This window comes from Dama dama, chromosome 15 (assembly GCF_033118175.1).
Source record: "Dama dama isolate Ldn47 chromosome 15, ASM3311817v1, whole genome shotgun sequence".
NCBI lineage: Eukaryota > Metazoa > Chordata > Mammalia > Artiodactyla > Cervidae > Dama > Dama dama.
In genome coordinates, this window is record NC_083695.1 from 15,673,175 (window position 1) to 15,817,353 (window position 144,179).

The 144,179-nt window shown below is 43.5% G+C and overlaps 3 protein-coding genes, 1 long non-coding RNA gene and 1 pseudogene across 4 annotated transcripts; 2 read left to right on the top strand and 3 right to left on the bottom strand.

Annotated features, from left to right (window-relative positions):
* Positions 1-13,805: 13,805 nt before the first annotated feature.
* Positions 13,806-16,757, bottom strand: ACTA1 (actin alpha 1, skeletal muscle). Its single transcript, XM_061161524.1, has 7 exons — positions 16,459-16,757; positions 15,537-15,677; positions 15,107-15,431; positions 14,841-15,002; positions 14,548-14,739; positions 14,271-14,452; positions 13,806-14,184 (listed from the first exon to the last, which is right to left on the bottom strand). The coding sequence occupies exons 2-7, from the start codon at positions 15,663-15,665 to the stop codon at positions 14,041-14,043; spliced, it is 1,134 nt and encodes a 377-aa protein (XP_061017507.1). The 5' UTR covers positions 15,666-15,677; positions 16,459-16,757; the 3' UTR covers positions 13,806-14,040.
* A 5,842-nt stretch (positions 16,758-22,599) lies between these two features.
* NUP133 (nucleoporin 133) lies at positions 22,600-76,089 on the bottom strand. Its single transcript, XM_061161523.1, has 26 exons — positions 75,792-76,089; positions 73,594-73,712; positions 68,958-69,061; positions 67,739-67,846; positions 65,755-65,889; positions 64,959-65,129; positions 63,151-63,306; positions 62,769-62,839; positions 58,757-58,904; positions 56,677-56,824; positions 55,682-55,839; positions 53,977-54,068; positions 49,812-49,975; positions 48,697-48,791; positions 45,913-46,137; positions 41,676-41,798; positions 40,966-41,065; positions 39,862-40,113; positions 39,071-39,204; positions 36,699-36,857; positions 35,946-36,081; positions 33,455-33,573; positions 31,989-32,069; positions 31,048-31,112; positions 29,299-29,387; positions 22,600-23,683 (listed from the first exon to the last, which is right to left on the bottom strand). The coding sequence occupies exons 1-26, from the start codon at positions 75,971-75,973 to the stop codon at positions 23,547-23,549; spliced, it is 3,471 nt and encodes a 1,156-aa protein (XP_061017506.1). The 5' UTR covers positions 75,974-76,089; the 3' UTR covers positions 22,600-23,546.
* Positions 71,527-72,339, top strand: LOC133070560 (sodium/potassium-transporting ATPase subunit beta-3-like; annotated as a pseudogene).
* A 5,704-nt stretch (positions 76,090-81,793) lies between the features above and the next one.
* Positions 81,794-115,962, bottom strand: ABCB10 (ATP binding cassette subfamily B member 10). The gene is made up of 13 exons (XM_061162983.1): positions 115,482-115,962; positions 105,549-105,749; positions 104,629-104,831; positions 100,447-100,581; positions 99,554-99,700; positions 98,312-98,447; positions 96,036-96,131; positions 94,688-94,897; positions 92,870-92,949; positions 91,560-91,740; positions 87,272-87,315; positions 85,218-85,252; positions 81,794-84,767 (listed from the first exon to the last, which is right to left on the bottom strand). Exons 1-13 carry the CDS (start codon positions 115,960-115,962, stop codon positions 84,536-84,538), a joined length of 2,181 nt encoding a protein of 726 aa, XP_061018966.1. The 3' UTR covers positions 81,794-84,535.
* A 292-nt stretch (positions 115,963-116,254) lies between these two features.
* LOC133069996 (uncharacterized) lies at positions 116,255-124,448 on the top strand. Its single transcript, XR_009696054.1, has 3 exons — positions 116,255-116,495; positions 117,473-117,501; positions 121,908-124,448. It is a non-coding gene; the product is annotated as an uncharacterized LOC133069996 (long non-coding RNA).
* The last annotated feature ends 19,731 nt before the right edge of the window (positions 124,449-144,179 follow it).

Below are 144,179 nucleotides of genomic sequence, written 5' to 3' on the forward strand. Positions count from 1 at the left end.
TTGAGGCAGGTTTCTCCGAGGCTCATTTATCATTTACGATTTCCTCGCTTCAGTGCCTTGAGATGGGAGGAAAACAGCGCAAACCCTCATTCTCCTGTGGTTTTTCTGAGTTTTCTATAGAGAACGTTCCAGAATGGAATGAGGGAAAGTGAGAGGCTGAAGCCCACAGCACACTCCCGCTGCAGGACTCAGGCTGTATGCCCCTTCTCAGGGTCCAGCTGCAGCCCCATCCTGGGACCCAGCGTGCACCCCTGTCTCAAGGCCGGGGCTGCACCTCCCCTCAGGGTCTAGGCTGCATCCCCTTAAGGCCAGGACCCCTCCTGCCTGGGACCACCAATCTGCCTGGCTCCCACACAAGCCACAGCTCACAAACTCCAGGAGCCATTGCTTCAGTGGGCATCCACGGGTAAGTCAGAGGCCCGAGAGGCATCCTGGAACCCCTTTCTGCCCCAGCAATGCAGCTTCCCCCTCTCTCTCTCTGCTTGAAACAGTTTCATGGTTTTCCATCACCTTAGAATAAAGAGAAAATATACACTCAGAGCTGGTGGGTCTTCAGGCTGTGTCTGCCTCCCTCTGTACCCTTGCTGCCCACCACTCTTCCCCACCCCCATGCCCAGCCACGCCCACCTCTCTGCTGGTGGAAAACCTCCAGCCTCCCCAGTTCACCGGCTGCCTCCTCCTCATCTTCAAAGTACCTCAAAGACTCTTGCTCAGGAACCCATCCCCCTTGGCTTCTATATTGTCACATGCCATGCCTCTTGTAGCCTGTGCTAGATGGACAGACTTACATCCATTTGTATCATAGTCCAATGAATTCTGAGCTGGGAAATCAACCCTGAATATTCATTGGAAGGGCTGATGCTGAAGCTGAAATTCCAATACTTTGGTCCCCTGATGCGAAGAGCCAACTCACTGGAAAAGACCCCAATGCTGGGAAAGATTGAAGGCAGGAGGAGAAGGGGGCGACAGAGGATGAGATGGCTGGGTGACATCACCAACTCTATGGACATGAGTTTGAGCAAGCTTCAGAATATGTTAAAGGATAGGGAAGCCTGGCGGGCTGCAGTCCATGGGGTCGAAAAAAGTCAGACACGGCTGAGCGACTGAACAACTGATAAATGTGGTCTCCTCCACGGGCTCCCTGAAGCCAGACCAAGACTGTCCAGTGGGCCTCCTTGTCTCCCAGCACAGTGCTTGCACATAGTAGGTGCTCAGTAAATGTTTACTGAGTAAATCAGCAAATTGATTGATAGCTGCAGGGTATGCCAGAGTGGAGTGACAGAGTTCTCGGTGCTTTTGGAAAACGAGCTAAAGAATAATCAAGACTGGATGTTAGATGTCTTGGCTCCTCCAGCTGAGGGAAGGATGGCCCCATGCCTTTGTCCTTGGATAACCAGGAAGACAAGTGAAGGAAAAGGACACTTCCCTGGCTATGAATGAACCATGACCCCGTGCTCTCCTGTGGCCGGGAACAAATCTGTTTGCCTCACAGTGCCTGGATTGCCCTTTGGAAAAAGTATGACCACCCAGTGCAGGGCTGGGACTAGGGAGCAGCCAGGAAGGCGCTGGGGAGTGGGGCACAGAGGCTTGAGGAGGCCCAGCTGTGAGGGCACCGCCAGGCCCTGCTGGAACACTGTGTGTGCCCCCGTGTCAGCGAGAGATGCCCTATAATTTCAGAGGTGCTAGATCCCCAGCTTTCAAATTCCTGGCCTCCACAGCCAGGGCAGTGTAGGAAGAAATAAATAGTTTTTCTGGAAGGAGGCAAGTTCTGGGCATCCCTGGTGATCCAAGCACATGGGCTGCCTGGGGTCTGGCTTTCCACCTGCCTGCCCTGCACCCGCGCTAGAGGCCAGAAACAAAGTTCAGAGGAAAACCCAGACTCCAGAGAACCTTTCAGAGATGGGAAGCATCTAAGGCATCCTTTTAAAGCATTTACTGAAGTTCAAGTGCAATGTAGTTATCCCACATAGTACCTCTCAGCACCTCAATAGAAGAGACAGTCAATAAATATATGTTGATGAATGGAGGTGAAGGAGCAGGGTTGTGAGTGCTCTGGCTTAAGAAGGGCAAAGTGCACATGGAGACTTTCAGAACTTCACAGAGAACTTGGAGGTAGAGAAACTCTTTAGAGCACTGGAATCTCATCTTCTCAGTTCATCCCCTTCTCTTCATCCTGAGGGCTTCAGAACCGCCTTCCCTTCCTGTCCCAGGGGTCCCAGGCAGGAGGAGTTGGAGGGGAGCAGGATTACAGGCAACCAGAGGAATGGGGACCACCTTGAGCTGACCTCCCCACTGCTGTTACCCATGGAAGTCAAATCATCCACTGAGCCAGGGCTGGAACCCAGAGACGCTCTTCCCAGTGCTATCTGCCCAGCTCACTTGGGAGCTCAGTCTGAAGAAATGGAAGAAGCAGGTTTAGTCCTTTTAGCAGACGCTGCCTTGGGATCATGCTGGACACAGCCATCCTCTGACTCCCGGCCCAGCCCAAAGTCCTAAGCTCCTCTGTCGGGCTCAGTTTCCCTGCATCCCATCACCACTTTGGCTGCAAATGGATCTGCCCAAACCCATATCTGCTGCTGGAAATACCATTCAGGACTGTGAGTATAGACAGGGCTTTTCTCTATTAATTTTTTTCATTTTTCACTTAAGTATCTTTAATAATAATATAGCATATATATCTTGAAAAAAAGTTAAAAAAAATAATGAAGTATAAAAAGTAGGAAAAAAATCACCTGTCATCTCCTCGAGAGAAAGCACCGTGGTGATTTATCACCTTGAGCGAGTTGCTCTGACCCTTTGCCCTTCACTCCCCTGGTCCAGAGGGCCCCTACTGATGTGTGGCACATTAGTGCCGGCGTCAGGGCTCCAGGCAGCTCTGCCTCCCAGTTGGCTCCCTGTCATCCTTGGTAACTTTCAGACCCAGTGCATTTTTAGGCCCGGAGGGAAAAAAAATAACAGCTTTAAAATAAAGCAACAGAATTTGGGGCAAAACTTCTTAAGCCTGTGTGTGAGATTTGAGCTGCATTTCTGTGGTGGCCAAAGCCAGGCTTGCACAGTGAGAGATGTTGAGTTCTATTTTTAGGGAATATGACAGGCTGAGTTCTTGGAACAACACTCCTGTGGAAAACAACTAAAAAGTCAGATCAAGTATTTTGAACATCTTACAGGCACTGAAGAATTGACAAGGAAGTAAAAAATTAGTCCACAGTCTGGCAGGAGCCAGCAAGGCCAGTGATTCTAGAAAAAGCTCTTGCCCCAAGAACATTTGCTTATCTCATTTACTTTGCACTTGAGGGCCAGAAGTTTCGCAGAGCTTGGTACCTCCCTCAGGAAGCTGGGCCCCTGAAGCCTACACCATGGGTAAGCATGGTGGAGTGAGCCAGGAGGACACCCTGCCCCGTGTGGAACTCAAGGGTCTGAAAAGCCCGTGGCCTTATTGCTGAGTGCGTGCTAGGGGCATGGGGTGCAGATTCCCGGGGAGCTGTAAAGTCAGGCTGAGCTCGCTCGTATATTTGCAGCCCATGCCATCTAGGGGGACCAAGAGACCTATGGATAGAGTTTCACATCGTCTCAGATTAGTAGCATCCTAGGAGATCCCTGGCAGAAGCAAATACAGTCCTTTCCGAGGACAATCATCTTTGTTCTGGGTTTCTTCAAAGACGTTGAACACAGCACTGTCAGGCACACACAGAAGAGGGTGGTATGAGTAAGAACCAAAACAGCAGGTGGCAGACACAAACTCCAAGACCTCAGCCACTAGGACTGTTAGAGTCACACGCTTGCTCTATTACAGAAGTGAGGGACAAGTTAACAAATATCCACAGGACAGAAAACTATACAAATATGACCTAGTTAATTTGAAAAGTAGTAAAATCATTTTTAACATTTTCTAAAAGTGCTATGGCTGATTCATGATGATGTAAGGCAGAAGCCAACACAATATTGTAAAGCAAGTGTCGTTTAATTAAAAATAAATAAATTTAAAAAAAATTTCTGAAAGTTAAAAATTTAATACCAGAAATTTAAAACTGAACAAAAGGATTTAACAAGAGATTAAGTAAGTGAGAAGAAGATTGAAAGATCAATTAAAGGAAATTATCCTATGTAACTCAGATGTAATTCAGATATACATCTTAAAAAGAAAAATACAAAAAAAAATTAATGTAGAAAGTATCAGAATTTCTGACATTCTATTTTTTGCTTGCAGTTGTTTCTTTTGATTAAAATGTACATAAAATGCCTCCAACTAATAAAAAAAATTAAAAAAAAAAAGAAATAAAAATAAAATGTACATAAAATGAAGTGGACAGATCTTAATCATACAGTCACTGTATTTGACCTTTGTAATCCCAACCTGTATCAAGATATAGAACATTTCCATTATTCCAAAAAATCCCCTCATGCCACTTTTCAATTTCCATGCCACTCCCAGAGGCAACCATTGCTCTGATATTTTTCTATACCATAGACTAGCTTTACCTATTCTAGAATATTGTATAAATGGAATATCACAGTATATATTTGTTGTGCAGTCGCTAAGTCATGTTCAACAGTACATATGTTTCTGTGTAAATTTCTTTTTCACTTAGGATGTTTTTGAAATCCATTCATGTTGTTATGTGAATCTGTAGTTTGTTCTTCTTTATTGCTGAATAATATTCCATTTTACAGCTGTACCTGATTGTTTATCCATATGTCTATTGGTGGACACCTGGTCTATTTCCAGATTTTATTACTATGAATAAAGTTGCTATTAGCATTCTTGTATAAGTCCTTTTGTGACGATAATTTTAATCTTAGTGGGTAAATTCTTAGGAATAGCACTATCTGGTATTAGAGCAGGTGTATGTTTAGCTTTATAGGAAACTCCCAAATGTTCCCCAAAATGGCTGTGCCAGTTTACAATTCCCAGAGGCTGAATTCCAGTTGCTCCACATACTTGACAAAATTTTAGTGCCAATCTTTTTCATTTTAGCCACAATGGTGAATATATAGAAGTATCTGATTGCTCTTTTATTTTGCATCTATCCGATGACTAAAAACATTGAGCACTTTTTCATATGCTTATCATTTTTTTCAATTGTGGTAAAAAACATATGACATTAAACTTAGCATTTTACGCATCTGCAAGTGTCCAGCTCTGCACATCATGCACACTCACATTGATGTGCAACCACCACCACCTTCCATCCACAGAGACTTTTCATCTCCCCAAGCTGAGACTCTGTTCCTGTTAAATGGTGGTTCTCCACTCCCCTCTCCCCAGCCCCTGATGGTCACCATTCTACTTTCTGTGAGTCTGACTCCTCTAGCGACATCCTATAAGCAGAATAGAATAGTGTTTGTTCTTTTGTGACTGGCTTCCTTCTCCTAGCATAATGTCTTCAGGCTCATCCATGCTGTAGGGTCAGAATCTCCTTCCCTTTTAAGAGTAAATAATATTCCATTGTACATATACACCACACTTCATTTACCTATTTCTCCGTTAACAGACATGGGCCACTTCTACCTTTTGCCTGTTGGGAATAATGCTGCAATGAATATGGGTGTGTAAATAACTCTGAACCCCTGGCTTTTATTTCTTTGGAGTATATATTCATAAGTAGAATTGCCATGTCTGATGGTAATTCTAACATTAATTTTTTTAGAAATTGCCATAATATTTTCCATAGTGGCCATACCATTTTACATTATCATTAGCAATGCACAAGAATTCTAATTTCTCCATATCCTTGCCAATACTTGTTATTTTGTTCTATTTGTTACAATAGCCATTGTAATGAGCATGATTGTATGTTTATTTTATCATCCATTTATATGTTCTTTTGTGAAGTGTCTGTTTAAAATATTTTGCCTATTTTATCGCATTTTTGTCTTTGTTATTGAATTTTAGATTTTTATATAGCCTGGCTACCAACCCTTTGTCAGATACATGTTTTGCCAGTGCATGGTTTGAATGTTCATTTTCTTAGTGGAGCTATTTTGGTGAATAATTATTTTAATTTTGGTGAAACCCAATCTGTCAATTCTTTAGAATGAGAGGAGAGAAAAAATGGAATTGAGGCAATATTTGAAGAAACACAGGCTGATAATTTCCCAAACCTGTTGAAAGACAGGAATCCACATATTCAAAAGCTTAAGCTAAGTAAAAAGAAACCTATCTTTAGATACAACATAGAGAAACTGCAAAATATCAAAGACAAAGAGAAAAAAAAAATTTAAGCTGGAATGTGGGGCAATGGAAATGTAGATTCCCTCAAAGAAGGTCTAGACTGACTGCTGACTTTTCACCAACAATGATGGCACTTGGAGAGCAGAGAAATATCATCTTCATTACAACAAAGAAATAACCATTATCCTGAAATTCTATATTAGGAAAAAAGTGTCTTTTAAAAATGAGGGAGAAATAAGAACATAAGTAAACAAGCAAACAAAAACTGAAAGATTTCACAACCAACACTTCATCATGAAAGGAAATTCCAAAGACTGTGCTTCAGTCATAAGGGAAATAATCTCCCTTGGGAGGGACCTATAGGAAGAAGAAATGAACAGAAAAAATTATTGATATGCAAGGGAACCTCAACTCTATAAAACAATTACAGTCTTTGAGGAGGTTAAAACCATGACTGATGTATGATAAATAATAATACATAGGGATTTATAAAGTAGAATAAAATATGTGACAAGTCAGAAGGAAAGCAAACAGATGAGCTAGCAGCCTCAAAGGGTCCCTGTGTGGCTTCCCTGGTAGCCCAGCTGGTGAAGAATCCACCTTCAATCAAGGAGACCCTGGTTCGATTCCTGGGTCAGGAAGATCTGCTGGCGAAGGGACAGGCTACCCACTCTAGTATTCTTGGGCTTCCCTGGTGGCTCAGCTGGTAAAGAATCTGCCTGCAGTGTGGGACACCTTGATTCAATCCCTGGGTTGGGAAGATCTGCTGGAGAAGGGAATGGCTACTCACTCCAGAATTCTGTTCTAGAAAATTCCATGGACTATTCCATGGGGTTGCAAAGAGTCAGACATGACTGAGCAACTTTCCCACCCTCACAAAGAGGGTAAAGATACGATTAATTTTAGATTTTTAACAGGGTGGGCTAATGTAAAGTGATAGGTTTAATCCTAAATATGCCAGTAAACACATTGAATATAAATGAACAAAGTGTCTCAATTAAAAGACAAAATTCTCAGGCTAGAAAAACTTTTCAACCTATGCTATTTACAAGAAATGTATATAAAATATAAGGGTAATAAAATATAAGGGTACATCAAAATTGAAAATGAATAGTTTAAAAAAGAAAATAATAGTGTCAGGAGTTACAAAAGTGTTTGCTACTTTTACTAATCTATAAACTTAATTTATAAACTGTTTATAAACTTGGGCAAGTCACTCAGTCTTGAGACCTCACTGTTATCATTTATAAAAGCAGAATAATAATCCCTATCCTAGCTACTTTAAAAGATAAAATGAGCTAATGTGTTTGAAAGTTCTTCATGTAGCACCAGTACAATATTAACATAAGAGATGCATAGACTAATAAAATGAAATGTTAATGGTAACCTCTTCTATAGTGGGTTAAATTGTTGCTCCTATTGTGGGCTGAATTGTGTCATCACCACCCCAAATTCATATGCTGAAGTCCTAACCCCCAGGATCTCAGAATGTGACTGTATTTGGAAACAGAGTATTTTATTTTTTCAGAATGTTATATTATGAGGAAGTGTGGACACGCATGTGGCAAGAGGGAAGAAGTTTCTAGAAGCCAAGGAGAGAGACCTCAAAAGGAGAAAACTCAGCTTAGATTTGGGGTTCTAGCACTCAGAACTCTGGGGAAAACACAATAATTCCTATTGTTTCAAGCCACCTAGTTTGTGGTAACTTGTTACAGGAACTTAGTACAGGTCCTGTAAAGGAAACTAGGAAGGATGGGGTGGGCGAGGATCCAGGGGTACTAGGGCCCCCTTGGCTCATGATGTAGAGTGACCACTACTCCCGAGGCCAGCTCCTCTGGTCCAGGGACCAGAACCATCTACATGGGAATAATGCTTAGGAAAGCCCAGTGTTTGTCATCTGAAAGGCAATCCTGATTCCACGGGCACCTCTGAGAACTACAACATCACTTTTGCACATTTCACAGTCTTTCTTTCATGTGGTCACCACCCCCAGAAACTGTTCAGTACCAGTGCTACTGAACTGTAGTCTGGACACTCATCATCGAAAGATAATATTGCAGAGGCAAGTGTTGGTAGAAAGGAAAGCTTGCTTTATTCTGGAGGCCTGTGACCTGCAGAAAAAGCACACTCACATCCAAAAGCCAATTCCCCCCTGCCAATCAGATGGCAAGAGCTTTGAAAGGGGAGCTTCAGGGATGCACAGGCAGAGGGAGGGGTTATTAAGTTGGTGCAAAAGCAATTGCAGTTTTGGACCTTGAATTTTAAATCATTATAACTAGGCTCAAACACATCTTTATTAATCAAAACTAGTACAATCAACACATCTTTTCCAACAAGAAACATTTGTTTATTCCTGTAGCATAAAAATCTGAGCATTGGGATTTAATGAACTCTTGGAAAGCATTTTCTACCTCCTTGTTGTGGAAGTGTTTTGCCTGCAAAAAGCTGCTGAGATGTTTGAAGATGTAGTTGTTGGCTGGCGAGAAGTCAACTGAACATGGCAGATGAGGCAAAACTTCGTAGCCCAATTTGTTCAACTTTCGAAGCATTGGTGTGGAATGTACGGTTGGGTGTTGTTGTGGAAAAGAATTGGGCCCTTTCTGTTGAACAATGCTGGCTGTGAGCATTGCAGTTTTCAGTGTATCTCATCGATTTGCTGAGCTTACTTCTCAGGTGTAATGGTTTCACCGGGATTCAGAAAGTTGTAGTGGATCAGATCAGCAGTAGTGGACCAGCTGATCCACTACTGATACTGGCCTGCTGATCCAGTACCACAGTGGGTCAGTTCTCGTGGGTTAGCAGATAACTGAATAGTGAGTATGATCCCTTTTATGGTGCAAAAAGGGTTTGGCTCTGGAAGTGTTTTGAAGCTTCTTCTTGGTCCAACCACTGAGCTGCTCATTGCCAGTTGTCATATAAAATTCACTTTTCATTGCACGTCACAATCCAATCAAGAAATGGTTCATTGTTGTTGTGCAGGATGAGAGAAGATGACACTTCAAAATGATGATTGTTTTGATTTTTAGTCAGCTCATGAGGCATCCACTTATTGCGCTTTTTTCACCTTTCCAATTTGCTTCAAATGCCAAATGACCAAAGGGTCAAATGGTCAACGTTGAGTTCTTCGGCACCTTCTCATGTAGTTGGAAGAGGATCAGCTTCAACGATGGCTCTCAATTGTTGTTTGTCAACTTCCAATGGCTGGCCATTGTGCTCATCTTCAAGGCGCTCATCTCCTTTGCAAAACTTCTTGAACCACCACTGCACTGTACATTTGTTAGCAGTTCCTGGGCCAAATGCATGGTTGATGTAGCAAGTTGTCTCTCCTGCTTTATGACCCATTTTGAACTCAAATAAGAAAATAACTAAAATTTTCTTTTTGTCTAACATCATTTCCATAGTCTAAAATACCTATAAAATGAAAGAAAGTAGTAAGTCATTAGCAAAAAGCATAGAGCAAGAAATGAACATTAAAATGGTATATAACATAACCACATTTATTTAAGGATGTATTCCAATATTAGATAGCAAATTTCAACAATGCCAAACTGTAATTACTTTTGCACCAATCTAATACATGCAGAAACAGCACAATAGGGTCCGATAAGGGAAAGGGAAGTTGCTCAGTTGTGTCCGACTCTTCTCGACCCCATGGACTGCAGTCTACCAGGCTCCTCCATCCATGGGATTTTCCAGGCAAGAGCACTGGAGTGGGGTGCCATTGCCCTCTCCGAGAGTCACCTTGAAATCGGTCATGCAGTGGTCTGATCAGTGTCATTTAGATTGTTTCAGTACAGTTCATCTTTGGTTCCAGGGTTGACTTGTACCCATTTCTTGGAATTGTGGCAGCTTATGTCATGGCTACACCTGGTCATCATGTAGTTAACTTCTTCCACCTGCTGGCAGTTTCAGTATCTATAAGACAGCTCACAGAACATGGCTCAGAATATTACCTATAACCCTTAAGGAGGACCTAAAGTCTTTGATTTTGTTTAATGATTATTATTATACCATCCTCTTTGACTACTTTCTTTGCTTCTGCAATTTCTCACTTCTTTGATTAAATTTATTCTTTGGCTGAAGTTTTTTCTACAGACAAGAGGCAGGCAGATGGCATGTGGTGGAGAGGGCAGTGTCTGTTCTAGGAAGACTCCATAGGATCCTGCTCTGTTTCATTAGGATAAGCCATCAAGAAACTGACAAGCAGAGGCAGGGTCAAGCAACAGGCTCAGGACTCTGCACCCAGCAACAGAGCCACCCTTAGTGAGGGGCCCTTGCTGCTCATTCACGTTGGCTACCTCCAGCTGCTTTTGCCACCCTATGCCAATTCCAGAAGTTGCAGCCCTGGGCCTGCTTGGAGAAGTGGCTCTGACTGTAGGTGACAAGGTTGCAAGTGGACCCGGAGCCCTGGGAATCACCGTGCTGCCCACCTCACCAGAGTGCCATCAAAGCAAATCTTTTCAGCTTCTCTCTGAGTTGCAGCCCAGACACAGAGCATTAGCTTGTGGAAACTCCCCAAATGAACTGTGACATATCAACAGTGCTAAAGGGGATAACTTTCAAGGACAGTACCAGGCAGAGAGAAAACAGAAATGACAAATGAGGCAAGACAGAAAAGGAGCAAAGCATGCAGGTGGGCTGGCCACACGAGTGCCCTCAGAGGTAGGGCTGGCCTATGGCCTGAGCCCTCTCTGCCTTCTGTCCTCAGGGCAGAGGTACTGCTGGATGAGAGGTGGCCATACTCTATGTCCTTCTCCTGTACACTGAGGGATGCTTCCCCACAAGAATCTATATCTGGAACCATCCAGCCTGTCAGAGAACAGGGCTGTGTGGAAGGGAAGCCAGCCTGGAGGTGGTGAGAGCAGAGAAGTCCCAAGTCCACAGCATCCAGTGGTCATGTTCCAGGGTGGCCTCCCTGTTCCCGCCAGCTCCTCCAACAAGTCTTATGGTGATCCAAGTCAAGGCATCAGTGCCCGGTGATGGCGGGGTAGTGACACAAACTCCCAGGAGGGAACCACATCTTAGCTGTCTCTGTACCCCTTGCACAGAGTAGAAGGGCAATAAAATATTTCATGAACCCCTTGTGGGTTCTGCCATATCTGGGGGACAATTCAGGAATTAATGCATCTAGGAGGTACCCTGACATTCCATGGTCTGATTATATTAATAACTTCCAATGGTTTAAGTTATAAAGCCAAGGTGTACTCCAATCCCAGATTCTTCTATTTTTTCCCACTCAGTCTAATCCTTCTTTTCAATCCTGACATAGCCTCTCTTCTCATTTTCTTCTTTGCTCTTGTTTCTTCAACTGAGCACCAGTAAAATAGATTTGGTGTGAATAAAAATTGTGGCAATTTATTTTGATAGAGGAAAATAACTGCAGTTAGATCCCTGATAAGACTTGCCAAGTCTAAGGAAACACACCATAAGTGATCATCAGAAAGTCTTTTGTTGTTTTCAATTCTCTCACAGGTCCAAAAATTGGAGCTCTGAGATGGCTTTTCATTGGGAAATCAGCCATAACACTATTCCCTCTAGTGTGAGTACACTGTTGCCACACAGCAATTTCTCACTTCTTCCTACTGCAAACACACATAAGTGCTGCTGGAAATAGTTATTTCTCTCCTCTCCCAGCACAAAGATGTGGATATGTTCTATACACAGTGGGTATGTGCATTTTATATGTATAGTTTTATATATATATATATATAACTATACATATAAAATAGTCTTATATATACATACATATATACATATATATAGTCTTATATATATATATATATATATATAGTTGTTTAGTGGCTAAGTTGTGTCTGACTCTTTCTGGGACCCCATGGACTGTAGCCCACCAGGCGACTCTGTCCATAGGATTTTCCAGGCAAGAATACTGGAGTGGGTTATCATTTCCTTTCTCAGGGGGTCTTCTTGACCCAGGGATCTAACCCTTGTCTCCTGAATCGCAGGCAGATTCTTTACTCCTGAGCCACAAGGGAAGTCTATTCCACTCAGGGAATATATATAAAGTATTTATTGCTGCTGCTGCTAAGTCACTTCAGTCGTGTCTGACTCTACACCACACCAAAAATCTTCTCTCAAGTCTAATATAGGTAACACAATTTACCAAATAACTATAATCACAAACTACTTGAGAGAAGGAAAGATACAGAAAACTAATGAAATATGTGATGTTCATTTCTTTTTAAAGAAGTACCAGAAAAAGAAAGGTCATTTGGCACACTTCCAGTGAAACCACATAATTTCTAAAGTTTGTACATGCTTTCAGGAGAAGAAAACTGTCAAAGACGAGGCAGGAGGAAAACTTCTGTTAGTCACTTGATGATTATGATCACAGGAGAAATGGCTCATTACTGCCTTAAATATCTTACTAAAATTCTAATTAAGAGACCCGGGTTTTGGTTTAAAAAAAAAAAATAAAGATTTAACCTGCCACTTAGCTGACTCATGTAATTCTGATATTTTTCAGTAAAACTTGCGTTCCTCTGAAAGACTAGAATTTAGCCCATTTTTAAATCTTTGTCCACCCCGGGTAGATAGATGGTTTTCAATGGATTTGGTATCATTTGCTTGTTTTATTAAAATCCTAAGTTCTACTGAATGACGGGTTCTCTTGATAGCTGGGTTTGGCAGTATTCCTACCTTGGAAGCTTCAATGATTCCTGAAGCTTCTCAAAAGGCCGTAAAAGGAGAGCATAAACGTGGCAAGATGGCATAGAATATAGCTGTATTGTTAATTCCTATAAATATATTTCTGAATGAATGTATTACCTTCTTTGAGTCAGAATCTATTTCGTTTAGGAAACACTTTTCCCAGGAATTTCGAGAATTCCCAGGAATTCTCTCATAGAAACACAAACTTCCCTTGTGTTGTGCCTTTCAGACTCTGCAGGAGTGGAGCAGGGTTGCTTCCTCTCCGTTGCAGACCTCTTCTCAGCACGGTCTCCGCTTCCTTCCCTGAAGGCATTTCCTCGCTGGCCCGCTCCCCACGCCTGTCCCCGCTGAGGCCGCGCTGTCCTTCTTTTGGAGCGTTCACCTGGTCCTTTCTCGCCTGCTTCCACCTCTGGGCGCGGCTCCTTCCCCTCCCCACTCTGGAAAGGGCGCTACGTCACCCAGACGAAGCAAAGGCCTTCCCGAGAAGTGGTTATCTTCACTTAACAAAGGAGAACTGGTTCCTCAAATGCAGAACGCACCCCTTTCAGTTTAGGTCTCAGATTCAGGAGGGAACCCGGCTTCAGTAAGGCCACGCCCGCCGCGGGTGGAGCGGGAGCGCGCTCTGCGCCCGGGATCCCGGGCCAGCACCACGGTCAGCGCCCTGCCCGCGGCGCGCCCGGGCCACCCGAGCGCCGCCCCCGCGCCGCCGCCTGCAGATCGCCCTGCAGGGGACACGCCCCAAGGTCAAGTCGGGCCACGGCGCGGGTGCCGGCCTGAGGAATAGAGCTGAGCCAGAGGGGAGGGCCGTGAGCTGCGGAAGACTTAACTCACGGCCTTGTAAGGCCTGCACTCATTTAGGGTATTGTGAAAAGTGACGGAGGAAGACGGAGTCCCTTTTACACCCCGACCCCCACAGCTCCCCGCCCCCGCAAATAAACACAACAGACCCCTTTACGCAGCAAAACAGAACGGCTGAGTTTAATGCTTCAAGTTTTCCATTTCCTTCCACAGGGTTTCGTTTTACAAATAACAAAATGAGGTAAACAATGTATGTACACATTATAAACAGCGTGTCAGTTTGCGGCAGCGGTAACGCAGATGGTTGGAGAGCAGCTGCCGCGCGGTGGCTCGAGGTCAGCCGCCTGCGCCGCGAGCAGATTCGTCGTCCTGGGGAGAAGTCGCGGCTGTCGGAGAGGCGTCTAGAAGCACTTGCGGTGGACGATGGAGGGGCCGGCCTCGTCGTACTCCTGCTTGGTGATCCACATCTGCTGGAAGGTGGACAGCGAAGCCAGGATGGAGCCGCCGATCCACACGGAATACTTGCGCTCAGGCGGGGCGATGATCTGTAAGACAGTGAGGACTTGTCGGGTGCGCGGTCGCGGCCGGGGAGCCCCTCACAGGCCGGGGGCTGGGGGAGGGCGCCACCCACCTTGATCTTCATGGTGCTGGGGGCCAGGGCGGTGATCTCCTTCTGCATGCGGTCGGCGATGCCCGGGTACATGGTGGTGCCCCCAGACATGACGTTGTTGGCGTACAGGTCCTTCCTGATGTCGATGTCGCACTTCATGATACTGTTGTAGGTGGTCTCATGGATGCCCGCCGATTCCATGCCTGGGGGCCGCGGAGGGGAGCGTGAGACAGAGGGCGGGAGGCCCCGGGGGCGCGCGGGGCTGGCACCGGCCGGATGGCGGGGGCGCGGGGCTCACCGATGAAGGAGGGCTGGAAGAGCGTCTCCGGGCAGCGGAAGCGCTCGTTGCCGATGGTGATGACCTGACCGTCGGGCAACTCGTAGCTCTTCTCCAGCGAGGAGGAGGAGGCGGCGGTGGCCATTTCGTTCTCGAAGTCCAGGGCCACGTAGCACAGCTTCTCCTTGATGTCACGCACGATCTCGCGCTCGGCTGCGGGGAGCGGGGCGGGAGAGGAGCCCTCAGCGCGGGGTCCCGGGGACAGCGCACGGTCTGCCGGCCCGCCCGCCTGGGGAGCCCGGGGCGCCGCGCACCTGTGGTCACGAAGGAGTAGCCACGCTCGGTGAGGATCTTCATCAGGTAGTCGGTGAGATCGCGGCCAGCCAGGTCCAGACGCATGATGGCGTGCGGCAGCGCGTAGCCCTCATAGATGGGCACATTGTGGGTGACGCCGTCGCCGGAGTCGAGCACAATACCTGCGCGAGGGTGGGGTCGGGGATGAGCGGCTGGGCCCTGCTAGGCGCTCGGGGAGGGGGGCGAGGCTCTCGGGAAGAGGGGCCGGGGGCTCCTGGGCTCTCACCGGTGGTACGGCCGGAGGCATAGAGGGACAGCACGGCCTGGATGGCCACGTACATGGCCGGAACGTTGAAGGTCTCAAACATGATCTGGGTCATCTTCTCGCGGTTAGCCTTGGGGTTGAGGGGGGCCTCAGTGAGCAGGGTGGGGTGCTCCTCGGGGGCCACGCGGAGCTCGTTGTAGAAGGTGTGGTGCCAGATCTTCTCCATGTCGTCCCAGTTGGTGATGATGCCGTGCTCAATGGGGTACTTGAGAGTCAGGATACCCCTCTTGCTCTGCGCCTCGTCGCCCACGTAGGAATCTTTCTGCCCCATGCCCACCATGACGCCCTGCGGAGCGGATATACCAAGCTCTCATCACCGGGGTTCCCAGCAGAGCGGGGCTAGGCCGCGTGGAGACCCGGCCCGGCTCCCTCCGGGAACTGGCAGCCTGACCTGGTGACGAGGGCGGCCCACGATGGACGGGAACACGGCCCTAGGGGCGTCATCGCCGGCGAAGCCGGCTTTCACCAGGCCGGAGCCATTGTCGCACACGAGGGCAGTGGTCTCGTCTTCGTCACACATGGTATCTGGTTTCTGCAAGGACGGGAAGGCCACGGAGACTCTCAGTGTTTCAGGCAAGAGGCCTCGCTGGCCGGAGCGCCCTCCCTCCCCGGGGACCTATGGACACCTCTGGCCTCCAGCCCCCAGCGCGGCGCCATCCTGCGGGGGAAGCAATCGAAGCCGCGCTGGCGGAGCTTCGCTGCTGGGAGCTCTGCTGCGAGGAGACCACAGAGAGCGTTTCTCCACCTGGGAACTCAGGACACACGGTCCCGAGAGTTCTCTGCCTTCGCTGCAGTCACCGCCCTCTCTGCCCCTCCCTGGCGTCGCATGGGGGTCAAGGTCCGCGAACCCTGATTGCTGGGCCACTGTGAGGGTGGAAGGAGACGCCGTGGAAAGGGCTTGGGCACTCCACCAGGGCACGAATGGCCTATTTTGGACCTCCATGACACTTCAGACTCACAGCCCAAGCGCCGTTGGGACTGATGGTGAGCGAGGGGAGTCCCTTCTACTGCCCTTTGGTTCTGTTGGGAAGGAACTCTGGGGAGGACTAAAGCAAAACCTTTCATCTACCTCGGCACTCGCTAAGTGTCAAGGAGAGCTGCCCCAAAGGGCTGGGAATAAGTCTGGAGATCTTTCCCAAGGATCGCTGCTTCCTGTCTCTTCTTTGGAGCACACCGCTCCGACTCCGGGTCGGAGGCACGGCTCTCAGGACGCGGGGCGGGGGCTGATGCAGTGAGCGGGCGCGCTCTCCCCGGCGATCTCCGGGCTCCCGCGGTGGGGCCCGTCCTCCTGTCCCTACCCCGCCCCTGCCTACCTGGGCGGGTGGCTACACCGGCGGCTCTCCGGCTCCGGTCCCGGTCACCGTGGGAAGGAAGCGAGACTTCTCTGGGCGCTGTCCGCTGCGGTGGCCGCTCGTCCCCCTGCTCAGGTTTTATATAGCCCCGGGGCGCTCCCCTCGCGCCGCCCCGCAGGAATGTCGCTCCCCTTCTCGAGCCATATTTGGGTGTCGGGCACCAGAGCCCCCTCCCCCGACCGGTTCAAGGCCTGGGTCCCCGCCCGGGTCCCCTGCGCTGACCAAAGAAGGAGCGGTCTGGCCTGAGCCCAGGTAACACGGGCCGGGCCGTATATGGAGCGTCTGCCCGCCGGGCGGCCCCTCCCGACCCGGCCCAGTGGCCGGGCGGAGGGCCTGGGGTGCGGCGGGGGTCACGGAGTGTGCGGGGCGCGCCAGGGAGCCTGCGCCCCGGCTGCACCTGTCCGCAGCTGCCCCGCCCCCGGCCATTCGGCGCTCCGGAGCCTCGGGAAGGTGCACCCGCGTTTCACCTCTTCTTCGGGTTCTTTACCCCCCAACTCCTCAAGTGTGACTCCACCGAGGAGGACTCTATATCCTCGTGGGGGGCCGAGAGGACCGGAGATGCAGTCACTGCCGGAGTCCCAGGCAGGGGAGGCAGGCGGTCCCTCCCCCCAGACTCCCAGCGAACTCGGTCTCTCCCCCTACCCCGAGCTCCCCGAATCCAGAGGGCTGACCCCGTCGGCCCCCACCCCCACCCACCGGAGAGGGTCACCAGCGGCCGGCGGGGCGCAGCTGTCGCGAGGACAACTGGCGGCGTGAGGAGAGGGTGGAGAGTCGGGGAGGAGGCGCTGAGCGCCAGGGACAGGCCCCGCAGCGGCTCCCGCAGCCTCTGGCGCTGAGCCAGGACCCCCAGAGCTGCCCGCCTTGGGGACGCGCTGTGGGCTCGGGAGCTCATGAAGGGAGTGAAGTTGAGTAAATAACTGGCCGGCTCCGGAGTGTGACAGGCCGAGCTGAGCACCCTACTCCCGCATCCTTGGCGGGGCTCACCGACATCCCAGTCCTGGGGCGGAAAGGCAAGTGTCACAGCCCTAGGGTGGGAACTGAGAGGTGCTCTTACTAGGTGAGCCCTCACCCGTCCCTCCTCCCTGTAGAGAGGACAAGGGCATTGCGCTCTAGGATGGGCAAAACCTTTCCCTTCTGCAAAGGCTGAACAAACTCATCGTTATATTTAGAGGGTGATGCCCAGCCAAGGCCAGCTGATTCCCGATCCACCTTGGAGAGTCACCGTCCACCAGAGCTTGCCGAGTGGTTCTATTTATACCGCTGATACACTGGGATCTGTCTTTCTAATTTTCTAGTAGGATTTGGATGTACTTATGGTAAAGGTGGAGTAGGGGTCAGAGGAGGTTATTAAGTTGGTGCTTCTCACTGTTTTTTCCCCTGGGGGGAACGGTTCTAACCTTGCTGTGGAAAGTACAAGGAGGAAGAGTTTTCTGCAATGAACTCAGGGACATGCTTTAAGGGGTACATCAGTGATGTGGTGTGAGCCAGAATGGAACCACTCATTTCTCTGATGTGCTCAAGTGTTCCCAGAATAGGAACTTGGTGGTGGAACTCAGCAACTGGGACAGGTGTGGGTCCTCTAAGAGGGATATAAAAGCACATACGAAACCCTCCTTCCCAGCCGCACACCACTGCAGGCCTTCCTAAAAATGACCAAAGTCAATTACAAATTCAGGAGTTAGTACGGGGCTCTGTAGTGTGTATAAAGCCAGTGTGCCTTCATATTCAGCCTTTTAAATTAGAGAATGAATGAATGAGTAATGGACAGAACTACATTTCAATACCTTGTGTTCTGCTGTGGCAGTCTGACATGGAGACCCTAGAAAAAAAGAACCTGGCAAATGCACTCTGTGTGCAGTGTGAGGGGAATAGCTTCAGTTTTGGTCTTAAAGGTAGAAGTATGCTGCCACTGACTGAATGCCTCAGAACTTGGTGACATCTTAAAGGGGAAGGAGGTTGTAGTTTTCAAAACTCTTGCTCAGGGCAACACTTCTCAGTGCAAGCTTTTGTAAGCTCAGGATCTATTAGATTCAAACACATGAAAAGCTATGAATCAAGCTTTTGTAAGCTCAGAGTCTGTTAGAGTCAAACACACATGAAAAGCTATGAATCAAGCACTCACAAGCTCACAGAGACCTGATGGTACTGCAAACCCTGGGAAGGTGGGCCCTAAGAACACCAGCTGGCATCTCTGCTCTCTGCCCTGGGTCAGGCTGGTTGAAATAGTCCTGGAGGGCCACTGCAGGGTGGTTGAACCCTCATTGGCTCAGGAATGGCCCGAAGAGCAGGTGGAAGGCAGTCTCCATACATGTATGCTCTGGGGATCACCCCAGTGCCTTGCGTCTGAGTAAGCAGGTCACTGCCTGCACAGCCTTTTGAGAGTGACCCTGGAAAGGTCAGCCATGCAAGCTATGCTCAAAGGAGAACTCCTGCTTCTAAGTTTGCAGGGGCAGCCGCAGCTCGATCATCTGGCAGGCCCGTCTGCCACAGCACAGGGGATGTGCTCACATACCCTCAGCCACGTCCCTCACCTCCTCTCACGTTTGTGGATCCCAGCCTTGTGCTGTTGGTTTCTGACCTATTTAGACATGAACTTTTAAAATGCTTTGTATGTTTTCATATTGTTCCAGTAATCCTGTAACTATCTGGAGGTACGTGAGACAGTACTGGTTACACTAGCTTTAAACATAAGAAAACCAAGGTCCAAGGAGCTAGACATGTCCTGGGTACCTTACTGCTGGGAACACACAGGGGCTTGGAAGACTCTCCCTTCCCTAGGAGTGGTCGGGCTACCTTTTGTCTCCCTCTAAACTTGTTCAACACTTGGTATGTTCTGGAACTTAACAGATCCTCAAGGGATCTTCTTCAAGGAAGGGCCAAAGACATCTTCAAGTCACGGCTTCACACATGGCCATCCTGTCATCTCAAAAAAAGAATAGTGGGGGGGGGGGGGGGGGCGGCTGCCTGGCAACACAAAGTCAGAAACAGTCCAGCAACCAAGTGGGTAAAGGAAAAAACCCAAATTCGCTGTTCTCCTAAGCCACACCTCTAAAAATGTGCAGGCAACTGCAGCAATCAGGAAGAGAGGTCCTCAATCTTCTACTGGTGGCTTTCTCAGCCCAAGACTTGTTCTGCTTGGTCATCTCTAAGGGACTCATGACTCCACCGGAGCCATTCCTGCCCCTTCTCTCTACTTGCCACTTCTCCCCTTGCCACTTCCCACGTCAGCTGTCATGAAATCAGTTAAAAAGTTTTCCTTCAGTAAAGCCCATTTGAGTGTACCTGTCCTCTGATGGGCTATGTGACCTGGGGCAGGTGGCTTCCAGAGACAATCAGCCTTCTCAACTGAGGATGCCACCTACTCTTTAAGACTGACTTGAAGGTTGAAACTAGGTAAGTGCATGGAATACACACACAAAAAACAATGGTACACTATCTTTCTTCTAAAAGGGTTTGGAGGCGGTGAGAGGGATGAGGTGTTAAGAGTGAGCAAAGGACACTAAAAACCATTACAACTGTTCACTGAGCACTTAGACAGGAAAAGTCAATGCATTCTAAATATATCTGGAGTGCACAAACATTTTTGTACAGAGATTTATTCCAGTATTTATTTAAAATGGTAAAAAATAAACAAACCAACCCAAGACCAATAACCCAGTGTTTTAAGACTGTTGAGAAGAGAGACAGAGATCTGTTAAATAAATTATAATACAGCCATATGGTAAAGTGTCAGGCAGTCATTAAAAAAAAATCTATCTTGAGGAATATTGAAGACATGCATTCTTGAAGGAGGGAAAGTTAGTTCTCAGGAGGTTAAAAGAATCTTAGATATTACAATGATTTGTGGCTCCAAAGGCTGTGGTACATAAAAAAGATACACAATATACCTGTGGTATAAATTTTCATGGAGGTGGGAGTGAAGGGAAAAAAGTGACTAAAGAAAATTGTCTTTAAAAGTCTCCTTAGGAGGAATGATAATGAAAAAGAAGGTTGAGAAATACTGGACTAAAGATACATAAAACTGCTCATTATCAGTCAGTTCAGTTGCTCAGTCGTGTCCGATTCTTTACGACCCCATGGACCACAGCACGTCAGGCCTCCCTGTCCATCACTAACTCCCGGAGTTTACTCAAACTCATCTCCATGGAGTCGGTGATGCCATCCAACCATCTCATCCTCTGTCGTCCCCTTCTTCTCCCACCTTCAATCTTTCCCAGCATTAGGGTCTTTCCAAATGAGTCAGCTCTTCACATCAGGTGGCCAAAGTATCGGAGTTTCAGCTTCAGCATCAGTCCTTCCAATGAATATTTAGGACTGATTTCCTTTAGGATGGACTGGTTGGATCTCCTTGCTGTCCAAGGGACTCTCAAGAGTCATCTCCAAGACCACAGTTCAAAAGCATCAGTTCTTCGGTGCTCAGCTTTCTTTAAAGACCAACTCTCATATCCATACATGACTACTGGAAAAACCATAGCCTTGATGAGATGGACCTTTGTTGGCAAAATAATGTCTCTGCTTTTTAGTATGCTGTCTTGGTTGGTCATAATACCTCACATCAAAATACATAGGTTATAAAATTGTGATACATGTACAATCTAGGACTATTTCAAAATGGTAACTGAAGTTATTTCTGGCTAGTGGGATTACAGGGGTTTATTTTCCTCCATACATTTTTAAGAGGTTTCACATTTCCTACAGTATTTTTTAACTTTCAGAATTACATAAGTCTATGTAAAAAATATACTTTGGTATTCAATGAGTTAAGTTTACATAAGAATATAGACAGCTGTTTCCTCTAGAAGTATTCCTTGAATAAACTGTCCAGGTAGGTGGTGGGTGGTGGTGGACTACCACTGATACTTCTGTAGTTATCAAATATACCCATGCATGGGGAGAAAGGCTAAGATCATCACAGTGTGGCTCTCCTCCAGGTCTAGTTACGTGGAGGACTGTGCCACACACCCTAATTCCCCCAGACAGCCCCTCAGTACTTGGAGGGTGATGGATGATTCAAGAAAAGTATGATTCAGACTCCAAAGATAAAAAGAAACACAATCCAATTTCTAAAAAATGTTCTTCAAAAACAAAATCCCCAAACAAAGGGCATCAGTATCAGTTGCCTTCTACCTCACCAAGAATTCCAGCATGTCTCTTGCTGTGATTCTCAAATTCTGTCTTAATCCTTGACACATTCACAAATTCCTAAAACAGGAGAATACACAAGGCCTGCTCCTCACAATCAAACCCACAACCTTGTTGTTTGACTGGGGCCAAAAGCTGTGAGTTTCTGAGTAGCATTCAAAGACAGGAGCAAAGAAAACCTTTTCCAAGTCAGAACCATTTCAGTCTCCTTAATAAACACGCTCACCTTTATAGTACTTTCATAATTTATCATTATCAACTACTCAGTTTGTAAAAGAATCAGTTATTTTCTGAGAAAACTATGTTGTGGAAATTTTTTAAAATTTAGAAGAAAAAAAGTACTCAATATCTTTAGGCTTTAATTACGCTATTACTGTTAAAATGTTTGTTTTTTAAAAGCCCCAACCATCTTAGAGCTATGGCCATCCCTAACAGACAGAGGTGGCAGAGCCTCTTTCTCTGTGAAAATGAGACAATCAGCCGTCATGCCGTGAGAGCAGCACTTCATCCCGTGGTCAGCGGGCCAGGGTCACAGTCACTGCCTCCCCTCACACCAGGTAACTGGGTTTGTGGCACTGAAGGAGGCGGCACGGTCCTGGGTCCCCAGAGCACAGTGTCACATGACAGGATCTCAGGGGTAAGAACTAAGTCCCTCTGAAACCAACATCCTTTAATACAAGAATCCAACCACTTCTTATGCCCTCTGAAACCTCTCTCCCCCTGACCTCACGCTGCCTCACCACGGCAATGCAGGCAGAGGCCAGGGGCCGGGCAGACCCTTCCTGCCCTCTGGTTAGCACTGCGAGCGGCTCAGAGGCACCCTCTGCAGCCTGCAGTGGGGTCCGCATGAGGGCTGAGCTCTCGAAGCCAGAACCGGACTCTGCACCACATTTAACTCCTGACCTTTTCAGCTGCTGGAGCAAGTTGTATAGTGAGTACTCAACTGGGCCAAAGCCTGAATACGCCAGCAACTCCGTCTTTATTTAAAGACAGATTAAAAACTGCATGATGACATTGGCCAGGACAAAGAAGCTTTGAGAATAACTACTTTTCAGTTAAATCAGTTGCCATATTAAGAAAACCTATAAAGGTTTCTATAAAGGTTTCACCCCTTACATTAGCTAGACAGACTGAGGTGAAGGTGGAATTCAGTGTAAATCATTCTGAAATGCATGAAGCTGACTGAATAGGTTGTGGTGGTTTAATTGCTAAGCCATATCGGATGCTTTGCGACCTTACGGACTGTAGCCCGCCAGGCTCCTGTGTCCATGGGATTTCCCAGGCAAGAATACTAGAAGGCCACATGAATATGCTTTATTCACCAAAATATATTTATTAATACTCTATTATTCATGTGGAAAAAACTGACATTTCCCAATGAAGCAAAGTTATCAAGCTCACACTGAATTGCCCCACTCTGTCTGTTTCATAAGTTAGCAAATTGTGACACTTATCCCACTAGACATTCTGCTCCCAGCCCTAATCAAAATCAAAACAAAAATTCCAGACACTTTCCAGTACATAACATCTATGATTCACAGCAATTTCAGAGACGACTTAGTGCAATCTTGCTGTTTTTAGAGTTATAGAACTAAAGCCTAGAAGTGGTCTTTGCATACAAGAAGCTAGAACCAGGACCCTGGATGGAGTGAGATAAAAAGGAACGGTAGTAGGTATGAAAACTTTGACAAACCTCGATGGAAAAGAGGAAGAAAAAACAATATCATGTAACTGAAAACCAAAAGTATAGTCATACAACTATTTTGTAGTAGCTTACAAATAAAGTATAAAGAAGTCAGAAATATGTGATATAAAACTGTACAAACTTCTAGATGTTTAAGGTCCAAACTTTTTATAAGGACACACTTATACAAATTTTCAGGAAAAACGACCACTTTTATAAACAGTCACATTTGTCCCTGGACATAGTATTCATAATTGGCTTTCAAAACAAACTCAAAGTAAGGGCTGGACTTCAAACTTCCCAGCTGGTCAGCCTGCAGCAGCTCCTTCACCTCGGGGAGGTACTCGCTGAGCTGAATGCCTAAAAACACAAACACAGAAAGTTGGTGGGGTTTTTTTTTTTTTAATTTTCACATAATTCTCAAATGAATCAAGATGACGGATGATAGAAACACCTGTGTTTCTATTTAAAATATAACGTCACTCTGCTATTGGAAAATACTCTGTTCTAAATTCCTTCCATCGGCCAAGCATACTTACAGGCCTGACAATATGACATTCTTCACTTAGTAGGGGCTACATGACTGTTCTACATATTCAGGCTACATGTTTGACTCTAGTGGTCAAAAGAGCCATCAAAACAGCCACTCCATTTAAAGTCTTTATGACAATCTGCAATATTTTCATTTTTCTCCATAGCTTAAGCCATTCCTTCAGGGTGGAAGTTTTAAGTTAATAACCACTTGAAAACAAGTATTTCAAGACCAAGCAAACAGTACTCTAAGCAGCTATACAGTAAAAGTAGTAGAAGGCATCAGTGAAAGATTGCTTATAAACCAGCTGCAAAATTTACAAGACAGGAATCCTGAATTATCAAGGAAGACAAAGTTATACCACATCTTCTTTAAAGACTTTCAGACTTTCTGTCCCCCAGATCAAAGACCCACTGTTTTACCTGGATGGGTGGTCTCCCCACACTCCAGAAATGCCTGAGTGCAGAGGCGCTTATTTGAGAACTGGTTTTTAATGTTTTTTTCCTAGGGTGATTGGTTCACTTAATTTTTTAAAAATTAATTTCCAGTCAACTTTGGTAATATATATTTTCCTTGACTTTGATCAGCTTTCTTTTGTATTTCAAGTTTATTTTTGAAAAGACATAAAATTCTTTAAAAATTAAAAAAAAAAAAAAGAAAAACAAGTATTTCCAACAATTCTGTATTCTCCTATTCAGGAAATAATCTAGTAGAACACTGCCATGAATGCTATCTGCAGCATCTCCTAACACACTGACAGCTTCTCTCTGAGATTAGAAGCAGGAAACCATGCCTTCGTCAGTCCTCGATGGGGCTGGAAAGCCAACAAGCATCTGTGTAGTTACATAACAGTATATACAATTTTCTCATTTGATAAATAAAGGAAATTGGAAAAAACATTTTAAATTAATAAGGTAATATTCTATAACCTGTCATATTACCACAAGCTTCTCAAAATCAAATACTGTTTATTTTTAACATCATCTAAGTGCATAGTGCCATTTTTGGTACTTAGTATACAATAAAAATCTTATGATAAATGTTGTGAGACTTAATCTGCAATTTTATCATTCATTACAATCAACACACTGTCAATAAAGACTTTCTCTGCGAGACAGTATTACACTTGTGAAAATATCAATTTCCTAAAGATCAATTCTCTTAAAAACTTAGGACCCCATTCTAAGTGGGAAGTATTCATTGGCTCTAGGTGATGGCCACCAGGTTAATATTTCAGTCTAGTGTAGCAAATCTTTGGATTTTTAAGAGAAGTAAGAAAACAAGACATTAAAAAAAATTTATTTATTTCAATTGGAGGCTAATTACTTTACAATATTGTGGTGGTTTTTGCCATACACTGACATGAATCAGCCATGGGTTTACATGTGTCCCCCATCCTGATCCCCCCCACACCTCCCTCCCCATCCCATCCCATCCTTCTGGGTCATCCCAGTGCACCAGCCCTGAGCACCCTGTCTCATGCATCCAACCTGGACTGGCGATCTATTTCACATATGACAATATACATGTTTCAATGCTATTCTCTCAGATCATCCCACCCTTGCCCTCTCCCACAGAGTCTAAAAGTCTGTTCTTTGCATCTGTGTCTCTTTTGCTGTCTCGCAATAGGGTCATTGTTACCATCTTTCTAAATTCCATATATATGCATTAGTATATTGTATTGGTTTTTTTCTTTCTGACTTACTTCACTCTGTGTAATAGGCTCCAGTTTCATCCACCTCATTAGAACTCATTCAAATGCATTCTTTTTAATAGCTGAGTAATATTCCATCGTGTATATGTACCACAGCTTTCTTATCCATTCGTCTGTTGATGGACATCTAGGTTGCTTCCATGTCCTGGCTATTATAAACAGTGCTGCAATGAACATTGGGGTACATGTGTCTCTTTCAGATCTGGTTTCCTTGGTGTGTATGCCCAGAAGTGGGATTGCTGGGTCATATGGCAGTTCTATTTCCAGTTTTTTAAGGAATCTCCACACTGTTCTCCATGGTGGCTGTACTAGTTTGCATTCCCACCAACAGTGTAAGAGGGTTCCCTTTTCTCCACACCCTCTCCAGCGTTTGTTGTTTGTAGACCTTTTGATAGCAGCCATTCTGACCAGCGTGAGATGTAGGTACCTCATTGTGGTTTTGATTTGCATTTCTCTGATAATGAGTGATTTTAAGCATCTTTTCATGTGTTTGTTAGCCATCTGTATGTCTTCTTTGGAGAAATGTCTGTTCAGTTCTTTGGCCCATTTTTTGATTGGGTCATTTATTTTTCTGGTATTGAGCTGCAGGGGTTGCTTGTATATTTTTGAGATTAATCCTTTGTCAGTTGCTTCATTTGCTATTATTTTCACCCATTCTGAAGGCTGTCTTTTCACCTTGCTTATAGTTTCCTTCATTGTGCAAAAGCTTTTAAGTTCAATTAGGTCCCATTTGTTTATTTTTGCTTTTATTTCCAATATTCTGGGGAGGTGGGTCATAGAGGATCCTGTTGTGACTTATGTCGGAGAGTGTTTTGCCTATGTTTTCCTCTAGGAGTTTTATAGTTTCTGGTCTTACATTTAGATCTTTAATCCATTTTGAGTTTATTTTTGTGTGTGGTGTTAGAAAGTGTTCTAGTTTCATTCTTTTACAAGCGGTTGACCAGTTTTCCCAGCACCACTTGTTAAAGAGATTGTCTTTTCTCCATTGTATATTCCTGCCTCGTTTGTCAAAGATAAGGTGTCCATAGGTGCGTGGATTTATCTCTTGAGTTTTCTATTTTGTTCCATTAATCTATATTTCTGTCTTGTGTCAGTACCATACTGTCTTGATGACTGTGGCTTTGTAGTAGAGCCTGAAGTCAGGCAAGTTAATTCCTCCAGTTCCATTCTTCTTTCTCAAGATTGCTTTGGCTATTTGAGGTCTTTCGTATTTCCATACAAATTGTGAAATTATTTGTTCTAGTTCTCTGAAAAATATCATTGGTAGCTTAATAGGGATTGCATTGAATCTATAGGTTGCTTTGGGTAGTATACTCATTTTCACTATATTGATTCTTCCAATCTGTGAACATGGTATATTTCTCTATCTATTTGTGTCCTCTTTCTTTCATCAGTGTTTTATAGTTTTCTATATATAGGTCTTTTGTGTCTTTAGGTAGATTTATTCCTAAGTATTTTATTATTTTCATTGCAATGGTGAATGGAATTGTTTCCTTAATATCTCTTTCTGTTCTCTCATAGAAAATAAGACTTTTGTAAGAGCTCTTCTCAATTATTAAATGCCAGAGACTAATTAGGAAAGATGTTAAATTCCATGCAATGACACCCATTTTTTTTCCTCTATGGCAACCTACTCCAGTATTCTTGCCTGGAAAATCCCATGGATGGAGCAGCCTGGCAGGGTCCATGGGGTCGCAAAGAGTCGAATATGACTGAGTGACTTCACTCACTATAATATACTTTAAAACTGAAAAGCATATTAAGGAAGCATATAAATATTAAAAAAACAAAAACAAAAACAAAAACTGAATAGCTCCAGGTGGGTAACTTAAATATATCTACAGCCTAAATTCATCCCACAAGCTGAAGTAATTGTTAGGCTGCCTAAGTCTATGAAATATAATGGAAGCTATCTATATCTACCTTCAGAATCTGCCCTTTAAAAACATTTACTCTTGTAAATGTAAATAATATGGAAGTCATATTATTAAAAAGATTCCAAAGATAAATGCCTTTGGCTTGGTATTGTTTTATATACATATAATAAATATATATTATTATATATATTATATCATTATGTAATACATATAATAGTTTCCACTTGGTTTGTCCTTTGGTCAAAACTTAATAATCCTTTTTGTAAAATTATAGGTTTTTATTCATTTTCAATCTACAATATATAATCTAAAGACAGCAGAAACTGCAAGGTGAACTTTAAATAGTACCATATACTTAATTAGCCACAATTCGGTGCAGTGGCAACTTTACAAGAACTAACTTCATGGAAAGCATCAGATTTGGATCCAAATGAATCTCTTTGACAGCACAAAGAAATCAACCATATCCAGTTATTTCTTCAATTCCAAATATAGAAAAGAGAAAGCTTAGGAGATATATTTAAACTGTCTGAATTTCAAGTATTTTTAAGCAAAAGATATTTTCTTTTGTTATCTCCACTATTTAATTTAAAATTTTTATTTTTTGACAATGAAATGGCTGAACTGCCTTTGTGTTATTTATTCATCTTTGAAAATAAAAGTGTTCATTAAACCTAACTGTCAATGTGGGGTAGTCAGAGTCTATTTTTCATAAATAAACCTCCAGGTCAGTACTGAGGTCAACAGTTTGATCCAGAGTGAAACTTGTGGCATGTAAGCACCAAGAATTTGCTGCTCTTTCACCTCACTCACATGTTGGCTGGTGTGGTGAGCTCCACGGTTCTCCTCTGAGGCCCTCGTCATTTCAGTTAAACCAGGGATTCTCAATCAGAGGACCGCAGCGTGGAATCTACTACAGAAGAACTGCGAATGTGAATCTGTAAAATAATTCTAGCCTTTCAAAGAACAACAGTTTAATAAGTGACTACTATGTACCAGGCACTGGGCTGGGCATGTCTTATACAGATCAAATAATGTGTCCTGCAGACGTAGGTATGGAACATTTCCAACTGTATGTAAATGTCAGCATTGTGAATAAAATTCACATCCATCTAGAAGGGCTGCTAAGTTTACAATAGTTTCTGTCATTGTGTACTTTTTTCCAGGTGGTTTTGAAGAGAATGTCCTTATATCTTAAAAGATTGGTAAATATTACGTTAGCCTATTTTGCACATTGCCTGGATTTAACATCATCTGTTTTGATTGAATAATTCTATAATAAATGAGCTATACTTGTCTTTGTGTATAAAATGCACAAAATCTCTCACCTCTGGTCTAATATTCTCCATATACTAGTTATATGAAAGGAAGTAAAAGCTAAGTGTCCTCTACTTCATCTCCCTTCATAACAAACATTTAACCATAAAAGCCTCTTTACTTATTTGGATCTTGATAAGGAAATAGAAGTTTTGTTTTCTGTCTCAGGTATAAAACATATACCAAAGATACTCCCTTCTTGTTTCTTTTTATTTTGTCCTTAAAACTAATTTTAATATCCAAAATGAATTGGTAGAATATTTTGTGGTTTGTTCTTAAGCATGGTATGGCCAGTTTAGTGTGGGACACACCAAAAAAACTGCATTTCAGATTTTCAACCTTCACAAGAGTTAACTGGCCAAGCAGATGGCAACTCTACCATGACACAGCTCCTTCCCTTTATTTTAAACAAATCTAAGTACAATACCATTTAATTTTAACCTTCTGGTATTTGATATCTGGACAAATCTCCATTACTCTAAGACTTCAAACCAAGGAGTGACACTGTAATTTCCAGTATTACCCAACCACTTACCATCTTTTAAAAGTTTCTGTAAGATTTTCACAAATATACTGTCTTTAGATACTTCAATTGGATCATCTTTACCATCCGAACTGGACCAGCTAGAAAACAAAACCACTGTGAGGAGAAAATGAAACCATGGCCATAATCTGAAATAAATGACTTGTTTGCTGTTGTGGATTTGTTTTGATATTTGTAGTGGGCTTCCCTGGTGACTTAGAGGTAAAGAATCTGCCTCCAGTGCAGGATACTTTGGTTCAGTCCCTGGGTTGGTAAGATGCCCTAGAGAAGGAAATGGCTACCCACTCCAGTATTCTTGCCTGGGAAACCCCATGGACAGAGGAGCTTGGTGAGCTACAGTCCATGGGGTTGCAAAAGAGTCAGACACAACTTAGCGACTAAACAACAACAGCAACAACAGGGGTAAAGAATCTTGAATTTTGTGACACTATTGAAAACTGCTTAAATAAAGGAGCTTCAAATTAGATATACCCAGTCTCTAGATATATCCAGAGTCTCTATATTAGATATAAGATGCTATAGCCAGGTAGCATATATTTAATGTCCAAACCAAGTAGTAAGGTATTTTTCCCAAGAAAATTTTGTAAGTAAGTAACAAACCTAGTAATGATCCCAAAGTATGACTTTTCAGAGCACAGGCAATAGTTTACACATAGTTTAAATATATTATAATATATTCTGTTTTTTATAAAATGGCAAGCAGTGTCTGATGTAACCTAAATTTTCTTTATCTTGTTGAGATTATCTGCTACTGAAATACAAACCCACAGAACCATGCTCTGTAGTATTCAATGGCTACATCCCTTACACTTTGAAGCCAAGACAAGGAATTCCAGTCAAATGACATAGTAAGCTTTTTACAACTGGGAAGGAGAACCCAACAGGCAGAGCTAGATGCTTCAGAGGATGACCTCCAAGACCATATCTGACAACAATTTAAACTATCTATGAGTGATCACAGGAAGAAATGCTTTAGTAAAAATAGTTCCACTGCAATTTCTCAAAGCCACAAGAAAAAGGAAAACTGAGTAGAAAAGGCCTTTAGCACTCAAGTCATGCTCTCTTTAAAATTCTTTTCTGGGCCAAACATTTTTTTAAAAAAAGCATGGACTTCCCCTGGCGGTCCAGTAGTTAAAATTCCACACTTTCACTGCAAGGAGCGTGGGTTTGAGTCCTGCTTGGGGAACTAAGATGCTGTATCCTGTGCAGTGTGGCCAAAATTTTTTAAAAAATTCTTTCCCTGGGAGAAATCCATCTCTACAACTGATTATTCTCAGTCTCTCTTTGCCAATGAATCTTACCACCACCATTCCAGTGGACAGAACACCTTCTGTACAGGGAGATTACAGTGAAAAAGAGGTCTCAGTAACTTAGAAGACAATATTGATTCTCAAACTGTACTAATCTCTTATTTAAAAAAAAAAGTAGCCTCAAGTCTTCCTATGAAGAACTAGCCCAATTTCTGAGAAAATAAGGAACATATATATATTTCTGTGCAAATTGACAGTGCAAAATTTAAAATCAAAAGTAGAGAATCATTACTCCAGTGGTCTTAAATCCTTAAGCAATTCCTTAATTACTGAATAAAAAAAATTAGGATTGCTAATGAAACTATTAACATTTTCATAATAAATTTTACCATACAGTTAGGTTACAAAATGATTTGATGCATGATATCACAATCTTCCTAAAGAGTCCTTTCCCAAAATCATGTCTTAGATTCACACTATGGGAACTTACTTATCTCTCTGAAGAGCTTTGCAAAGGATTTCCAGTTTTAGATCATTTATATTTACATCTTCCTCCTTCACAGCAAAACAAAAAAAATCCTCATTAAATCCTGATTTTAAAAAATACATGCTTAAATTTTAGTTATGTCAGCTCCTAATACTATATAAATATTATTAAGCTTTACTTTATAATTTTAAGAGTTTCCCTGGTAGCTCAGCTGGTAAAGAATTGCCTGCAATTCAGGATATCCCAGTTTGATACCTGGGTCAGGAAGATCCCTGGGAGAAGGGAAGAGCTACTCACTGCACTATTCTTGCCCAAAGAATTCCATGGAGAGAGGAACCTGGCAAATTTCCCTTTCTGTAAGATGTTAAAGCTGACTCAGGAGAGTAAGACTATCAATAATTTTATGTGAAATTGTTTTCCGATTATTCTGAGATAACCTGATTTTATCAGGAAGCATGAGAGAGTCAAGATTTTAAACAGAGAAACATAAAAATCAACATATTATGTCTTTATAATCTACCAAACTACTCGCAGCTGCAGGGCTTACTATTTACCCTACAAAATTATCATTACAATCTTTTTTTTCAAAGCAGGCTGAGAAACAGCTTCTCTTAGGGTGAGTACTATGAAGAATAAATTGACAAAGCAGACTATCAGTTTGAGAAACTAACAATGATTTATTAAATACAAAAGAAAAAATGTCAGGACCTTGAAAAGCAGTTTTTATTTTTGCAGAGAAAAAGATACCTGGAAATGTGTGAGAATTATCAGGCGGCGAGCTCTCCTGACAGCTTTTCTAAAGACTTTTATGTACTCCAAGAGTTACAGGTAGCTGAACCAGGTAGCCTTTTAAAATTAAGACATTTTCAAGATGTACTCAGTTCTTCAGAAAACTATACACAAATTGTGATCCTTACCTGAGATTATCAAGTGACTTTACATACCTCATCAATATATTCCAGCAAATCCAAAGCCTTCTTGAAATCATACTCATTAGCTCTTCTGTTTTCTTCACAGATATACAGCTGTAGCAAGTTAAAACAAAGGGAGAATTATTGTAACTCATCCTATAAACAAGACTAGAGAGATTTACAGAGAAGTTACCACATTTACAGGTATTTTTATAGAAAAGAACAGTGGCACATTTGGAAATTAAACTCCATCTACCTCACAACAAACTGTCTTTTAAAATACACCTATGTTCATTCAGTAATTAACTTGCATAAGTTGGTGTATATATAGCTTTAAAATATCAGTAAATTGCTCTTGCATTTTTAAAGTTGGTGATAATGCTTTTGAAATGTCCTCATTCAATAGTTTTTTGAACACTGAGACTGATGAGAAAGCATGCAGTTGGTCCACAGTTTACTCAGAAGACAAGAAAACACACCAACAGTTATCCCTTGCTAGTTGGATCACAGCTAACTATACAATCACTAATGTCCTGTTCACATCATAAATGTCCTACTAATAACACTGCTTTTTAAAATACTGCACAAAAGCCTTTAACAGCAAGACAATATTCAAACCATTTCAGAAAAAAAGCTACCCACTAGTCATTGTGTTACAACACTTTAAACAATATTTTATTTGTTTCTGAACCTTTCTTCCCCAGTGTCAACATCTTTGAAATCAGGATGCAGTACTAAAATTGATAATGTATCAGAGTAAAGCTGGTAAAACTTTTTCCATCCTAACAGTATATAAAACAATGGTGTTACAGGCAACAGTTCCTCAGGTTTTTAAATTAGATATGTTCTATCAGGAGAAGCTGCTGCAAGCTCAATGTGAGCTCAATAAGAAATCTGTTATTAATACTAACAATGGCTAAAATACCAAAGATTTTGAATTGCTTGCTTCCTTAGTAACATAATTAGCGTAAACTCAAGGTGACTGTAAGACATTGCTCTTACATTTGAAATACTTTCTTGAAAGGAAAAGAGAGAAGAAGAATTAAGGGTGCAGCTGTATGCAATAAAACTGCCTTATTCTGGGCTGCAGCCCCTAATCTAGCTACGTCCTTAGGAGCCTGCTATGCTGCAGAGCAACGATGCGGATGGCACTTAGAAGCTGTGCAAATCCAGTTCCTAAAACCATCCTTCTTTTAAAGAACAGGAACTATGTCTCTTCGTACATGTCTGTCTTGTGCTAGAAAAGCACAATGGAAGCAACGTCTTCTGGCCACCTGGAGAAGCATCTTGAAGGACAGACAGAGAGCTGCTGGGGGCTGACCCTCCGCCTTCTGTTAACGGGCGTCCTGCTCCTAAGCAGCGCTGACACCTGACTCCAGAGGACTGTGACCAGGAGAACAGGAAATGGAGATGTCTACTCTGAGAGACTGTACTAAGGGGCCACGGAAACACAGGCTGCTCTGAGACTAAGACGGTGTAGGACTGTGAAAATCTCATACGCCAATGAGTTGCGATGCGGTCAGCACAGGCATGGCACTGAGACTCAGCTGTTTCTCGGCTAGCAGCTGTTCAGGCAGCGTCTCCTGGTGCAGCAGAAAGCGCTCTTGCTCAGCCATTTCTAGAAGACAACACAGGGAGAGGTATGAACATTCACTTTTGCTCTGTCATCAACATAAATTTAAAAAGAAAAAGGAACAGCTCTGAAGGTAATCCCATCACTATTCAACGATCTGAGAATGTTAATTAATTAATTCATTAATTCTGCTTATTCTTGATCCCTATGTTACAAATACTCATGGTCTTATCCAAGTCACATGGATTGTCCCAGCAACCAGAAATATCAGGGAGAGAAGAGCTAAGAAAACAAACCTGATCGAAGCGATTGTACAGCAGATGGCAATTTCAGAGACAGAAGCCCCCCAAACCTGAAGTGTCTGTTTTAAGGTTGCTCTGTAAAGTACCTCTTTTTACCTTATGAGAGTGTCTCGAATAATCTCATTCACTAAGGGACATGATGAGAACTTTCCAGGAGAACACCACCCAGAGGACTGCACCAATCCTATTACCCAGCAGTGGTTATTTATCTCCATATGATGAGGTAACAGGGCCTTAGGTCTGCATAAACCATCATGACCTGGCTTCACCCATGAGAACAAGCTGGGTTGCAGGAAAAAAGGGCTGAGAACTGTTTGCTAACAGCAGTTACAGCAAAATGGAATGACTAAAGCACAGATATGCTCATTTAAATACTGGCATCATTCCATATGATCCCAATCTTGTAAAAACTAAATGGAACTGTTTTGTGGAATTTCCATACCTAAGAAAACAGACTGGAAGGATACAGAAAAAAGTCACAGTAGTTATCTCTAGGGTAGAGGGATTATATTATTCTATTATTTTCTTGTTGTTATTCTTCTATACTTTACAAATTTCCATAAGGAAATTTTTATATAACCAATATAAAGTTATCTTTTAAAAATCTATTCCCTTCAACTAGATATAATGTGATAATAGTCTGCAGGAAATTATTGAGGCTTGAAAATACTCTCATTGTCGTGTCCAACTGTTGTGACCCCATGAACTGTAGCCCGTCACTTTCATGAGATTTCTTTCCAAATGTATTGCAAATTGTTTGCCAAAAAGAATTAATTCACACTGTTGTCAATATAGTATACCTGTTGACTCCAACCTGGTCAGCAGTGGCTGTTAATTATAATGCTTCTAATTTACTAGTTATAAAATGGTATTTAATTTCTATAATTTTGTAAGTAATTTGTAGGATTGACTATTTTACCATATGTGCTAATTTTCTTTCCTCTGCCAACAAATTTTCTATTTGTTTGCTTTTCCAATTTTTGTCTATGTATATAATCTTGCTTTTTGATGGAAATTCTCTAATGTATTAAACTTTTGTGAGTAAAAAAAAAAAAGAAAATACTCTCATTGTACTAAGAAAGCAAAAACTAGGAAGCGATCAGATGCAAAACAATAGCCAGATGTAAGCGGGAAAAACAGAAGCAAAACCTTGTGTTAAAATATTTTGACTAGGGACTTCCCTGCTGGTCCAGGGGTTGGGAGTCCACCTGCTAATGCAGGGGACATGGGTTTGATCCTTGGTCCAGGATTCCACATGCTGCAGGGCAGCTGGGCCCGTGCACCATGACTGCTAGAACCTGCATACCCTAGAGCCCGTGCTTCACAACAAGAGATGCTTCCATAATGAGGAGCTTGGGCACCACAATTAGAGAGTAGCTCCCACTCACTGCAACTAGAGGAAGCTTGTATGTAGCAACAAAGACCCAGCACAGCCAAAAATAATAAAAATAAATTTTAAAAAATTTTTTAATATTTTGATTAACATGCTCTCTCTCTGACAGACAGGTTAAAATATGGCTCCCCCTGCAGACTACTAACCAGCCTTGCAAAACATATACATACTTCTCTAGAACAACAGGCACCATTAGCATTTAAAAATGAAAGACAGTGAAAAATAATTTCAGTAATAAAAGTCAAATGCTAATCCTATGACTTGAGTACTCAATTTTACAAAAAGTAGAACTTTTTCTCAAGGAACACCCAGTGTCTCTGATTGTTAGAACTACGCATTTTGTAGTGTACCCTGGGTCACTACTATGGGCTTCCCTCATAGCTCAGTTGGTAAAGAACCTGCCTGCAATGTGGGAGACCTGGGTTCAATTCCTGGGTTGGGAAAATCCCCTGGAGAAGGGAACGACTACCCACTCCAGTATTCTGGCCTGGAGAATTCATTTGAATTTATTCTTTAGGAATTCTTATTTAAAGCACAAACTAGTTTTCTATAAAAAGAGAATCCCAATTATATAACTGAGTAATTGTCTAAGAACACTGAATAGAAAGGGGATGGCTCCTGCCTCTAGAGGATCCCATTAACTGATAACAGGAATGCATTCTAAGATTACACTGACTGCATGACTGACTTGTAAGTCTTCTTGTTCAAATACTGCCTTTTACCTTCAATTTTTTCTTGCAGTGTATCTTCTGAAAAGTCTGAAGCTAATGCCGCCAATTTACTCAAGCCAAGAAGGGTTTTTTTCTTTGCAAAGTAACGAGTTTCCCTATTTGCCAAACCCAGAAGTGTTGCATGAGCCTACAATAACAAAATATGAAAATTGTGGTAAAATTCTTGGTATTAATTCAAGTTAAAATAATGATTAAGTAAAACCCAAACTTGGTTTCCCCCCACAAGCTATATCAATGAAAGATCAAGTTACTATTAGCAAAACTTAAAATAGATCAGCAGCATACTTTGAGAGTAATTACACAATGAAATATCAGCCACTCACACTAGTCACTGGGAAAAGAGACATGTATAAAACGTTTGCTCTATAATAATTATATGTTCACTACAACACCTTGTCAACGAGAAACTTGAATTTATTTAATGTTTTTACTGATAATTTGAACATTTCTATTATAAGAAAATACTCATTACAAAAAATGGCCAATGACTGCTATTTATGTGTTGAAGTTTTGTGCTTTATTTTATTGTAATAACAGTCAAATTATAATAGGCTCCATTTCTTTTAACTGAGATATAACAAGTAACGGCAATACCATCATAAATGAAAAATACTTTTATCAAATTATGTGAGAGAAAGATACACATTAAAAAAAAATCTGTAGTATTTAACTCCAAAAAAAAAAAACTAGCTACAAACTAAATAAAAAATCGCCTAAATCTGATCCACACAGCTGAAACCTTACCTTTTCTAATTCTTGGCTGTTAATTTCGTGTAACCAGCTGAGATGTTCATGAGCTTGTAAAAAATTCGCCAACTGTCCATGCTGAGAAATGGGCTGAGATAATAATTTGCCTCGCTTTCCTTTCTCCAGATACCAACGGAAGAGAAAGTCTGAAAAATTCTGTAAAGAACAAAGCAAGAATCCAATAGTATTTAGTAATACAGTTTCAAAAAATACATTTCTGATGAAAAAGTATTAAGTTTTTTCCCAAAGGTCTTAGACTCCAGCATGGAAATCCTGTTTTTTAAACACCAAGTTCCTAATTGTAGGGTCCTCAAATGACTTCATCTGACAAAGGAGGACATTCAGATTCAGAATGGGGATCTTGCTCAACATCACCCAGAATCTAGATGTGCTCTGTCCAATATGGTAGTCACTGCTCACTTGCAGCTGTTTAAACTTAATCTAAAATGTAAAAATCAATTCCTCAGAGACATCAGTCACATTTCAAGTACTCAAAAGGCCATCTGTGGCCAGAGACTCCCATTTTGGACAGCACACATGAGCAAGGTCTCATTACCAGGAAGGTCTACTGGACACTGCTGGGACTCCATCCTTCCAGGATGAAAGATTCCAGGGTAGAACTGTGTGGCAGGTATTGATGTGACTGGCATGATAAATCAGAATTTAGCTAGGCTCCAAATGCCCAGGCAATTTCCCTTCCAGGGCATTTGCTGGATCCGGTAGTAGAGTAAGAGGTTGGGCTGGAAAGGAAGACAAGTGTCCTGCAGGCTCACACATTACTTATGAGATGCTTCCACAAAAGGGGGAATTCTACAACGAACCACCAGTCCCATTAGACATTTGAAACCAATTAATTCATTGGAATGAATGAATGTAACAGAGGCAGCAATGAAGCCCTGGCCTACCTCTATTCTTGATGAATTGAGTGATCTGCCTTTCATTTTATCTGCCTTCCAGGGGGAAAAACTAGTACTGATTTCCATCTTTATGGTTCACACAAACAAAGTCCAAAATACAACTTAAAAATTGTTAGATATAGGAGGAAGAAAAATATGAATATGTAGATAACAGAAGCAGACTTAAGAACGATCATTTTGGAATTAGCACAAAAGGACTTTAACTAGTAAACAAAATTTTTTTAAAAAAGTAAAAGAGACAAAGTAGAATGCGTGGAAAATGTCAACAGAGAATAAGAATCCTTAAAAAGAATAAAAATTATGATAAACACAAAGTACTTACTTTAGCACTATTATGAAATACAAGATAAGTCAGGTCCAGAAATCAGGTAGTGATCAAATAAGTTATATCCAGTCTACGAAATACCATAACACCATTTAAAATGTGGTTGTGTGATATTCAATGATATGGACAAATGTCTGTTATGTATTAAGTGAAATAAGCAGTTAATAAAACATGCTTCATAGATTAAAAAGACTATAAACCAAATGTTTAAAAAAGAGTTCTCTCTGGTGGTAGAATTATGAATGACTTTTTATCTTCTTCTTTCTTTATGGTGGTTTCCTGAATTTTATACAATGTTATGTTTATAAAAATCAGTTTTTACATAAAGATCAACTGGCTAAATAAACTGGTTTTAAGGAACAACTTAAATTTACATAGTGTCATAATGGGAACTTTAAAAAAAATATTAGAAATTAAAAAAAAAGGAAGCAAGATGTCAAAGAAGGAAAACAAGAGTCTTAGGTAAATGGGAATTTGAGCTGCATCCTATGCTCCCAAGATCGTCCATTCAAACTGTGGAACTCTACCAATATTACTACACCTAAGTACTTTGAAAATATAAAAATAGAAATAAAAGTCTTGACATATTTTTCAAAGGTCAAAGAATCCTTCTGTAATATTTATATATAAAAAATTGTCTGACAATTTACAAAGAAACATAATGTACAAATTAGTATCCAGTAAACTGCAAAAGGACTGCATCATCTTCCAAAAACACCAAGAACTTCCCTGGTGGTACTATGGATGAGAATCTGCCTGCCAGTGCAGGGGGTATGGGTTCGATCTCTGATTTGTGAAGATTCCACATGCCATGAACCAACTAAGCCCAAGTGTCACAACTGAGCCTGTGCTCTAGGGCCCAAAACCTGCAACTACTGAAGCCCATGTGCCTAGGGTCTGTGCTCTGCGACAAGAGAAGCCACTGCAAGGAGACACCACAGGCTGCAACCAAGAGTAGCTCCCACTCACCGCAGCTGAGAAAGCCTGCATGCAGCAACGGAGACCCAGTGCTGCATAATAAATAATTAATAAAATTACACATATTAAAAAAAAAAGAAAACTAAGTAAGATGTAAAATGGTAAAGGCTTCTTACAGGATCCACTGCCTACACCCCTGTGCTCATTACCTGATCAGCAAACTGGGTCATGTAGCGCTGCAGTCTGGTCTGGTTATCAGTCTGCTCACACATTTGTACCAAGATATCAAAGTCACAGTATTTTTCTGCCAATGAAGCAGCCCATGGGTACTGGCCTAGTGTGACTGTGGGAATGAGAACAGATGGAAAAAAAAATCCTGTTAGCGAAAACTTAGTACATAATAAAAAATAATATTTCTTGAAATTTTGCCTTTATTCCTATTACATACTAAAAGTAATTAATGGAAAGCGTTCTAGTTATTGGCACTTAGTTTCATAATCCATATAAACTCATTAAAGATGTATATTCAGCCCTTCCTCCATCACTGCCCACCTAAGATGCTACTCCCCTGCTTCACGGAGCAAGACAAGCTCCTCCTCTGAGTCTTGGCTGTGACAGTCTGGCTGCGTCCTCTGCTGCAGCCTCATCACCCATCCACACCCTCAAATGGCCCTCATCTGCTCTGCCCAGTGGTCGAGCCATTCCTATGAAGGTCTCAGACCGTAACAAGTTCTTTGAGGGCAGTCTCCACATGCTGATAATTTACTCCTTTGTAAATCATCTTCAGCATTGTCTAGGATACTTTTACCAGGTAAGTAATGACAATAAGGCCGAAGAGATGAACACAGAAAGCCATACATATGAAGAGTTGCTTAAGTTCTGACCTACAACTGGGTTGACAATGTTGTACTGAAAACCACTGCCTGAATGATCTGACTCCTCCATTCATTCTGTAGACTCAAAAACCCACAGCCCTCACTATTAAATATCATGCACTTACGAAGTGGAGATAAGAGATCTGATCTTTTCTGTAGGTATTCCATTTCCAGATTGCTGTATCTCTCTTGATCATTGGATTTGTCCACAGACTTGAGCTGAGAAACATAACCATCCAGGAAGCCATCAATCAGTGCTACTAACTGCTCTGTTAGAACGTTTCGGAGGTTGCTGTCTGCCTGAGGATAAACCATCTTCAGGACAGTCCTATGCTGGCGCACTATTGCTGTTCGGATGCCAGCAGGACCACTGGTTGCTGTGAAATCACACAAAATAAAGGGACAAGTAAGGGTTCCATAATGGCTACAGAGAAGACCAACTGCCTAAAAATTACATCCTGTCACCTTTGATGGAAAAAGAAATCAAACAGGGGGTCAGTAGACACTTGTCTATGTACTGCTCAAAACCATCTTCTCTATGGAGATGGCCTTGGCAAAGTCAAGTAAACCTGACTCTTCTTCCTTCTAAATTCCTTTAAAGCTACTCCACTTACTTCTGTGTGTTAAATTAACATAAAATATAGTCACTACTTTCAGGGCCTGCTTCTATGAATAACTATACACACTAAAACCTAGTAGATGCACAAGTATCAGTTAAAAAATTAAGCTATAGAGACAGCTGCAAATTATTTCAAAGGAATAAAGTGATTTTTCATAAGAACTGCTCATTTTGGAGATGTCACTTATATTAGTTTTTATTTCACTTACAAACTTGTACTAGGAGAATAATATGACTTCCTAAAATAATAGACTATTAGAAATATATTTTGGGACATCCTAGTGGTTAAGAATTCACCTGCTAAGGCAGGGACACAGGTTCAATCCTTGGTCTAGGAAGATTCCACATGCCAGAGAGCAACAGCCCACGTGCCACTACCACTAAGCCCACATGCTGCAGCTGCTGAAGCCTGTGCGCCTAGAGTCCGTGCTCCACAACGGGAGAAGCCAGTAAACGGCAATGGGGAGGAGCCCTGCTCGCCACAATGGAGAAGAGCCCTGTGTCCTGGTGTGCAACAAAGAATCAGTGCAACCAAAAAAAAAGAAAAACATATATAAACTGAACAACTGCTAATGAATCTGAAAATTGGGATCAGTGCTTGCAATCTCACCTGTCCATGGAACATACTCAGGTTCTTTATCTCCTGGCTCTTCTCTTTTATACAAGGAGTTTCTATTTTGTCGATAGTGACTAGCAGCTTGCAGCATGTCCTGGAAAACGAAATGTGTTATCACATGCAGGAAATGAGGGATCCCAGGATCTCTGAGATTATCTGAAACATCAACTTCTATTATTACAAAACATTACTCAGCACAGGCCTGTAGAATTACTTTTTGATTCTTTCTGCATTTGAAATTTGTTTTACTCCACAATCTAACTTCAATTATAGAAAATTATGGTAATCAAAGTAGGAAAATCATCACTATAATGTCCATGAGGTAAAATTAAATGGAATGTTTTAAGTAAGCTTTTGAGTGATTAAAAAAGAGAAACTTATTTGTTGTTGCTCAGCTGCTAAGCGGTGTCTGACAATTATTTAGATAATTACAATAAAATTGATATATTTACAATGATATATATGTCCTTCTCCAAAATAAAAGGCTTATTCTACCAAACAGAAACTTTTAATATGCAAAAGGCACACACTCAAAATGTCTAACTGACTGATAAAATTACTGATGTTTTCCTAACTTTTTAGAATTAACTAATGGCTAACCCATTATGGATTGCTGGTGATGCAGAGTTTAGGAATATGGAAACCACTTTCTCCTCTGTCCATGGTCTGGGCTTTGATTTGCTAGACTCTTCATATGTTTGTACCTTGAGAATACTGTTCACATTGATCACCACTTCCGCCCACTCAACTGATTCCATGGATGTGTCCTTCAAGACTTGTTCCTCATGCTCCAGTAAACACTCACAGATGGTATCTACCTGGGACACCTGCAGAGGACAGAGACCGCACCCACTAGTAAGAGAAATCATGCTGACAGGTGACAATCACAACTGCCTGGAATCGACCCAGCAGGCTTTTTTCACTAAGTTACATCCTCTGCTTAGTAGTCAGGGGTGTAGTCAGTGATAAAAACAAATTTTAAAACCAAGGAAAGTTAGACTCCCCTAACTTTTAAAAGGTAGCGAGCCCAAATAACAGTCTGATAAATAAGCAAATTCTCAACTGTTAGCAGGTAGACTTATTTAAATATCAAGTAACTGAAATATTTGTTTATTAGAGTTATGAAGGCTCAATGCCACCTTTAAATAGTATTAGGTTACAAATAATGTCACATTACAACGTAAAGACCCTAAACTACTGAATTAAACAAATGAATCAACAGATTAAAATAGTGATTCAACTGGCTAATGAACTGGCTAATTTCTTTCTTTGAGGAATTTATTTTCTTTAGACATAATAGAGATGTTTGTAGAATAGTAGTAGCTACATAAAAACTAAATATATAACTTGTAACTGTTCTTTTCTATCATTAATTATTAACACATAAAGGTAACTGAGGAAAAATGTTAAGCACAGAAACATTTGCTTCCAGTTTCAGCTCAGAAGTTAAGCTTTCACCCCCCTTTATTTATCAAGTGGATATCTGCTTGGTAGTTAGAGTTGGCATAGCATTGGGCACGCAAAGATAAGAAGAAATGGAAATCAGATTTGCTGCCCTCAAGGAGCTTACTAACCAGCTGAAGGAACAAGACAAACACATGCACAATGCAGCCCAAATAAAATCACTGTCTTGCAAGTCTTATTCTTCCTTTAGTGTTTCTGATGTCACTCAAAGTCATCCTAACAGCCCTAGCAAGAAACCTCTGGCACACTGAATTTGTGAGTTCTTTTTACACTGTTACTGTGAGAAAGATAATGAAAGCAAATGTGACATAAAGGCAGAAAACGACACAAAAGCAAATGAAACGCCAAAACATTTGCTAAATACCCTATCACATGTTACATGTTCAGTGGTTTCAAACACTGCTCATAAGCTGTACCAACACAGTTGGAAGGCCTGTTCTGAAGCTGTGAACCCACTTTTTAAAGCCCCAGGAGATGTGGGGCCCCTTCCCAGACTGGAGGCAAGGTGGAGGGTGCATCTTCAAGCAGCGTCTGTATCATTCTATCTTTCACCTGGACTGCAAGATCACATTGCCCACTAATTAGACCCTGACTTGGGTTAACCAGTCTCTTAAAATGCTAATACCTGTTTGTAATGTAATTTAGCACTTCCAAGTGGATGGACAGGTAAAAAGAAAAAAACTTGATACATGGTAAACTTATGTGTTCCTTCTTCAGTTCTCTTGAATTCTCTTTTTTTGTTATGATTATGCTGTGTGGGAGGACCTTTAGAACTTTACCCAAAGACCAGTAAATGCAAAGAGAAGTGAAGATAAATGGTGATGTAAACAATCTTAACTACTATCATTTTCTACATGGAGCGCTCTTTTGAGGAAGCAATCATATTTTAGTTTTTTTCTCCTGTCATGTCCTACGGTGCTACTCATCGATTATGCATCCATCTAACTGATAAGTCTCAGACTCTTCTTTTTTTTCCCCAGTTAACTGGGAAATGGACACACACTCAATTAACCAGTATGTTCTGTACTTTGATCTAAAAGTAGAAAAAGGAATCAGGCTCTTACTCAATCCAATCTGCCATTAATCATTAAAATAAAAACCTTTGTTTTATCATGTAAAATTATGTATGAGTAAAGACAAAAATGTGGAGAAGGAAATGGCAACCCACTCCAGTGTTCTTGCCTGGAGAATCCCATGGACGGAGGAGCCTGGTGGGCTGCCGTCCGGGGCTGGACATGACTGAAGCAACCTAACACACAGCACGTCCTAGATGCTAGCACTGATACCAAAGCTTACTTTCCATTTTCCATAGTTCAAAATCTTAAAATCCAGGGGATGAGCAATTAAATTATTTTACTTCTGTTTACTTTCTCTGGTGACAATTCCGTCATGCCTTAAATAGGAAAATGTCCAGTTCTGGCTAATTTACCACTGTTATGCTTATCTTATCCAAGTCCACCTAAACAGTGCTGTCCCTTCAGAATATTATGAACGTAAGTGATTTGATAATTTGTTGAATTACTGAGTGCACCTTCCCAATAAAACAGAAACTGGTCAGGCGCACTGTTTCTGCCTGACCTGAGCTGAACTGTGCTCACAAGCCACTCTCCCTCCCCTCACAACAGAAGATCTGTGCAAATGCACCAACCCTGCCATGTGGCGAAGGCAGGAAAGGACAATTAGGACATTGTATCTGGAGGACAAATCAACCTTCTCCTGTCCCATCCTTAGTGGGGTATGAGGAGCAGTTATGGGACATGTGATGTCCTGTGATGCCACAGGACCCGGAACTACCCTTCTCTTTGGTGATTATACTTTAAAAAATGACCTTGTTTTGTGTATTTTTTTCTGTAATATATTTTCAGTGCATCTTTTTCCTTATTAAATCCAATATTCAAATAAAATGGTGAACATGGGGGAAAAAAGACAAAAAGGGACACAAAAAATGACAATAGTTTGGTTAGATAATGAAATCTGAGGTGAACTGTCTTTCTTTGCTTTAATTCAGATTTCAGGCATACTTCCTTGATTAAAAAACAAAATAAAACAGAAAAGTATTTTGTCTTATATTCCCTAGAAAACAAGCCGAAACATATAAAAATGATGTCTTCTTAAAACTAGATACATTTATGGAGTCAACAGATCTGAACATAGTTCAGTGTCAAATTATTTTCAGGTTACAGTATATCAAATATTTAGAATAAAAGAGACTCTTGGCAGAGGCTACTAGTTGCTAGATTATAGTTAAATTGTAGGAGGAAGGAAACAAAATTAGAAGCATCAAACAGAGAAGTTTCCCAGATGCAAGAAACAATTCCACATTCCACAGAGTTGGGGGAAGCTAGCACTGTTTCTAAACTCAGGTAATGCCACAAAGGTAGGAGGGGCAGTTCCAGGGAAGGATCATGAACTCCAGAAGCAACCTATTAGCATGCCCAAAACACTGCTGTAGGTGGCTCTGAGCAGGGTCTGTGGTCCCCACTGAGACAAGTGGCCCTTGGGTCATGCTATGAGTGCTTACTCATGGAGACGGGAAGGCAGCCCCGTCCTTCACAAGGCTGCGAGGGGTCACTCAGGCACCAGAGCTGTGGGCTGATTTCCAGCACCTTTATCTCTTCTCCCTCCCAAGTTTACAGTAGGTTTTCCTTTTCTCTGAAAATAAATCTGACTTTAAAAGTGAAGTGGAAAAAAAAAATAAAAGTGAAGTGGAGGGCCCTCCGAGGTGGCCCAGTGGTTACGACTTCACCTGCCAATGGAAGGGACAAGGTCGACCCCTGGTCCAGGAGGATTCCACATGCCATGGGGCAACTACTGAAGCCCTCGCTCCTAGCACCTGTGCTCCACAACAAGAAAAAGCTCACACACAGCAATGAAGACTCAGCACAGTAAAAAATAAATAATTTTTAAAGAAAGATGCAGAGCAGGATCCTAGCAGGCAGCCGAGAATTTAGAGAAGGGACTGTCTACAAAGCTGTGGGCAGGAGTAAGCGCACCCGGACAGGACGGCGTAGCCTCGGGCTACAAGCGGCGGGGAGCCACGACTGGCTCCAGGCCTGAAGGGGCGCTGGGATGGAGCAGCTGCTGGACGTACAGAGAGGGCAGCCAAAGAGGAGGCCGGTCTGACAGCAGGCACAGAAAACAGGCAGAAGCAGCAAGGGAGGAAGGTGGGGACAAGGCTCCATCAGACCAACAGGAACGGAGGGGCCGGGAGCCCACTGTGGAGATGTCCCCCAGGGGGACAAAAGGGCTGCGGAGAAGCACAAGGAAACATCAGACACGTCGTCAGCTTCCCAAGCTCTCACCCACAGGGAGTGATCAGTGAGTGACGCTTCTGAGTGATAATTTACCCAGAAAACACGGAGTTCAACGCAAAATGCAACGAGATCTTCTGTCCTCAGTGCTCTCCTTGCTGGGGGTCCATTCAGCAAATGGCAGTGCTCCAGAGTCATGCTAAGGGGAGGAGGGCGCTCAGCTCACCTCTCTGAAGAAGACGTCTGCAGGGGTCAGGTTGGACGGGACGTCACAGTCCCTCTTGTTCAAAGCCATCAGGATCGCTGTGTTCATGAGGTCAGGAAGCCTCGAGTGGTGGTTCTTGAGGATGATGGCGGCAGCCAGCTTCTCGGCGTGCTCACAGAGCAGCAGCCGTGTGGCCATCGGCGTCCCTCTCACTGGAAAAGTGCCAAGGCGTCTAAAGAGGCCGACCTTGTGGAAAGACGAACACGTGTTCTTAGAGAGCATTCAAAGTAAAACACAGGAGGATGCCATCGTATCCCCACCAGAAGCACACTGGGCACAGAGAGGCTGGCCCCAGTCTCCCCCAGAAAGATCTCCGGCTGCTGTCTTTGAGGCTGTTACACACACGCGCGCACACACAACCAGCCAGGGCAACTTACAAGGAAGTATAGGTGCTTCTTTTCTAAGATTACACTGACCCCAGAGATTCTGTCAACTACTGCTGTCTCTGCCTGCCTTACTCCTCAAATTATTGTTTATGGTTGTCAAAGAATTATAAAATTGTTCTTTTCTACCTACATTAATCAACTCCCCTCAACTCCAGACCTTTGGAACTAGAAGCTCAGCAGTCCTCAAGTTCCAGAACGCTAAAGCCAGGGGGAGGATGGGGTCTCTAACCCTCTGCATCAGCTGCCTCTTTACTTGATGCCCATTTCTGCCTCGAGAAGGAGAGTTTATATTTAAAACTATTTCCGTAGATACAAGTATGTAGTTGTACATTTCCCCTGATTATTAATGCAAATCTTTCAACAAAATAAGCTCCAAATATTAAAGGAAATATAGAGGTGTAGGCAGAGTGGGACTTTTAGATCTGGATAGACATTCCTTTGCAACAGACACTGCTGCCAGCAGCTGCGTGACTCCACGAGGTCTGAGCCCAGGGAGGCTGTGACAAGAGATGCTGCAACAGCTCCAGCTCCACGGACTCTCCCATCCCAACACGCCCACCCTCTGGCAACATGACCTTGCCACTTCTCCCATCTAGAAGCAGAGTCAATTCCTCAATCCCTTTCATCTGGCCTAGCCTTGTGATTTATTTCAATCAATGGCACTTTGGTGGAAATGACAATATGTGATGTCTGAAGCCTACAGCCTTAAGTTCACCTCCTCAGAGTGCTCCCTGGAGGAGAGCATTGGCAAAGGAGGCCAGTCCAGCCGAGAGGAGGATGAGACTAGGTAGGGGGGAACCAAGAGGCCCCAGCAGATTGGACAGCACCGCCTGCCAGTAGGGCAAGACACCCGGGGACGTGCCAGCTCAGTCAGCCAACCCCAAATGTGGTTCAAGGAGGGGGCCCAGGGGAAGTCAGCAGGACTACCCGTCAAACCCACTGAGTTGTTTCAACTTAGTACATCCTGGGGTGTTTGTTTTGTATTAATAGTTAAGTGATATACTTAACAATTACATCAGGAGAAAATGTGTTTTTTCCCCATTGATCTGTAGCCCACCTAAAATACTAAGAAAAGGAAGAACTCAATGAATAAATAAAGTTGTCTTGTCACGACAATAAGAGCAGACAGGAGCCAAACCGTGCATTAAAACTGAAGCAGTATGCAGGATTAGAAACCACCAAGACATTTCTGGAATAGTCTAGAATCACACTGTCCAAAAAGGTAGCCACTATCCAACAAAGTGGTGACTGAAATGTTAGTCAATTAAAAAAAAAATTCAGTCCCTCAGCCGCAGCAGCAATTCCAGTTCCTCAGCAGTTGCTGGGGACGGAGGCTGCCATGCTGGGCAGCCTGGACACAGGCCAGTCTACCGCCACAGACTGCTCTGTTACACAGCACTGGCTTCAGTCTTTTTAACAGAGGCGTTTCTAATCTGGGAGAAAAACACAGAAAATGGGAATAATCTAACTCCTCTGGATTATGCCTGGGATACAACTGATCAACAAGGCAAGGATGGGTGATTTTATGTAACAACTCTGTCTAGCAACAAAAACAGAGTCTAATTCTAGGCATGATATAAATGGGGACTTCCTTATCCCTTAAAAAAAAAGGGATACTTTAAATGAGTACTTGATGCTAATGGCACGTCTAAATTAAACATCTACATATTAGAAAAACCTGTCATCACCTTCAGAGTCTTCACTGTCTAATGATACAAATCAACTCAGGAAAATCTAAGTTTTAAAAAGCACACAGTACATCTGAATGAAAAGCAGGGTGTCACAAAATGTAACAAGAAAAGTTAAAATAACATTTTTGCTGCTGCTGCTACTGCTGCTAAGTCGTTACTGCTGCTTCAGTCGTGTCCGACCCTGTGTGACCACATAGACGGCAGCCCACCAGGCTCCCCCGTCCCTGGGATTCTCCAGGCAAAAACACTGGAGTGGTTTGCCATTTCCTTCTCCAATGCGTGAAAGTGAAGTTGCTCAGTCATGTCCGACTCTTAGCGACCCCGTGGACTGCAGCCTACCAGGCTCCTCTGTCCATGGGATTTTCCAGGCAAGAGTACTGGAGTGGGTTGCCATTGCCTTCTCTGAACATTTTTACTGAAGTATACTATTTTTCTCCTTTTCATCTTATTTTCAGTGCAGCTTTGATTCTTGTAGTAACAGGTTCCCACCAGCCCTGGAATTATTTACATAAGTCAGCAAAGAAAATGGACAAAAGGAGTCATGTCCCGCCCAATGAAACACCTCAGAATTAGCAAGGAAGGGTCTCCCGCTGTCACAAGAGAGCCACAGGAAGCACAGCAAAGTCAGGAGTCCAGCCATTCGGGTTCACAGCGACTGGGATGCTTACTTGGTGGATGAAGTCCATGAGGAAAGAGTGGGCTTTCATCTTGTCTTCCAGCTGGTGGAGAATAATCAAGGACGTGTTGCTGAACCCAGGTGCTTCTGGTGAAACAACAACAAGACAAACACAAGACAGGCTGGCTTGACAACAACTGCTGCCACTAAAAGTTGAGAAAAATCTACACAAAAGGGAAGAACTGGCCTTTCCATGCAATTATTAATTACATTACCCCTCAAGAGGTTCAAAATTTATAGGAAACCTTTGGGGCTTTGATAAAATTCACACCACAGTTATTCAAAACACAAATATATTACTACTAGCTTCATCACTTCGTATCATTCTAAGCCTGACAGTTCAAAACAGTCAAAGAAAGAAGGTGAGCACTGCTGTTTCCTTCCCAAGTCTCCAAGGAGCCTGTTGCTACTTGCTAGGTAGGAAATTAGGGAGAAAAAGGAAGCTTGAGACAGTTCCATGGTCCTTGGGAACCACCCTAGCCCAATGCTGCCTGGAGGGTAAGAGAAACAATCAGGAGAAGACCCAGGGCAGAGAGGAGAACACGTGCCCACTTCTAGAGGCTGAGGTTTGATCACTGCTGCTGTTAGAAAAACATATAATTTCTACTGGCCAAATTCAGGAGTTACACTAAAATTATCATTTAATTTGGGGCCAGTAAGTGCCAAATGTTTACCTATGCCAGGAATTTCCTTTTAGAAATAAAATGCTGACAACATGTAGGATTTGCTCCAACGTTTCCTCGGTTTCTGTTCTACTATGCAGATCTGTTCTGAGCCCTTTGTGTGTGTGTGTGTGTGTGTGTGTGTGTGTGTGTAAGTAAAATAGATGAGGTAGGGTTTTTGTTGTTGCTGTTCCTTATTTTGGGTGTGCTGCAAGGCTGGCAGGATCTCAGTTCCTAACCACTAGACCACCAGGGAACTACCTGCGCTGAGCCCTTTTAAAAATCTGCTATAAGGAAAGTTACAACCGTTCACAAAATACTGAATTAATACTAAATGGTTTCAGAAAATTAAAAAAATATGCACCGAGAAATGCTTAAACAAAAGAACCAGAATATTCTTGTCGCAACAGACCTCCCTGTAGCATTACACTTCGGATGCTCTCACCCTCGGGCACAGACTCAGCCCAGCGCGGGTCGGAAGCCGGGTAGTCGTCCAGCAGGTCCACGCTGATTTGGGTGACAGCTCTGTCTAGCTCACTATCGGAGTCCAAATCAGGGTGAGAGCAAAACAGCTCATCAACTATCATTTGAGCATGACCTAAATCTTTCCTGAAATAAAATTAGAAAACAAAAGCATTACAAATCAAAGTACTAAATTCACTATGAAAGTTAATTGTGAAGCTAAAATCCCACATGTTAGCCCAATGTTTATCACTTCTAATAACACTTATTTAAAAGGGAGACAACAATCATCCATTCCTTAATTCAACAAATATATGATGAACATTTACAATATGCAGGCTCTGGAGACAGGACAATAAACAAAGCATCAGAACCCCGCCCCACGACGTCACAAAGGCTACGATGGCAGGAGGAGTGAGACAACGGCAGTGACGCGCACACACAAAAGCTAGCAGCGGGTCGCGAGCACACAGAGGAGAAACAGGACCCGCCAGGGGCCAGGGCCTTCTCGGAGGAGAAGGTGCGGAGGCTGGGGGACTGCAGGAGGGACGCACAGCCACAGAGACAGCTCCCTGCACACCTGTGGCAAGAGAAGCGAAGGCCTGGGGAATGGCGACCACCCAGAGAGGAGAGAGGGAAGAGGGGTCCAGGCAGACCCCCTAGGAACACCAGCAACTGAAGGACAGTGTACAGAAGGTCTCAGAAAACGTGACAGAGTGTGAGCTCAGAAGGAAATGTGATCTGTTCTAGTGTTAAAAGATCATTCTAACTATGCTATGGAGATGGGCGATCAGACATGAGGGGTAAAAATCCAGAGAGGAAGTTACTGCAGAAATTTGTCCAGGCAAGAGAGGATAGGAATTTCCACCAGCAGGAGCTGCAGCAGAGAAGGAGACAAGCAGACAGCTTTGAGAAAGAGATACAAGAGGGAAATTCTGGCCATTGGTTAGATCTGACATATAAAGATGAGTCTCAACAACTGAATATGGCTGGAACATAGGCTGGGAAAGAAAGAATAATCTTTGGAGAAGACAAGCAGTTTCAGATGTGTTACAACCAGCTGCCTGTGGAACACACAACTGCTTTTGAACATTCATCATTATGTGTACCGGCCCAGAGCAAGGTAGATTTGTGTTTCTTCAGCAAATGAAGCCTGGGAAGGAGAAAAGATTGTGCAGGGAGTAGAGAGAGGAAAATATGGAGGACAATAACAACTGGAGACAGCTTCTCAGGTAGTTTAGCTATAAACAGGAACAAACAAAAGAGATGTTAGCTCAAAGGGGGACACAAAGACCTGGTCTTTTTTAAAAATGGCATGTCAGAGATATAGGACAGGATAACTAAGAGAGTACAGTCTCAAGGGAAGCAGGACCCAGTGGCACTCAGAACAAAGACGGAGACTGGCCTCAGGAAGAATACTTCTTCCTGCTCTCCAGGGAGGTAAGGAGGAAGAGGAGCTGGGGTGCAGGGAAGCCTGTGCGTGCTAAGTACAGGGAGCTGTCTCAATGGCTTCTGTTATCTCTGTGGAACAGGAGGCTGAAGCAACTGCTGGGCTGTGGCGGGGTGGAAGGGTAGAGGAGAGATGGGGACAGAGGAGGTGAAGAAAGGGTCGAAATGGTCTCTGGGCAGAACAGGAGACAGAGCTGATCAGAGAAACACAGAGGAACTGCCAAAAAATGTTAAAGGCAAGGTTGAAGCTGGAAATCTAGTTGTGCTAGAGGTTACAGGAATACAAAGTGTACTACAGCAAGATCACTCAGTAATGAAATGTTTTACTCAAAAGACGAAGTTTCTTAAAATTCTCATGAACAAGATTTTATATTTATACTAAGTTCAGCAAAATGAAAATCAAAAGAAAATTAATTTCAAAGAAACCATACTAAAAAAATAGTAATATTACCTTCACAAAAAAACTTAAACAATAGTTTAAAGTTCTACCCACCAACTTGGGCCCTATGGAAATAATCCTGGTTGTCACAGGCTGGGGGAAAAGGATGCTACCAGCATCAAAAGGGAAGAGGCCAGAGATGCTGCTAAACACTCTACAATTTACAGGACAGCCCCACAACAAAAATTATCTGGCCTCAGAGGTCAATAGTGAGAAGACTGAGAAACGCTGCTTTAAAGGTATCATAATTTCATTTGTGAAGTGTCTTAATTTTTTAAAGACTATTGGCTGATACCATCCCAGAAATGATTACTTGTTCACCTCATGGTACTTCATGCTAAGCAGTGTAAGTAGAAGGCACAGTTGTGTTAGAAGCTCAATAACACCAGTCCGAAGGTTACTATACTCTCAGCACTTAAGGTCAGGGACCCCTTCTGGACTTAATCATCTTCTCCAGTAAAACGTTTAGAAATGACTATGCTGGGTGGAATGGTGTTTCCCCCAAAGCCAAGTATACTCAGAAACTCAGCATGTAACCTTATTGGGATATGAGGTTTCTGAAGACGTGGTCAGGTGAGTTACGGTGAGGTCACACTGGGTTAGGGTGGGCCCTAACTCCAATGACTGGTGTCGTTACCAGGACATGTGAGGACGGGAGCACAGGGAAAATAGCCACGGATGACACTGGCCACAAGTGGAGGGGCGCAGACGCGGCCCAGCCAGCCAGGGACCAGCGGCCACCAGGAGCCAGGGAGACGCAAGCAACGGTCCTGGCCCAGGGTCTCAGAGGGAGCTGGCCCCGCTGGTACCTCGATCTTGGACCCCAGGGCTCCAGACCTGTGACAGAATAGATTTCTATTGCTTTAAGCCACCCAGTTTGTGGCAATTTATTACAGCAGGCACAGGAAACTAGTACAATGACTCTATTACCATATAAATGTTGAGATGTGACAAGACTGTCAGAATTGTTAATTAAAGTATAAAATTATACAAGATAAAATCATAGTATTAATCCAAATCTTGGCAGTCAGACTGAACACTACACAATAAAACAAGATTAAAAGAATATTATATAAAAACAGAAACCAAAAGCTGATCTAATGGTGCCCTCCTCTGGACAAGAAACTAAGTTCCGTAGACCTCGTCACTACAATGGCCCAGAATTTTCAACATGTGAGCGCACCGCCCCTTTCAAGCTGTGTGCCCCTTTGGTGCGAGGGAGGCTCCGTGCACCAGACACCACTAGGAGCGGAATTACAGGACCATGAGCTGAGAGTGAGGGAAATGGAGGCAGTACAGTATGAATATCTCTTCAAAACAAAGATCTGCTGAACCAGAACTCCAGAAACGATAAGCGGTCTGTCCAGTCTCACACAGCTAACTAGGGGCAGAGCAAAGGCTGGATCACAATGTTCCTGAGTGTTAATTCCAACATTAATGGAATGCACACCATTTAAGGAAGGTACCAGACACATATTATGCAGAATGTGTGTGGGGAACAAGCAGAGATGACTGTACCCAGTCAGTAAGTGTGACGGAGTGAGAGCAGTTGTCTGCCCCACCCTGTGCATACCCCGGACCTCGCCAGGGCCCCTGGGATATTAGCAAACATGACCAGACAGAGACTTGAGGAGCACTCACGTAGCAATGCTTGCTCTCTCCTGCTCCCGGAACCCTGAGGCTTGAGAGAGGCCAAGGCAGCCTGCTAGATGAAGAGACACCGGCCCCCAAAATGTGGGCAAGTGTAGCCAGACAGCTGGCTACTAACCACAGACCATGCACGAGCTCAGGCAGGACCAGGAAAACTACCACCCCCAGCGTAATCCCAAATAGCCCAACTGCAGGACCAGGAGCTGTATTAAGAAAGCCAGTGAGTCCTGCGGTAACTGCAACAGCACAAAACTCGACCACCAGGCCAACACTTTACAACAGCTGGGATGACCGTCTGTATGCAACTTCACTGCCTTCACATCACACAGAACAGATGCTCACAAGCCACCTTACAACTACCATTTCTAGTGCTGCACTGTTGCAACAAGTACAAGGGCTGTGCTACATCATGTTCTTCCCAGCCTGGCTGGAATCCTCCCCTGGCTACCCAAATCAGAACAAGAGGTTGTCAAAGTACTAAGCTCAGAAAAACATCTCGGTGATGGCGTCATTCCTTCAACTCACTCCCACTAGCCAACAAATAAGCAGCAAATGTCAGTAAAGTGTCCTTGGACATCAAAAGAGCCATAATTTTAAAAACTTGTTATACCTGCAGAATTGCAGAAAAGCAGCTTTGAGCAATTTGGTTTTATCTTCCTGGGCAATAGTTTCATTCTTGGTAGAAGTATCAAAAACCACACTCTGTAAAATAATAAACTATAGTTTAGAGTTGAAGGTATATAAGAATATTCTTAGTTACTGCAAAAAAAATTAGACCAAGCTATGAGGAAAACAACACAGACACAAAAGCTGTTTGCCATATTCTCTGTATCAATGACATATATACTTAAGACATTTACGGAAACATCAAATGATTACAGTCCTACAGAAAATGTACATATAATTCAGGAATTATATTGTGAGTAAAATTATTTGGGGACTTCATCACAACACAACCTTTGGATAGCTTTACCCTTATATCACAGAGTATATTTCTAATCATAATGGTTGATTTCAAGCTTAAAGAAAAACTTAGAGAAATTTAAAAGAAATGGAATACTGTAAGATAGCTTCAGAATACATAGCAGGATTGTGAAAACTACATGATTACAAAAGAATGAAAGTTTTTTGAAAAGTTACTTTCTGTTCAAACTGTTACTAAATCATTTTCATTTTGAATTACACAAAAAGTCTATATACTTTACATATTCTTCAAACAGAAATTACCCAAAATAGTATTAATGCTTAAAAGAATGATAAAAATCTCACAGATCATGAGCTTCAAGATGACAGTGAAAAAAATGACAGTTTTTACCCCGCTCTCCCCTCAAAAATCATCCCAGATATTAAGAAGAAAAAGAGACTCAACCCCCCACCCCCCACATCTGTGGTTCCAGCTACACAAAGAAGGAAAGCAGAGGGAAGAGCAGCAAGTGACAGAAGGGGAGACCAGGCAAATGCAGGCGGTGTGCAGATGCTGAGGACAAGGAGCAGGTGGTTCCAGGCAGACAGCAGGCACAGGGTCTCTATATGTGACCGGGCAACGCTAGACAGAAAGTCATCTACAGAGCTGCTGGAACGTGCTGGAGACTGAACCCGGCATCAGACAAAAGTGAGCAAATATACAATTAGTCCACTCCAAGCATCACATGAAGTTGTACACTACATTAAAGAAATATAATCAGCATACTGCTTCACTCTGGACTGTAAAACAACATCCACATTGTGATTAGAATGGAAAAAATGTATACTGGAATGATAAAGGCAAGGCAGAGCCGTGGAAGTGACCCCAAGTCCTCATCTTCAATAACAGGAGGTCTACAGATGATGAAAAATAACGAATGAGAGACAGCAATACACACATATTACTTAGAAATATGGAGGAAAACACACACACACAAAAACCCCTAGAAGACTTAAAAATAGTTGCTTCTGAATAAGAGGACAAAGGAAACGAGAGAGATAAAAGAACTAATGTCTTCATAACTCTTTTAAAACTGTATGACTTTCAAACATTTGTGGGAAATAGCCCAATAAAAACGTTTAAATCCTTTGTAACAGGCTTCCTTGGTAGCTCAGTGGTAAAGTATCTGCCTGCAATGTAGGAGACGTGGGTTTGATCCCTGGGTGGAGAAGATCCTCTGGAGAAGGAAATGGCAACCCACTCCAGTATTCTTGCCTAGGAAATCCCATGAACAGAGGAGCCTGGAGGGTTACAGAATCATAGGGTTGCAAAGAGTCTGACATGACTTAGCAACTACACAACTACAACAAAATCAACTATATTTAAAAAAATAATTATGAAACCATGTTACCTCATTGCCTGGTCCAGCAACTGAAGATGCGAGGGAATCTTCAAGATCTTCTGCTAATATGGACACATTTTCCCTTGAAGTAATAGACACCAATCCACTGTTTCTAGAAAAAAGGATAGGTATACCCCCACAGGAACCAGCTCCTAAAATACTGTCTCCTAAGAGAAAGGAAAATACGCAATCAAATACATATTACCACACAATCCCCTCCTGAATCTACTTCCCTAAGCAGAAGAGCCTGCTGACGGCCCTTTACCGTGCTACTCCTACTCTGCACCCAGTTATGACCCTGCATCAATCAGGGCTCCCTGCTATCTGCAAAGGCAGGCTGAGTCCTCCACGGTGCTGCTCAAAAGCAGCGCACAGTGAGCCAATCAAGAACATCATCCCTTCCGCAAGACACAGAGCAGCAGCTCGTCAACCCCACTCTGACTCACCGAGTGAGCCAGCGGCAGGGCAAGGAAAAGGTCTAAGCTTGCCTGCAGCCGTAACAGCATCCCCCCCAGCCAGTCAAGGCTCTGGGGCTGGGGCCAGACCATCAAGGAGCCATGCTGCTGCTCACCTCGATTTTGTCCTCTGCCCCTTCAGATAAATACTATCTGCTTGTTTTTCCCCACTCATGGTTGGCTCCCCCCGCCCCCCGCCACAGCCCCCTTGCATGAGTCCAGTGCCTGGGACTCTTCTCACTCAGGGGTCTGAACAAACTTGTTTAAAGAATATCAACTCAGAATAAGTCACTCTTACTGACCAGGAAGAAGCAATTACTTCTCTAAGCATCAGTTCTTTCCTTCTTGGCCTCTTCTGGGGAAAATGCTACTATTTTCTGTCTATAGTAAAACTCGGCTCTACCACCCCCCCAGTTTCTCAGCTACTGTAGGTATGGTGCTGAATTATCACAAGTATCATGCTTGAAGCAAAGCTTATGGGAAGAGAACAAAAACTTCTCAGAATGACCAATGAGTTCCTGATCCTAGTTTCTAAAACCGATCACCCACCTTGCACATTAAAAACAATCTTCTCCTGAGGGAGAGAAAACTTCCCAGTCCCCGTGGAGCACATGTAGATGGCGCTTTCAGTGTACAGGCAGGCAGTCTGGTTTGAAAAGTTTGGGACCATCAACCGACATACAGTCAAGGCTTCAGACTGAAAATTAAAGGTTAAATTTAATAAGAATGGAAACAAAAAATACTTTTGTATGACTTCATAATTCACACTTTTGTACACTATCTCATAAAAATGACAAAGTAATTCACTGATTATCCTTGTGAAAATTACCTGACATGATTTACAAAACATGACAGACATAAGTTTATAAACATCAATTAGAGAAATCATTTGCTGAGTTGCAAATAACTAGCAAAGTTTGAAAATGTTTCCATGGTGCTAAGATTTCATCTAAAAAGCCTATTAACAAACATGAGAAAGAAAATAAAATTAGTTCATTATTTTAGAATTTAGACATACTTTTAAAACAACCCCTGATAAATATTGCCTCTTTCTTCACTGTCCAGATATCAAGCACAAGAAAACTGAGTTAATTCGTTCATATATGAAATTAGAAACAGAAATAGAAATAAGACTTAGTAAGTCATAAAATTAGCAAAAGCTCAAAAGGATACTTTGTTTATTAAAAGAATTTTACAAATATAAAAGTGGAATTCCATGATTTTTTAATTCTCATATTGTCTTCTTTATCCCTTTTGCATTGTCTGAAAAAATTTTTAACACTGAGTGTACTTTTCTTATATAATCAGAACACATAAGGTTTATTTCTGTTTGAAATGAAAGATCAAATTAAGATTTCCTTACAGTACTGTTATGCAAATTGTATTAAGAATAAGTTCAAAAGAATTAAATACTATACAAGGTTAAATGAAGTTGACCTTGTGTAGGCCTCTCCTAAATAACAGCAGTTATTAAACAATGTTAAATTGCTATCAAGAAGCTTAAAATTAGACAGCTTGTCTTTTTAAAAAATTTACTTGTTTTTAATTGGAGGATGAATGCTTTACAATATTGTATTGGATTCTGCCATATATCAACATGAATCAGTCAGAGGTATACATATGCCCCCTCCCTCCCACCTCTCAGCCAATCCCACCCCTTTAGGCTATCTCAGAGCATTTGCGTTCCCTGTGTATGCAGCAAATTCCCACTGACTACCTGATTTTACATATGGTAATGTATATGCTTTAATGCTATTCTTTCATTTCGTTACCCAGCCCCGTCCTGTCCCCTCATGTCCACAACTCTTGCCTTTTAACTATTCACATGAATTTTGATAAATATATAATGCGGTTACCTACAAATATAACTGTATTTGAGCAAAAAGAGGATTTTTCTGTAATACACAGCACTCAAAACCGAAGTCCAATTCCCATCAAGTTTCTTCCTATTTTTCACTCTGCAGTTCATTGTCAATATTTTCTTTCTACTCAGTAATACAGAAATGAAAATCCCATCACAGAGCTATTGTAGGAGCAACATGCTGCTGTCAAGGGCTCCCACCCTCACTTCTCTTTAGCTAAGGCTGAACAGAGGAATGAGTATGAGATGGCAAACAGAATGCAATGCCTAAAAACTAGCTATTTAAAATGTATTTCTGGGAACTCCCTGGTGTCCAGTGTGGACTAGGACTCTGCTTTAACTGCTGAGGGCCCGAGTTCAATCTATGGTCAGGGGACTAAAACCCTGCAAGCGGCACAGCATGGCTATTAACAATACATAAATAAAGGGATTTTATTTTAGAAAATGTATTTACATTTGACAGCACCAGGTTTTAGTTGGGGCATGTGGGATCTTTTATTACAGCATGCAAACTCTCAGTTGCGGGATGAGGGATCTAGTTCCCTGACCAGGGATTGAACCCGGGCCCCCTGCATTGGGAGCACAGAGTCTTAGCCACTGGACCACCAAGAAAGTTGCCCAATAAAGAGATTTTTTAAAAATTAAATTAAACATATTTCTAAGCCTTACAGATGAATATCTCAAAGAATCTGACCTCGCAACTGTTAGGGAGAAAAAACTCAGCAAGTTACTGTCACTGATCATTTAGCTTATAAACAGAAATCTTACCTGAAAAGGTGGGTTATACTGAGTGACTTCCACAGTCACTGAATCTGACATTTGGTAGCCATTATCTTCTACTGTTATCAGAGAGTAATAGACAAGGCAGGGGCTGTCGGCCAGGTGCCATGCTGCTGCCAAAATTAGGAGCCCATCACTAATCAATGAAAAAGAAAGATATACTGCATCTTTGGAAAACAGTTTGGCAATTTCTTAAAGAGATAAACATGCATTTACCATATGACCTAGCAAGCCCAGTCCTAGGTATTTACCTAAGAGAAATAAAAACTTATCTTCACACAAAAACCTGTGTACAAATGTTTATAGTGACTTTATTCATAATTGCCTAAAAATGGAAACAACTCAGTATCCCTTCAACTGCTGAATAAACAAATCCTGGTAAAGCTACTCAGCGGTAAAAAGGAAGGAACCACTGAATGAATATTAAATTCATTATGCTAAGTGAAAGAAACCAGAATCCAAAGGCTTTATACTGTATGATGCCATCTACACTATAGGGACAGAAAAGACATCAATGGTTGCCAGGAGCTGGAAGTGAAGGAAGGGGTTGAAAAAAGAGTGTGTGCATACATACTCAGTCCTATTTGACTCTTTGTGACCCTACAGACTATAGCCCATCAGGTTCCTCTGTTCATGGGACTTTCCAGGCAAGAATACTGCAGTGGCTTGCCATTTCCTCCTCCAGGGGATCTTCCCAACTCAGGGATCAAACCTGTGTCTCCTGCATCTCCTGCACTGGCAGGTGGATTTTTTTTTTTTTTTTTTTTTTTAAACCAGTGAGCCACCCAGAAAGCCCCTGACAAAGGAGTACAAAGGAATTTTCGGAGTGATAGAATTGTTCTGTATCTTGATTGTGGTTGTAGTTAAATGACTATGCACTCGTCAAAACTCACCAAATTATACACTAAAAAGGGTACAAAATATTTACTGTATGTAAAATATAACTCAATAAATCTGACTTAAAAGACCAACAAATCATCAAACATAGGGATTAGCAAAGTGCAGCTCTCAGGTCAAACTGACCACAGGTGAGTTTCTGTAAATGAATCTGTCCTGCAATACGGCCATGCCCACTTGTCTGTGTGCTGTCTATGGATGCTTTAATACTACCACTGGTAGAGTAAAGAGCTGCAATGAAGACCACATGGTCCCTAAAGCCTAAAAATATAGTTTTGGACCCTTTACAGAAAAGGTTGCTAACCCCTGATCTAATATGCTTTTTAAAGTTTACTTTTGTACAGAAGAAAAACATTTTGGTTTTATCTTTAATAACCAATCATAGAATTGCTACTGTATATTCAAGCTGCTGTATGTGAAAACAAACTTTTTTCCATCTTAAAAATGTATGTGGTCCTCTTAAATCTATCAAAGTTGTTGCCCCCAACACACAAAAAAAATTAAGTGGTCTCTAACCACAACTCCTAAACATTTAGTAGCATTTTTATCAACTTTCATTCAAGTTTCAGAAATATTAACAGGATGACAAGCACTCTCTACTGACAACTAAAAATAATAAAGCAAGCTACTGACTAGAGGACATGCACCTCAAATCCAGCAGTCCTGATACAGCTCTCATTTTCCTTCTCCACTGTTTCCTTTCCCCAGCTCTTATCACTTCTACCTGAATTCCCTCGAAAACTTCAAGGACACTGGTCCAAATGGGAACATACCGGCAGTGACCTAAACAGCTCCTGGGTGAGAGCTAAGCAGGCAATGAGTGAGGCCCCAGAGAACACAGTAGGGAGGCACAGACGGCCATGCTGTGGTGAGTCAACTGAAGTTACTCCACAGACTGGACTGCCGTGGGGTGAGAGGTGCCAATGAGGCCCAGAGACACGGCTAATAAAGAATTCCTCAGGAAATGGTGCTTAGATCAGCTTCATTTGACATCTTCACCAAAAAAAAAATCTTCATGATTAAAATAACATGAAGCTATTTTGGGTAGTAAAGATGATAGAAAGATAATTAATTTTGCAAATCAGTAAAAACTTGAACAGTTGATCAAGGAAGAGCAACAAGCACCAGGGAGACACATGCTTCTGAAACAGAAGACACCTGTCCAGACATGGAACAGTCTACAAGGATCAGTGGAACTTGAGGATACAGAGTGATGAGCGGATCGTTTGGAGCACTGGCGGGAGGGGCCAAGGAGGAGGATAAGAGCTGCATCTCACCGGCCCCACAAGAATCAAGTCCTGCTGGCACGGCAGCATTCTGGGTCTGCTTCAGCACAGCAAGTCCTAAGCATGCGTCTCTGTGCTCAACCTATATCTCCATTCTGAAAATTACATGTGAAAAAATGTCACATCCTCTTCCCCACAGTTGGCTGCATCCTGACACCAGTTCTAAACTTATGATGGAGGTCCAGTAAAGATAAATTAAAACAAGATACACTGTATTTAATTAAACTGTTTTTGGAAATTAATCATATACATTATTTTTACTTCTTTGATACTTTACATACAAATTTTTCAGAAATTATAAAGAAGGATCCTGACAAGTCTCAACAATCCACGAGAGAAAAATTAAACAGCAGAACTGCAAGCCAAGAAACAAGTAGAACTGTTCTACTAAACTACTCTAAAACACATAAAAATTATCCTAACTTCCAGTAAGCTGTGTTTTAAAGAATTACAAATCATATGTTTGCACTCATTATAAACTCTATCACAGAAGCCCTATTATAAATGGCTTTTCAGTTCTATATGACCATAATACTAAAGCTAAACAACAATATGGGATTAAGTAGCTCTATCAGACTAACTTGAGATCTTAAGCACCACTAAGAGCATTGGTTCTTTTTTTTTTTTTTTTCCATTTATTTTTATTAGTTGGAGGCTAATTACTTTACAATATTGAAGTGGGTTTTGTCATACATTGACATGAATCAGCCATGGAGTTACATGTATTCCCCATCCCGAGCCCCCCTCCTACCTCCCTCTCCACCCGATTCCTCTGGGTCTTCCCAGTGCACCAGGCCCGAGCACTTGTCTCATGCATCCCACCTGGGCTGGTGATCTGTTTCACTATAGATAATATACATGTTTCGATGCTGTTCTTTCGAAACATCCCACCCTCGCCTTCTCCCACTGAGTCCAAAAGTCTGTTCTGTACATCTGTGTCTCTTTTTCTGTTTTGCATATAGGGTTATCATTACCATCTTTCTAAATTCCATATATATGTGTTAGTAAGGAGCACTGGTTCTAAGAGGAAATTAACTCTGAGTGACTCAGTCATAAACCATGACTGAGTTCTAACTTGTACTTTGAGTTCTAACTTCTAACTTTGCCAGGACAAAACCTCATGCATCCTTCCTTGATTTAATACAGCCACAAACTCAGGCTGAAGCTCCTTCAGCAACAAAAAAAGGACTGGAGAAGAGCCCCTAGAATCTCCACTGAGTAAGCAAAGACAACAGCATAGCGCACACCCAGCAGCAGGGCAGGCAGCTCTCGGACGCTCCGGCCATGCGAGCAGAACAGATGATCCCTAACAAGGGCAGACAGCTAATGGGACACGCAGCAGAAGGCCGAAAACTGCCCACACTTCTGAAATGAATTAGCACTGCCAGACAGAACAAAGCAATTCAGGAAGGTGGATTAATAGAAGATTAGGGTTAGAGACGGAGAAGGCAATGGCACCCCACTCCAGTACTCTTGTCTGGAAAATCCCATGGACGGAGGAGCCTGGAGGGCTGCAGTCCATGGGGTCGCTAAGAATCGGACACGACTGAGTGACTTCACTTTCACTTTATTGCATTGGAGAAGGAAATGGCAACCCACTCCAGTGTTCTTGCCTGAAGAATCCCAGGGACGGGGGAGCCTGGTGGGCTGCCATCTATGGGGTCTCACAGAGTTGGACATGACTGAAGCGACTTAGCAGCAGCAGCAGGGTTAGAAACATCAGAAGAACAGATAGCAAGGGTGCTTATTATTCTATAAAAAACATCAGTTTTTTCCAAACAACTACCTATGTTCTTCATGACAAATGAATTGCTTACCAGTTTTGCTTTAAATCCAAATACCGAATGTTGACCCCTTCTTTAATAGCTTCATAGTTACTTTCAGATCCCTACATGAAAATATCAACAATGTAAGCTCCTTCAGTATAGGAATCATTTCTTTTCACCTTTATATACCCCGCACCTACTAAACTGCCTCATCCACAGTAAGTTAAACTTAATGAATGAATAATGTATGCATTTAAAAAATTAAGTAAACCAGCGAGTCCCAATACTTGTAAAGATTGAATACTCCATCTCTGCTTATCTGACGGCTAAAACTTGGTGTATTACACTGAAATGTGTTCTAATAAATACAACTAAAGGAATTAGCAATCTTATATAAATAAAAATGACAGAGATGAATGTTACTGTTCCTTACCCAGATAGCGTCAATAATGTTTTCCTTCAGGACTCTATTTATATCCCAGCTATGTGCTTGTTTTTCTGAAGAATCATCTAATTCCCATTTACTGATGTTTGAACTTGTCAGGCTATAAAAGCTCGATCGCTCTCTATCCCAAAGGACACTTGAAAGCTGTATGGGGAGGAGAGAAAAAGTTTATCGATTATTAAATTCTAACGTCAACGATGATTTTTCTGAAATTAAAAAATCATATATTTTATAGTTATTTGATTAGTAATTCTAGCAGAATTCTTCATTTAGGATTCAAGGGAAGAAGTGATCCTGAAATAGACCTTGAGAGTAAGGAGGATTTTCACAGGCAGAAGGCCCAGGAAGAGCAGAGTAGGGAGGCAGGAAAGTCAGAGGCTCTTTAGAGAACAAAACACAGTCCTGCTAAACTGGAATGTGGATTATAGCTAAGAAAGAAGCAAAACTAAGGTTCATACACAGCACAGTCTTGAATGTGAGTTTGTAAACCAAGTAAGCTAAGGAGATAGTATCAATAGCTTGTGAGCACAAGAGCTGTGTTACAGGAGAAGGAATCTGGAGGGGTGTGTGTAGTTCCACACGGTTATATCACTTCATCTTCCTTGCTTCTGAAGAACACATCTAACCCAACTTAAAAATTGCATATACATGACTGCTGAACTAAAACCCTAATTGTCTCCACTGGTCCGGTCACCATGACTCAAATCTAGAGAACCTGGCAAATAATCTGCTCCCTAAAGAGGGAGACACACACAGACACAACCAGGACTTTATACCTGGGTCTCTGAAAGAAGCGACAGTGCCATTAGAAATTGACAGCTCAAAAGAAAAATGAGATTTGTAAGCCAGTAGGAGAGAAGAGAACATGAGCAATTCTTTTCTAAACATGCTAAGGTTTCGGTTCAAAGAGCACTTGAGGAAGCAGATAATGAGAGCAGCCTGAAATCAGAGGGAAGAGCACAGTCTGACAAAGGATGTGCAGTGTTTAACACGGCCAATGCACAGCACGGGATCTCTCCTCAGCGTCACGTGGCAGGCTGGGTACAAGGGGAGTCTGGGGGAGAACGGACAATGTGTATGTACGGCTGAGTCCCTTTACTGTCCACCTGAAACCACAGCAATGTTACTCAGCTGTCCTCCTGTAAAATACAATGCTTAAAAAAGTCGGGGGCGGGGCCACGTGCTCTCAGTTCACACAGATGTGGGCATGCATCTGCCGCTGAGCAGTTTTCAACTTCGGGCAGCTTTAGTAGTCTCACTGAGGCCATTTCCTCATTTATTTAACACAAAATGGACATGAAGCTCCATACACTACAGATGACAATAACAACAGGAGGTGACACACACAGGGCAGCTGGAGAGCAGGTGCCCCACATGTCAGTTCCCAGCATCTTCACCCACCATTCCAGAGCCTGGGGCAGAGCCCAGCAGCCACAGATCTGAGCCATCCACACAGACAGCTGGAGGCGCGGGGGTGGAAAGCACACTTTTGGTTACGTCTAGAAAGCAAAACTAATCCTTAAACACATTTATAATTTTACATCCTAGTTTTAACTAAAAAAATGAACTTATAAGATAATCTATAAAAGTTAATAATCAATGTTACAGAGGATGCAAGAGGGTTAGTATGGACTCATCTGATCATCATAATAAAAATGCTTCATTGATAGATCAAAGTTTTCATCTCATGTACACCACTGTTCATACAGTGGCAACGCTAACTTCATAGGAGTCTGCCCAATTACTGATTTCACTAAGAAACAAGCTAGTAAAACAAAGTTACTGTATCAACTTACAATGAGATCACTACTAGGAGATAAAATTCCCAAAAGAGAAGAAACCTTCCGACCAATTCCTGAAAGCACGCCTTGTCCTTGAGGCAGGATATGCTGATGAATTTTTCCTATACTTTCAGGTATCAGGCGGATTAGTTGGCCCCCCGATGAGGATAAAATAAAACTTCCTCCCTGTGAACAAACGTTGTGAAATTAGTTCAGTTAAGCATTTAAGACTAAGAAAAGAAAATGAACACAACTCACTTTGATACACTTTAAGGGAAATCATCTGTACCTCAACATAAATCTAAAAGAATAAAAAACGAACAGTGCTACTTTTTAAAAATCATTTATTTATGAATCTATTCACTTAATACTACACAGAAAAACTTCGTAGCCATTTTTTTATTTGCATGTTTGCCTTTTTTTAAATTCTGATTTTTAAGTTATAGGTTCACATTGTGTAGGTTCAACAAATCAAGAATCAGATTTTATTTCTTTGGTAAACCAGGAGAACATGTATTAGCAAACCATTCCTCCTCTAAGTTGCTGAATCACTCTCTAAATATGTTTCTGACAGAAACAAATACCACTGGCTCTGTGCTCCACTGACACATCAGAGTCCTGCAAGAAGGGCTTCCCTCGGTCTAAGTGCTCAAATCCTAGATCCTCACATTCTTTCCTTGCCTCTTTTTTGATCTCCTCCCACCCCTACCTGTATGATCTGCTCAAAATCACAAATTTTTAGTCATTCAAACCTGATTTCCAAGCCAAATGACAGTTCTCCAATACATATAAAAGAATATCCATTGTATACCTGTACTGCTGTTAGGAAACTGTAGGTCTTATCGCCTCCCAGATCTATGAACGTCTCTGTGTAGGTGTCTTCACTAGCAAGGCTTGGCCAGTAGCGGACAGATCCTTCTCTGGTGGCAACCATGACAGCAACAGCCTCGAAACAAGATCATAACACTCAGCAAACACAAGAAAAGGAGCCCAAGGCGGTAGTCTGGCGACACTGACATAAGAAACCAGGGCAATGTGCTACTGATTAACAGAAATCAGGGGAAAAAATTCCTTTTTTCCATATTTAAAAAATTATCATACAGTAAAACTGACATTTTCTCCTTTTTATAATTCTATGAATTTTTATACCCTGGTTTCTCTTCAGATCATACAAAATGTTTTGCTTTTTACAGTCCTATGAAATTTAAAACACGTGGTGGATCAGATGGTAAAGGATCTACCTGCAATGTGGGAAACCCAAGTTCAATCCCTGGGTTGGGAAGATCCCCTGGAGAAGGGAATGGCAACCCACTCCAGTATTCTTGCCTGGAGAATCCCATGGACAGAGGAGCCTGGCGGCTACAGTCCATGGGGTCACAAAGAGTCAGATATAACTAAGTGATTAAAACTTTCACTTTTAGACTCAAGTCCCACCACAATAGGGATATAGGAGAGTACAGCAGCACCAAAGCTCCGTAACATTTTCCCTTTGGTCATACCCTCCCCTACCCTCACCTCGGCAATCCCTATTTCCATCATTATAATTCTGTCTTTCTGAGAACGCCAAACAAACAAAATCATATAGAAAAGAACCTTTTGACAATGGTTTATCTCGTTTAGCACAATGCCTTTGAGATTCACCCATGTTGTTTCATGGATCAATAGCTCATGTCTTTTTCCTGCTGAGCAGTATTTCATCCTGTGGAAGAATCAGTTTATTTATCCATTCACTTGCTAAAGGATATTCAGATTGTTTCCACCTTTGGCTATCATAAATAAAGGTGTTATGACATTAGTGTATTGTGTGTGTGTCTGTATGGGTATGTGAACATAAGCTTTAGTTTCTCTAAAACAAACAGCCAGGAATGGAATTGTTGGGTCATATGGCAAGGGCACTTGAACTTTCTAAGAAAGTGAAAATCAGTGGCTGCACCATTCTACATGCCTGTCAGCAATGTATGAGGTTCCAGTTGCTCCACATCCTTACCAGCAGGTGGCAGTGTCAGTGCTTTTAATTTCAGCCATCGTAGTAACAGTGACCTGGTATCTCACATATTTGCATTCCCCTAATGGCTAACGATGTGAATGTCTCTTCACGGCTTGACATCCTTATATTCTCTTTGGTAAAGTGTTCAAGTCCTACGCCTTACTTTTTAAATTGGGTTGTTTTCTTACTAAGTTTTGAGAGTTCATTTTATGTTCTGGATACAAGTCTTTTATTGGATGTTTGATTTATAGTATTTCCTACCAATCTGTAGCTCTCTCTTCATTTTCTTCTCAGGGTCTTTGGCAGAGCCAAGTTTTAAATTTTGATTAAGTCTGATTTATCTATTTTTCTTCTTTTATGAGTCACATTTTTGGTGATTTCTAAGAACTCTTCAACTAACCCCATGTCATGATGATTTTTTTTCCTATTTTCTTCTAAAAGTTTTTAGTTTTACAATTTACATTTAGACCTATGGTCCACTGGGGGTTCATCTTTACATGAGGTTTAGGAGGAATTTTTTTTTCTTCCTAAAGATGGGCGATGATTCCAACACCATTTATTGAGAAGACCATCCTCACGTCACTGAGTTTCTTCTGCACCCGTCAGAGCTCAGTGCACCATCTCTGTGCGGGTCTGTAGTGTACACTGTTCTGTCCCACTGCCCCGTGTGTCTACCTCTGCCGTTACCATCCTGTCTTGATTCCTGCAGCTTTAAAGCTATGGTTCAAAACCCAGCTCGGTGATCCCCCAACTTAAGAACTCCCTTATCTTAAAAAAATGTGCTTCAGTAAGCATTTAAGTCACCCACCTGCGTGGAATGTGCTTCGCCAGAGGTCGTGGAGTAAGAGAGAGCCACCAAGTTGGCAGTCCAGTGGAAGTCACTAGGTGGCAGCTGAAGTTCTTTGCAAACAGATAACTATAAAACAAATCCAAACAAAAAATTTTTCATTTCAAATCCAATTTTTGAACATGCACCTGACTTCACTTCTCTGCATACTTTAGATTCTAATTCACTGCTAGAAATACTATTCTAGAAATACTTTCTTCTCACATCTTTTTGATCAGGCTTCCATCAACATTTTCACTCATTTTAAAACAAAATATTTTAAAAGAGATAGAATCAGGAAAACTTAGCAGCTAGACCAGACCCGTAACACAAACTACTCCAATCTCTTCCTAGACCAAAAAAAAAGTCTATTGGTTGAAAGAGCTGTGTAGACTTCCTATGGAATTTTCCCAGTCTAATCTTGTGTTGAGTTGACATTTAAAATTGGCATGACTAGAGTATGTATTCCAAGTCGCCTAGAAAATATTTCTAAGATTCAGCCAGAATCAGGCTTCCTCTGCTAACTCAGGATGCCCACCACAGGACCTCTCCTTCACCTGTGCTCCTAACCACAGTCATGGTCTCCTAGACAGCAGGTGTACAGAGGCCAGTAGGCACAAAGAGTTTAGGGAAGCTGGAGCCTCAGTCCCAGTGGGCACGAGTATTGCAAGAGAGGATGCCTGATCTGGAGTGGACAGAAAGAGGCTGCTGAGAGTACAGCAGCGAACATCAAATTAAAGTCCCCATGTGAGAAGCTGACAATGAAGAGTTAAATTAGCATTATAAAAACTGGTATAATTTTTTCCTATTTTCTTACACATGGTTCGGTAGATTCAGTGCAACACATTCCGATCCTCTTAGAGACTTAGTTCACTAGCTAATGTGGATGGATTTAGTCTTAGACTTCACTGTGCAGAGGGACTAGCATGGCATTCATTAAAAATGCCAATGTCTCTAGCTTTATTACATGTAAATAAAATATATCTTGTTTAAAATCATGATAAGGAGAGAAACCTTTTTCCCAATACACAAATGTGCATTCATGCTTGGTATTTCATATCACTATAAAAATGCAAATCTATAATGCTTGAGTCAATTGAAATTACAGATTTCCAACAACTCTAAAAAGTTAGGGTAAAAATTAAAAGTCAATTAGGAATCTCCTCCTCTCTCTCCCTCCAGCTCTTTAAAGAATCATTACCTTAGTGATAGGGGACAGAGCAATCTTCCAAATAATGAGTTTCTCTTTGCAGACCAGACAAGCCCATCCACCTTCATCTATGTGAACAGTCAGCTGATCATCAACTAAAGAAAAAAACAAGGTATGCAATGAATCTTACAGTATGAATTAAAACTGAGAAAATGTCTCATATCAAAATCCTCCTCACTGCCATACTCTTCACCCAAAAAAGTAACCACCACACATACAAGATTAACTCACAACAAAAAATACTCTTGAATAATTCAAGAGTTCTTAATATCCAAAATAAGAGATCCATTTAATTTTGACAACCACTCTTATAAATATATTGAAAGATAAAAACTATGTTCTGGTCTTAGGTTTAATATTTCTTATTTTTTGTTACAAACTTATCTCACTTTTTATAATATTTAGTAACATTCATAATTTTATTTTGATAAAGCAACACAAATAATAAACCCCCTCATTAAATACATAAAACATTTCAAGGAAAAATCATGTTCCTGCAAAAGAACAAGATTTTCAAACAAGAGCTCTTTGAATGTGATGAATTACTTTATTATATGCTAACCTAAAGGGCTTAGGTTTCCTCAGCTTCACCTGTTGCTTCAGTTATTTGCAGTCCACTGGGGCCTGAGATATTACATGGAAAAGTCTGGAAATAACACTTCCAAGTTTGTGATGAAACCTTGCAGTGTCCCGCTGTCCTGATGGGGATGTGAATCATTCCTTTGTCCAGTGTACGGACGCTGTGCCCATCACCCATCCATTACCCACTTAGTAGAAGTCTAAGTTATCAGAGCAACTGTCTTGGTGTTGCAGTCCTTCTGTTCAAGTAACCTTGTTTTACTAAACGAGGCCACAAAGCAGAGAGAAGTGATGCAGCACTGTGGATATTCTCTTACTGTGCCTAACTGACAAATTAAACTTAATCACAGGCAGGCATGTATAGGAAAAACATAGTATATACAGGGTTCAGTGCTATTCTGTTTCAGCCAACCCCTGGGGCTCCTGGAATGTCTGCCTGTGGCTAAGGGAAGACTACTCTATTGCTGCTCTAAGTGTTGCTGCTAAACCTGTGTAAATGCATTAACAGCCCTAGAAATTTAATCAATACGAGCTTTGCTCTTCATTTGAAGACAGGGTAGAGGGGCAAAATAAAAGGCACCAATAAAGTACAAGCTGAAATATAAATATCAAATCATACCTAGGTTGAGTGTGGGCTTTTTGCTGAACTGGAATACCTGACTGGTACTTTCTTTCCCTAAAAGAACTGTGGCAGCTTCAAATTCTCCACTGGTGAACCCTTGAGGACCCTGACTCAGTACACCAACTGACTAGGGCTTGGAAATTTCCATGTGAGGATGAGATCGTCTCAAGTTTACATAGTCTTCAGTTTTCACATCCTGATTTCTAGAAAGTCTCTCCTCTGAGTCTGTGTACTATTTGCTATTAACATGATCTGATGACACGAACCAGGAGTGTGTCAAAGGCTTAAATGCAATTTAAACTGAAATTTTTAGAAAGGAAAAAAATATATATATTTAAACCAGGAACAATGCATGACAGAGGTTAGTAGAAGTTTAGTTGTCTGAAAATAACTGTACCTGAAGCTCCCATGGACTTACTGGTAAAATGTGCTAGTTCAAGTTGATGAGAAATATTCCTTTTTATGGAATGGAGTACTTTAAACTTTTTTGACTGTCATTCACAGTATGAAATACATTTTATAGCATGATGTAGTCATACACAATTTAAATAAAACAAAATGAGATACACTCTGACATTCTGAATCTACTTTACTTCATTTTTTAAAAAAATGCTGGTCATGAACCACTAAAGTGATTTCAGTCACTACCTGCAGTTTGAAAAACACTGTTCCAGGAAATCAAAGGATGCTCTGAACTTTGCCCTTAGAGTCACCCCAACTTCTCATCTTTAATGGCATCTTTCTGAAGCGCGTGTTGACCACAGCTTCCACACTTCCACTCTAATTCTCTACCAGTGGGGCATCCCTGGTGGTCCATTGGTTAAGAATCTGCCTTGCAATGTAAGGACACAGGTTCCATCCCTGGTTCTGGAAGATCCCACATGCTGCAGGGCAACTGAGCCCATGGGTCACCTCTTTGACTGCACTCTGGAGCTCATGCTCCACAACTACTGAAGCTAGCGTGCCCTAGAGCTTGTGCTCTGCAATAAGAGAGGCCACTGCAATGAGAAGCCCATGCACTTCAACTAGAGAGTAGCCTCTGCTCGCTGCTAAAGAAAGCCTGGGAGCAGCAATGAAGACCCAGCACGGCCAAAAATAAACAAGTGTTTTAAAATAAATGAAAATAATAATTTTCTGCCAAGAGAATCTTCCAATGGTGCACAAAACTGATAACATAAATTTGGCCGGCGCGGCAGCCCAGCCCGGCACGGTGCAGAGCAGTCGGCCTGAGTGCTCAGCACAGCGAGGAGGGTCCCTTGGACACACTGCCTTCTGCTGCTGCTCAAACCAGGACAAACCTCCGCCCTTCTTGCCTCTTCTACCTCCGTGCCACCACTCCTCGTGCGGTCAGAACACACCATGACAGAGACAGACAAGAAGTCCTTCAAACAGAGTCTGGCCAAGTGGAAGGTCTTTATCTACAACCTGACCACCAGAGAGTTACTGGGGTGCACTGCTAAGAGCTTGGGTTTGATCTTGCTCTTCCACCTACTCTTTTATGGGTTCCTGGCTGCACTCTCTTCATTCATAATGTGGGCTATACTTCAGACTCTGAACAATGAGATTCCAAAAGATCATGACCAGATTCCAAGTTCAGGACTTAAATGGTTTTTCCAAAACTAGTGATGGTATTGGATTTTCATTCAGCATGTCTAATCCAGAGTCCTATAAAAGGTACACTGATGACCTTAAGAAACTTCTAAAGCCATATGGCTTAGAAGAACAGAATCTCACAGAATGTAACAATGGAAATTTTTCTGAGCCGAGAGGTCCAGATTATACTGCATGTCAGTTTCCTTTTGCCTTACTTGAAGCATGCAGAGGTGTGGATGATGCCAAGTTTGGCCACAACACAGGAAACCTTTGTACTCTTGTGAAAATGAACAGAATGATTATATTAAAGCCTCAATGAGAACCAAGGATAGAATGTATTGCAAAGAATGAAAGCCCAGCAGTTCTATCAACTTACCTTCCCAGTGGAAAGATAGATATAAAATATTTTTCATGTTACAGGAAAAAACTGCATGGGAGTGATCTACAGCCACTAGGTGAGCTATCTCTAGTTCATCTTTGGTAATAAGGATGACATAAAAGAAGTTAACAGTTGAGTGCCAGATTGATGGATCACCCAACCTAAAAACCCAGAATGATCATGACAACTTTTCAAGATGAGTTGCATTCAAGATCACCATACATGCATAGTAGGAGTTGGGATATCTCCACAGGGTAAATGCTGTGTTGTCGTCTTTATTCCGTATCAGCCAGACCTGCCATTCCAGAATCATCCAGACTACCCTGGAGAAAGGTGGAGTGGTACATGACCCTGGAGTACCAACACCATGTTCTTCCGATCACGGTATTCCACGCCCTTCAAAGTAACTTGCCTGTTGCCTCTGCTGCCTTCTGAATCATGTACAATCACCAGATAGGGGCTGCACCAGATAGGGGCTGTGAACACCTGATTCTGAACATGTAGGACAAGGGTCTTGTCCAATTCTTATGTGGTTTAATTGCCAAGTGTCTAATGCTTAAAGTGCTGAGCTATATAAATATTTTATAGGTTTAACACTGGTTAACTGTCATATTTTGATGCCACCAAAGTTTTAGGGGATAAAATGGTAACTGACCAACATCAAATGACTTTACAGCTATAAGAAAATTGGTGGGTGGAAAAGTTCTTATGTGAGAAGGAAAAGGGAAAATAAAAATGAGCATGAAAGGTTAAAAAAAAAAATTATGCATACAGCTTCTGGGGTACTACACAGATCCAAAATGGAGGTAAGACTTCATTGTATTGCATTATTAAACCCAATAATGTAAGGCAGTAGTTTTTGGATTTTTTTAAAAAGCTAAACTTCATATATACTCAAACAACTTTTGAAATTGGACTGAGTTTTGCATACACAGTATATACAACCATAAATACTTCATTGTGCTAAAATGAGCTCATTCTGCTTCCCATATTTGTTATATTTCTCAAACACAATGAAAAACCAAGTAAGTCACCTATTTCTCCCCAAGGAAGTGAAGGTACACCAGTGAAGTACAGTGAAAGTCACTCAGTCATGTCTGATCTTTGCGACCCCACAGACTATACAGTGCATGGAATTCTCCAGGCCAGAATACTGGAGTGGGTGGCTGTTCATTTCTCCAGGGAATCTCCCCAACCCAGGGATTGACCCATGTCTCCTGCATTGCAGGCAGATTCTTTACCAGCAAAGCCACAAGGGAAGCCCAAGAATACTGGAGTGGGTAGCCTATCCCTTCTCCAGCAGATGTTCCCAACTCAGGAATCAAACCGGGGTCTCCTGCATTACAGATGGATTCTTTACCAGCCTGGCAAGAGAAAGCACAAATTTCTATCTTCATGCCAGACCTAGGCTTCATTTGAATTGCTAATAGAGACAAATGAAAAATGACACCCACCTTCAGTCAATGTTAAGGCTTCAATGACTTTAACAGGGAGAGAAGATCCAAATGTTTTCACATCATAATTCACAGACTCAGTTATGGAATGGTGTGGTAATATTCGCGTAGGTGTTCCTCTAAAGAAATGAGACCATATTATTTTACTCATAGCTTAAAATTTTTCCATTATTCATTATAATGTTATATATATTTTTTCACAATGAAGAGAAAATCTTTGATAAACAAGAAGAAAGATGAAGCTTAACAGTGAAAAACTCTGGCTCATGTATACTGTGTAAATGTATTTTTCATTAAAAAAAAACTAACAGAATCTGGCTTTGATTCTCATGCTTCAGTAATTAGATGCATGATCTAGTCACTTAAACTCTTCATAATTCTGCTTCCTTAACTGTGAAATAAGAAGGTTGGACTATATCAGTGTTTTTCAAATTATAGGTCACTTTGAGGGTTTCTCAAATTTGAGGGTTTCTCAAATTTGAGGGTTTCTCACTCAACATTTTTGAAAAACAAAATACAGAGTACAGTTTATCATATTCTATGGTCAAAAAAGTTTTACAGACATTGGGTTACATTATCTTTACGTTCTCATCAAATCTAGAAATATAATATTTTACCAGAAATACAATCAAAATCAAGAAATTAAGTAGGGTCATGAGTATCTGCTGTTACCTCTTCTTCAATAACAGATACAGCAGTAGAGATTATATTTCCTTCTCACCTTCTTCTTAATATTCAGAAAAAGTATAAATATATCAATATGAAAGTTATTCTCTTATAGGATTCTCTTATCATTAAATGAGTGCACATACAGAGTGGTTGACAGCATTATTTCTGACTGAATATAACAAAGGTTTTTCTTTGAGCTGATCACCAAAAGAAGAAATTAAGATAAAAAGATGAAAACAAAGTATGACTTTTATTCACTGACTTTTGTCAAAAGGAGCAGAAAACAATCACAAGATCACCATTTGAAGAGCACTTTACAAATTGCAAAAGTCAAGAAATACAAGGTATTCTTTAAAAATCATTTCTCCTTTAAAATATTGCAATTTTCTATACATAAATTTTAAATATAAGTTCAAGATTCAATATTACCATTTTCTTACAGAGGCAAATTCATTTTGATAGATGAATTCAAAGGGAACCACTGAAGAAACATACGTGCTTCTTTTCTAGATTAACTATGAAAGGGGAGATGCAGAGCATGGTCTCACAAGTGACGTGCACTGGTGTGCCACACTTTTATTTGGTAACATAACAACTATTCTTTTTTTTTTTTTTTCATAACAACTATTCTTATTTCGTTGCTTATGGAAAGTCTCTTCCCTATTAATTTAGCTGCAGGGTTAACCTCTGTAGCTAAAATCCCTTTAATTATCAATCAGCAGATGTTAACAGGGAGTTAGTATGTTAGGCAAATATAATGATTCTACAGGGTTGAGGTCTTCATTGCCACCATCACTTTACATCTGCATCGTGGTATTTCATTTTTACTCCTTTGGCAGGCTCAGATTAGGTTCATTACTGCCATTCCGCAGATGAAGAGATCATGTGTGACCTACACTAGATTACAGGGGTAATAGGAACAAGGCAGGTAACCACGTGATTCTAATCACCAGATTAGAATTCAACACCTCTGTTGTTGTTGTTTAGCTGCTAAGTCGTGCTCGACTCTTTGCAACCCCATGGACTGTAGCCCCCCCACGCTCCTCGGTCCATGGAATTTTCCAGGCAAGAAAACTGGAGTGGGTTGCCATTTCCTCTCCGGGGGATCTTCCTGACTCAGGGATCGAACTCGCGTCTCCGCGTGGCAGGCAGACTCTCTCCCACTGAGCCACCTGGGAAGCCCCCTTTCCCCTCTCAGTTCAGTTCAGTTCAGTCTCTCAGTCGTACCCGACTCTTTGCCACCCCGATGGACTGCAGCACGCCAGGCTTCCCTCCATCACCAACTCCCGGAGCTTACTCTACCTCTACACAAAGGTAAATCCATGCAAAGTGTGTGAAGCACACACTTTGTGATTAATTCAGTTGATGAATTAATCAAAGCGAGGCTGAAATAATCACACGCAAGGGTGCAAGGGTGACGGATGTCTATTTTCCCAACACTCTGGCGTCCCTCGCTTCCCCTGGTTCCGTGGCTTCTGGAGGGCCGTGAGTCTGTGAGTCGCCGAACCCAACCCCGGATGACCACTCACCGCGAGCTCAGGGAGCTCCGACGGCCGGCCGGAGAGAAGAGCACGGGGGAGCTGACAGAAGACCCCAGAGTCAGACCCTTCCTGCTGGTCGCCCGGGGCGTGGAGCCCGGCCCGACTCCACCCAGGGGGCCTCTTCGAGTCCCGGTCCCCGGGGTCCGCGGAGAGGAGACTGCCGGGAACATGACCGAAAGGAGAGGCAACAGACAGCGCACGTTCCAGCCGTGGGGATGGAGTGCAGCCCGCGCGCGGAGCTCCAACACCTGATGGGCGGGAGGGCGCGCGATTAAGACGTCAAAGAGCAGCGCCAGGCTGTGTGGTGCGCTGTGTTGACGTCCAAGCTCTGCGCGAGCCTCAAGGCACGGTCGAGACCTCAAGAAAAATTGGGAGGTAGGGTGCGCTGTGGTGACGGAGGTGCAGCGCTGAGTCTCGAGGCTTGGCCGGGCCGGCAGGAGAAACCGGAATGGGGCGCGCTTTGATGACGTAAAGGAGAACGCCGAGCCGTGGGGGCGTGGTGGAAGCTGCGGACCCTCGAAGTTGAGAGGGAACCTGAGCTAGAGACCCTGGAGCGGAACAGTGGAGGGGAGTCCAGAGTTTCCAGGGAAGTGAAACTGGAAAAGCACGGGCTCTTCTCCGGTCTGGAGGGTGGGACTGCCCCTCCAGCAGCTGAAACGCAAAGCCCCGGCACGCTGGTCCTTCCTGAACCTCTTGGGAAGTGAAGAGAGTTCATTCCCTGGTCCAAAATAAGGGACCTGTGAAGTCTCTCATTCGTGTCCGACTCTGCGACCCCATGGACTGTAGCCTACCAAGCTCCCCAGCCCATGGAATTTTCCAGGCAAGAGTACTGGAGTGGGTTGCCATTTCTTTCTCCAGGGGATCTTCCCAGTCCAGGGATCGAACCCGGGTCTCCCGCACTACAGGCAGACGCTTTAAAACTGTAAAGCTGACACTGGTTTCACATTCAGTGTTATAGATGTTATTCCCTAGATTTGTCATTTCTCCTTCATGCTAGTGACATAGCAAGTTTATCTCTTGCAGGTCCTGATCAAAAACCATAGGCTTCTGACAGCCCTAGTGGACCGCTTTCCACCTGGATGCCCTGCTCGTGCCTCACAGTCTACTCATTAAAAGCTGAATTCAGGTTTTCTTTAGGACTCCTGTTTCACTACCATCTCTGGCCCGTTGGATAAAATTGGTTAGTTGGCCAGTGGAAAAAGAAGAGCTCTATCCTAGATTCATCCTTCTCGGTTTCCTCCACTGTAACACCTGGGACACTGTACTCCTGAGCATCTCTAGTAGAAAGCACAGCTGCATTGCCTTTGCTCTGGTTAAAGTGCTCACACTTCCCTCTTTTTTAGCCTTTTGCCTTCTTTTGGGTCTTCTTGCCTCTGGATGGTCTTCAACACGATCCTTCCACACTACAGCTGATAAGTGGAATATTGCCTGCCATATAAGTAAACAAAGGATGTCATAGTCATCAGTGATTGCTGCCACCATGTGAGCTGGTGAGCCCTGAGGAAACTCAGGCTATGAAAACACAGGATACTGACCCCCCAGCTAGCTGAGGTGCGTATTGAATGATAATTTCAGTAAGCCCAGCCTTTTGCATCATTCCATACTATGTGACTTGACATGGAGTCCAGATGTTGGAGGATGGTGAATTCATTCATTCATTCTGGATTTATTGACTACCTTCCATGTGCCAGCCTGTATACTAAGTGCTATGTTTTCTAACTGTAAACAAAGCAGACATGGGCCCTGCCCTTATGGAGATCACAGGCCAATGAGAAAGACAGGTCCTGAATAAATGAACACAGATTTATTTACACAACCACGAGTTGATATGTGTACAATGAAAGAAAAGAGGAGGGTGTCTGACAGAATGACTGGGTGTCTGACAGAATGACTGGGTATCTGACTTTGGAGGAAGATCTACAAAGGCCTCTGAGAGAAAAGGACATCTCTGCTGAGACGTGCCCTCAGCCAGGCAAAAAAAGAGGAAGAATATTTGAAGCAGTGGATCCTCTGGCAAGGACCGGAAGCAGCAAAGAGCCTGGTACATTCCAGGATCTTTAGACAAACAAACCAATGACAAGTGACTAAAAGTGGAGGAATCTGGAGAAATGAGGGCCCAGGAAGGGCCTTACTATCAAACAAGATCCTAAAGGAAACAGATAGCATTCTCAAGCTGGATAGAGAACTTAATAAAGGATTGTTAGAGATTGTATAGAGCCCTGAGGCTCTAAGAACAAATGGGTCAAGAAAAGAAGGGGTCACCAGGCCATGGCTGTGGATCAGGAGACACAACCAACTCAAGGCCACCCAGAAGGAGGGAACGGCTGGGAATGGAAGTGCCCTGACCTCAGTGTGAGGAGGCCAGAATGTGAAGGAGGAGAACGTGAGGACTGTCCTCTTGGTGGGAGGGCCCACCTCCTGGAGGAAATAGTGGAGAAGGCGAGTAGAACAGAAGATGTGCAGCACATATGCCTTGGGGAAGCCACCCAGGTACTTGTTTACCCCTCCCTAGTGCTGTCATGGGGAAGGCAATGGCACCCTACTCTGGTACTCTTGCCTGGAAAATCCCATGGACAGAGGAGCCTGGTAGGCTGCAGTCCATGTGGTCGCTAAGAATTGGACACCACTGAGCGACTTCACTTTCACTTTTCACTTTCATGCACTGGAGAATGAAATGGCAACCCACTCCAGTGCTCTTGCCTGGAGAATCCAGGGACGGTGGAACCTGGTGGGCTGCCGTCTTTGGGGTTTCACAGAGTCAGACACGACTGAAGTGACTTAGCAGCAGCAGCAGCAGTGCTGCCATTTCCCTATTTATCTTTTCACCTCTTTTTATCTAGTGTAGCCAGTTTAGAAGTCCAGAAGGAAGAATGGTGTAGTGCAAAGGCCTCTCCAGCCTAAGCATCGCCTGGAGGGCTGGTTAAGCTGGATAGCTGAGCCCCACCTCGGTGTCTGACTCATTGGGCTGAGGGCTGAGAATCTGCATTTCTAACATTTGCATTCCTAGGTGTTATGGAGACGTCTGTCTTGGGAGTTTTTTTCTGGTCTTAGGAAATTTTGGTAACTACTGTGTGGTAATTAAGAGGGCTTCCCTGGTTGCCCAGTGGTAAAGAATCCACCCACCTGTCAATGCAGGAGACTCTGGTTTGATCCCTGGGTTGGGAAGATCCCCTGGAGAAGGAAATAGCAACCCACTCCAGCCTGGGAAATCCCATGGACAGATGAGCCTGGCGGGCCACAGTCCATGGGGTCACAAAAGAGTTGGATACAATTTAGTGACTAAACAACGAAAACAACAGTAATTGAGAGAATGCATAGACTCTGGAATTAAATGAGGCTTGTTTCAAATCCCCACCTTTTCTCTCTACTATCTGTGTCACCTTTTTGAGTCTCTGTTAAGTTGCTAGTAAACTAGAAAAATCAAATAGGGTACACTTTTAGAAATTTGAAAAAAATATAACAAAGATAGACAGGCAGCATTGTTTATGACAGCAGAGAATATAGAAAGATAAATCTAACAATAGATTTGTAATATACTAACATTGAGAATGCTATAGGTTAAAAAACACATGTGGTTGTGTGTAATGAATACTTAAAAATGTAGGGAAACATTGTCATCAAATGTAAAAACAGGTTGGTTAAAAATTAATATGTCCAATGTAAGTCCATTTTTGTTTTATTAAAATAAAAAGAAAAATCCCTCACAAGTGCAGTATGTGTATGTGTATGAGATGCTCAACCTACATGTGCCTTCCTCTGTCCAGCTTCCTAAAATGCAGCTTTTTCAGTGAGGACCAAACTGATTGATGTAGAACTCATTACTGCAGTCATCAATAGGAAAGCAGCCAGGATTATTTCCTGCAGATGTGGTAGGATTGTCAGAATTCTATTTTCAGCGACACAGTAATTATGATCCTCTTCAAATGGGAAGGCAGGGGCACAGTGACGAACTTATCGTGGATATTATCCAGGGCTCAGTGGTAAAAAATCACCTGCAATGCAGGAGCAAAGGAGCCATGGGTTTGATCCCTGGGTGGGGAGGATTCCCTGGAGGAGGACATGGCAGCCCGTCCCAGTACTCTTGCCTGGAGAATCCCACGGACAGAGAAGCCTGGCAGGCTACAGTTCACAGGGTCACAAAGAGTTGGACACGACTGAGCATGCATGCACACAATCATTTCCAAGGCTTCCCTTTAGTCTCATCTAGTGGCAAGGGAATTTTTTGAAATAACTCTAAATTTCAGCATAGTTTAAACATCCTTCAAGCAGTGAAGAACATGTGTTGTTATCACCAGTTCTGGGGGCTGCAAACTCTTTCTGTCAAGGGACAGAGAGGAAGAGTCCCTGGCTTGCAGCCTGTTGCCAAGTAAGTGTGGCTGCGTCCCAATAAAACAACTTATGAACACTGAAATTTGAATTTCATGTAACTTTCAAGTGTTATGAACTTTTTTTTTCTTTTTATTATCTTTTGTTGTTGTTGTTATGAACTTTTAAAAACCATTTAAAACTGTAAAAACCCTCGTTAGCTTCGCAGGCCACACAAAATAGGTAAGACGTTGCAACTGTAGACCACCAGTACCAATTTCCTGAGGAAGGCCCAGCCAGCACTAGCACAGAGCTGAACAGAACAGAAGATGCTCCAGAAATGTTTATTGAATGAGTTGAATGGAGATTACCAGCTAAGCTCGACGATGCTTCAGATGTAAAAACATAGAAAAACACCCCCAAACAAACATTTACAATGCAGTTTCCACAAACTTCTTTCACTAATATACTTAATGTTTTGTGACACATTTGTTTTCATTTATTTTCTAACAGCTTTGGCATTTTTATGGAGAAATGGAGCTTAAATGGAGTTCCTCAGTGGAGCCCTACTTTATAAAGGTTCAAATACAGGGCATAGCCTATCATGGTTTAATTTGTGATTATTTCATGGGAACCAGCAAGGTCCAAGGTTAGAGACATTGCAGAGAGGAGCCTGGATGAGCAGACAACAAAGCACTTGGTCCATTAATGTGATGTTTTATCTTCACACGGAGGTTTTCACACAATTTAAGCTTTCTTTCTGCCATCTTTATACTGCCTACATGAGTTACATGTCCTTCAGTGGCTCCTCATGCACACACAATGAGAACTGTTTCCCAAGTGGTGGTGATGGCCCCTATGTCAGCCCTGCCCATTTTTCTGGCATCTTCCTGTATGCAGCATCAAGGCTGGCTGCATCAATGCAGAACTTGCCTGTGCTTCCGTCCTCAACTGTGAACAGGGATCGCTATTTATTTAAATTACAGGGTTGTCCAAGTAACCACTGTGGTAACGTGCAGTCTGGAAACAAAGAGTGGCACAAATTCTGTGTTAGCTAAGTGTCACAGAGGTGTTGTTACTGTTTTCTTGTCATTAATTCTTTTATATACCTGACAGCTCCTTCTACACTGGAAGCTTCTAGAGGGCAGACACCACACCTCACTCATCTAGCACCAGTTCTACAGCACAGTTCCTTGTCTGATATGTGGCAGGAGATGCTCCCTTACTGTGCTGAAGCAACTGAACAATGTTTATAAATAACAAGTGAGCACATTCAAAGCCTTAGATTATGGGCTTCTCTGGTGGTGCAGTGGGTAAGAATCTGCCTGTGAATGCAGAGGACACTTTCGATCTCTGGTCTGGGAAGATCCCACATACCAAGGGGCAGCTAAGCCCGTGTACCACAACTGCTGAGCCCACAGGGTCAGCCCGTGAGAAGCCCCAAAACCAGACCAGAGAGTAGCTCCCCCCGTGCAACTACAGAAAGCCCATGCACATTGACCGAAGCCCAGCACAGCCAAAAATAAGTAAGCAAAATTTTTAAAACAGATTAGAATGAAAGGAATGGAACTTATAATTACTCCCACTTTCCTATGTTTGTAATGTTTTTTTAGTCTTGAATCTTTATAAATTCTAGTAAGAAACTGAATGTAATAAAAAGTTTTACAAGAAATGACAAACACAGATAAAGTTCACTATAAATTTTAATCCATGATATAAAAGGGAATACCTTGTATTAGAAAGTAAAATATAACGATTACATTCAATTTTGTAAATACTTCTGTGGCACAAAGATATTTCCTTTAGATTCAACCTTGTAATTGTGTTTTGTCTGCTTTTTGAGAACACCACCATAGTAGTAAACCATAAAGAATATGAGTAAACTTGTTAAAAATGATTGTCACAGATGTACTGTTTAAATTCAAAGAACAGAGTTCATTTATTCACTGAATTCATTAATGAATTCCCTTATGTGGAATAAAATGTAATACTCCATGCTTATCATGAAATAGTGGTTTCTTCCAGTATAATCAGGAAGTTAATCACAATACTTAGGACCTGAGAAGACTTCCTTTTTAGTCATATCAACGATGTTACTTCTTAGGTTCTGACATTATCATTACAGAAAAAGTACTTTTTCTTGAGGGAACGGCAACTTAATAGTGCTGACATGAATACAACAAATCCAAAGCAATGCTCAAAACATTGCTTGAGGAATTTTTGAGAAGTTTAGCTTTAACTATAACAACAAATAGAAGAAAGATGGTTAATTATATCCTCTTTTCAGAGGGTGACAAGCTCTTAAGGTTTCTTGACGTTTTGTAGAATGTATAAGCTTCCTTCAAATGTTTTAAGATTTAAATTACAGCTATATTAATAATTTTGGAATTTAGCCTCATTGAATGAAATTTCATAACTATTTAACTGAAAAAACACTGTAAAATTTGAGTAGGAATAATAAACTCTTAAAAGATAATTTTCAAGATACATGCTTACAGACAACCTAAGGGTAAAATTACAACTTTTTTGATAATACCTGGCAGTTCATGCCTCACTTCCCAAATACACGAATAATGAAAACAGAAGTTCTCATATTCAAAGGATGGGGCTTCTTCCCTTTTTAAAATCCATCAGGCTCTCAGGTGCCGAAACCGTGAAAAACTGCACACGTGCAAACACAGTCTCAGCTCAAAAGAACACATGTTCCTGTACTTTCATCCCTTCGAAGACAGAGGAGACAGGAAATATAAACGAGCCCTCCTGGCCATGTGACATTACGTATTTCTGTATATATATGTATTTCCTAAAAGAAATCAACCCTGAATATTCATTGGAAGGACTAGAGCTGAAGCTGAAGCTCCAATACTTTGGTCACCTGATGCAAAGAGGCAACTCATTGGAAAAGAACCTGATGCTGAGAAAGACAGAGGGCAAGAGGAGAAGGGGACGACAGAGGATGAGATGGTTGGACGGCATCACTGGCTCAATGGACCTGAGTTTGAGCAAGCTCCAGGAGATGGTGAAAGACAGGGAAGCCTAGCGTGCTGAAGCTCATGGGGTTGCAAAGAGTAGGACACGACTTAGCAACTGAACAATATATGTATAGGTTGCTTTATGAGATTAGCAGGATAAAATAAAGGGTTAGATTTTTCACCATCTATCATGCTACGTGGTAAGATGAGACCCAAAGTAGGTAGAGTACTACCAACAGATTACACAGTGATTGGTGAACTGGCCTAAAATAATTAGGCTTTTTATTTATAATTCCCTTTTAAAAGTTGTCATATGACAATAACTTCAATTTATAACAGCAGATAAAAGAAAATGAGGTGCCATGCTCTATTAATCAAAATATTCTAAGATAAAATACAATACCTGAAAATAACATCAGTGCTCTAGACCATTTAGAAAGTTATAATTATTAAAATTCTGAGCAACCTAGATGCCCATCAGCAGATGAATGGATAAGGAAGCTGTGGTACATATACACCATGGAATATTACTCAGCCATTAAAAAGAATTGATTTGAACCAGTACTAATGAGATGGATGAAACTGGAGCCCCTTATACAGAGTGAAGTAAGCCAGAAAGATAAAGAACATTACAGCATACCAACACATATATATGGAATTTAGAAAGATGGTAATGATAACCCTATATGCAAAACAGAAAAAGGGACACAGAAATACAGAACAGACTTTTGAACTCTGTGGGAGAACGTGAGGGTGGGATATTTCAAAAGAACAGCATGTATACTATCTATGGTGAAACAGATCACCAGCCCAGGTGGGATGCATGAGACAAGTGCTCAGGCCTGGTGCACTGGGAAGACCCAGAGGAGTCGGGTGGAGAGGGAGGTGGGAGGGGGGATCGGGATGGGGAATACGTGTAAATCCATGGCTGATTCATATCAATGTATGACAAAACCCACTGAAATGTTGTGAAGTAATTAGCCTCCAACTAATAAAAAAAAAAAAAAAATCCAGATGCAAAAAAAAAAAAAAAATATTACAGATGTGCATAAAAAATCAGTTTATTGTCTTAGACTTGAGACTTTTCTGTACCAAAGAAGAATTTTTTTTTGTTCCAAATAGGAAATTTTAATTTAGAATTTAACTTTTAATTGAATGCACAGCTCTATTCACATCAGAAAGCAGGCCTTACATTACTCTATAAGCTGTTCTATAATGCATACTTTAATAAATGGATTGATTTGCAATTAAAAAAAAATAAAAATAAAATTCTGAATAAAAAGGTCTTCAGAACAGATCCATCTCAAAACTATTTTACAAACTTTGGAAAAAATAGGCAGATTTCAAATGACTTGAAGTCTGATTTACAGATTTCATACAGTCTGAGTTTTTTTTCCCGCACAGTGCAGCTTTGCTTTAAAACCTCTCATATTAAGTTTCCCAGTAATCGCTTCTTTATGCTGAAACAAAACTCTGTTTGTTCATTAACTTCCTGTACATCCCATCTGGTTTCAAAAGCAGCTCTTCATGTTTCCCACACTCGATGATTCTCCCCCGGTCAAGGACAGCTACCACGTTGGCGTTCTTAATCGTGGACAGACGGTGGGCAATGATGAGCACTGTCCTTCCTTCCATCAGTCGGTCGAGGGCTTGCTGTACGAGGTGCTCGTTCTCAGCATCCAGTGCGCTAAACAGAAGAGCCCACAGGAAGGCGGCATCAGTGCCACACACACTGTTCACGCATGTGTTTCCCGGTGCACATACATGAGCCCCTCGTAAGCAGCTGATCCCTGCTATGATCAAGACTGCAACTCCCTGGGCCAACTGTCTAAATTTTATAAAGTTACTATCAAAAAAAGAAGCTCTGAACCCTTGATCTCCAGAGAACTGCCATGTAAGTTAAAAAGGATTTTTCACATCTGCTGATAAGTGATGAGGGATTCATCACAAAGGTCTGAATTGGACCTAGAAACCTCAACTCACAATTCATCCTGTCTCCCAACTGTCATGATTAATTCATATCCCATCCCTTTAAAGTGTAAGGTGTTCTCAGCCACGTCACTTGAAATACAGAAGAGTAAGTTTGTGATAAAGAAAGAATTTGATTTAATATAATTGCACATTAAGATATCCTCACCTGGTTGCTTCATCTAGGAGAAGAATTTTGGGATTCTGAAGAAGGAAAAACATTAAAAAGATAAGATAGATATAATTTTATTAGAAAAAAAACCTCTCAGAAATAAAAAGAAATAAAGCATTGATACATGATACAACATGGATGACCCCTGAAAACACCCTAATGAAAGGAGCTGGACATAAAAGTCTATGATTCCATTTACAGGAAATGTCCAGAACAGGCACATCTGTAGGGGCAGATGTGTGGTCACCTGGGGTTGAGGTAAATGGGGAAACAAGGTGCGTGGGTATGTGTGAATGTTATTTTGGTGATGAAGAAAAGGTTCTAAATTGATTACAGTGATGGATGCACAACTCTGAATACATGAACACTGAACTATATGCTGTGCATGGGTGAACTATATAGTGTGTGAATTCTACCACAATAAAGCATCCACAAAGGATGAAAAATAGTTCATACTGTGCTTGAGATGAGCTCATAAATAGAAGAGTTAGAGATGACTTTAAACCATTATCACAGTGATCAATGAACCGGATGTTTATAGTGCAGCTTTATTCCGCAGGTGAAACAACTAAAAGTATTAGATGGGGCTCTAAAGTGAGTCAGATAGTCTAACTCTCAGGGTCCGCTTGGAGTTTAGTTGGGAGCAGTACACACAAAACTGAAAAGAAAGAAGAGTCAGCCAATGTATATAACAGATAAATTCTAGTCTTGCCTAGGAATCTATCCACAAGAAATGAAAACATAACCACACACAAACTTGTACACCATTCAGAGCAGTGCTATTTCTAACAGCCCTAAACCAGAAATAACTCAAGTGTTCATTAACCTATGAGTGATAGACAAATTGTGGTCTGTCCATATGAAGGACTGGAAAGGAATAAAGTACTGATACGGCTACAACATGGAGGAATCTTAGAAGCTCTACTAGGAAAGGAGGCTACAAGCGGAAGACCACTGTGTGCTTTCATTTACCTGAGATGTCCAGAAAGGCAAATCTAGACAAAATCAAAGTATATTATTGGGAGGTGGGGCTGGGAATGCAGAAATATTGCTCAGGTATATCAAGATGATGGAAATGTTCTAAAACTGGATTATGATGGTTGTACAACTCTGTAAATATACTAAAAGTCACTGAAAAGTACATTTAAAACTGCTCAATTTTATGATATGCAAATCATGCTTCAGTAAAGCTGGTTTTTTTTTTAATCACCTTTAAATCTGAGGAGAGTACTTATCTAACAAAGGAGAAGGCCATCATTTCCTAAAATATGCAATGCTTATGAACTTCAGCTTTTCCGTTTCCTCTTAGGAGTCTTGGGTAAGCATTTCAAGTCTGTACCATTCAGTTTGTTGTGCTCATTCTCCATCCTGTCCTTTGTGACCCCATGGACTGTAGCCCACCAGGCTGCTCTGTCCATGCAATTCTCCAGACAAGAATACTGGAGTGGGTTACCATTTCCCCCTCCAGGGGATCTTTCCAACCCAGGGATTGAACCTGCATCTCGTGCATCTTCTGCATTGGCAGGCGGGTTGTTCACCCCTGAGCCACCAGGGAAGCCCACCATTCAGTTGGGCAGGTTATTAAATACTATACAAGTAAGTATACTTGTACTGTTTTGGTATTTTGATATAGTTACTGTTTCTCCAGTTAGAGACTGCATGCTTCTTTAATTTTATTACTTTTTATGTTGAAGTACAGTTGATTCACAATATCATGCAAACCTCTGCTGTATAGCCAAGCGACTCAGTTACACACATACAGACATCCTTTTTTCTTTAATACTCAGTAAGCTACTTGACGGAAGGTCTGTGAGTTAAGCTTTTCTCCCTCTGATAATTCCAGCACTGTACTGGGCTCCTAATGCCCAAGAAATACTTGTTAAATTTGAACACAGTCAGTGGAATTCCCAACTCATCTTTCACCAGAGCTGTCAACAATATACCTACCCACCTCCTCCAAAAAGAAAGGAGAAAAATTGTACATTACTAATTACAAGGTCCCTGGTTAAGAACAATGCCAAAAACCCCCAGCCAAGTGGCTTCAGCCTTACCTTAAGCAGAGCACGGGCAATTGCAATTCTCTGTTTCTGCCCACCTGACAACGACAATATATATATATATTTTAAACTGAAGGTCTTAACAAAAATTCTTGGTAATAGGCTTTACTGATACACCATATGGCAATCTGAAGGTAGCTTCTCCCAGTTGGTCAAGTTGAGATAGATGAGAGAATAGAAACGTATCTTTGAAATATATTATTTCCTCGTCACTCTAGAGATTAATAATAAGAATTATTATCATGGCTAATACTGAGGAATTCCTATGTACCAGGTATTTCCTAAATGCATTACACATATTATTTCATTTCATCTCAACAACAAGCCTGTGAAGTAGATTCTATAATGATTCCCTTTTCACAGATGAAAGACAGTGCCACGAACACCCTGCAGGCGGCCTCATAGCTGGTCAGTGCACTGCTGAGGTCTGACCGTGCATTCAGTTCAGTTCAGTTGCTCAGTCGTGTCCAACTCTTAGCAACCCCATGAACCACAGCATACCAGGCCTCCCTGTCCATCACCAACTCCAGGAGTTCACCCAAACTCATGTCCACTGAGTTGGTGATGCCATCCAACCATCTCATCCTCTGTCGTCCCCTTCTCCTCCTGCCTTCAATCTTTCCCAGCATCAGGGTCTTTTCCAATGAGTCAACTCTTCACATCAGGTGGCCAAAGTATTGGAGTTTCAGCTTCAGCATCAGTCCTTCCAATGAACACCCAGGACTGATCTCCTTCAGGATGGACTGGTTGGATCTCCTTGCAGTCCAAGGGACTCTCAAGAGTCTTCTCCAACACCACAGTTCAAAAGCAACAATTTCTCGGCACTCAGCTTTCTTCACAGTCCAACTCTCACATCCCTACATGACCACTGGAAAAACGATAGCCTTGACTAGACGGACCTTGGTTGTCAAAGTAATGTTTCTGCTTTTTAATATGCTGTCTAGGTTAGTCATAACTTTCCTTCCAAGGAGTAAGCATCTTTTAATTTCATGGCTGCAGTCACCATCTGCAGTGATTTTGGAGCCCCAAAAAATAAAGCCTGACACTGTTTCCACTGTTTCCCCATGTATTTCCCATGAGGTTATGGGACCAGATGCCATGATCTTAGTTTTCTGAATGTTGAGCTGTAAGCCAACTTTTTCACTCTCCTCTTTCACTTTCATCAAGAGGCTTTTTAGTTCCTCTTCACTTTCTGCCATAAGGGTGTTGTCATCTGCATACTGAGGATATTGATATTTCTCCCGGTAATCTTGATTCCAGCTTGTGCTTCTTCCAGCCCAGCGTTTCTCATGATGTACTCTGCATATAAATTAAATAAGCAGGGTGACAATATACAGCCTTGACGTACTCCTTTTCCTATTTGGAACCAGTCTGTTGTTCCATGTCCAGTTCTAACTGTTGCTTCCTGACCTGCATACAGGTTTCTCAAGAGGCAGGTCAGGTGGTCTGGTATTCCCATCTCTTTCAGAATTTTCCACAGTTTATTGTGATCCATGCAGTCAAAGGCTTTGGCGTAGTCAATAAAGCAGAAATAGACATTTTTCTGGAACTCTCTTGCTTTTTGGATGATCCAGTGGATGTTGGCAATTTGATCTCTGGTTCCTCTGCCTTTACTAAATCCAGTCTGAACATCTGGAAGTTAATGGCTCATGTGTTGCTGAACTGTGCACGGGCTGTGCTTATCACCACACGTTTGCTCCCCCTCCCCCAGCAGAGTGTCTCTTGTAGGAGGAAAGGCAAAGGAAACTCAGGGGAGCTGGGGTTCGGGGCAGGGCGTGAACTGATGAGAGCGAGGGCAGCTGGAATGGTGACGCTCCTGTCTGCCCAGAGCGTGACTCTGTGCGTCGACGCTCAGCTGGTTCTCTTTCCCACCCGGGGAACAGCTTGCACGCGTGTGACTGGGGGCGGCAGAGACAGCAGCTACTCTAACCCCCTCCTGCCTTGCTTGTCAGCTCTAACTCTACTAAAAAAAGGGGTGGGATGTGTAGGGGAAATGCAGGAGGACAGGAAGTGCTAACTCCCCTCCTCCATTCTGTTCCACTGGCCCTCTGCTCTCCTCCAGGGCCACTAGCCTAACTCAAAGCTGATGAGTCTCACAGCAGGACACAGCTCACTCCTTCTAACTTAGTTCATCATGTGAGAAAACTCAGTTCCGTCCTCAGTAATTAATTGTATTGGCTGAACATACTTCTTATTTCATCTAAAAGAAGTTAATCACTTAAAGTGAAATGAATGGTACTGCTGAAAACTGTCCTCAACTAGGCAATCCCATCCTCACAACGAGGGAGGGAGGAAAAACCCTTTCTATCTGAACCTCTCTGGTTGGTGGGGGTCCGAATGCTCAGTGTGGGTGGGCAGAGTGGCCAGTGAGGGCTTTAGTCAGCTCTGAAAATCCCAGGTGCCAGTGAGCACACGGGCGTCTGCTGCTAGAAGCCCACCCCTTCCTCCACAGTGGACTGAAACCTTCGGTTCCTTCACTGGGAGACAGAGCCTGGGAATCCTGGTGAAGGGAAGACACACAGAGTCTGTCCCCAGGGAGCAGGTGATGCACCACTGGGCCGCGCACAGGCACCCCCAGCTCTGCACCTCCATCCCCGTCAGCTCCCAGCATCCTGCCCGAGGACACGCTGTCCCAGAGACGCAGGAACAGTGCTAGGCTGTAACTTACCCCATCCATCAAAAGCAGGTTTTCATCTACTGCCTATAGTTTTAACAATCATACACAACAATCTTAAAACATTTTTGTGTTAAACTATCTGTACCCTAAGTTCAAGCAGAAAGTTTAGTGTTAGAAAGGATTCCTGCACCAGCCTTCACTCTGACATGGAGGCCTCCCTCCCCTGCTCGTGCAGATCCAGTGACAAAGATCATCATGAAAGGAAGCACCTCTCAATATTTGTAATAAAAACAAAACAGAACTGTGTTTAACCAAAATTTTACTTCTCTATTTTTTTGGGGGGGGACTCCAAATGCACTGAAGATGGTGACTGCAGCCATGAAAAGATGAAAAGATGCTTGCTCCTTGGAAGAAAAGCTATGACCAACCTAGACAGCATACTAAAAAGCAGAGACATTTCTTTGCCAACAAAGGTCCATCTAGTCAAAGCTATGGTTCTTCCAGAAGTCATATATGGATGTGAGAGTTGGACCATAAAGAAAGCTGAGCACCAAAAAATTGCTGCTTTTGAACTGTGGTGTTGGAGAAGACTCTTGAGAGGCCCCTGGACTGCAAGGAGAGCCAACTAGTCCATCCTAAAGGAAATCAGTCCTGGGTGTTCACTGGAAGGACTGATGTTGAAGCTGAAACTCCAATACTTTGGCCACCTGATGCGAAGAGCTGACTCATTGGAAAAGACCCTGATGCTGGGAAAGATTGAAGGCAGGAGGAGAAGGGGACGACAGAGGATGAGATGGTTGGATGGCATCACCAACTCTATGGACGTGAGTTTGGGTAAGCTCTGGGAGTTGGTGATGGACAGGGAAGCCTGGCGGGCTGCAGTCCATGGGTCTGCAAAGAGTAGGACATGACTGAGTGACTGAACTGAACTTACCTCTCTATTCATTGGTCCTACTTTTGCAGTTGAAAGCAACAGAACTGTTTCTCTTTCCCTCCTGTAACTCGGCCCCCATAATGCGATCTGACTCGCTGCCTGAGCTGACGTCACAGGGAGTCCCAGGACTGGAATCCCAGTGGTGCCACAGGCCTGCAAGCCCCCACTGTCCAGAACAGGACGTGACGGGCTCTGCCTGGGTCAGGTCCGGACCAGGACCTCTCTGTGGTTATTACATTTGAAAAGAGTTGTTTAAAAAAAAAAGATGACTCTGTGACAGAGACCACATGTAGTCTACAAACCTAAATCATCTACTCTCTGGTCTTTCATAGAAAAGCCTCTCAGTCCTGGGTCTACACACAATCTCCTCCAGCTGCACATCTCCTCTGGCTCAGTCTCTGCCTCCCAGGACAAGTCATCCTGCCATCCAGTGTCTGTCTTACTTTCAAGGATCTTGAATTGTAAAACATCTATTCTCAGATGAGAAAAAGAGGCTGTGGCTGAATACTACCCAGTGGGACCTCCAGTGGGAGTCTGGAAAAACACCTTTGGGGAGAAAGTGAAAGGAATTGGGGAATTGTCACATACAAAAGAGATCTGAGAAAACAAAAATGTTAATTTCATGAACTCTAAGGACAAAAGCCTAATTAAAAAATAACAGCGCGATAGGAAATGTTTGGAGAGTTTTTTGGAGCAGAGACGTTTTGCGACGAAGAGTAACAAAAACGCACCTGAGAGGAGAACGCCCTTTTCTCCGACCACAGTGTTGAATCCTTGAGGGAAATTTTGGATGAAAGCAGCTGCATTGGCTACAGCGGCTGCCTGCTCTATCTGCTTAGTGGTCACTGAGGCGGGGTCGTCTGCACCATATGCAATGTTCTCCGCAATTGAGCAAGAAAACAAAATTGGCTCCTACACATTGGAAACAAAACATACTTATTGAAAATTTCAAAAGGCCAGTAATACAGTGGAGCTTAGTACAATATTTATATCTAAGAACTTTTCCCAGAGACTATATACTGGTTTTTTGGGGGGCGGGGGGTTCTATTTTCTCATTCTCCATCAATTTACCCCACAGTGACTAAATGATTCACATGTTAGCACGAGCAGGACTGACTTTACCATCTGAAGATCACCACTGCAGGATCCTGCCCTCACCCTGAATGTAGCAGATGCTCTGTAAATTCAAGTCCCCTTTCCCGAGGAAGACCTCAGCCCCGTCTGCGTTCTCCAGCTGCCTGCCTTCCAAGGACGAAGGGAGAGTCCATCTCTTTCTGTCACTTCTTGAAACACAAAGCAGATGGGAAAGTGGCATTTGCACAGAACTGTTCTGTGGAATTGTCCTAAAAAGCTAATAAACTCCCAGCTTCTTGCTCTATCCTTAATGAGGACATGGCACCGCTGTTACCCTAGCACTCCCGAGCCAAGCCCATCACTGTCCCCGACCCGTCCCCAGAGGAGTGGGGCTGAGGGGGGTTTCACTGGAGGGAGAGGCCCAGGAGTGGGGGAAGGCTTGGGTTTGTCTGTTGTGCACAAAGCTTGGGAATAAAAATATAAATAGCTTGTCAAAATTCCCCTGCACTAGGTGGTCTTGTGAAAAGAGCTTCATCAAAGAGACCATATTAATGTTCTTGAAATCCTCTACCTTTTGCAAGGGGACCTGGCTCTTGGCATAGTCTTTGCTTGCTTATCTCTGAAACCCTGGCAAAACAGTAGACCGGCTACTAATGAACATGAGAACTGAGAAAGAATCAAAAGAAGCTAAAAAGCTGTATCTTTTTCTCCCCAATCTTCTGGACTACCTGCATTACAAGTAATGACAGTGTCCACCTTTGGAAAAAGGTGGTTAAAGTGGTTAAAGTGTCTAACGTCTTCAGGAAACAGCACTACAAACCCAAACAATCTGCCTGATAAGGTTAGTTTACTACATCTGAAAAACATCCATTCTTTTTCTTTTGAAAGGTCCAAGACCAAGAGAAAAGCAAATGACAAAAGCAATTTTAAAATAAAGTATAATAAAAATGGACCCCTCTCCTCTTACCTGACTCACTGTCCCAATCTTGGATCTCAACCAGACTGGGTTTAGCTGACGGATGTCGTGGCCATCCAGGCTGATTGTTCCTTGCAGGGAAGAAGGGAAAGAGGTCAGTGGGTGCCATGGGGGCAGTGACTGACAGAAACACAGATGGGATCTGGTGGGAAAACTCCAGACTCAGTTTTTTAAAGATTAGATACTCAAAATCTCCAAACAAATCTAAAACCAATGGGTTTCAGTGACTTTCAGAGCTGGAAGGGACTTTTCTGGATCATGTGCACCTACTCTCTCCCTGTGACGACTGGATGACCAGCACACCTAGCTCATCCCTCCAGCTCGCCTTCCTTCCTGTGTCAACGCAGATGTAGAAGAGTCTGCTATCTGACTGATAGGATGGCAGAGAGTTTCAATGTCAGATGTAATTCTTTGACCTCAGCTGACAGAATTACGTTTACACCCTGAGGGAATGAAATCATGCCTCCTGATTATGATGACAGTGACCAACACAAGAAATCCTATTCTTTCTCAGTTAGCTATATGACACTATACAAGCCAAAAATAAATTTTCAAACACCTACAAAAAACCCGAGGTATTGACTTAGAAAGCATAAGCACTCTGTACAGGCTCCACAAGGCAGGAATGTAACTGCAGTTGCTTTTCTCCCTGATCTATTCACTGTGATGAAGAAACCAGAGACTCAATGTTTTGCATCCCTCTCGCTAGGATTTTCCTAAGCTCAGAATTTTATAGCAAGTAGAAGGTAAGTCCAGGCAGTGATTCCAGAGGCAGACAGTGTAGTGATATCCACTTTAACACACTTGGTGGTTTTGCACATGAGATCACTCCCTGGCACACAACCAGCTCTCACAGTGTTCTAACCAAAAAGACTATAAGACCTAGTCTTTAAATTGATGGTTTTAGGGAATTCCCTGGTGGTCCAGCAGTTAGGACTCCAATCTCTCACTGCTGAGGGCCCAGGTTCGATCCCTGGTCGGGCAACTAAAATCCCACAAATCACAAGACCAAAAATAAATAAACCAATTTTTTATTTTATATCAATAATTTTTTTCTTGTCAAGAAACATTTCCTTAATCCAAAAATAAACCAACAAATACAGAATATCTTCTCTAAACTCTGATATAAAGAAGGATATCAACTACGTGTGGTAAGGGATGTTAACTTAACACACTAACATCACACTAATGATTGTGTGATCATTTAACAATATATACACATAGTGAATCATTATGTTGTACACCTGAAACTGTTAAATGTCAATTATATCTCAGTTTTAAAAAGATATAAGTAAGTAACAGAATGTGTTGTTTGCTCTATAAGATGCTATAATCCACTTAGAAACAGAAACCGAAATGAGAAAATATCTACTACTTGAAGACAGGAGCGCCCCAGGAGCAGCACAGGGGCGGACCACTGACGCCCACGTGCCCGGCCTGCACGCCGGCGCCCAGCGGGAGGACCCTTCGGCGCCTGCGCAGCGCGGACGGCGCACGCACACGCTCTCCACGTGCGGCCAGCAGCGCCGCACAGAGGCGCCTTTCTGCTCCCCTCTCCGGGTGCAGGGGACGCTGCACAGGAGACGAGGAGCTGACACAAAGGGTACGATGCCCGACAAGCCTTCTGGGTGAGGGCACAGCCCGAAAAGTGACACCGCTGTTTAAGGGGCTTCCTCCCCGGGAACACACCCTCTGGCACTCAGAACTCACACAGTGCATGGCCTCTGCAACACTCGGACCCTCTCCCAGGGCTCAGGAGTAGAAGGGCTCAAGAGAGGCCCCTGTCCCACAACACGCTGAACCACTCACCAGAGCCAGGGTCATACAATCTCAGCAGGAGGGAAATCACTGTGGATTTGCCAGCACCACTTGGGCCAACCAGTGCTGTGACGGATCCTGATGGGATGGAAAGGCTGAAATCCTGGAATATGGGCACCTCTGGGCGAGCTGGATAGGCGAAATGCACGTTCTTGAACTCCAAAACGCCCTGGAAGTTTTTCTCATTCAAAACAGCCCCCTCTGCAAGGTAAGACAGGACATGAATCACTCAGCGCCAAGCACATGAGCACAGCTGAGCCCAGGCTGCACCCACCTGACCACGGCCTCCGCCCAGCACAGCGAGCTCTGGCGTCTGGGCGCTTCTCAGGCGTCGGGAGGCAGCCGTGTCCCGCGCCCCCAGCCTGCTCTGCACCAGGGCACTGCAGGCCTGCCGCCGCGCTGGAGCCTCGCGGCCGCAGAGGCCAAGGCCACATCCCAGTCCTACTGATCGAGCAGCAGCTGATGGAGCTTCCGGCCCAAGAGCTGCCGGCCGAGTCCAGTGGCCTTCTCCCTGTGGGCTGCCTCTGCAGGCCCCCCATCCAGGGTTTATCTCACCTTCTCTAAAGAGTTGTTTTAAGAGCGTGATGAACAGGCAGGCACTGCACAACAGCCCCAGAGCTCGAGGGGGTCAGAGGTCAGTTCTATCCCGGGGTGACCTTGCTGTTGACTGGGAGAAGTGGCTCCATCTCTCCCAGTCGGGCTCATTCCTGCCAGTCTATCACAGTGGAGAATGCTGGCATTCACTATTGCCCTGGGGCCAGTGAGTAGCTGACAGTGATCGCTGCTTCTTCCACTGAGCCTGGCTGCTGGGCCCAGGCCACAGCTGCCTCAAACACTGGCTTCCAGTGAAGCAGCTCACGAAGGAGATGGTTCAAAGCCAATTAGCATCAGCATCCTCCACCCCATCCCCAAAGCCAAGCAACTCAGAGGCTTTCCTATGCACGAACCCTCTTCCTTTCCTCCCCGCCCCCAAATGTCAAAATCACCAAGGAAGACAGTTCTGGTGGCCTGGCCAGGCCCTTCCTGTCTGCACTCCTGAGCGGCATGCACTTCCTCCTGCCGTTTGTGGTAACACATCAGCTGCAGGGAGGGAAACGGTGGGTGCACGCTGTGTGGTCAGGCCCCCCACCTCCAGGGATGCCCTGGGGCCCCCCAGCAGCACCCAACAGCAATCTGTCCTCACGGTCCACCCTCCGATGGCCCTGTCCCTCCCTGTCGTGGTAAAGACAGGGTCTAGTTCATGCTCATCCTTCCCAGGTAGGGCAGGAAGCTGGTCTCACTGTCCTAAACCACACATGTTCAATCCCAGCAAAGAAAAGTAAACCCAGTTCAGACCCACCATTGAAAGGAAGCTCAGGTTCTCTCTCAAGGAGCTCCCAGAGGCGGCTTCCAGCACCCAGTCCCTTCATTAGCTCTGAGTAGAAGGAGCTGAGACCTGAGGATGAGAAGCAAAGGCGCACATCCATCATCGGCCAATAAATGGCCCTCTGCCACCCCCAGCCCTCTGGGGACAGTGACAATAGCCTGCTTTTAACATAAAATCTGCTACTTTCAAACAACAGGGTTTGAAGGGTTTGAAGCAGCTTCCTGGGAATCTGTCAGAATTCCCTCTGTCTCATACCCTTGTTTTCCTTCAGCTTCTCCTCCTCCAATTTCATTATCTCTCATAAGGCTTTGGTCTGATCCGGGGATTTACAAATATATATAGTCATACTAGTCAAGCACTGAATTAAAATCACAATGTTACAGAAAAGTCTGCTTAGTCAAAAGTCGAGCAATAAAAATAAAATATAATGCTTATCTCATATTAAAAAGGAATACAAGGTACCCCAACATTCATTTAAAAGGCACATCCACAAAATTAACCCATCTTTCCAACTCAACAAATAAAACATTACTAGGTTGAAAACTGAAAAGAAATTTGGCAATGTTAGATATACTAACAACCTCTGCTTAAAAGTCACCTTTGAACTATGATTTAAAACCCCAAGTCCACTGGTCCACATCAACTGCCAGAACATATACTTTGTAACCCTTTCCCTCAGTAAGGGTGCTGAAAAAACGCAATTCAGATATCCTCGTGTATATGAATATTTGTATAAGATACAGTGGACTAAAACCTTCAGGTTAAATTAAGGATGCATCGGGTAGAAACAGCCACATAAATATAGTCAATCAACCTTCAATAGTTGAGCAAAGGCAATTCAATGGAGAGAGGGTAGACTTTTCAACAAATGATGCTGCAACAACTAGATTTCCATGTGCAAGTAACAAATAGGGACACAGGCCTTACACCTTTCACAAATTAACTCAAAATGATCTAAACATAAAATGCAAAACTATAAAGCTCCTAGAAGACAACATAAGAGAAAAACTTACATGACCTTGGGTTCAGAGATGACTTTTTAAGTATATTAAAAGCACACTCCATGAAAGAATATATTGTTAAGTTAAAGTTCATTAAAATTATAAACTTCTAAGAAAGATCAAGTCAAATGTGGCAGAGAGCACAAGACTGGGGGCCAGGAGGAAAGCTGACGATGGCTAAGTGTGAAACGTGCACAGAAACGTCACAGAGAGGGAAGGTGGCGGCCAGCACATCTGTTCAGAGCGGGAAACATGACCACACGGTGTGTGACCCTACCGCCTGTCAGACCCAACCCCAGGGTTGGAAAGAAAGGAACAATGCTGTCATCGCGCCAGCATCCTGAATGGGTCTTGTCTTGCAAGTCACTCAGCACCCAGAAACATCTTGGACCAGATTTTTCTTCAAGACCAGCCAGCAGGACTAAAATGTTATTTTAAACAGATCTCTGGAACTCTCAGTCCAGAAAAATCCTTACTTGCCTGCGGATGTCTAAGGAAAAGCCTCTCCTTTAACCAGGAGAAAACTCTGGCACCCTGAAAATAAAAAGTTGAGGTGACCCTGTGGGATACCTGAGCTCCTTTAACCAGACTTGAAGCTGTTGATCTAACCTTTCCGTCTCGGTTTTCAATGAAAGGAAGGAAAACAAAAAGCAGGAAATCATTGGCTCCAGGTTGGTTGGGGCTTTGCAGACTCCACACAATTCTGCCTCCAAGGAGCTTGCTTCCCTTCACTCAGAGTGGGACAAGGAAAGCTGGGCTCTGAGAGACTCTTTACAAAAGCAAGCAACTGTGTCTCATGTACTTTACCACTTCTATTTTGGATTGTTCACTAGTTTTGAACATGGCTGCCTTCTCCCCACCAGCAACCTGCCTATCATGAAAGCATCACCATCAGAGGATGAGGGTTCCTGCACATGCCTGTTCCTACCATCCCTCCCCCCAGCATCCATGCTACAGTGAAAGAGAACAGGTTGCCCTGCATGCTGGCTGGGAACAGATCCAGTGAGACCCTGTGCTCTGTGAGCTATGGGGGGCAGAGGGCCTGTAAAAATCTAACACTTCTCAACCCAGGGAGGATCACAGTCATCTTTATTCCGTCCTTCAAAGTCAGGTTGGCGTAACATTCTAGGAAATGTTTTTGCAGTTAGTTAATTGGTGAGTGGTGGAGTAATGGGAAAGTTAGGTTTTCGTTTCAGAAACTATAACCTGATTTTTCATTAATTCCCCAAGCCTATTTAAATTATATACCTCCGACGCTTACTCCAACCCAGAAAGCATACATTAGGAAGGAGGAGAGTTCGCCCACTGTCATGTGGGCACTGCCCATCAGCAGCCCACCTTTGTACAGGACAGAAAGCACGATCAGGTTCCCAGAGAGCCCAGTCTGTGGACGGAAGAAAACACAGGTGAGAAGTCAGGTGAGAGCCAAAGGCCCCCATGCAGAAAGCACTCACACTGTGCAGACCCCCTTTATGCAAGTAACCACCAAGGAAGATTCTTCCAAAACACTACATTTTAGTCTCAATTTTAAAATTCTTTTTTTTTTTTTGGCTGTACTGCACAGCATATGGGATTTTAGTTCTCTGACCAGGGATCAAATCTCTGCCTCCTGCAATGGAAGCATGGAATCTTAACTGCTGGAAAGTCAGGTTAAGTCCCTCAAAATTATTTTTGAAATATTGTAATATTGAAGGCAATAATCTCATAAACATAGAAACCTAGATACTAAGCTACCCATCAGATTCCTATTTTACTCAATCTAATCAATTTGCAAAGGAAAAAAAATGATATTCAGGATGCCTCCCCTAAGTGGAAGAAATCGATGTGTTCTACCATGGTAGGCTGGGCAGGCTGCACCGGGAAGCAGATAAGATACCGGGCTCACCTGCTCTGATGTGCATTAGGTACACAGTCTCTGTAAGCGTGCCTCCTCAGGGCTTCCCGTCTGTTCAGTTACGGCCGCTACTGAATCACCCCTACCATCTTTCCACTTTGAAAGTACTGTGACTCTGCCATCATGGTGATTTTCTAGCTCGATGTCCTACCTGAGCTCCTTGTGATCAATGTGGTCAACTTTCTTATACCCCCTTCTTGAATACACTGAGGTTATTTTGGCTAATCCTCAGTGGGTTTAAAACTGCCTACACCAGAATGACCTGGTGCTAAAGGACAGATCGCCAGCTGCATTCCAAGAGTTTTGTGGAGCTGAGGATCTGTGTGTCTAACCAGTTTCCAGGTGAAGCTGATGTGCCCAGTCTGGACCATACTCTGAGGATCAGGGCCTGATCCCACAGTTTTGGTCTCACCACCTTTCCTTTAATTACATATACTTGTTTTCCCCCTCCTTCACAAAAATATTTTTAAGAATGGTAATTCTTAGTCTTGAGGGAGAAGGGAAGTATTTTCTATGTATGGCAAGAGCCACAGAATAAAAATCTCTCCTGATCACGGTGTCTACACTTTTCACTCTTTCCAAAATGATCAACTTACTGCTCCAAAGAAGCCAGCCCGAGCAAATGCCTCTTTCCTTGCTAACTGCATCACATGGTCCACTTTGCTGGTGTATTTCTCTATTTCAGTCATTTCTTTCCCAAAAGCTCGAACAGTTCTGATGTTTCCAATACGTTCCTCAGCTAGCTGGGAGAATAATACAAACATTTCAGGGGAGGCAAAATTAAAATGTGGTTCTCATGTTTAAGATACTATCAACGGAAAGCTGCTTGTCATATGCGACTAAGTAAAAACCAGATTACAAAGCAGAGTATATGAAGAATCCTGCTTTTGGAAACAAATATGTATCTGTACATACATGCATCATATATATAGAGGTAGACAGAAAAATAAGTGAGAGGGTTGGTAGATAAATAAATATATTTTTATGCAGTGAGAAAGGTAAGATAAAAAGGATAGACTCCAAAATGTTAATAACATTCATTCAGAGCTAGGATTATGCATTTTTTTCTCCTTACATTTCTCAAAATTTTATTTTCATAAATATGCATGGTTTTTGTAACAGAAATATAATGATTATTTTTAATTTTTAAAAAAGACAAAACTGGACAGCATTACAAGGACAGCACTACAAAGCTATTTTTATTAGTTGATAAAGGACAGAGTATCATCCAGGACAACTATTTTCAGAATATGATTGGCCTTTTCATCCTATAAAAAACAGTGACATAAGTTCATATGATGTAGTCAAGTGGGATCAGTGCTGCGGTGTGGGTAGAAATCTAGTCTAGAAGGCAGAGTGCCTGGGGTTTCTAGGATCTGCAGGGCTAACACGAGGAAAATGAAGTACTTTCTGGAAAGGTTAAACACATTCTTTAGGGTCTGCCCACCGATAACCTGGCTCTGAGACCGCACCAGGGGGAGGCCTTTACCTGAGTGGCTTGTGCCAGGGAGTCCTGAGTGACTTTGGTCAGTTTCCGTAGGTATCGACCATAAAGCACTGCGATGATGGATATTGGAGGCACCACGCTCAGAACAAAAGTGGCCAGTTTAGGGGAGACAAAAAACTGTCAAAAAAACCCAAACGTACGTGTTACACAGAGTAGCAAGATACTCTCACTGCCCACCGTAAACATGTGTATGTTTAAATTAATAGGTAGGCCTAAAGGTGCTGTTTGGTAGAACTTTTCAGACATTCTCAGTCTTCACAAAGCCCCGTGAATGTTCAGCCTGCCACACGGGAGTAAGGTGACAGCCAGCCTCTGAAGCTATGGAGCTCCTTGACCCTGCAATGCTGCCCCACTGCCGGCCCAGTGCTGGACCAGTGTGATGTACACCAGACGACACTGCTCAAGAGAGCAGGGGGGACAGGCTGGGAACGGAGGGAGGAGACCCCGTCTGCTCCACACTGGCCAGATCACGCCAGGAGTTCTGTGTTCAAGTCCACATCAATGTCTCCCTGAGATGACTCAGATGGCAGCAAGACCAAAATCCCCACATCAGGTGACAAAGTTGAAGGAGGACGTGCAGAGGTGTGGAGGTGTGACAGCCAAGTTAGAGCTGCTTCCATGGCTCACAGGACTGGAATCTCAGACAAATGGATCTGGACTCAACGAAAGGAGGATCTCCTAACAACTGGAGTTGCCCAAAGAGGATGTAACACAATAGGGTTTTCCTATAGCCAACCCTGCAATTAGGTGATTCTATTTTAAATGGTATTAGCATCATTATTAATTATAAAATATAAAATATAAAAATAGTATCTCCTATAAAATAGTATCTCCTATATAAAATAGACTCTCCTAAAATGCTGGGGGAAAGCTGCAGACTGAAATGTAAAGTGAAGGATGAATACTCATTCAACAACTGAGTACCTAAGGCCTACAGGCAGCATGCATGATCCTAGGCACCTGGGAGGTAACTGACGCACGGGGTGTTCCATCTAAGGGGAGAGGAGAGGTGGGAGCCAGAGAGAAAACAGGTGAGACACAGAGAGAGAGAGAACCCGGAGTGCCCTGTGGTCTTGGAAGAGAAAGTGCAAGAGGTTCTGAGGCGGCAGTGAGCTCAGTACCTCAACCTCTGGGGACGGGCCACGCTGAACAAACAAGCAGGCACTGGGGTGTCCGTGGTCTGCAGGACACAGGCGGAGCAGCAAGGCAATCGGGCAGGTCTGAACACAACACAGCCCAGGCAAGCTGTCTGCACAGCAGGGCAGGAACACCCCCTGGTGTCCCTGAGCCTGGGGACGGTCTCAGGATGCTGCCTCCCTCTGCTCCAGCTGCATGCTCAGAGATAACCTTCTGAAGGATGAGGCAGGTGCTGTCACGGAAAGGAGCACTGGAGAATCAGGAACACACCTCTCAATGCGGGGAGGAAGACCCCACATGTGAACTACTAAACTGACAGTATGGTACAGACATCATTAGGTTCTAGGAAGCAGGCTTCCCACAGTCAGGTCCAGGGACCCGTGAGAAAGAATGAGCATGTCAGTCCCTCCAGAGCTGAAGGCCAGATGCCAGGGGACCTCTCCTAATAAGGCCCTGTGATAAGCTGGCATCTTTGTCCCCCCAAAACTCACAGGCCTTACACCCCACGGGGCTGGGTGTGGACGGAGCCTCGAGGGAAGGAATGAAAGTAAAATGAGGCTATAAGGGTGAGGGCCCTGAGCCTGTCTTCATAAGAGAGTAGCCAGCTCTCTGCACAGAAGCACAGGGCAAGGCCACGGGAACAGTGCTCCCAGCGAGAGGGCGACTGCACGCGAGCCCAAGGAAGAGGCCTTAGCACAAACCTACTGTGTCAGCACCTCAGCCTGGGACTCCCAGAGCCCAGACCCGAGGGAAACGCACTTCTGCTGCTTGAGCCCCAACTCGTGGGGCTGTGATGAAGCTCAAGGCACTGGGACAGGCCCCCTCTGATGCCCTGCCCTTCAGCTGCCACTCTTCCCGAGCCCCGGACTATTCTCATCTGGAAATGGTGCTTTATTTGGTACAGGAGGGCCTTCTCCCAGAGCTTGGCTTCTCTCTTGGCTGCGTGTACACAAGAGTTCAAAGCTGTCTTCCATTCTGTATGGTAGACCTTACAGGCTCACTCTGGCAACAGAGCCTTCTGCTCCGGACTGAGTGCCCTCTGGGACACTGGTCAGAAACCTCAGCGTTTCCACCTGTAAGGAAAAATCAGCCACAGTCCTCATTCTAGGGTCTAGAACTGCACCGAGATGACAGCATTGATGGCTACTGGTCACCTGAGAGGTGGTCAGTGTGCTAGGGAACTACATTTTAAATTTTAGCTTTAATTAAAATTAAATCTTAAAAGCTGATATTCCATTTCTATTCAGTTACTAGTAAAGTTTTAAGTATGTCTGGAGATTTCCGTGTGTGCTTCTTCAACCACAAATTTTACAAAATCTAAATATTGATTATCTGCAATGAAAGCCTCCAGACTTTGATGTTCTGTAAGTATAAAATATACAGTATATTTTAGAATCCTAATATGAAAAATATTTGATTAATAATTTTTATATTAAATACATGTTGAATTGATAATACTTTGTTTATATTAAGTAAAATTATTATCAAAATTAATCTCATTTCACCTTTCTGTTTTATTAAAAAAATTTTTTGGCTACTCCACACAGCTTGCAGGATTCAACCTAGGCCCTCAGCAGTGAAAGGGTGAAGTCCTAACCACTAAACTGCTATTGAATTTCCTCTTTTTGCTTTTTGAAATGTGGCTACTAGAGAAATATCAACAACTTCAGATATGCAGATGATACCACTTTAATGGCAGAAAGCGAGGAATTAAAAGAGCCTCTTGATGAGGGTGAAAGAAGAGAGTGAAAAAGCAGGCTTAAAACTCAATATTAAAAAAACCCCTAAGATCATGGCATCCAGTCCCATCATTTCACGGCCAGTAGAAGGGGAAAAGGTGGAAGCAGTGACATATTTCCTCTTCTTGGGCTCTAAAATCACTGAGGATGGTGACTGCAGCCATGAAATTAGAAGACAATTGCTTCTTGGCAGGAAAGTTATGACAAACCTAGACAGTGTATTAAAAAGCATAGATATCACTTTATATATAAAGGTCCATATAGTCAAGGGTATGTATGGTCTTCCCAGTAGTCATATATGGATGTGAAAGTTGGACCACAAAGAAGGTAGAACAGCAAAGAATTGATGCTTTTGAACTGTGGTGCTGGAGAAGACTCTTGAGAGTCCCTTGGACTGCAAGGAGATCCAACCAGTCAATAAAGGAAATCAGTCCTGGGTGTTCATTGGAAGGACTGATGCTGAAGTTGATGCTCCAATACTTTGGCCACCTGATGTGAAGAGCCAACTCATTGGAAAAGACCCTGGTGCTGGGAAAGATTGAGGGCAAGAGGAGAAGGGGGTGGCAGAGGATGAGATGGTTGGATGGCATCACCGACTCAATGGATATGAACTTGAGCAAACTCCGGGAGATGGTGAGGGACAGGGAGGCCTGGTGTACTGCAGTCCATGTATAGTCAGACACTGCTTGGCGGCTGAACAACAACAACTAAGAAGATTTAAATTGCACACGTGGGCTGCACTACATTTCTCTCAGTCAGCAGCACAGGAGAAGGTGTGTCTTCAGACACCTGGTATGCAGGGAGGCAAGCAGATGTGAGGGCCTCCAGTCCCCAGCTAAAGAGAAACAGATGTGATGGGTGGAGAGGGTAAATGAGTGCAGAGCTGCCTGTCTATGCAGAGGGAGCCCACCCTGCCCCTGACAGGAGGAGGACAGGAAGCAGCCCTCAGGTCCTGCAGAGATGACTGACAGTGGCAGCTTCCTGCCTTTGAGGACGGATGGCTGGACAGACTGATAGACTGGTGTTCCTCCTCCGTCCAGCACTGGGCACCCAGGGCTCTTCCCACCTGTGGCTCATTCCCACCCTCACGCGTTCTTAGAACCCAGGCAACAAGGTAAGCTTCTGTAAAAGCCACAGTCTGTTCTCCCCATAAGAAACGAAGGTTCAGGTGCCAACAAGGCAACTGCCCCGGGTCCCCGAGGCCTCTGCACGGTACTGCGCACAGCTCACCGGAGTGGTCTCACCCTGCCAGGGTGCACAGACGGGACGCAGCAGCTGAGGGACGTACCATCATGCCGATGCCAACCGAAGCCTGTGCTCCAGCCCTGAGCCCGTCTGAGAGGTTCTCCGTCACTGAGCGCCCCAGGAGGGCTGCGTCTGCGGACAGACGGTTGATAAGCTCTCCTGTGCGTGTCTTGTCAAAGAAAGCCACCTCCTGCCTCAGCACTGAGGAGAAGAGCGAAGCTCTCAACCTATTCACGATGCGCTGACCTGCAAGGCAAAAGGAGCGGCGTCAGTGGGGGCTCCGCTGCAGACCCGCAGCTGCCCAGGTCCCGGCTTGGTGGGAGACCACGCACACCCAGGTGCCTGAGCTCTGCACCCAGCGCAGAGCTCCGCGCAGAGACCACAGCCCGGGGGTCGATGACAGAGGACAGTGACCAACAGTGCAGTGTACAGTTTTACCACGCTCACTGCTCATAAGCTAATTCTGCTTCTTTCACAGTCCTTTCCTGGATTGAACTTTCAAATGGCAAGAGCTGGTTAATTATCTACAGAGCATTTTATCAGCTAAGCGGCCAGCAATCGACGTGGAGTCGGGTGTCCCAGGCTCCGTCACCAAGGTGGTCAGTGCCCATCAACAAGCAGGCCTCAGAGTGACACTGAGCAGCCTCACCCCGCCACGGGCAGCTCCGCGGGGACGGACACGGGGAGGGGCTGCAGCGTGTCCAGGGGACACACAGCACGCAGCAGCCTCACCCCGCCACTGGCAGGGCCGCCCCGCGCGGGCAGCTCCGCGGCTGCGCACCACCACCCAACCTCCTGGAGGCCCCCAGGCCACTGAGCTCTAGTGCCGGGCAAGGAGGGGTGAGCAGAGTCCCTTGCCCACCACGATCTCCAGCCTGGGGCTGGCCCTGCCCTCGGGGCCGGAGCACAGGGAGCCCACGAGACCCGCCCCACCCAGGCCGCCCAGGAGCAGGGTCCCGGCACCTGACGTCTGCATGAGGTAGACACGGACGGCATTGGCCGCGGCACCACACAGGAACACGCCTCCGAGCGCCAGGCAGAGGCGGGTCAGGCTGGAGCTGCAGTCTGCAGAGGGGTCTGTGTAGATGACATCGATGATCTTCCCCAGGAAGAAGGGGGCGGACATGGTGATGACACTGGACACCGCCAGAAACCCAACTGCAGCTGGAAAACACAAGCAACTCTCCGGTTCATCGGTGCTTTGCCCAAGGAACAGGGTGCTGAGTTCATCAACTTCTTTCCCGAATAAACTTTTCAGAGCGGGTGATGCTCTCAGAGGCTGGGAGTCTCCTCCCTTTAGCCCCTGGACCCCCGACTAAAGAGGAGAGCCAGATCTGGTTCTGGGCCACATCAGGCAGGGTGTCTGTAGAGGGCACGGATCCTACCCAAGTATCCAGACCAGACGACCTGGCTTTACCCTGGTCTGTTCCTCTCTTCTTCCCCAGGAGTAACTGAGAGCTAACCACAAAATTCCTCTCAGGTATCCCTCCTGCCTCTTGATCTAGGGGTTCAACTCAGATGATGGTTTTCCTACATTCATGCTATATGTCGTTACTCCTTGGCATCTAACTGTGTCTTAGCTTGAAGATCAAACTATGCAGGTAAAGCTCTTGATTATGCCTAATATTTCACAAGACTGTAAGCCATGGAAAACAGGTATGGGCATCCACTACACATGTGATACCTTCCTTCTTAATATGACTGCTTTGGGAAATAAAGTACCAGAGTATCACCATGATTATAAAAATATGCAAGAACACAACTGTTCACACTCCTTAAAAAAAAAGACGAAGGCACAGAATCTTTTCAGAAAAGAAAATATTGAAAAATTCCAATTAGGAAAAGCATGTATCACAGCTAACTACTTTCATAATAAGGAATGCAAATTTAAAACACAAAGATGTATCATTTTTCATCTACTGCATTGGCAAAGCTCAGAGTTTGACAACACCCTGTTAGTGAACCTGCAAGGAAGCAGCATTTACACTGTTAGTGGCTATGCAAACGGGCACAGTTGCAGTGGAAGGTGATGAGATCCTACCGGTCAAATGTAAATGCACATTCCCTTTCGTCCACCAATTCGATCTCTAACATATAGATACACTCCCATATGTGTATGCAAAAAAAAGGTACACTCAGGGGTGTTCATTAAGACATTGCTTATACCAGCAAAAAATTCAAAATACTCTAAACATTCTTTAGTGAAGAAAAGTTAAATCAATTATGGAACATGTATTTTATACATATTATGCAGTCATTAAAAACAATGAGGTGACTCTATAGGAAACAACATGAAGCAATCCACTAAGACACACTGTGATCAAGAAAAGCCGAGGGCACAAATGTCTGTGGGGCTTTTTTGCTAGTTGGTTCTTAAGTTCATGTAGGCACAAACAACCCTAGAAATTCGTTAGCCCGAAGCTGTGTACCCAACAGGCAAGTGGCTCAGTTTCTATATGTTGTCTGAGTGTCTGGAATGTACACTTGGTACCTCTCCACGGGCATCCACAGTTTAAGAAAGTAAATAGAAACTTTCAAGGAGGATCATGGTTTCAGACCTGCATTGTGACCAAAGGCTCTGCCCACCTACTCCTACTTTCTTTGGCCTTATCTCTCACATGTGTTCACCCCAGTAGATCTCTTGTACATCTAATTCTGTTCTGACATCTGCTTGTTGGAAGCCCTAAACTGACACACCCAATTATCTTTCAAAAATAAACACATACATCCACATGTTCACCTTTACAGATGGGCCATGGTCAAAGAACTTCCCAGGTGGTGCTAGTGGTAAAGAATTCACCTGCCAATGCAGGAGACATAAGAGACGCAGGTTCGATCCCTGGATCAGAAAAATCCCCTGGTGGAGGGCATGGCAACCCACTCCAGTATTCTTGCCTGGAGAATCCCATGGGCAGAAGAGCCTAGTGGGCTACAGTCCACAGGGTCGTAAGGAGTCAGGCATGACTGAAGCGACGCACGCACATCTCCAGGGAAGTAACAAAGGAGTAACAGCTTCCTTCTGCAGAGTGGCACCAGGTGACTGGGGCAGGGTGCATATGTATGCCACTGTGAACCTTCTGTCCTCCTGGGGCTCCCTCTGTCCCTCCTGGCCCCCCACCCCCCTGCTAGCACCATCACTGAACAGTCAATGGCGAGGACCCTAAGTGGACACAGTGTGGGGGATGGGTGCTCCCAACACCCTGCAAATAGCTTCTCTGTGTCTTGCCTAAAGCCAACACTTCAGTGAAAGGCTTCACTTTTACAAAACCTTAATATGAAGAGTTAAGCGCAAACTCTGCCAACCAGTAGTTCAGCTGGCAAACAGCTCTAGGAGAAATATGAGCTTGTTAAGTCAGGAATACTGCCCGTACTCTCTCCCTCCTGGGGTCTTCTAACACCTCTCCTCAAAGGTGGCCTGCTCTGCAACCCCATCTATAATACAGACCCCAACACACCTTTCATTCTCTTTCCAGCATTTCCCAGTCTTTGGGAAAAGTTTCACTTATCTACTGTATCTCTCCGTTAGGAGAAAAGATTTCTGTCTATTTTGTTCACTGTTATATCCTGACTGCCTGCAGGGACAGGCATATAGTATAAGCTCAATAAATACTGGCTGGATGAATGAACAAACTGAACCGTGGCAAAGGAGGGAGAAAAGCATGTCAGAGTTCACCAACAGCCTAAAGAGAAACATAAGCTCTGATAGCTCAGAAAGCCCGTGTGGAAATGACTCCTTTACAGGAGCCAGGAAACCCATGTGCCTGGCTTAAAACCTCTTCCTCACAGTCTGACTGCATAATATAAACCTGGCCAAGTGCCATTTTATTTTGCTGTAAGACTCAGGATCTTGTTTAAAACTCGGTGTTCCTGATGACTTTGCTCAGAAGGACTGAAAGCCCAAGGGTCCTGGGAGCATGTGTAGCTTAGGTTCTGCAGGGCACGGCCACAGAAACCAGTGTGCTGGCGACCCAGGAATTAACCTGGAAGACCTGCTTCATCTGTCATCAGCAGGCAGTTTCTCTAGTCTAGTTCTTCCCTTTGGCAAATATTTCCGTAAGTGTAACGCATGCCAAGTGCTACCAAGATTCATCTCTCCCTCCCGCCTCCAGTTTTCAAATTCAGTTATGATTCCAAAATAAGAACCTGTACAGCATGAATACACACTAGTTCTAACATAGTAATGACAATGATCACAAAGAGAAAGGAATTTGGCTGAACTAAAATCCGTTCCAGGGACTTCCTGGCAGTCCAGTGGTTAAGAATCCACCTGCCCATGCAGGTGACACGGTTTTGATCCCTGGTCGGGAAACTAATCCCACACACAGCAAGGCAGCTAACCCCACGTGCCACAGCTGCTGAAGCCTGGAGCCTGCGTTCCGCAACCAGAAGCCGCTGTGGCGAGAAGGCCCTGCGCCACGAGGGCACAGCCCCACTCGCTGAAACTAGAGGGAGCCCACACGCAGCAACAAAGAGCCAGCGAAGCCAAAATAGTCCATCTTAAAAAAATCGCTTCAGGATCTCCCCTTTAAAAACAAAAACAAACAATTATTATTGCCATTTGCCTCTTTCTTCTACAAGTTCAGTTTAGTTCAGTCACTCAGTCATGTCCAATTCTTTGCGACCCCATGGACTGCAGCACATCAGGCCTCCCTGTCCATCACCAACTCCCGGAGTCTACTCAAGCTCACGTCCATTGAGTCAGTGATGCCATCCAACCACCTCATCCTCTGTTGCCCCCTTCTCCTGCCACCTTCAGTCTTTCCCAGTGTCAGGGTCTTTTCAAATGAGTCAGATCTCCCCATTAGGTGGCCAAAGTATTGGAGTTTCAGCTTCAGTCCTTCTAATGAATATTTGGGACCGATTTCCTTTAGGATGGACTGGTTGGATCTTCTACAAGTTAAATGTATACAAAGTAAAAAAAAAAATTTCTGCTTTGGGTTAGCTGGATTTCTGTTAAGGTTTTACTACACAACACCGTCTCTGACATTCATGAATCATGTAGATTTGCACCACAACTATCATCTCTGATTCCTCCCCAAACCTGATGAGCCAAGTAAACCACAATCCTTCTGGATATTCTCCACCTTTTGCCATGGTTCAGCATTTGCTACTCCTCTTCCTTGCCTGACTGTTACTGTCTCTTGACAGGTATTTTCAAGCATTTTTCTGTTACCCTAAGTCTACCCAGTCATGGCATTCAAAGAATGAGAGCAATCTCCTTGAAAAGAAAGAAGGAAAACCTGAAAGGCAGGCTGCTGGGAGAAGGGCTGTGGCCAGTACCCAGGTCCTGGACCGGCAGGTCTGGGGGTGGCAATGGCTGCACAGCCTGTCTACCATCGCTAGACACAGGACAGAGCTTTTAAGGACTCATCTGCCCACTGAGCTAGGCAGGTGCAGCAAGCCCCATGTCACTCACGGACTAAGGTACTAACTACCCACTATCTGAAGCATTTGCTATGCACTGTCTCCTCCAACAATGCTTTCACCATCCTCATTTTCCAGAGAGGAAATTCAAGCACTTAGAGGGAGCTTGCACAAGGTCACCCAGTTCATCTACTGCAGAACCACACTCCGAGACAAAAATCTGTCTTCTTCATCTTCGCACAACCAAGCTGAGAAAACACCAGGGACCTCTGCTGGGGAGGGTGAGGACAGCCAGGGAGCAGAAAGGCTGCCGGATAACACTGGGATAGGAACTGTGGCTGGAGAAGGCACTGGCGACCCACTCCAGTCCTCTTGCCTGGAAAATCCCATGGACGGAGGAGCCTGGTGGGCTGCAGTCCAGGGGGTCGCTAAGAGTCAGACACGACTGAGTGACTTCACTTTCACTTTTCACTTTCATGCATTGGAGAAGGAAATGGCAACCCACTCCAGTGTTCTTGCCTGGAGAATCCCAGGGACGGGGGAGCCTGTGGGCTGCCGTCTATGGGGTCACACAGAGTCAGACACGACTGATGCGACTTAGCAGCAGCAGCAGCAGGGACTGTGGTGCAGAGAAAAGGTAGGAGGCTCCAGGCTCTCAGAACAGGGCTGCTGCAGCAAGGCAGGCCTAACAGGGCCTCAGGCTGGGGAGTGAGCCGGTCAGGTCTATATTTTAAATGATTCACTCCGGCTGCAGAGTGAAATGAAAGGACCCGAGGCTGCCCTGCTCCAGGCAAGAGGGAAACTAAGGTGAAGTGGGGAGGAGGGGCAGTGGGGATAGGATGGTGACAAGGAATGCAGGCATTTTTAAGAGCTAGACTGGGGAGTTCTGAAGTTGGGACTGACAGGATCAGTGCCCTAGCTCTGTCATCTAGCTGTCTGACCTCCACTGACTCATTCAAATTCTCTGCACCTGTTTATTCATCTAGAAGGTGGCAATAAAAACAACCTCTCCCTCAAGGAAATGTGAGAAATTACACACACACATGACGTCTCCACCCCAGTGTCAGTATCCAGCCAACGACAAGTACCCACTATTAACATACTGGGCTTCCTAGCTGGAGCTACTGGTAAAGAATCCACCTGCTACTGGGAGATCCCTGGGTTGGAAGATCCCCTGGCAAAGAAACTGGCAACCCTCTGCAGTATTCTTGCCTGGAAAATCCCATGGACAGAGGAGCCTGGAGGCTACAGTCCCTAGGGTCGCAAAGGGTCAGACAGGACTGAGCGCACACACACATCTGCATCACAGCTGGCATCGCGAGTCGTCAGGACTGACCTGGGCCCCTGCCAGCTGGGTCCCACTCTCTGAGAGCAGGGACAGAGGAGGAAAGGAGTTTTCAGTGTCCACAGAGAACACAGGAATAGAGCGCCCGGGCAGGTGAGAAGTTCAAGTGAAGGAGCCTGGCAAGTAGCTAACCTGGACAAGGCAAGAGGTAGCCAGGGCCGCCGGTCAGCAGGAAGTGGGGCGCTGAGGAAGCCTCTGAGGCTGTGGAGAGACCTGGAGAGAAAGGTCTGGGCCAGGCTAGAGTGCAAGTGACAGAGCTGGCATCTGTGCTGCAGGGACCACAATGGGCCTGCCCACGACTGGCACTTCTGTCCAGCACACGTGCCACGTGAGCTGCCCACAGAACCTAAAATCTTCTAGTTGCCGCATTACAGAGAAACAGGTAATATTAATTTTAATGACACATTTTATTTGATCCAATATATCCAAAGTATTAGTCTTCAATGAACATTAAAAAGTAAAGAAAATTCACATTTTTTCCCCATACTAAGTCCCTTCAATGTCTGGTATTTCACTCTTGAATCAACTCCGACTAGCATGTTTCACAGCACAGCTACAGGATGTTCAGGTTTTCTCTGGAATGTGATATTTCCAAAGCAAATACACACTGCAGGCTTTCTGGAGCAATTCTGTTTCTGGGTTCAGCCTCACTGCTCCACGAGCACTGTCCTTGTCAGAATTTTCAGCCCCGACCTGGGCTGCAGGATGTAGCCATTCTAAGCATGGCTCTCCCTCTACTTGCTTACCACACACCCTGGTTTCATCACTCCTCATTCTGGTCACATAACGGTCTGGCTCCATAATATTCAACTATGAATGGAGCAAAAGCTCCTGGCGGGCATCAGACTCTAAGAACTGTCCTTGTCTCAAACCACACAAGTTCTTACCAGTGTTTAAGTGAACAGCTTGGGGGTGGAGGCCTGGACATGCACCTTCCACATTTGACCACTGACCTACCAGGGAATATTCCCTGGTGGCTCAGTCGGTAAAAAATCCGCCTGCAATGCAGGAGACCCCGGTTCGATTCCTGGGTCAGGAAGATCCCCTGGCAAAGGGATAGGCTACCCACTCCAGTATTCTTGGGCCTCCCTGGGGGCTCAGCTGGTAAAGGATCCGCCTGCAATGTGGGAGACCTGGATTTGATCCCAGGGTTGGGAAGATCCCCTGGAGCAGGGAAAGGTTACCCACTCTAGTATTCTGGCCTGGAGAATTCCATGGACAGTCCACGGGGTCGCAAAGAGTCGGACACAACAGAGTGACTTTCACTTTCTTTCTTGCATCTGGGAATTATGAGCAGACAGTCTCCGTGGTGGCCACTGCACCAAGACCCTCCATCACTATCATCCCACTGCCCGCTAAGGCCCTGGGCTCACTCCTAGCTCCCACCTCCATGCACAGCGCTCCCACCCTCTCACCCACTGGACGCCCCGGCAGCGTCTTCTATCTGCCAGACCGGGAGCAGAGCTCAGACCAGTCCCCTCTTATCCCCTCGGCCACAGGGGCGCCTCAGTGAGCTCCTTCATCTTCTAAGGCTCCTGTGACCAAGACGATAAGACGAATTATCAGTGAAAAGTGACTGCAGAGCAACCTTGGAGGCCACAGCTGTGGGAAGATATCTGCAAATTCCAACACAAAGTGAGACACAGGGAGGAAGGGCCACGGGGTGCATCAAGGACTGTGGTTCCTTCAGAAGACAGATGGACATGACAGTCTTCTGCAGACACCTGCAGGCACCTCGGACGGCAGACCCTGCTTTTAAAGTTTCGGATACAGATGATTTAAGAGCAAAGTGTTCTGGTCACAGTTCAGGCACATTTTCAGCAAACTGCTGAACACAGATGAAAACACAGATTCAATCATACAGTTAAACTTCTGAAGAAGAATTTTTGTATTCCTGTTTCTAAAAATTAACAGTGGAATTCCTTCTCTTCAATTCAGCTTTTTTTCAGCCTCTTAAGTATACACACACACACACACACACACGCTAGTTATTTCCAGCATTGCAAAGAGATGGGCCAACATCTAAGGCTGCTTCTACAAGGATAAGTTACAAATTAATGGTGATCCCCCCTCAACGTTCTCTTAATCTTACAAATGTCAACATTCAGAGTGGCTGCAACATAGTATATAGAATATCTTTTGAGGCAACCCTATGTCCTAATAACTTCTGAGGCAACCCTATGTCCTAATAAGGAGCTTTCATCATATTAAATACAATATGTATATATTGTTTGTTTGAAAAGTAAAAGTGAAAGTCACTCAGTTGTGTCCAACTCTTCATGACCCCATGGACTATACAGTCCATGGAATTCTCCAGGCCAGAATACTGGAGTGGGTAGCCTTTCCCCTCTCCAGGGGATCTTCCCATCCGAGGGATCAAACTGGGATCTCCTGCATTGCAGGCAGATTATTTGTTTGAAAGTTGGGAAAAAATTAGTGTACCAATCCCAGACTTACTCCCTCAAATTATACAGTCACACTTATTCAAGGCAGCAAATCTAACTAGCTCCCCTTCTTAAAATAAAAGGAGGTACAGCTCTTGCCTCCTTAAAGGCTGTCTTCTGAGCAGGCTAACAGACAGGACGTGTGGGAACAAGTACAAAGGTATAGGGAGCGTGACCATGCAGACAGGCGGGGTTGGGCCACCCATCATGGCCAGAATGCGTGGGCGCCCAGAGCCTGATACCTAAAAGCTTCCTTGACATCTAAAATTTCAGGAACAAAACTGGATTTCCTAACTTATTTTTAATTACATATGAAGATGATGGACACAGCCTGCAGTGCTCAGGGTTTCTAAACTCAGGTTTCCATGTGGGCCTGGTCGGACCATCACTTATTCCTTCTTTGAAGGTACACTATGCCCGATTCTGTGCCACACACACACGCTAAGGACCAGACAGGAAGATGAAGCAGACACAGCTCTTTTCCCAAGAAGCTCATAGTCCAATGAGGACTCCCAGTCTCAAGTTTTTCTTTTAAAAGAGAAACAAGGAAAAAAATTTTCCGTCAAAAATACACACACAAACAAGTGACAAGATTACTCTCCTTACACCTCCGTAACACCAAGACCCCACGAAGCTGTAAAACTCAGGGAGAGGTAAAACGTTCACACTCTGTTGCCCTCTACCACACCAGCCTGCCCTATACCACAAATCGCTCTCTAGGACTATCCTTCCTGAAGCAACAGATGTGTAACAAAAAATGTGGGATTCTCACCTGCTTCAAGCCTGAGAACATTACAAGCCCTCTTTCCCAACCCTCATCAAACCTGCAGTTTTATCTCTAGTCACATGATCTTTTCATTAATGCCCCTTCAGTACTAAACTGCAAGCCCCAGCAGGAGCAGGAACCAGGTTTCCTTCCGCTCATCAATGGAACCCAAGGGCCTAGCACACAAGACTCAATATTTATTAAAAGAAATGAAGATTTGGAGAAACCTCAAAGCTGTTTAGATATTACAAGGACTTTGCATTGAAACATTTCTCCATTTTATGGCTAAAAATGAGACTATACAAAATCTGAATTTTGTTTCTAAAGATATTCATTTTTACTTTTTAAAATTACTCAGTTACGATTTAGCTGCGTTATGATCTACAGTTTCTCAACACTTCTAGAGTTTACCGATCACTGACTATAGCCAGTGCTGACTCTTCTGAAGAGCTTAGTAACTTCCTGCCTACCACTCAGTGAGGCAAAAACGGGACAAACCTGAAAGGTTTACATCGTTTTGCTTCACGGAATAAAAATAATGTTGGCTGCTTAAGAAATTAACCTGAAGCAAATAATGTGGTTTTTTTTTTTTTTTTTTAGTGCTTCAAGTGCATATTACAAAATAGGCTTACTAGAATCTACGATTCATTTTACAAAGATAGGGTAAAAACAAACAACCAACCCAGGTCACTTGAGAACGTTGGCAAAATAAAAGCGAAACAGACCTGACGACTGTAATAAGGAGATGCCTCTCTATTTCCATAATATGCTACAGGTTGTCCGCGCACCTGCGAATCCACACCGCTACAGCAGGCGCGCTCCGTCCGTACCCCCAGGGAAGACGCCCAGGTAAAAGCACCCTGTCCTCTTCACCGAGTCCAATGGCCCCAGGCCCCCTGCCGCCCGCTCAGTGCCCCTCTCGCCGGCCCCGGACCTCGCACGGGGAAGGTCGCCGGTGACCGAGAGGAGGGCCCTACCTGCCAGCCTCCGGCGCTCGGGCTGCGCCAGGCTCAGGAGCTTCTGCGCCTCCGAGCGCCTGGCCGCTGCGGGCCAGGCCGGATCACGATCGGGAGTCGCCGCGGCCGCAGGCAAGGCCGGCCCGCGCCGCCAAGCCTCCCCCGCGGCCCGCGCGACCAAGGTCGAGCAGCCAGGAAGCGCGGAGCGCGCGAGCCTGGAGACGACGGGCCCGGAGAGCGCCCAGCACCTAGACAGCCCGGGGGGCCGCTCCCAGAGCGCCAGGAGACGCGCCAGGCCCGCGCCGCCCGCGGGGCCGCCGGGACCCCCGCCCGCCCATCGCCGCAGGGCTGGCGCGGCCCAGCCACCCGCGAGCAGCGCCGGCTCCACGCCCCCAGGCCTCGCAAACGCCGGGTGCGTCGACAGCGTCCGGGTCTCGGGGGAGCGGGCGGCTGCGCCGCGCCTCAGGAGCAGTCGCAGCGGCCAAACCGGGGGGCCGCGCATGGCGCCGCGTCCGACCGTGCGCCTCGGTCCGCCACCCCCGCAGTTCGCCGCCGCCGCCGCTCGCCCGCCCGGTTGGCCGCCCCCGCGCCCGCCCCATCCCCGCCCGCGCGGCCCCGCCCCGGGGCGCCGAGTCCGGCCCCGACCACCCCGGGGGCCCCCGCCCGTCTCCGGCGCCCGTCGGCAGCGCCCCCCACCGGGCGGCCCAGAGCCCAGCGCGCCGCGGGACCGGCGGTGGAGCAGGCGGAAGGAAGCTCCTTGGGCCGCCGCGCCTGCGCACTGCCGCGCACGGCGCGTCTCGCGCTCCTGGACCGCTCGGGAGAAGCCGGGGCGGCGCGGGCCTCTGGTCACGCCGGCGCACCGGAGCGCGCAGGAGCGGTCACACGTGCCGGCTTCTGACCGCAGCGTGCTACTGGTGTTCGCGGGCTTGGCGGAGGGTGAAACTCGGGTAGCTCTGAGAGGAGAGGGCCATCTCATACGGTGGACAGACGTGCATTGAGCGGAGCTGGCCCGGCTGCGCCGGTTGTCTGCTCCGGGTAAGGCCGGGCAGAACGCGCTGTGTAAAACCCGAGTGCGGGAAGCCCAGGTTAGGGTCAAAACCCCCCGGGACGCGGGGACTTCACGCCTGGCGTCCGTACTCTAGGGCCTGGTCCTTATCTAAGAATGGTGTTTTAGGAAAAGTGGATAGCTTTTTGTCGACCTGTCACTATTTTAAAGGCTGGGAGTCGGATGAGGCCAGTGCAAGACAGTTGCCTCCGTTGCAATATTTATGGATTCGAAAAAAGTTAATGATCAAGATAAATATATTTTAGTTCAAATTTTTAAAAAATCAAAATTAATGCAAAATTCCATGATGAACAATGTATCAAAATTTGAAATGAACGATCTGTCCCTGCACTTGGACAAGCCCACCTCTCTCTCTCACATTGATCCCAGCCCTCAAAGTTTTGTTTACAAAATCAAGCAATTAGCATCTTTGTTTGCAATTTGTTTTCAATTTTTTTTTCTTTAGAATACCGTTTATCTTGATTACTGGAGCTATTTAGAGTTTCCCTAAATTTTGCCCCCAGGAGAGTGCCTCACTTACCTCTATCTGGGGCCCTGGTAGGTAAGGAGTGTAGGACTTTTGAGGTGAAGTACTAATAACCGAGAGGTAATGTAGGATTAAATCCCACCTAAATACCCCTGTGAAGACAACAGGAAGCATGCCACCCTCTAAATTCCAACCTCTTGAACCCAGAGGGGCAGGGAGTCCATAGTTCCACTCCACCCCCACCGCCTCTCCTTGGTGTCTACCTCCTAGAATGCAAGGTGTGATGTGACTGAAGCTTACACTGCTGATTTATGAGTAAGCAAGTCCTCCTGAGATTTTGTTAGATGACTTCTGAAAGCAAGGGAGATATAGTGCCTCATACCCCACATCATGTCAAATAATGACCTCCCAGTGGGAGAAAAAGTGACAATTTCTATTCAAGTCTAATCTTCCTCTTCTTTTCTCTTTTCTACTTTTCAGAGAACTGTTGCTGCTGCTGTCTGGGGAAGGTGAGACTGGCATTTTCTTTCTGTCTTCTTCAGACTGAAGTCCACCAGACTTTTTCAGCCAGCACTCTCTGGGGTCTGGATTCAAAGAAGAAAATACCTGAAGTGTAGCTCATGAAGAAACCATAACTCTCTGTGTTGCCTGCACTTCTAACAGTCGGTCAGATGATAATCTGAAAATTATGCCTGACAAAATTGTCATGCTTTGAAACAAAAAGCCCACCCAGCTGTCATATGATATACAAGCAAGATTTTTTTTTATTTCCTAGCATAGAATCTAGAGAAAACAGCCATGGTTCTTTTAAAAAAACACACAGTGAGGGGATGGAGCAGGGAATAAATATTGGCTAAAGGATCATCTGGACTTATATGGTCATCACACCAAAAAAAGAAAAAGAAAAAAAAGTGTTCAGTTGCTCAGTTGGATCCCACTCTTTGCAACTCCATGGACTGCAGCACACCACGCCTCCCTGTCCATCACCAACTCCCAGAGTTTACTCATACATATGTCCATTGAGGCAGTGATGCCATCCAACCATCTCATCCTCTGTCATCCCCTTCTCCTCCCACCTTCAATCTCCCAGCATCAGGGTCTTTTCCAAGGAGTCAGTTCTTCGCATCAGGTGGCCGAAGTATTGGAGTTTCAACTTCAACATCAGTCCTTCTAGTGAACATTCACTGATTTCCTTTAGGATGGACTGGTTGGACCTCCTTGCTGTCTCAAGCCTCCTCTCCAACACCACAGTTCAAAAGCATCAATTCTTCGGTGCTCAGCTTTCTTTATAGTCCAACTCTCACATCCATACATGACCACTGGAAAACCCATAGCCTTGAGTAGAGGGACCTTTGTTGGCAAAGTAATGTCTCTGCTTTTTAATATGCTGTCTAGATTGGTCATAACTTTCCTTCCAAGGAGTAAGTGTCTTTTAATTTCATGGCTGCAATCACCATCTGCAGTGTTTTTGGAGCTCCCAGAAGTAAAGTCTGCCACTGTTCTACTGTTTCCCCATCTATTTGTCATGAAGTGATGGGACCGGATGCCATGATCTTAGTTTTCTCAATGTTGAGCTTTAAGCCAACTTTTTCACTCTCCTCTTTCACTTTCATCAAGAGGCTCTTTAGTTCTTCTTCACTTTCTGCCATAAGGGTGGTGTCATCAGCATATCTGAGGTTACTGATATTTCTCCTGGCAATCTTGATTCCAGCTTGTGCTTCTTCCAGCCCAGCATTTCTCATGATGTACTCTGCATATAAGTTAAATAAGCAGGGTGACAATATATAGCCTTGATATGCTCCTTTCCTGATTTAGAACCAGTCTGTTGTTCCATGTCCAGTTCTAACTGTTGCTTCTTGACCTGCATACAGATTTCTCAGGAGGCAGGTCAGGTGATCTGGTATTCCCATCTCTTTAAGAATTTTCCACAGTTTCTTGTGGTCCACACAGTCAAAGGCTTTGGCATAGTCAAGAAAGCAGAAGTAGATGTTTTTCTGGAACTCTTGCTTTTTCAATGATCCAGTGGGTGTTGGCAATTTGATCTCTGGTTCCTCTGCCTTTTCTAAATCCAGCCTGAACATCTGGAAGTTCACGGTTCATGTACTGTTGAAACCTGACTTGGAGAATTTTGAACATTGCTAGCATGTGATATGAGTGCAATTGTGCAGTAGTTTGAGCATTCTTTGGCATTGCCCTTCTTTGGGATTAGAACGAAAACTGACCTTTTCCAGTCCTGTGTCCACTGCTGAGTTTTCCAAATTTGCTGGCTTATTGAGTGCAGCACTTTCACAGCAGCATCTTTTAGGATTTGAAATAGCTCAACTGGAATTCCATCACCTCCACTAGCTTTGTTCATAGTGATGCTTCCTGAGGCCCACTTGACTTCACATTTCTGGATGTCTGACTCTAGGTGAATAATCACACCATTGTGGTTATCTGAGTTATGAAAATCCTTTTTATATAGTTCTGTGTATTCTTGCCCACCTCTTCTTAATATCTTCTGCTTCTGTTAGGTCCATACCATTTCTGTCCTTAATTGAGCCCATCTTTGCATGAAATGTTCCCTTGGTATCTCTAATTTTCTTGAAGAGATCTCTAGTCTTTCCCATTCTATTGTTTTCCTCTATTTCTTTGCATTGATCGCTGAGGAAGGCTTTCTTATCTCACCTTGCTAGTCTTTGGAACTCTGCATTCAAATGGGTATATCTTTCCTTTACTCCTTTGCTTTTCAATTCTCTTCTTTTCACAGCTATTTGTAAGGCCTCCTCAGACAACCATGTTGCCTTTTTGCATTTCTTTTTCTTGGGGATGGTCTTGATCCCTGCCTTCTGTACGGTGTCACGAACCTCCATCCATAGTTCTTCAGGTACTCTGTCTATCAGATCTAATCCCTTGAATCTATTTCTCACTTCCATTGTATAATTGTAAGGGATTTGATTTAGGTCGTAAAAAGGAGTACGTCGAGGCTGTATATTGTCACCCTGCTTATTTAACTTACATGCAGAGTACATCATGAGAAATGCTGGGCTGGAAGAAGCACAAGCTGGAATCAAGATTGCCAGGAGAAATATCAATAACCTCAGATATGCAGATGACACCACCATTATGGCAGAAAGTGAAGAGGAACTAAAAAGCCTCTTGATCAAAGTGAAAGAGGAGAGTAAAAAAGTTGCCTTAAAACTCAACATTCAAAAAACTAAGATCATGGCATCTGGTCCCATCACTTCATGGCAAATAGATGCGGAAACAATGGAAGCAGTGTCAGACTTTATTTTGGGGGCTCCAAAGTCACTGCAGATGGTGATTGCAGCCAGCCATGAGATTAAAAGATGCTCACTGCTTGGAAGGAAAGTTATGACCAACCTAGATAGCATATTAAAAAGCAGAGACATTACTTTGCCAACAAAGGTCCATCTAGTCATGGCTATGGTTTTTCCAGTGGTCATGTATGGATGTGAGAGTTGGACTATGAAGAAAGCTGAACAGCGAAGAGTTGATGCTTTTGAACTGTGGTGTTGGAGAAGACTCTTGAGAGTCCCTTGGACTGCAAGGAGATCCAACCAGTCCATCCTAAAGGAGATCAGTCCTGGGTGTTCATTGGAAGGACTGATGCTGAAGCTGAAACTCTAATACTTTGGCCACCTCATAAGAAGAGTTGACTCATTGGAAAAGACCCTGATGCTGGGAGAGATTGGGGGCAGGAGGAGAAGGGGACGACAGAGGATGAGATGGCTGGATGGCATCACCGACTCAATGGACATGAGTCTGAGTAAACTCCAGGAGTTGGTGATGGACAGGGAGGCCTGGCATGCTGCGATTCATGGGGTCGCAAAGAGTCGGACATAACTGAGTGACTGAACTGACTGAATGGTCTAGTGATTTGCTGACTGTAAATACACACATACACACACACACACACACACACACACACACATGCTGGTTATATACCGGTTTGGCCAAAATATTTGGGTTTTTCAGTTAGATATTACAGGAAACCTGAACAGATGTTTTGGCCAATCCAGTATATTGGCAATGACATATCTATATCTAGATATAGATATATATGTATATGCATTTCCCATTTTAAAATAAGGATAGGCCTTCCCTGGTGGTCCAGTGGTTAAGAATCTGCCTGCAAATGCTGGGGACATGGGTTTGATCCTTGGTTTGGGAAGAACCCACATGCCTCAGAGCAGCCAGTCCCAGGCAGCACAGTTACTTGTGCTGCCACTACTGAGCCTGTGCACTCTAGAGCCCATGGGCCAGAGCAAGAGAAGCCAGCATGATGAGAAGCCTGCAACCACAGCTAGAGAGAGCCCGACCGGAGCAACAAAGGCCTAGCGCAACCAAAACAATTAAAAACAACAATAACTTTTCATTCCCTTTCTAGAAATTAGCATAAAATCCCTTGGCCACTGAAAAGGGCAAGAAATGCTCTAAAATGTGTTTGGGAAAGAAGAGAACAAACCACCTCGATGTGAATGGATTAATAGTACAGAATTCCTCAGGAAAACAAGGAAAGGCTGCACGTTAATTCTGAGAAAACCAGCAAAAGTTCAAATGCCACCCACAGTGAGACAGAGGTCTCTTGGTGGAGGGGTAACTGAACCACGCAGCAAAATCTGGCCTTTGTTGAATAGACTTTTAATAGGTTAGGTGGCCAGCAGTTGTCAAATTCAAAAAGGACGTCTTTTGGTCGAAACTTGAGATCAGTTGAGATTACTTCAGGGACAGCTCCACCTATGGGTTCTTGTCTTTTTAAAAAGGGGACAAGGTGGACAGCAGGAGGCGGCCCCCACGAGGCACAGTAGCCCAGGAAGTGGAAAAAGTCTCCCTGGCCTACAGTCTGGTCTGTAATCTGACTTTGGGGCGGGGGTCATTTCACCTTTCTTAGTGCGTTTCTTTTTTTCTCCAGCTTGCAACTCATCCCGTCAGGGCCAGGGTGGCAGGGTGATGACTGAAGGTGGAGCCTGCAGTTCAGTGAATCACCAACGAGGAAAGGGGTGGGATCCACCAGGGCCAGACGTGCCCCGTAAGTTCCTCTGAAATCTAAGCTTTTGGTGACTCCTCCTCATCGTGTGCTTACACCCAGTGCCCACATGGCTCAGGTGGGCTGAGTGCTGTGGATATAGGTGTCAAAATCTTTGCCCTTCACCTTCTCTCACCTTCTCCCAAAATAATCTGGTGAAAGGTTGCTATGGGTTAAATTGTGTCCCTTCATAAGAGGTATGTTGAAATCCTAAACCCCAGGACTTCAGAATGGGACCTGACTTGGAAATGGAGTTATTGCAGATGTAAAGATGAGGTCATCCTGGATTAGGGGTGGTGTATCCTTATAAGAAGACTGCCCTGCAAAGATGGAGACCCACAAGGAAGATTTCCTGTGATGGCAAAGCAGCTATGGCAGTTACACGGCGGCATGCCAGAGATGGCCAGCAAGTCACTAGAAGCTGCCAAAAGGCAAGGAAGGACTCTTCCACAAATTTCAGAGGGAGCATGGCTCTTCAAAAACCTGATTTCAGACTTCTAGCCTCCACAACCATGAGACAGTAAATCTGTTTTAACCTATCCAGTTTGTTTTTATTGTATTAAGGTAGCTCTAGGAAAGTACTACTTTCCTAGAAAGTACTGGAGTACCCACTCCACTATTCTTGCCTGGGAAATTCCATGGACAGAGGAGCCTTGTAAGCCACAGTCCACGGGGTCGCAAAGAGTCGGATACGACTGAGTGACTCCACTTTCACCCACTCACAGGAAAGTAATAGAAAAGTCAGTGTCTCATTTGATACTGCAATAGATGCGCACTATTTGTCAGTTTCCTAATTTTTAGCCTCCCCAAAACCCAATTGAATTATTCAGGCTACTTTAAACTGTCAGTTTGCAGATCACATATGCTACAGTGCTTAACTTTGTTTTACTAAAAGCATGTTCAGCAGCTCTCCAGATTTTAGGCTACACAAAGAACCTTGTATGATCTAAGGAAAGGTCAGGACTGTAGACAGTGCACTTGATTCTATGCTGTTTGTAACATTTAGGTAGAGTATTTTTCCCTTTGTTAAGAGGCTGATATTATATCCAGATATATAGAAAAAGTACCCATATCCTATGACTTTTTTCATTCTGTTCTAATTTCATCTCATGCTTAAAGATGCAAAGTTGACTGTGGAGTATATGATGACTGCATTTTTTGATCCAAAATATAAGATCTCAATACCATCATTCCCATTCCAATTTGTATATTTCTAACTCTAAAATTAGATGCAGACCTAACTGAAAAATATGGAAAGAAAATGAACAGACACTTCACCCCCAAAGGAAATTCAAGTGACTCAGACATAATACAAGAAATAAAAGATGTTCTATCTGATTTATAATAAACATGAAAATTAAAATGATAAGCAGTTACCCTAGTCCATTACCAATTTAGCAAAGATCAAAAAGTTCAGTTACATTGTATTGATGAGGGTGAGTGGAAATATAGGCAATGCTGATGTAAACTGTTGGTGTATTTATGGAAAGCTCATTATATATATTAAAAACTTAAGTGTATGTGTCCTTTAACCCTGAAATATCACACCTGTGACTTTAAAAGTGGACTTCCTTTTTCTCGAGAAGTTTTAGCAAAATTGAGTGGCAATTACGGACGTTTCCCACATATCACCTTTGTCCACATAGGTTCACAACCTCCCCTACCACCACATTCCCATGTTGGGAATTGGTTGCATTTGTTATGGAACATTTGTTACAAAGGATGGATCTGCGCTGACACATCATTATAATCCAAAGCCTGTAGTTTACATTAGGTTCATTCCTGGTGTTGTCCATCCTGTGAGTTTGACAAACGTGTGAGCTGCCCTGGTGGCTCAGACGGTAAGTGTCTGCCTGCAGTGTGGGAGACCCGGGCTCAATCCCTGGGTTGGGAAGATCCCCTGGAGAAGGAAATGGCAACCCACTCCAGTACTCTTGCCTGGAAAATCCCATGGACTGAGGAGCCTGGTAGGCTACAGTCCGTGGGGTCGCAAAGAGTCGGACATGACTGAGCGACTTCACTTTCACTTCACATAGTGACGTGTATCCACTGTTATAGTATCATGGAAAGCATTTTCATTGCCCTCAAAATCCTCTACTCGTTTCCTATTCATCCCTCCCTCTGTAGCTTCCAACAACCACTGATCTTTTTACTGTCTTCATAATTTTGCCTTTTCCAGAACACAACACTGCTGAAATCATGCAGTATGTAGCCTTTCAGATTAGCCTCTTTTACTTATAACATGTATTTAAGTTTCATTCATGTCTTTTTCATGGCTTGATAGTTCATTTCTATTTATTGTTGACTAATACTCCGTTGCCTGGTTGTACTGCAGTTTGTTTATCCACTCACCTAGTGAAAGGTATCGTGGTTGCCTCCCAGTTTTGGCAATTATAAATAAAACTGCTGTAGACATCTGTGGGCAGGTTTTTGTATGCACATAGTTTTCTACTCCTCGGAGTAAACATAAAAGAGAACAATTGTTGGATCATATCATAAGAGTATGCTTAGTTTTGTAAGAAACCATCAAACTGCCTACCAAAGTGTTTGTACATTTTGCATTCCCACCAACAGTGAATGAGAGTTCCTGTTGCTCCACGACCTCATCCGCATTTGGTGTTGTCAAGGTTCTGATTTTAGCCATTCTAATAGGTGTGTCATGTAGAATAATAATGTGTACAAAAATATTTATTACAGTATTGTTTACCATAGCAAGACTGTAAATTTCAGTCCAGCATCAGGACATTAATTAAATGAACTAAATTGAGGTACACTCAAGCAATGGAAGACCATGTAGGGACAGCTCTACATGGACCAGTTTGGACCCATACCCAAAGATGTACAATGAAAACAGTAAGGTGCAGAACTTCATGTGTAGTATAGTATATTTGTGTAAAAAATAAAAATATAAATACACTGACAGGTACTTATACTTACATTCACAGAATATGTTAGGAAGGATACACAAGAAACAGTGATTGCCTCTGGGGAGAAGTGAATGGTATATAAGGGTAAGTGTCCTTCTGTAACTTTTGGATTTTTCACCATTATTCAAAAATCAAAGAAAACAATTAAAGATAATCTATGTAGAGATAAAGGAAGAAGAAATTTTTTAAGATACTAAGGATTACCTAAAAGAAAAATGTGGAGGAGTTCCTGGTGGTCTGCTGGTTAGGATTCAGGGCTTTCATTGCTGTGGCCCAGGTTTAATCCCTGGTTGGGAAACAGATTCTGAAAGCTGGGCAGCACAGCAAAATAAAAAAAGAACAAAAGAAAATGTGGTAAGTTGTTTCCAAATTTTTAAAGAGTAATTAATTTTCATTGTATCAAATCATAGAAAAAGATAGGTTTCTTAATTCAATTTATGGTCTTCATTAGTCATTATGAATAGCAGCTTTATTCATAATTGCTGTTAAAGATATCCACAAAATCAAAACATAGACAAATACCAGTATATAAATGGAAAATTTCTTAACAACAAATCAAATCCAGTATAATGTTAAAAGACTTAAGAAAATATTATTATTATTAAACTAACACAATAAAAATAGAACTGCCACTTTGTACAATGCACACCCGATTTAAACAATACTATATCAAACCAGCGTATGGTGGGCAATTTGATCTCTGGTTCTTCTGCCTTTTCTAAATCCAGTTTGTACATCTCGAAGTTCTCGATTCATGTACTGCTGAAGCCTAGCTTAAAGGATTTTGAGAATAATCCTGTTAACATGTGAAATGAGTGCAATTGTATGGTAATTTGAGCATTCTTTGGCATTGCCTTTCTTTGGGATTGGAATGAAAACTGACCTTTTCCAGTCCTGTGGCCACTGCTGAGTTTCCCAAATTTGCTGGCATGAGTGCAGTACTTTAATAGCATCATCTTTTAGGATTTGAAGTAACTCAGCTGGAATTCCATCACCTCTACTAGCTTTGTTCGTAGTGATGCTTCCAAAGGCCCGCTTTACTTCACACTCCGAGGATGTCTGGCCCTACGTGAGTGATCATACCATTGTGGTTATCTGGGTCATTAGTGCTTTTTTGTACAGTTCTGTGTATTCTTGCCACCTTTTCTTAATCTCTTCTGCTTCTGTTAGGTTCTGGCCATTTTTGTCTCTTATCATGTCTATCTTTCTCTTGGTATCTTCAATTTTCTTAAAGAGATCTCTAGTCTTTCCTATTCTATTATTTTCCTCTATTTCTTTGCATTAATCACTTAAGAAGGCTTTCTTATCTCTCCTTGCTGTTCTCTGGAACTCTGCATTCAGTTGGGTATATCTTTCCCTTTCTCCTTTGCCTTTTGCTTCTCTCTTTTTTCTCAGCTATTTGTAAGGCCTCCTCAGACAACCACTTTGTCTTCTTGCATTTGTTTTTCTTGGGGATGGTTTTGGTCACCACCTCTTGCACAGTGTTACAAACCTCTGTCTATAGTTCTTCAGGCAGTCTGTCTACTGGATCTAGTCTGTTGAATCTATTGAACATTCAAAAAGCAAAGGTCATGGCATCCCGTCCTATCACTTCATGGCAAATAGATGGGGAAAGAGTGGAAACAGTGTCAGATTTCATTTTCTTAGGTTCCAAAATCACTGCAGACGGTGACTGCAGCCATGAAATTAAAAGATGCTTGCTGCTTAGAAGAAATGCTATGACCAACCTAGACAGTTTATTAAAAATCAGAGACATCATTTTGCCAACAAAGGTTCATATAGTCAAAGCTGTGGTTTTTCCAGTAGTGATGGATGTGAGAGTTGGACCATAAGGAAGGTAAAGCACCAAAGATTGATACAAACTGTGGTGTTGAAGAAGACTCTTGAGGTCCCTTGGACTGCAAGGAGATCAAACCAGTCTATCCTAAAGGAAATCAGTCCTGAATATTAATTGGAAGGACTGATGCTGAAGCTGAAGCTCCAATACTTTGGCCACCTGATGCAAAGAGCCAACTCATTGGAAAAGACCCTGATGCTGGGAAGGATTAAGGGCAAAAGGAGAAGGGGGCAACAGAGGATGAGATGGTGGGATGACATCACTGACTTAATGGACATGAGTTTGAGCAAACTCAGGGAGCGAGTAAAGGACAGGGAAGCCTGGTGTGATGCAGTTCACAGGGTCTGTGAACTGGAGTTGGACATGACTTAGCAACTAAACAACAAGAACATGTCAAACCATCAGCTTCAGTTATGCTTAGTAGTTAACTACTAGAGACACTTCTTATCTAAAACAGAAGTAAGACGAAGATGCTGATCATTCCTGCTACTGTTACACGTGTGCTGGAGGTCCCAACCATTGGAAGAGACAACAATCAATGAGGTGTCATTATCAGCAAGAAAAAGATAAAGTATCATTACATGCAAATGATAGTGTGTCTCCTTAAAAAAACTAAGGGAGTCAAGTGAAAAAACAGTAAGAGAATTCTACAAGGTAGTTGAATCCAAAATTGACAAAAACAATAGTGTTCCTTTACGAAGGTAGAGAATACACTGCAAAAAATAGCATTAAGAATTGCAATACAAATATAAAATGCCCAGGAGTCAAAAGCAAAAGGCAAGATAATTGTGAAGATAATAAAATTTTACTGAGGGGAAAATAAGAAGATGCAAATTAAATAGGAAATTAAAATTTTCCTGAAGTAAAGATTGAATGATGATATGACTATAATATAATTAGTCTCTTGATAAGTACCACATCCTGTGGCTGAGTCTTCCTTCCAGTGCAGGGAGCTGGGGTTCAATCCCTGGTTGGGGAACTAAGGCCACACATGCCATGGGGCAACTAGACCCAAGCATTGCAACAGTGATCCAGAACAGCCAAAAGTGAAAGGAAATAAGTGGAAAAAAATTCTGATCACCAACTATCTTTTTTAAAAAAACAAAAGTCAATCTAAGATCAGAAGAGAAAGGAGAACTTAAGGACAAAACTAAGTTTTTAAAAAAGACGGTGTTCTAGTGGGTCAAACACTGACTACAAGGCAAGAAACTAAAAGTGAGCTGGACCAAGGTAATTGCCTCAAAAAGGGAAAAGGAGAAGAGGGGAGGAAAGTTTAAAAGGAAAGGAAAAGTATTCTTTGAAGATTCGGTGGTACAGAGAAAAAAAAGAAAGAGGAGGAAATTTGGCATTATAAGAACTGAAATCAAAGGTCATAAACAATTTTTTTCTCTTCCTTTCCGAAAGAAGGTCATTCATTAAAGAAATTGAACTTTATTACACTGACAAGAGAGGGCAGTCCTGAGCTATGATCTTATGATCTAACTCTAAACCACCATTCATGGAATGGAGAATTTTCATCAATACAAAATCATTGTAAGTAGGAAACAGATAAGGAAAATAAAAGCACTTCAGCTGATAAAAATGGAAAGTGAAAGTGTTAGTTGCTGAGTCATATCTGATTCTGCCATTCCCTTCTCCAGGGGATCTTCCAGACCCAGGGATTGAACCCAGGTCTCCTGCATTGCTGGCAGATTCTTCTTTACTGTCTGAGCTACCAGGGAAGCCCTCCTTCCCCCTAAATGAGCACAAAGCATAAAAAAATTATAATACAACACACAAAGCAAATGAATTATCTCCAAATAATCCCATATTTGGGATATGAAGAATGTCTTGAATAAGAAATTAATGAACTAAGAACAAAATACACAAAAAGTAGGAAATGAGTTGATTGAACTCAAGAAAGAAAAGGAAGAAAAGCTCATCTCAAATTAAAGAAAAAATGCCAAAGTGCCCAAGCCCAAGGGAGAATAGTTTAAAGTTTAAAAAATCTGATGAGAGGTATTAAAAGTCAGAAAAGCCATCAAAGAATAAAAATGAGAAAAAGAAGTATAAAGGACCAGAGAATAAATGACTGAAATGGCAGGTAGGTAATAAAGCTCCAAATTTTCTATAATTGGAGAAGCAAATCAAGACAATAGACCGGAACTAATATTTCAACCTATAATCCAAGAAAAATTCCAAAAATGAAAATAACTTGAATCTACTATATAAAGAACCCACATGGAGGCTCCCTGGTGGCCTCACGGCTAGGTCTCCAGGCCTTCACTATTGTGGCTCATGTTCCGTCCCTCGCTGGGTGACTGGGATCCTGCAGCCATGATGCAGCCAAAAAAAGAAACAAATAAAACACTAATCTCCATCATTCTTTATAAGAAAGAAAGAACCCACAACTGTTTGAGAAAATTGACACAGAATGGTCAGTTCTGAGACCCAGTATAGTAAGTTATACCATAAAGAAAAAATTCTCAGAGCCTCCAGGCAAAAGGATTAAATAACTTGCAAGGCCAGGAGAATTAGACAGCCATTGGACTTCAGACTTCTCCCAAGTAACATACAAGGCAGGCAATCATGGAACAGCACTGAAAAAAAAGTGTGAACTGAAGATTTCAGTCCGTGTTAGTTGCCTATAGCTGTCGTGGTCAATTACCAAACCTGATGGCGTAAAACACTGGACATTTATTCTCTCAGAGTGCTGGAGGCCAGAAATCTGAAATCAAGGTGATTTCGCTTCTTCTGGTGGCCCTGAGGGACAATCTGTTCCAGCCTCCTTCCTAGTTTCCAGCAGGTGCCAGCAGCTCTCCACATTCTTGGCTTGTAGCTGCATGGCTCCAATCTGTCTCTAGCTGCACATAGTCTTTCCCTCTGTGTCTCTGTGTTTAAAATCTCACCTTCTTTTTTCTAGAAGGACATCAGTCATTGCATTTTAGGTTCATACTAAACCCAGGATACTCTGATCCCAACACTGCAGATATTTATTTATTTCAAAAGGGCTTCCCATGTGGCACTAGTAGTAAAGAACGCACCTGCCAATTCAGGAGACATAAGATCATGGGTTTGATCCCTGGGTTGGGAAGATCCCCTGAAGGAGGGCATGGCAACCCATTCCAGTATTCTTGTGTGGAGAATCCCATGAACAGAGGAGCCTGGTGGGCTAGAGTCCATAGGGTCACAAAGAGTCAGACATGACTGAAGCGACTTAGTACTCACATATGCATATTTGCAAAAACCCATTTTCCAAATAAGTTGATGTACGGGTATCAGAGGTTAGTACTTGAACATCTTTTTTTGTGGGACACCACTCACACGACTGAGCGACTGAACTGAACTGAACTGAACTGATTCAACCCACTATGTTGTTCTTCAAGTCTTAAAACTATAGAAAAATTGTTTTAAGTGTGCAAAAGCTTGGGAAATATGGAGTTTATGAGCTCCTTTTGAAGAGTCTATTAGAGGATTAACTTCAACAAAGAGATGTTGGAGAAATCTTTTATAAAGCCAGTATAGCATTTATACTGCTTTCTGCTTAAAATAATAACAAAAATAATTACACACTGATGTCACTTATGATTATCAAGGCTAAGATACTTATTATTTGCTAGGGCTGCCTAAACAAAATACTATAGACTTGGTGGCTTGAACAACAGAAATTTATTTTCTCACAGTCCTGGAGGACAGCAAGTTTGATTTCTTCTGAGGCCTCTTACTTGCCTTGCAGACAGCCACCTTCTCCTTTAGTCCATACATGGCCTGGCCTTTCTTCCGTATGTATGCCTGTCTGGGTCCAAATCTCCTCTTCTTGTATGGAAACCAGTCACATTGGATTGGGACACACCCTAAAGACCTCATTTTAACTTGTCACCTCTTTAAAGACTCTGTCTCCAAACATTCTGAGGTACTGTGGCTTAGGACTCAACATTTTCAGTTCAGTTCAGTTGCTTGGTTGTGTCCGACTCTTTGTGACCCCACGAACTGCAGCATGCCAGGCCTCCCTGTCCATCACCAGCTCCCGGAGTCCACCCAAACTCATGTCCATTGAGTCGGTGATGCCATCCAACCTTCTCATCCTCTGTCGTCCCCTTTTCCTCCTGCCCTCAATCTTTCCCAGCATCAGGGTATTTTCCAAGGAGTCAGTTCTTCGCATCAGGTGGCCAAAGTATTGGAACTTCAGTTTCAACATCAGTCCTTCCAGTGAACACCCAGGACTGATCTCCTTTAGGATGGACTGGTTGGATCTCCTTGCAGTCCAAGGGACTCTCAAGAGTCTTCTCCAATACCACAGTTCAAAAGCATCAATTCTTAATCACTCAGCTTTCTTTATAGTACCAACTCTCACATCCATACATGTCGACTGGAAAAACCATAGCCTTGACTAGAGGGACCTTTGTAATGTCTCTGCTTTTTAATATGCTAAGTTGGTCATAACTTTCCTTCCAAGGAGTAAGTGTCTTTTAATTTCATGGCTGCAATCACCATCTGCAGTGATTTTGGAGCCCCCCAAAATAAAGTCTGCCACTGTTTCCACTGTTTCCCCATCTATTTGCCATGAAGTGATGGGACCAGATGCCATGATCGTAGTTTCCTGAATGTTGAGCTTATAGCCAACTTTTTCACTTTCCTCTTTCACTTTCATCAAGAGACTCTTTAGTTCTTCACTTTCTGCCATAAGGGTGGTGTCATCTGCATACTGAGGTTATTGATATTTCTCCCGGCAATCTTGATTCCAGCTTGTGCTTCATCCAGCCCAGGGTTTCTCATGATCTTCTCTGAATATAAGTTAAATAAGCAGGGTGACAATACACAACTTTGATGTACTCCTTTTCCTATTTGGAACCAGTCTGTTGTTCCATGTCCAGTTCTAACTGTTGCTTCCTGACCTGCATACAGATTTCTCAAGAGGCAGGTCAGGTGGTCTGGTATGCCCATCTCTTTAAGAATTTTCCACAGTTTATTGTGATTCACACAGTCAAAGGCTTTGGCATAGTCAAGAAAGCAGAAATAGATGTTTTTCTGGAATGCGCTTGCCTTTTTGATGATCCAGCGGATGTTGGCAATTTGATTTCTGGTTCCTCTGCCTTTTCTAAAACCAGCTTGAACATCTGGAAGTTCACAGTTCAGGTACTGCTGAAGCCTGGCTTGGAGAATTTTGAGCATTACTTTGCTAGCGTGTGAGATGAGTGCAATTGTGCAGTAGTTTGAGCATTCTTTGGCATTGCCTTTCTTAGGGATTGGAATGAAAACTGACCTTTTCCAGTCCTATGGCCACTGCTGAGTTTTCCAAATTTGCTGGCATATTGAGTGCGACATTTTCACAGCATATTCTTTCAGGATTTGAAATAGCTCAACTGGAATTCCATCACCTCCACTAGCTTTGTTCGTAGTGATGCTTCCTAAGGCCCACTTGACTTCACATCCCAGGATGTCTGGCTCTAGGTGAGTGATCACACCATCGTGATTATCTGGGTCGTGAAGATGTTTTTTGTACAGTTCTTCTGTGTATCCTTGCCACTTCTTCTTAATATCTTCTGCTTCTGTTAGGTCCATACCATTTCTGTCCTTAATTGAGCCCATCTTTGCATGAAATGTTCCCTTGGTATCTCTAATTTTCTTGAAGAGATCTCTAGTCTTTCCCATTCTATTGTTTTCCTCTATTTCTTTGCACTGATCACTGAGGAAGGCTTTCTTATCTCACCTTGCTAGTCTTTGGAACTCTGCATTCAAATGGGAATATCTTTCCTTTTCTCCTTTGCTTTTCAATTCTCTTCTTTTCACAGCTATTTGTAAGGCCTCCTCAGGCAGCCATTTTGCTTTTTTGCATTTCTTTTTCTTGGGGATGGTCTTAATCCCTGCCCCTTGTACAATGTCAGGAACCTCCGTCCATAGTTCTTCAGGTACTCTGTCTGTCAGATCTAATCCCTTAAATCTATTTTTCACTTCTACCGTATAATCCTAAGGGATTGATTTAGGTCATACCTGAATGGTCTAGTGGTTTCCCCCACTTTCTTCAATTTAAGTCTGAATTTGGCAATAAGGAGTTCATGATCTGAGCCACAGTCAGCTCCCGGTCTTGTTTTTGCTGACTGTATAGTGCTTCTCAATCTTTGGCTGCAAAGAATGTAATCAATCTTATTTCGGTGTTGACCATCTGCTGATGTCTCTATGTAGCATCTTCTCTTGTGTTGTTGGAAGAGGGTGTTTGCTATGACTCAACATTTTAGGTGGACACACTTCAGTCCTTGACAGATACTAAACAATGTATTAGTGGATAGAATCAAATACCACATCAAGAAAACAATGCATCAGGACTTCTCTGATGGTCTAGTGGTTAAAACTCCGTCCTCCCACTGCAGGGAGGCACAGGTTTGATCCCTGGTTGGTCACATGCCACAAAGTATGGTCAAGAAAAAAGCAATGCATCATGTCCAAATACAATTTAATCTTGAAATGCACGGTTGGTACAGTATTAGGAAATTCATTAATATAATATAGTTGACCCTCGAATAACATGTGAGTTTGGGGCACTGATCCTCTGTCAGTTGCAAATCCAACAATAATTTATAATTGACCCTTAGTATATATATAGTTTCTCTGTGTCTGAGGTTCCTGCACATCCCCAGTTCCTGTTTGAGGATATGGAGGTATCCAGTCATGGATTGTGTAGTACTACACTGGCGGTTCAGACGGTAAAGACTCTGCCTGCAGTGCAGGAGACCTGGGTTCGATCCTGGGTCAGGAAGGTCCCCTGGAGAAGGGGTTGGCTACCCATTCCAGTATTCTTGCCTGTAGAATTCCATGGACAGAGGAGCCTGGAGGGCTACAGTCTATGAGGTTACAAAGAGTTGGACACTACTGAATGACTAACACTTTCACTTTCATAATATTTACTACTGAAAAAAATTTGAGTGTAAGTGGACCCCTGGAGTTCAAACCATGTTGTTAAAGGGTCAGCTGTTTATCATATTAACAGATTTAAGGAGAAAAATAATATTATATCCCTAGACTATGAAAAATCATTGACAAAGTTCAACTCTTACTCCTGATTTTTAAAAAAAATCCTAAAAATAAAAATTGATGGATACTTTCCATATATATATTTATATGTAATATCATATATATTTGCTCTAAACTGCCATCTCACTTAAAGGGAAAATACTAGAAGCATTTCTATTAGGTCAAGTAAAGGAAAGGATGTCCATTATCTACATGACTATTTAACATTGTACTAGAGGTATTAGCCAGTGCTAATTAGAAAAGGAAATCAACTAGAGGCAGGAGAATTGGTGTAAAAAAGCAGAAGTAAAACTATCTCTGTTGCAGATAATACAATAGTGTCCCAAAAAACCTCAGAATAAATGGGAAAACTGAGTCCACAGAAGGTTCCGTTAAGGTAACAAAATACAGTAACAGCATACAAAAAAGGGCCTTCAGACATACAGCTAGACAGCTTAATATAGCAAATGTATTTAAGGATGGAGACTAAAAATGAATATGAATTTGAGGAAACTTTGAAACACTTCTAAAAGATAAAAAAGTGAATTTTAAACAAATGGAAATACATCCAGTGTTCCTGGATAGAACATCCCAGTATCAGAAACACATGAGTTCTTTGTAATTTAACTTATCAATTTAACACAACCTCAATGAAAATTCTAGTAGTCTTTCTAGGATCTAATCAATTTGATACTAAAGTTCATGTGGAAAAATAAACACACAAGTAGGAAAACATGACCAAAATATTTGGAAAAGTATTGACATTACTAATAATCAAATGCTAATTAAAGTCATGAAATATCAGTCTGTTAAATAACCAGTTATATTAACCACTATAATAAACCAAAATATTTGAAAGTACAATACCCCATTTTGTGGAGAATAAAAAAAAACCAGCACATTCATAAATCTATTGGTGGAATTCTTAATTGTACAATCTTTTTGGAAGACTATTTGGCAACATGTTAAAAAATATTTGACAAATACACTTCATTTTAACCTTCCACTTCTAGGAACGCAGCCTAAAGAAATTGTTAGGACTTTGCAGCAACCTGAATAGTCCATAATTCAATGGTCCATAGTTCGTCAAATAAATTTTGGTACCTCCCTAGAATGGACAACTTTGAGGCCATTAAAAATCATGCAGAACAATATTTGATGACAAGGGAAAATATTTATGACAAATTGTTAAATGAAGTAAGGAGATGACATTAATAGCATCTTAGGTTTCATCCTGATTCTGCAAATGCAATCAGTTGGTTAAACAGGTGAACATTGCTCAGTTGTCTCTGAGTGGTATTGTTACCTGTAATTCCAATATATAGTTTTATGATTATTGGTCTTCTCCAAGTAGGCATCAATAACATAAGAACCTTCTTTTAATTACAAGCAATCTCATATGTTCCTACATGTATCTATGTATCTATGCCAAAATTCAAATACCTAACAAAATGTTTGACATGAGGATGTTTTAGTTCCATCTTCCCAAACAGTGGTACCTCACGTTACTCTCAGGGTTGATTGGGGGATGAAAGGAGTGTTTGAATTGGGGTGCTGTCTGTCTCGATTTTTAGTCTTTTTGGACTGCCTGAAATCTTCCTTTTGCTTAATCAATAAGGATCATCATTGTTCATTGTTGTTGAGTTGCTAAGTCATGTCTGACTCTGTGGCCCCATGGCTCTGCTGTCCTCCAATGTCTCCTAGAGTTGCTCAAATTCATTTACATTATCAGTGATGCCATCCAACCGTCTCATCCTCTGCCACCTCTTTCTCCTCCTGCCCTGATCTTTCACAGCATCAGGGTCTTTTCCAATGAGTCAGCTCTTTGCATCAGGTGGCCAAAGTACTGGAGCTTCAGCTTCAGCCTCAGTCCTTCCAATGAATATTCAGGACTGATTTCCTTTAGGATTGACTGGTTTGATCTCCTTGCTGTCCAAGGGAGTCTCAAGGATTATCATGCCTATTTACAAGCCATGCACTTCCTTTGTTCTCCTAATACACTGCCTTGGCAGCTATTTCCAAAGTAAATTCCTTGAAATATGGTTCCCAGGGACGTCAGTGGGCTTAATGAGATTAGGAAAAAAAGCTTATAGGGTTTTGATAGCCAAGTAAGTTTTGGAAACAGTTGTGAAGTTTAATTTTCAAAAAGTCACAAAGCATGACTATTTCATCCATATATAAAATCACAATGTGTCAGGGGTTGATTAAGTCATTGATGAGGGGACCAGCAGGGTGATAAAGCTTCAAGGAGCATTTGAGGAACAAGAGTCCATATGTTAATCAGGAAAGACTTTTTTTTTTTATGTAGAATGAGATTGCTCCATTACTATAAGCATGGCTAATTTCCCACAGAGCAATAAATGATGGTTTTGGATGTCGTCTCTACTCTTAAGACAAATATCATTTGCTGTTCTTCACATTAGTCATCTTTAGAATTGTAAAACAGCCTGATCAATACTAAGAAGATTTTTCTAGCAAGCTTGTTAGAAACTTTGAGCTGAACACAGAAATAGCACCTAGTAATCCCCTTTGCCTCTTTCCAAATTTTGGATTACTTTTCTTAGTAAGCACCTTAAGCCAAAACTAAACAGGTTTCCTTCCTACTGGGTGTTGATACGCATACAACTGGTATGTGAAACAAGCAGTGTTTGTAACATACTTGAAATTCAATTTTAATTTTCGTCTCCCACAGCCCTTATAAAGTTTATTGAACAGAGGTAATCTTCCCTTGTTCTTAGAAGAAAAGGCAGGCAGGCACAAGGATTTCCTGCTATTCAGAGGTAAGAGTAAGTTCTAACTAAGCACCAAATCTCCTTACCTTCTCCACTGTGGATCAGGGCAGGTCCCTGTGGAACAGGACAAGGCTTTGTCCCTTTTCCCTGTCTTGCAGTCAGCCTCTTCTTCTCTCCCAGTCTTCCTGCACCCGCATCATATCCAGTTTCTTGGTTCCCCCCTCCAGTGTTGGAAAAGGATGTGGGGGGTGGAGAGGCATGTGGAGAGGCAGATGGGGTAGGAAAGCCCCTCTTTGAACTGGCACAGTCTTAAGGCTGCCTTCTGCTCTCTGGGCAGGTAGACGTTTCAGTGACTGATGAGTCAGTTGCCTCTTACAGGTGGTACCACGGGATCCCAGGAGAGTCTATCGGGGATCCTCGTTCCCGTGATCCAGGCTGATGCATCACTACTGGAAGTACTCACTTGGTCCTCCTTCCTCAGCCCTTAGGAGTTGAGCCTTGGGTCCCCTCTGGCCTCGCAGAGGATCTGTAGGGCACACGATGACCACATGAGGGCACTCTGGCATGACCCCCGTCTGGTCCACATCCTGACAGATGCTGGGAGTGGAGGCTAATCCCAGCACAGTTTTGCTCATCTTGTGCACACACCCCATTTGAGCATTTAGGTAGAATCAAGCACTGGTCTCCCACATCTCCAAATTCAGGGTCTGCTTTCCAGGCTCAATAACTGGCATAACCACACACGCACAGAATGAAAGGTGGTAGGGGAAGATGTTACCCTTGTATTAAAGAAACTTGAGTCAAATGTAAGACTGTATACTATGAAACTCCTAGAGAAAAACATAGGCAGAATACTTGTCTTCATAAATTGCAATGGTATCTTTTCTGATTCATCTCCTAGAGTAATGAAAATAAAAACAAAAATGGGAGAAAATGATGCAACTGACAAGGGATTAGTTTCTAAAATATACCAACAGACTCATGCAACTTTTTTATATTAAAAAAAACCCAACCCAATCAAAAAGTGGAGAGAGCTAAATAGGCATTACTCCAAAGAAGACATGTTGATGATCAACAGGCATATGAAAAAATGTTTAACATTGCTAATTGTTAGAGAAATGCAGATCAAAGCTATAATGAGGTATCACTTCACTCCCTTCAGAATGGCTATAATCAAAAAGTCTAAAAATAATAAATGTTGGAGAGGGTGTAAATAAAAAGGAACCCTCCTACACTGTTGGTGGGAACGTAAATTGCACCACTATAGAGAATAGTACAGATGTTCCTTAAAAAAACCAAAACTAGAGTTACTGCAACCCCACTCCCGGGCATATATCTAGAGAAAACTATAATTCAAAAGGAAACACAAATCCCAACATTCAGAGCTGCACTATTTACAATAGTCAAGACATGGAAGCAAACTAAAAGTCCACTGACAGATAAATAGACAAAAAGATATGGTATAAATATACAATGGAATATTACTCAGCCATAAAAGAGAATTAAATAATACCATTTGCAGCAACATGAATAGACCTAGAGGTTATCATATTCAATGAAGTAAGTTAGAGAAAGACAAATATCATAAGATATCACTTATATGTGGAATCCAGAAAAATGATTTTCAAAACAGAAATAGACTCACAGACATAGAAAACCAAGTTATGGTTAACAAAGTGGGGAAAGAGGTGAGGAAAGGGATAAATTAGAAGGCTGGGATTAACATACACATTAATATATATATATATATATATATATATATAAATCAACAAGGCCCTACTGTATAGCACAAGGAACTATACTCAATATTTTATAATGGCCTATTAATATAAGGGAAAAGAATCTCAAAAAGAATATATATATATATATACACACACACATATGTATTACTGAGTCACTGTGCTGTATCCTGACACTAAGAAGATATTGTAAATCAAATATATTTCAATAAAAAAAGAAGAAGAAGAAATATGATTTTCTTTTGAGTTGGATTCACTTTAGATTCCCTGGGTTGGGAAGATCCCCTGGAGAAGGGAAAGGCTACCCACTCCAGTATTCTGACCTGGACAATTCCATGGACTGTATAGTCCATGGGGTTGCAAAGAGTCAGACACAACTGAGCGACTTTCACTTTCAATAATTTATATTATGCTAAGATATAGAGAAATAATGGTGACATTTACTTTAGAAATTCCTGGTAGATGTCCCATTACTTTTTTTGTATGCATAATTATTAGGTTCACATGTATTGGCAACATGGGTAAAACACACGTGATGCAACTTTTAGGAAGAGTAACCTCTCTAGCAGTTGAGGTGTGAATAAGGCTGGTGTAGAGACTGAAAATGTAGACTTGACTCCCAGCCATGCCAGGTGATAGCTTGAGATTGCTTACATTCCTTTGAGACTCAGTTTTCTCATCTGTAAAAGTGTGTGTAATATCAGTCATAGTGAGGTTTGAATTAGGTACCAGAGCCCTTTCAAACTGTGGACAATGCATTATTCTAGTATGCAGAATCTGAATTTGAACAACTCTGTTAGTGGCCCTCTTCAATTTCCTATTATTCACCAACTTCCTAGATTTATCAGATTTATCAGTTGAGAAAACACAATGGAAATTTGTCACCTTTGACCTTTAAGCATTTCTAGTGTCAACTTCATGGACTCGTGGTTTTTCTGCAAGGCTGACCCACAAAAATTTGTTCTTGAAAGAAACAAAATGTGTGTGGGATGCCCAGGGCTCCTGGGAGGAGGGATGCAGGTGCCAGGAGGTGAATTCATAGTCACAGGGAGGTCCAAGGTGATGGTAAAGTACAATGTTAACAGGTTTACAATGTGACTCTCAAATAAATACAAAAGGAACAACTGTCAGAGATTGTATTCAACTTGAGACTAGTGGGGAACCAGTAAGATGACAAGCTTGGTTCAGAAGGGAATTTGAGAAGTAGAGATTTGCATAGTCAGTTTAGGGACTATTGAACTGGCTAATGGCTTAATGTCCTACAGGACAATGACCTCTGGTCCAACCTTTTCAACTGAAAGAAATCTATATTGCTGCTTCACAGTATCGGGGTTTCAATGAAATGATAAATAGCAAAGTCAAACATGGTACATCCTGCTAGACGACTGAGTAATTCTTTGCGTAAACTGAATAGACATGTCACCCACCTTTTTACCTTTTGTGTTAGTTGGGGCCTCTGGAAGCAGACACCGAAAGCAAGTGAGTTATTAGCGGTGTGTAAGTTGAATCATGTTCCGACTGCCAAGAAAAAAGATATGTTGAAACCCTAACCGCCAGCACCTGTGAACGTGACTATTTTGAAAGAGGATATTTGCGGATATAATTAAGATGTAAATTGGGAGGTGGTCACTCGGGGAGGGTGGCCTTTAGTCCAACATGAGTGGTGCCCTCAAGAGAAAAGAAGCCACCACACAGGACAGAGCACTGTGTTCAGGCTGGGGCAGAGATCAGGCTGACCCAAGCTAGGAACACCATGGGTTGCCGGAGCCCAAGCCCCAGAAGACAGGAGAGAGGCATGGGCCCATCCCTCCGTCAGCCTACCGACACCTCCACTTTGGACGTCCGGCTTCAGAACTCAGGCACTCCAGACTGCTGTTGCGGGCTGCCACCCAATTTACGGCCGTATGTTCATGGAAGGCAGGGAGTGAGGCGGAGCTTAGGGACGACAGAGGAGCAGGAGCAGAAGCAAAGCTGAGCAGGAAAGCTCGCAGTCACAACGGGGGCCTGACCCACGGGGAAGGAGCGGAGGAAGGAGGCAGAACAGGCGGGGCGGGCCTCGCAGAGGACGGCCATCTGACGAAGCCTGCTCAGCTCAGTGGGAACGCTGGGGTCGATGCTGTCCCTGCAAGGAGTCCAGCTTTGGGCAAACAAGGTCATGCCCAGCCCTTGACTGGGAGGTCCTGGAAGAGCGTGGCGGCAGATGGAAGGCTGGACGGAGCCCCCAGACACTGTGGCCACAACGTCGCTGCCGGTGAGCTCGGGCTTGGGCAGAGGCTCGGGAACACAGCTCCTGGCAGCCCTGGCTGCCTCCATGCCACAGGGCTTCACACTACCTGTGGTTTGGGGAGCAGCTGCTCCAGGGCACTTGGGTGTGTTCATCCCCAAGGGGCTCCTGACCCAGGGATGGTAGCATGTCACTGCTCGTGGATTTGGGGCCACAACCAGCACACACTGGCTGTTCTAATTCCCCCTGCCTCACCTGTCATTTCTGCTAGTCCTGGTGGCTGGCTGGCTGGTGTGACCCCAGCCCTCATTTCTGAGGGTACAATCTTCTTCCCAGCTTGGGGTTGTTTCACTCGAACATTTGTGGGCACGATGGGGAAGGGAGAGTCCACAGGTCAACGTGGGCTGACCACCTGAGTGACCACTGCCCCTGTGGTCAGGCAGCGGCTCTGCTTCTTCCTGATGCCCACAGCCAGGTACCCCTGCCACGATGGGGGCTTGTCCTCTTACCTCTGGGTCTCTGGACCCACGGGTACCAAGCTCCCAGATAGCAGCCGTATCCGCTTCATTCTGTACACTGTTTTGTGGCAAGGGTGGGCTCCCTTTGGGACCCCTGACTCTCCAGAGTGCAGAAGGGTAGGGATGGCAGTGGGCTCTGGAGAAGGATGGTGAGCAGGCCACTCCCACGTCAGCCCCTTGGTTCTTGCATCCTTGGATCCTGTCTAGTGGAGACACAGCTGCACAGAAGTCTCAGACCCAGAACACGAGGCCTGGAAGAGGCCGTCTCATTCTGGCAGAGTGTTGTTTCCAGCTGGGCTCCTCCGCTGCGCTGGGGCAGGGCCTCCCCTCGGTGCCTGGGTCCTGCCTGTGCTGGGACATGTGGGACACTGAAGTGGGTCTCTAGGGCAAGCACCAGGCGGGTCAGGCTCTTCACAGCCCCCAAGTTTGGGGCTGGCTGGAGTTCTCTGGGAAGGAAGGGCAATCCTGCTTGGAATAGGGTTTATTCCTGTAGGACAAACTGTGAACCTTTCCAGGGTGATGTAAAGTTGCCACTAGGTAGGTCGTTGGTTCTATCAAAATACAGTGCCACTGTGGGGGCTCAGGGAGGTGGTAGGCTGGACATTCACAGACAGTGGTAGCTAGGTCAGGCTTGGCCAGTGCAAGTCCACATGACGGGCTGCATGTCAGCCGTCCATCTCTGGCACTATGGTCATTCCACATTTGTGTCCATCTTTCCAGCGCTGGGGTGGCTGATGACGAAGATCGGCTGACATCCACAGGCTGAGTTGGTCATCGATGTAGCTGATTGGTGCCTCTTCTGCAGTGGATGCTTTCTGCTGAGCATGGCATGCTCTTCCCAGTTCTTCCCACCCTGAGCCCAGGCCCTGATGGCCATCCATGTAGAGGTCCTCCATCTCCAACCTCCTTGTCCTTGGTCTTCCATGGCTCTGAAATAGCCAGCCAGGTCATTCACCACTGCCCATGAGCCTGTAATATATTCTCATTCTGGGCTGCCTTTCTTTTGCTCAGCACACATAACCAGGTACACTGTGCTTTAGATTTCCCCTTTCTGCTGTCTTTCAGGGTCACTCCCAAGTGTTGCTACAATGAAGCTGCAATCCATTTTCTGACTTGAATTTTCTCATTGAGCCCCTGCCTCATAAATTGAGTCAGGGCACTTTCATCCTGCTTCAACTGTTTGTAGGGGAGCCCCTCAGGTGGCTGTCCACGTCGGCTGAGGGAGGGGTGCCGCTGCAGCCGTGCTGCGCGGGGGTTTGGCTACTGCTCACACGGCCCACATGTGCCCTCTTGTCTTGCCTGGGCTCAAACTGGATGCAACATCTTGCGATGGGCTGTCTCTGGGCTCCCCCGATCCTGTGAACTGAAGCGTCTGATACAACCTAGCACATGTTGGGCAGTGCTGATGCAGGGCCCTTGAGCCCTCCCAGAGCCTGTAGCATGAAAAGTGGAATGTGTTAGTCACTCAAGTCCTGTCCCATTCTTTGTGACCCCATGGACTGTGGACCCACCAGGCTTCTCTGTCCATGGAATTCTCCAGGCAAGAATACTGGAGCAGGTAGCCATTCTCTTCTCCAGGGGATCTTCCTGACCCAGGGTTTAAACCCAAGTTTCCTGCATTGCAGGCAGATTCTTTACCATCCGAGTCACGTAATCAGGAGCTATTTTTCAAGTAGCATATAGGACAACCTTGTTCCCCAGCTGGGCTTGCATCACGCCTCTCCCTTGAGCTGGCCATCGGCCCCTCACAGCCTCATCCCCACTAGCTTCAGGACTGTTGGATCGTGTGGCCCGCGCAGACCTGTTTTGCCTGCAGCCTGGGCCTGGTGAAGAGTTTCTCGCTGTTCCATGCCCCATGCACAGGGGCACCTTTGTGTCACGGGGTGTATGGACTGGAGGGCTTGCCCTGAGGGTGGAATGTCTCACCAGAATTCAGAGAGGCTGCAATTGGTCTTTTACTTAGCACGTGTGTCCCAGCAGGCCCCTGACCTGATGGGCGAGCTCCTGAATCTTTGTGGGGATTATCTTTGTGTCTTATCACAGCTCCAGCACGCTGACCACTGCTTGCTTGTCCAGCTGGACCAGCTTGACACCAGCACTGCATGTTGTATATGCCTAGAAGGGTTGGCTGCCTTCTCACGGTTTGACTCAGGCACATAAAATGGTAGAAACACAAGACCTACATCTCTGTGGTCTTAAAGCAGTAAATGAATGATTAAGAAAAATAGTTTGCCAATTTTCCACTTTTGTATGGGACCAGATCATTAGGTCAGAGAGTGTATAACATGAGAAAAAAAATGAGTTAAGTTTTAGACAAAGTGTTGAAATTTGTCATCAAACTCAATTTTGAGCATTGTTTTAAATCAACTAACCTTAAGAAGAAATTTGTTTTTACTTAATAGGCTAGATCTAGGGCATTTAAGTTCTTTGGAACTGCTTAAATGACTGGGTACAAAAAAGCTCCCACAAAACAAGTTACTGGGAAGGCTTAGCAAATGTTGTTAGTGTTCGACCTACATGCCAACATTTCAGGTATCTGAGTACCTAGTCACATATCTGACCTCTCTGTTAACTGAAAGATGGAGGTACCAGTTAAACAAATCTGGAAGCGTGAAATAGTTACCCTACATGACACAGTCTTGATAACCTCTTCTAGAAGTGGGCACCACCCACAAATATTGAAAGGGCTTAGTTGATGTAGTTCTAAGTGTAATACATTTTTTCTTACATTATCTTAAAATTCCTGGACACACTTAAACATTCTTCTCTTTGAACTTGCAGGATACCACATCAGTAGACAGTGCCCTGTGTTGCCTCACCCCCGCTGACCTGCTGGGAGTATTTTAGGTATTTGTTTTTGATAAGAGATCAGATATGCAGTATCACAGCTCACAGGAATTTCGTGGGCTGTTGTGCACACTTCTAAGAAGCAGGTAGATTATTACGCTGCTAACATTCCACCCGTAGGCAAACATTTAAGTTCAGTGATGTCTGAGTGCCTGCTGAGACCATGGCCTCTCTGGTAACTAGAAGACGGAGGTGCCAGTCCTGTGCCAGCTCATCTGATTTATCACAGAGTCTCTGGTGTCCAGCTTGACGCTTGGCACACACAGTAGAGTCTATAAGTGGTACCTTTTATTATGACCCTGCTCCCTTCTTTTTTATCTACTCCCCTCTCCCCTCCCACCTCCAAA

Excerpts from the sequence above, each read along its gene's own strand:
- ACTA1 (XM_061161524.1), bottom strand. The coding sequence starts at position 15,665 with ATGTGTGACGAAGACGAGACCACTGCCCTCGTGTGCGACAATGGCTCC. Across the intron at positions 15,003-15,106 it reads TGCCTCCGGCCGTACCACCG|GTATTGTGCTCGACTCCGGC; the intron begins GTGAGAGCCCAG and ends ACCCTCGCGCAG. Across the intron at positions 14,185-14,270 it reads CCAGCACCATGAAGATCAAG|ATCATCGCCCCGCCTGAGCG; the intron begins GTGGGTGGCGCC and ends ACTGTCTTACAG.
- NUP133 (XM_061161523.1), bottom strand. The coding sequence starts at position 75,973 with ATGTTCCCGGCAGTCTCCTCTCCGCGGACCCCGGGGACCGGGACTCGA. Across the intron at positions 62,840-63,150 it reads ACATTATTGACGCTATCTGG|GGATCTGAAAGTAACTATGA; the intron begins GTAAGGAACAGT and ends ATTTTCATGTAG. Across the intron at positions 58,905-62,768 it reads TTGGATTTAAAGCAAAACTG|TGATGGGCTCCTAATTTTGG; the intron begins GTAAGCAATTCA and ends TTCATTGATTAG.
- ABCB10 (XM_061162983.1), bottom strand. The coding sequence starts at position 115,962 with ATGCGCGGCCCCCCGGTTTGGCCGCTGCGACTGCTCCTGAGGCGCGGC. Across the intron at positions 105,750-115,481 it reads CGAGCGCCGGAGGCTGGCAG|CTGCAGTTGGGTTTCTGGCG; the intron begins GTAGGGCCCTCC and ends TGTGTTTTCCAG. Across the intron at positions 98,448-99,553 it reads GGGCTGGCTTCTTTGGAGCA|ACTGGGCTCTCTGGGAACCT; the intron begins GTAAGTTGATCA and ends TTCCGTCCACAG.